The sequence below is a fragment of the Mus musculus genome, chromosome 6 (assembly GCF_000001635.26).
Source record: "Mus musculus strain C57BL/6J chromosome 6, GRCm38.p6 C57BL/6J".
NCBI lineage: Eukaryota > Metazoa > Chordata > Mammalia > Rodentia > Muridae > Mus > Mus musculus.
Window position 1 is genome coordinate 126,067,507 of NC_000072.6, and position 144,179 is coordinate 126,211,685.

Here is a 144,179-nt window from a genome sequence, read left to right on the forward strand (position 1 = left end):
AAGAGAGGTTTGTTCCACTAAGAGTTCTAGTGACTCAAGGCCAGCACCAGCTAGGCTCTTAAGATGTCATGGTGGGAGGATCAAAGAGTGAGGAAGAGATGGCATGATCTAGGTGGAGAAGGTGCTACTTCCTCCAGAGACCAGCATGCTCTCTCAAGAATAGTGCTCTTGGGACCGACCTCTCATGTGCCCATTTCTTTTCTTTTTTCTTCTTTGAGTGTGTAAGTGCTTTGCCTGCGTGTTGACATACGAGTTAGATTTCATTAAAATTTGGGGGGGGGGGAGGTAGGGACAAAGTAAATTTATCCCAAGATGTTCATCAACAAATAAATCTACAATGCCTACATTCTAGGTATTCAGTCTCCTAAAAATTGAGTTCCTGATGGTTGGGAGACACAAGGTGAGGGCTGGGAACTGTAGATCCAGGATCTACAATAAGAACAGCAAATGTTGAGCCATTTCTTAAGCCTCTAGCTTCTCACTACCTTCCACACAATCACTCTGGGATGAAGCCACCAACACACAGACTTTTATGCAAGACACATTTCAGCCACGAACAAAACATACTCAGCAGCAATAAAAGCAAGATGATAAGCAAAGAGACCAATTCAATATTATCAACTGCTAAAACTTCTAATTATTTATTTAAATATTAAAATTTAGTTAAAATATTAATTAAATATAAATAAATATTGTCATATGTCATATACTGTTTATTATATCATATATAAATTATAAATAAAATATGCTAGGAAATTAAAATAATATTAACAAAAGAAATAGGGAATGTATTTATGTTTAGAGTGAAAAGACATTTAGTAATTAGTATTTCAAAAGCACTAACTTAAAGCAGGGTGGCAGAATAATCCATCTAAATATCAAAATTTTTGTTCAATCAAAGACCCCAGTATCGACATTAACAAGTCGTGAAGTGGTTAAGGAAACATGTTTACAGCAATAAAGTATTGCTAAAGATTAACATCTAGAATGTTCAGCTAACATATGCAAATCAGCCACAATACATGAGAACCTAATGATGGGGAAAACCAGACTTCATGGTAGAGAAAAGCCAAATGGCTCTCAATCCTGGGAAGAGCCAGTGTAAACCTGGTAGGACAGCAACAGCAGTAGTGACCGCAGCCATGGGCACTGCCACTGCTAGTGATGACTACACACTGAACTATGTGCTTCACACACTTTTTACTGACTCAATCCTACAACAAGCCAGGTAATTAACCAGGTAATTAACACCCCCACTTGATAGAAGCCAAAGCTGAGCCAGAGGATGTAGCTTACCTGCTTCTGTGGGTACTGGTTACTTTTTCTGTTGCTAGGGAAACACCAGGCAAAAGCAACTTAAGGAAGAAAGAGTTCCTTTCAGCTCACATTTCCCTGGCACAGTCTGTCATGTTGGTGGAGAAGTCATGATGGGAGGGGCTGGAGGCAGCTGGTCATATCACATCCACATTCAGGAAACAGAATGCCGGCAGGTGATCTTTCCTCTCTTTCATCCTTTCTGGGGTGCAGGACCTGAGGATGGTGCTGCCCACATATAGGGTGGGGCCTTAGAATCGTGCTGCTCACATATAGGGTAGGATCAATCTTTCCACCTGATTTAACCTAATCTAGAAAATCCCTCATAGATATGCCCAGAAATTTGTTGGTATGGTATGATGGTTAGGTATTGTTTTGAGACAGGGTCTTACAATGTAACTCTGGATGGTCTATGCAGCCCAGGCTGGTCTAGAACTCACAGGCATGCTGGGATTGAAGGTGTACCACCACATCTAGCATGATGAATAGCTTTAATTGTCAATGTGACACAATGTAGGATCACAGAGAGTCTTAGTGAGAGACCTTCTAGATAAGGTTGATCTGTGGGCATATCTGGGGGATGGGGGTCTTGATTATATTAATGGATGTGCGAAGACCCAGACAAAAGGTGGGCTGTATCATTCCCTGGGGCTGGGTCCTGAGCCATATAATGGTCCAAAGAGCAAGCTGTGCAGTAGGCTCACTCTGCCCTTGATTGAATGTGACTTGCTGATTCAAGTTCCTGCCTTGCCTTCCCTGCAGTGATGAGCCTGGACTTTTGCCAGAATATTCTATCACAGTGACTTGACCCATGGTCACTAGGAAAGGTGAAGACAGGATAGAATGCAGACTAGGTGTGTATCCCAAGAGTGAGTGATCATACAGGACCAGGTAGCAGCAGTTCAAACCAAGTCTTATGGTTCACTATGGGTAGGTTTCAAAAACACCAGGCTACCATCAAAAAAGGAGAAATAGAAAGTCCACAGCACAATGTCAGTTATTAAGTGCATGCACATTTACCATATAGACCCTCCTAATGCGTTATAAAGTATAACCCTGTTTATACCTTTAAGCCAACCATGTGAGGGACAGGGTCAAAAGACTGGGACTCAAGGGCAAGCTAGATAGAAAAATGAATAAAATCAAGCCACTGGGGGCTTTAGCATGGGCGCACTGGGCCACAGTGTGAGGGCTATGAGCTATGGCTTCTACGTCTAATAGCATTGCTTTCTATCTCCAAGTCTCCAGAGAATGGCTGCTACTAAAGAGCCGGTCCTGTGGCACCTGCAAGGCTGCTGGACCAGAACACAGCTGTGTCCTGTGCAGTGCAGTTTGCAGCCCCTAAGTGACGACATCTCCACTGTGGCCAAGGCTTGGTGCCTGAGGCTAGGTCTCTGCTTCCATAATGGCTGGTGTTAGTACAGCACACCCAGTCTTCAGAGTTGGCAGTCCACAGCCCAGGTTCCCCTAGCAGGTCCTTCCTTTCTTTACCTGGCCTATCAAGTGCCAAGATCATTAAGACCTTTTCACAAGTATGACTGTCCCTATTGCTCTTGGACTCTCCCAGGGACACAGGGACCATAGTGTTACTGACCTTTATGTCCCATTTTCTCTTGACAACTGGAGATTCCTTTCTTTTTCCTCAGCAGAAGGGGAGTTAACTGCTCCCAGACTCGTACTTCCAAGCCCTATGGATGTGAAGTCAAGAGAGCCTTATTATGGTGAAGGCCTTATTATGCATTTCATGTGCAGCCTGGGCTGTGTCACTTGGCACTTTTCAATATGTTGTTTTCTAGTAAGTTCATTCCCTTATATATTTAATGTCCCCAGCTAGACTGATAGGTCTCAAGGGAGCAAGGGAATAGGCTACACAATTCCCAATGCCTTGGGGATGTGTGTGTGTGTGTGTGTGTGTGTGTGTGTGTGTGTGTGTGTGTGCGTGTGCATGTGTGTCTGTGTATCTTTGTGTCTGTCTGTGTGGGCATGCAAGCGAGGCCCAAAGATAATGTTTGCCCTGCTACTTTGTCTTTGTATGGTGGCTGGTTCAGAGGCAAATGTGCACCTTCTCTCTGGAGCTTCGGTGATTAGACCTGGCTAGGAAACGCCACACACTGGATGGAGTGTGGGATCCTGGAGCCCTCTCATAGCTCATTCTCACTAGCTGTCATAGCCACCCAGGGCTGAGCACCTTACAGAAGGATGCATAGCTGATGGTTGCACAGGCAGGTCAGATACCCCATCTTCTGGATCTACCTGGGGGTCCCTTCCTGAAGCCAACCACTAGGACTATCTCCGTCACAAATTAAAACTAAACTTCCTTTAATTGACTTCTTTTTCCCTATGTTTGTTTTTTTCTCTTCTTCCTCCTCCTCTTCCTGTTCCCTCTTCCCTCTTCCCTCTTCCCTCTTCCCTCTTCCCTCTTCCCTCTTCCCTCTTCCCTCTTCCCTCTTCCCTCTTCCCTCTTCCCTCTTCCCTCTTCCCTCTTCCCTCTTCCCTCTTCCCTCTTCCCTCTTCCCTCTTCCCTCTTCCCTTAGATCAGGTCCCTGGCTACTCTATTTGGCCTTGAGTAGGACACACCCATCCCTATGTGTGTACCCAAGAGAGCTCACCAAAGTGAGTAACTAAAATTGTGTTTAGGTTGTAGTAAGGGTCTGGCTGACAGCAGAAAATGGCCCTGTTGCTTACAGGGACAATCTTCCATTCATTTCCTAGGCTTTTCCAGTATCAACCTATACCACCTCCCCTGAGCAAGGCCACTAGAGATAGCTATAAAAGAAAGCAGGGTCCCTGCCTGCCTGACCCCCCACCATTCCCTCTCTTACTAGGCTGGGGTAAAATAGATTCTGGCTAGGATTATATCTGGTTCTTGCACCCTCCTTTATGAGTTCCTGTGGCTGCTATCATGGATTATGGCTAGTTTAAAACAATATATTGCTAGTTTAAAACAACATGAATCAATTCTCTCATAGTTCCTGAGGCCAGAAATCTGCCCTCAGTTCCATGGTGCCAGAGTCAAGGTTCTGGCAGAGATGCCACCATACAGTAGCTCTGGAGGAGGGGATCTGCTCCTTGGTGCTTTTTCAGGATTCGGCCATTCATGGTTTATCAACCCCAATCAAGGACGAGGACTGGACTTGTTGCCTCTCTCTATGCATCCTCACACAGTCTTCTCTATGTGTCTTCAAATCTCTCCCTCCTGTCCCCATCCCCCTACCCAAGACAAAGTCTTATGTGGTCTGGGCTGATCCCAAGCACACTAAATAGGAGGCTGACTTGAACTCCTGACCCACCTGCTCCATTTCCCAAGCACCTGGATTACAGGTATCTGTACATATAGTGTGTGTGTGTGTGTGTGTGTGTGTGTGTGTGTGTGTGTGTGTGTACACCAACTGCTTCCTTATAAGAACAAGTGAGATTGCACTGTGGCCCTGTCTCCAGTTCACAAGCCCTTCCATTTGGTCACATCTGTGAAGACCATGCCCTATAAGCAGGCCACGCTAGAACTCGTGGACACACTCCATAACTTCGGACTGCTCTTGCTGTGTCTCTGGTTTCCAGCTTCCCCATGACTGACATGAGAAGGCTGGGTTGGATGCATCTGAGACGCTTCCGGTACCACGACTCTGCTGACTTTGGTTTCCAGTGCCCTGTCGGCTCTCAGCCTGGGAGGCCGAGTCTGGGTGTGAACAGATTCTCCATCCCACCTACTGCTGTTTCCTGGGGAGCCACAATTGCCTGAGGTGTCAGGCAGCAGTCACTGAAAGGTGCGCTCGAGCAGCCATGAGTTCTCATGTGCCTGTCAGACCCTTTGGCCACATCTGCACCAACATCTCCCCAGCTCAGGAGTTTCATTCAGGAGAGGCAGCCAACCCAGGGCCATGAAGGAGAAATAATGATGGTAGAGAGAGTGCAGGGAGGCAGGGACCCTACATTCACATTCCTCTTGAGGGGCTTTGATTAAGTCCCCATGGAAGACATTAGTGAGGATCAAGACCCTGCACAGCTTCCTATGGTAAATACATGACTTCATGTCTGGCTGCCTGGCACGCTGGCGCCTGTCCAAGGAGCCTAGGCAGGTGGATCACAGCCACTCAGCATGGAAGAACCTTGGCCCCAGGGTAAGGTCAGGCTCAACATATTGTGGTTTAGACTCATCTGTGCAAGTTGGCCAGACCCTATCACTCTGCTTCCCTCCTTTCTGTGGGACAGCCCCTCTCATTTGTGATATTGTTTATGATCCCTTGGGGGAGAAGGTGACCTTCCCAGTTTGCCCTCTTCTCTCCTGTCACCTTAGCTTCCAGGAATCTCAGCAGTGTCAGCAACTATCCCCCAGTAGCTCTTTCTGGAATCATCTTCATGGCAATCACTATGATAGAAGCTTCATACTTGCTTGTGCACAGTCTGTTTACCTCTTCAAAACAGTGGCAAAAGGAATTGGCATCATTCTTTTAACTTTTACAGGTAAAGACAAGGACTTATATAATTCATGGATAGGCCCACAGTTATCCAGCTAGTCAAATGACAGTCTGGGGTCTGACCTGAGGTGGCTCAACTCCAGCACAGATGTCTTACTTGCCTCCATCCAGTCTACACACCTTTCCTGCCTCAACCTGACATATCTGTCTACATCCATCCATCCATTCATCCATCCATCCATCTATCCATCCATCTCTTTGCCAGACATGTCCCTCTCTACCTTTTCTCTCATCAGCAAGTGGGATGATCACTGTTTTCCAGAAACTTCCTAGTCCTTGTTTTGTGCCAGATCACACTTGTCTGTGCTGTGGAATTTTCCTGCAGGAAATGCAGCTGATATTGACTTATGCTGGGTAGAGCCTGAGGAAGGCTTCAGGTCTTAGTTTTCTTACCAGTAGACACTGGATGGACAGACAGATCTTCCCACCATTTTTCTGACCTCTGAAACCCCTTCTAGGTGGATCAACCAAGCCTAGGTTGCTTGGAACATCCTGCTAGGAAGAGAGGAGCAAGGCAGCATCAGGCCTGCCCCTTACCCCAATGTTTTAGTCTTCCATGTATGCAGTCCCACCCAAGGTCTGGATACAAAAAAAGTGTGGGAGTTCCTGAGTATCCATGGGGTCCTCTCTTCTCACCATCAACTGCAATCTTGGTGTGCACAGAGGGATTGTCTTCTGGCCATCTCCCTCTCTTGGTTTCTGATTGCCTCCTAGTAAAGAGTACAGGATTTATGTCATATAGATTTGATTGAAAAAAAAAAACAGTTTTGTCACTCTACCACACTCTTGGATGTCTCCAGTCTCAGTTTCCCCTCCATATATAATGGGTACCATAAAACTTGGAGGTGTTACTATAAAGAATAAGAGAACATGGGCTGGCAATTGTTATAACAGGACTATGAAGGGCAGCTAGCTCCTCAGAGAGGCTTTCATCTCACTTTACTCCACTCTTCATATGGGGTACTCTAGTCCTTATACTCAGGGTGGACCTTGATGCCCAGTTATAGCCTGGGGCAATAATATGGAGCATCAGCTGCTTCTGAAGTTCTTGTCCTTACACTGTCTCCAAGATAGCACCCAACTAATGTATGCCTTATGCTTATGATAGCCAGCATCTCTGCTGGGCCATCTTCTGCAGTATCAATCCATCCTGGTGTATCCCATTGGGTTTTGCCAACTGCCAAAGACTACATCCGACTCTGCAGGCTGCTGTCACTTACCCTCATCTTCTGTTTGTCATCCCTTTCCATTTGCCAAGGCACACAGTCTCTTTGACCAATAGACTCAGATGAAGACGAGGCCTCAGGGAGATAGTTGTTGGTCTATGGAACACCCAGTTTGACGCTAAACCTGGAAATGGACACAAATACTTTACATAAATATATTTTCAAGTGGAATTCTTGGGTGACCCAGAAAATGAACATAGTATTTTGAGTGTCAGTACCGTCTGCAACCTAGGTAGGCTAGTTTTGACTTGGGTTAAGTGAGAAATGTCGAGATCTGAAGCATCTGAAGTGTCAAGAAAAGCATCCTAACCATACAAGGCACAAAGAGCAAAACTACCCAAGACTCAGAGAAGAGGCTAAAAAGATAAATTTAAAAATTAATTCCCAGGGTTGAAAAGATGGTTTATTGATTAAGGAGCAGGTACTGCTCTTGCAAAGGACCTGAGTTCAGTTTCAGCAACCTTCTATGGACACTCAAAGATGCCTGTAAGTCTAGTTCCAGGGCATCTGATATCCTTTTCTTTATGTACACACACACACAAACACACACACACACACACACACACACACACACACACACACACACACACACACAAATAGATCACTATCCACATAGCATATATCCTGAGTATATGCCCTGAAAGAAAATATATACATATTCATTTGAATATGTATCTTCATCTGGACATCGTGGTGCAAACCTTCGATCCCAGCACTTGGGAAACAGAGGCAGATGAATCTCTGAGTTCAAAGCCATCCTGTTCTATAGAGCTAGTTCCAGGACATCCAGAGCTATACAGAGAAACCTCATCTCAAAACAAACAAACAAACAAACAAACAAACAAACAGGAAGGAGAGAAGGAAGGGGAAAATATATCCTTTGTGGAAACCAATCATAAACCATTGTATCCTAAGGAAACAAAGTGTTGTAATATTTTTTTTTTCAGTTCAACTTCTTGAGACGCCCCCGGCCCCCATCTGCAAAAGAGACACAATGACGTGTAATCAGTTAGTGAAATCGCTCCTTACTCTAAGGTATCCCTAGAGGCCAACTTGGCTTTGGGTCCACACACGGCTGCTCCTCCGTAACATCAGAAGATGGAAGATGCAGAATCCTGCATGGCATTCCTGGCCCCTGAATCCCTGGAGTAGCACTTCTTAGATATTCTCAGGCCATGCTCTTGAATGCTTTATCTAGACCAGACTTTCTTCTTCACCCGCCTCACCCCCCCCCCCCATTTACTAATGTATTTATCCACTTTACATCCCAATCACAGTCCCCCTCGTCCCAATCTCCCTCTTATGCAGCCCCCTCTTTTCTCCTCTGAGTAGGGGAAGCCACCCCTTGAGTATCACTCCATGCTGGCACATCAAGTCACTGCAGGACAAGGAGGTCCAGTTAAGAAAACAAGATCCACAGGCAGGCAACAAGTTCAGGGAGATTTCCCACTCTAGTTGTTGGGAGGCCCCCATGAAGACCAAGCTGCACATCTGCTACGTGTGTGTGTGTGTGTGTGTGTGTGTGTGTGTGTGTGTGTGTGTGTGTGTGTAGGGGGGTGGATTAGGTCCAGCCCATGCTTGCTCTTTGGTTGGTGGTTCAGTCTCAGGGATCCCCCGTGAGTCCAGGTTAGATGACTCTTGGAATTTTTGGAGAGTCCCTATCCCCTTCCCCCAACTCTCACAAGACTCCCAAGCTCCATCTAATGTTAGGTTTTCTTGTCCAGTCCTCTTCCAGATGACTTCTGGAGACCACGGAGAGAAGTGACTGCCTGAGTCAAGCTTAGTGAGCACGGGGGCACCCAGAGAGAACACCCTATCCTTCCTCATTGCCGTGACTGCATCTTTGTCACCCTGGAGAGTGTCAGCTCTTTCTTGTGTCCAGGTGTGCCTGTGGGCCCCAGAGCTATGGCTCTGAGGTCACAGAGCAGCTCTAAGTCCTGTCTTTCATCTGCAAACTGTGGGTGGCCATGCAATTTCTAGTTTCCTCTGACTCTACCCAGGGGGTCTGGGGCCAGGCTCTGCCAGTAGGTTCCAAGTATGGGATCTTTCCAACTCATTTTGCCTCCAGGAGGACGGGCCCTGGAAAATAATTCCATGTGCCATTCCATCTGCATTCTTTTGAGTTTCTGAACTCTGCCATTGAATGTGTTCCTCTTGGGGTAGGTCGCTCAGACTTACGAAATCGTGAATGGCCTGCTATGGCTCCTTTCATCTTCCAAAGGCTGAAAGTACCCTGTTGAGTACCATGGGCCATATTTTAAGTCCTGAGAAGCGAGAGACAAAGGGAAGTATCTCTGCAACGGGAGCGGAGCTAGTATTAGACTCTTAATTCTCTACTTCTGTGTGGTTAACATTCTGTCAAACAAGGACGGTCCACATGGCATCCTAACGTAAGGAAAATATTTTCTGCATCTGATTTCCTAGTAAAGAAGACAATATGTCCCATAGCTTTCATGTGGCTTTATGTTTTGAGGATGAGACAAGCAACAGTCCTCCCAACCCAGCACAAAATTAGCATGTTTCATAGTTTACAAAACATTTTCACATGCATTATCGCCCTTAGTCCTTGAAACCCTGTAAGATGGGCATTGCTGTGTCGTTATCAGACTCTCTGCAGAGTGGAAGACCAGAGACTTAAATTCCTGCCAAGACTAGAGTTTCTTTTTGGGGTCAGCCCTGGCCAGGTGATTCCATGTGGTCTTAGTCCCACCCCCCCACCCCCAATCAGAAGTCCTTTGCTTTCCTGCTGCCTCTGTTGGGGTTAGTTCCTCCCTGTTCAGCTGTTTGGGAGATGTCAAGCCAATTCACTCGATGCACATGTTTGTACCACACAGCAACTCATTCTGACATCAACCCAACGATGACTTTGTAAGGTGACTGTAGGCATATACTTTTGTGTAATTTCACCCTGGAGATCAAAGTGCCCCTATAGAGGTCACCCTTGATCACCTATGTCTATCCTTAGCCTCTCCACTTGTTCTGGGGAGCAGGCAGAGCCGAAGGAAAAGATGTCAGGAAGCAATGGGGAGAGGTTCCTATAAACCTCCATTCATGTCTGCATGTCTGTTGGCTGCTTTGCACCACCTCTAAGTCTGAACAATCCCATAAGCACCTCTGTCCAGCCTGTCAGCGGAGGTGGGCACTGGAGCCACTCTACCTAGAGATGCTAGAGAACATGGCAAGGAGAAAAGTCAGTGCCCTGCAGCGTTTGTCTTTGTGTGATTGCTTTCTTTTCTAGGAAACTTGGTGAAAAGGTGCTTCCAATCTGGAAAGTTGGCATAACAAAACCCACAGAAATATTTTAAGTGGAAAGAGTCCATTTCACTCTAAACTGAAAGTGTCATGATTTTATTTTTCTCATTTCAGTGGAAGCAAATTAATTAAGAGAGCTTTTGAAATTTACTCTTTTCTTAGTTTCTTTTGAGTGAAAATTTTGATTATAATAAATGGGAGAAAATAACTTGAAAACATTTGATAAAAATTAAACTTCAGTAAGAGATATAAGGAAACTCTCCTTTTATAGAACAAATGTTCTGTTTATTCATTGAATTATATTTTTGATTGAAATAGGATTACCTAACCCGCCTCTTCTATTTCCTCTCTCCAGCCCCTTCCCACCAGCCACTCCCAGCCCCTCCTGCTCTGGTCCTTATTATTATTATTGCTACATACACACATATGTTTGCTTGTTGCTTGTGTGTATATAGTTTTATGGCTGACTACTTTACATTGGACAACCAATAAGGGGGCTTGCATTAGCTAGGGTTTTATTGCTGTGAAGAGATACCAGACCACAACAATTCTTATAAAAGAAAACATTTAATTGGGGCTGGCTTACAGATTCAGAGATGTACACAGACATGGTGCTAAAGAAGGAGCTGAGCATTCTACATCTTGATACACAGGTGGCAGAAGGAGTCTGTGTTCCACCCTGGATGTAGCTTGAGCTTAGGAGACCTCAAAGCCTGCCCCCACAGTAATACATTTCCTTCAACAAGATCATACCTACTGCAATAAAGCCACACATCCCAACAGTACCACTCCCCATGGGCCAAGCATTTACATGTATGAGTCTATGGGAGCCATATCTATTCAAACCAGCACACGGCTCCCTGGGAGATGCTAATTTTCCTTCTCCCAGCCTTCATTAGCTGACTGTAGTTCTTTGTCTGGCTGTTAGAATCTATGAAATTCCCTCCTTTCTACATTGTTATGTTTATTGACATTATCATTGTTTTAGAGAAGGAAGGATGAGAGACAAATAATATCCAGATTGTTTAGTAAAGCGTCAAGGAATCATATTATTTTATATTTACCTAAAAATTGAATATAGGTATATAATTATATGGGATTTTACATAATTAATATAGTATATTATATTGTTTATAATATATGTTATATAATTATGAATAAATGTGTTATATATCATACACACACACACATACACACACACACACACACACACACACACACACACACACACACATATATATGAACTTCCTAGCACCAGGCACAAGAAATCTTTTGAATGCTTGCAAGTGACTTCTTTAATACAGTTCCTCATGTTTGTTAACTCCCAGCCATAAAATTATTTTTGTTGCTACTTCATAACTGTAATTTTGCTACTCTTATGAATCATAATGTAAACATCTGTGTTTTCTGATGGTCTTAGGTAACCCCTGTAAAAGGGTTGTTTGACCCTCAAATGAGTCATAACGCACAGGTTGAGAACTGTTGATACAAACTGTCAGGTAGCCCTTGGATGCTTCTTGGGGCTTGAGGATGGGTGCCTATTGCTGAAGATACCACACACTTAGGAGCTTTGCATGGGTCAAGCTGGATCTGACCTGAAAGCCTTTCTTATGGTACCAGAAAATTACTATGCAAGCTTCTAAGGGAGGGACACAATTAAACAATCCTACCCAGGTACAACACATGTGAAACATGTCAATGACCAGCCTGGCCATTGTGGAGATATCCACAAGTGGTACTTTCTTGTCGCTGGTAATCAATAGCTGTCTAATTGGACTTAAGGTCCACTCAGCAGGAGGCAAATCATGCCTCCTACTAGAAATCTATTCAATAGCACCCTGCGTCCCACCAAGTCCTAATACAGAAAGGTGAAGTAACCTGCCCAAGGACACACAGGTAGCAGGTGAGGATGCCAACGCGCACACCCTCTTCTGTGGAGTGTCAAGGTCTAGCTTCTGTTGTGGCCTCCCAGTGAGAAGTCTATTCTGTAGAAAATGAATCTGTGTGGGGGTCACCAGCCACTTAGAGACCCATGCTTTCTGCAGAAGTGGAGCTGAGCTTCCTACAATATCCTACAAGCTGACCCTTGGTGGGGCATACTACTAGTCATTTTCCTGCAAGCAGACAAGCAGAATGAAGGCCTCTGAGAAGTTCCCAGGCTGTCATAGGGCATTGATGCTAGATTTCTTCCTTCCTTCCTTCCTTCCTTCCTTCCTTCCTTCCTTCCTTCCTTCCTTCCTTCCTTCCTTCCTTCCTCCCTCCCTCCCTCCCTCCCTCCCTCCCTTCCTTCCTTCTTTCCTCCCTTTCTTCCTTTTTCCTTCCTTTCTCCTTCTTTCCCTTAATTTCTCTCCCTCCCTTCCTCCCTGTGTTCCTCCCTCCCTTTATCCCTTCATCTTTTCCTCTTCCCTTCCCTCTTCCCCTTCCCCTTCCCCTTCCCCTTCCCCTTCCCCTTCCCCTTCCTTCCCCTTCCCCTTCCCCTTCCCCTTCCCCTTCCCCCTCCCCTTCCCCTTCCCCTTCCCCTTCCCCTTCCCCTTCCCCTTCCCCTTCCCCTTCCCCTTCCCCTTCCCTTCCCTTCCCTTCCCTTCCCTTCCCTTTCCTTTCCTTTCCTTTCCTTTCCTTTCCTTTCCTTTCCTTTCCTTTCCTTTCCTTTCCTTTCCTTTCCTTTCCCTTCCCAAACCATCCTCTAATTACAAAGGAGTCCCGTCATCTTGGAGGATACCAGTATCTACACCCTGGTCTGTGCCAACTGCACAGATCCCCATTTGATGACCTCAAGCACGTGAGCCCAGGAAGACACTAACAACTTTTCCTTTGCATCTAACAAGAAAGTGCTAGGCAGTACAGTCTTGGGGCTCCCACAGGCTGGAAATGGTCCTCGGAAGTCAGAGACCCAAATGTGCAGAGCAAGTTCAGAGTCAGAAACAAGTTCCGCCATGCCCTGCTGGAGCATGGAGGCTGATCTGAGGCAGAGTCAAGAGGGAGGCTTCTTTCCTCTGCCCCAGCACCTGTGACAGTAAGGAAGGCTCAGTGGTTAGTGCCTGTCTCACAGGCATGGGGACAAAAGTTGGGATCCACAGAACAAACATATAAATGCTGCTGGGGTGTGGCTTCCAGCCTGAATTCCAGCCACAGAATGCAGAGAGAGCTGGCTAGGAAGAATAGCTCTATCTGGAAGTGCTAGGTTTGACTTGTCTCAAAGAATAATGTGGAAAAGTAACAGGGCACACTCCGGGACATCAACCGCGGGCCTACACATGGACGAGTAATGAAGGGTGCGGTCTACCATTTCCATACCTACATTTATGTAAATCATGTATGCATGCATGCACATTCCAAACATGGGAAAATAATGCTAAAGCTGTCAGCAAAGTGATTTTATTTGCTGTTGTTTTGTTTTAAGACAGAATCTCACGATGAAGCCTCGCTGGGTCAGCCTCAAACTCTTGATCCCCCTGTCTAAGCCTCTTAAGTTTGAGCGTGGGGCTTAAGGGAGTGTGCCACATGACCAGCAAGCAGCACAGTGTCTCTCTGCAGCCATGATTCCTAGGACGACTTTGCCAACCAGAAGCCATGAAACACATTACCCGTGACTCAGTTTCCTTGATGACAAAAAAGGAAGGAACTGTAAGACCCACCTCTCAAGAACAAAGAAGGGGTGGTATTTTAGTCACTTCTCTCAGTGCTGTGATAAAAATCCTGAATCAGGCAACTAAGGAAGGAAGGGTTTACTTTGGTTTACCATTTGAGGGCACAGCTCACCCCAGCAAGGAAGGCGTGGTGTCAGAGCTGTGAAGCAGGTGGTCCTACTGCATCTGAAGTCAGGAAGCAGAGCCTGATGAAAGTCTTTGCTTAGCTCAGTTTCTCCTCTTTATTCAGTCTGGAACCTGAGCCCATGGAATGGTACTGCCTACATTTGGGGTGGATCACCCCACATCAAAGAACCCAAGGTAGACATTCCCTCGAAGACAGAGCCAGAGGTTCGTCTTCAACATGATTCCAAAATTGTCTGGTTGGAAATCAATATTAATCCTCACAGAAGGAGGCAACTACTCGGAGGAAACTGTCCACTTCAAATTATATGGCTGCCCACAGGGATGTAGTAGAGTTTAATTGGTACTTTCTGAATTCTCTTACATTTTTGGTTCTGAACCTAGCCTTTAATGGATGAGCCATCTCTCCAGCCTGCTTCCTGAATTCTCAAAGTGATGCTATAGAATCTATCTCATGGTTATTTTTTACAAAATAAGATAACTAAAAATAAGGGAAGAATTAATGTGAACACTGAGATGTCCAACAAACATTAATTATGCCCGTGTTCCCAGCAAGGCACTGTTGTATCTGGGATATAGTAGCAAATATGATAGCCCAAACTTCTGCTCTCACCTCATCAAGAGCAATAAATAAGTAAATAAACAAACAAATACTTGTAAGAGATTTTGTCCAGGAATAATACAGCCATTGCCATCAAGATGCCAAGACTGCTTTGATAACCCTCAAACTACTCTTGGCCTGTATCCTTGGGAAAGAGCTGAGTAGCCTATCTAGTGATAGCTACACCTATAGTATTTATACTGTTAACATCCTGTGGTGGTTTGAATGAATATAGCCCTAACAGGCTCATAGGGAGTGGTGCTATTAGGAGGTGTGTCCTTGTTGGAGCAGATGTGTCCTTATTGGAGGAAGTGTGCCACTAGGGGTGGGCTTTGAGGTTTCAAATGCTGAAGCCAATCCCAGTGTCCATCTCTCTTCCTGCTGTCTGTGGATTCAGTTGTAGAACTTTCAAATACCTCTCTAGCACCCTGTCTGCCTGCATGCCACCATGTGTCCTACCAGGATGACAATGAACTAAAACTCTGAACTGTAAGCCAGCCCCAGTTAAATGTTTTCCTTCATAAGAGTTACTGTGGACATGGTGTTTCTTCATAGCTTTAGAAACACTAACTAAGACACGTGCCCTGGAAAAAAAGGGGCAGAGAGTCACTAGACCCTCACTTGGGATTCTAGCCAGTACCTATTGCCAACACCTTAGCTCTACATGGTCACAACTATTTCACAGAAGGAAGGTCCACTGGAGTGAGATGCCATCAATGAAGCTTTCATGGAATTTCTACCCATGCAGCGGTGGAACTTTTTCAGTGATAGAGCATTTGAACCACCCATGCCCCCATAGTAAGTAACGCCAAGAAATTCAACAAACTGAACTTTGATAGAATTGTTTCTTTGGTTTGTCAGTGCTCAGTCTGGGGTGAATAGACATTTGTTCATGTCTCCCCGGGAAAGACATGCAGCAATCCTATACTCTAGGGTAGTGTCCAGCACTAGGAAGGAATGTAACAGAGTGAAGTAATAGAGAATGGAGGATATTTCAGTGGTAGTGGGGATGGTGGCTGTTTCAGTTCCAGGGGACGAGGAAGTTCTTCAGGCAAAGGTAGATTCTGAGCGGAGATGGTAAAGAGCTGAACGGTGCTCCTCCAGGAGTGCCGAGCAGAGCAGTGCTCCACCAGGGGAGCCGAGGAGTGCTCCGCCAGGAGAGCTGAGCAGTGAACCACCAGGAAAACAAAGCAGCAACCCACTGGGAGATCTGGGTGTGGTAACAGAGACAGAGCCAGGCTGCCATGACATCTTCTTATTTTTTCAGGTTATATCTTTGCCTATGGGGCTGAACTTGAAGTAAAGACATTGTATCTTTAAGAAATAAGCTAAGCATTGCAGAGCAATCCCAGAGGTCTCCCATGGTAGAAATGTCTGATGGACCTTTAGGAAACTGTATTGTTAGTGTGACTGCAAAGCAATCCAGGGAAAAGTCAAAGACTGATGCCCTTGGGGCTGGAGAGATGGGCCAGCAGTTAAGAGCGCTTGATGCTCTGGCAGAGTGCCTGAATTTGGTTCCCAGCACTCACATGGTGGCTCATAACCATTTGTAGTTTTAGTACCAGGTGACAAGACTTCCACAGACATCAGGCACATGCATGGTACATATACACAGATACAGACAACCGCTCACATCTCTTAACAACAACAACAACAAAATTCAAATTGAATTTCAAACTGAATCTGAATCCAAAGGTTTACTGGCTTATATCCCTAGTGATTTTCTGCCTCCTTGGAATTATGAGATAGGAAGTTCTATGAGGGAGGGTTAATAATGATGATGATGATAATGTTATTATTAATTAATAAATAATTATGAATATTTAATCTATGTCATGATTGTGTTTAGCCACTATCTCCTAACTCACAACAGGTTTTAAAAAAATAATAACTTACTGGAAGGAAATGAGATGCTTGTACAAGAAATCAGGACCAGCCCTCAGGAGGGCAAAAATGAATGTTGGCTATGCCTTAGAGTTCCTACCTCTGCTGCTACGCAGGTCCAGTGAAATCTTCTAAGTGCAAGCATCCTTGAGTGTGGCTCATGCTACAGGGACAAGAGGCGGGGCATGAGTTCATCTAAGTGATGTGTACCATGTATCTTATTATTTGAGCCATAAATTCACATACCATGGCTGGCCCCAGGGTCTGGTATTTTGTGTCACCTAGTTTTTATGATATCCTGAAAGAACAAAGTCATGTCATGTGGATGGTTGCTTGCATGCCTTTATACACAGGGAGAGGATTGGACATAGCCATATGTCAACCATATTACCTCTGAACTCAAAAGGAAGAAAGTTACATGGTTTCTAAAGGTTAACCTAGGAAGTGCAGGGGCAGGAAGGGTGGACCATCATATGCTGTAAGGGCAAGGATACTGACGAGAGGAAAAATTAGGGGGAGCTGGAAGATGGTAACCACTATTAGCTGTGTAACCATCCATCCTATCTCCAAACATCCATTTACCATCACTTGTAAGTATATAAGTCTGTGGGTGAGCTGCATAGTTCTGATTGGAGCCAGGCATTCTGGGTCCAGCCTGGTTTTGGTTGTTCTAGTCTGGCCTTGGCTGGGTGGCTCGTCTGTACTAGGCTGGGTCTTGCTTTCATATCTGATGTTCATTTGGCCTGGATGATCTTCGATGGGCATAGCTGGGCTACTGAGACTGCTTCCATGTCTCTCATACTTTGGGGCAGAGAGATATAAGGACAAGAGAAGAAATGTGTAAAGCCATCACACTGTGCAGAAAGCTTACAGATTGGTACTTGTAGTATTTTCTTTGGAATAAAGCAGATACAAAGACGATCCCAATGGAAGGAGTGGGGTTGGAGCCCCACCCTGTGATGAGAGTGATATAAACACACAAGGCAAAGGTCTTGCATCGTGAGAGAGAGGTAGAATCAGGGCCACGCTTGCAGTTTGTCTTCTCCAGGCAACTTGTCGCTGGCTGGACCCAACGTGGATCTGGCTATCAGGTAAACCACCTCTATTCCTGACAGAGAGCTGAAGCCCAGATAGGGGAAGCAACACAATTCCAGATGGCTCCAGGAGAATCCAGAGATGTCTGAGAGATAAGAAGAAATGTCTTCCCGCCTTTGACAACATAAAATGAAAGCGCCTTTCTAAAGAAGACAAGAAGACCAACTAACATACTCAATTATGGGAGAGCACTCTGAGACAGCAAAGAGGATTCTAGGACTAGATAGAATAAAGATATATTTCACAAAGGAATCCAAAACTGAGATGAAGGATGTTGGGAGGCCACCCAGTGTCCCCATGCTGCCACGTGGAAACCCTAATAGGATTTGGGGTTGATGGTTCTTAATTAGCTAGCCAACCTGAAGGAAACAATTGACACCATTTTTCTTCGCTGGCAAGGCTGTCTTTACTCACCCTCCTCTCTGCTTTGCCCTGTTCCATTTTCTCCATCTCTTCCTGGACAAATTGCATAGTCCAGGCCAATCAACAGCATTCACTGACTTGCATAAGATGTACTCACTAAATACTTTGTTCTATCTTAGGTGCTTAGAGCTACAGACCTTTCCCCCAGGGTACTCTCATCTCATGACCATAGGCAATCAATGAATGGTCACAACACGTGTCCCAAAGGAGGGGGTGCAGTCAGGACAGGTGATAGAGCACCTGGCTAGTGACTACGCAGGTGGCCAGAGAAGGCACCCTGAGGAAGTAACTTATTTATATATTCATTCACTTTTATTTTGTTTTATGTGTACACATATTTGGTGTCTGCGGAGTCCAAAAGAGGGGTTCAGATGCTCTGGAACTGGTTTTGTGCTACCACATGGAGCTGGGAACTAAGTCCATGTACTTGGCAAAACAGCAAGGCCACTGAGCCATCTCTCCAGGCTCTTAGCCACTGAGCCATCTCTCCAGGCTCTGTGAGAGATGCAACCTGAAGACAGATCATTCCAGAAGTGCTGGGGGCTAAGCCTCCTACAGAACTCCAAGGAAGGGCCTAATGGTGGCAGGCTGTAACCTGTCACCTCTAACACATCACAGGTTTAGCTCCAAACAAATAGTTTTCAAACATTTTTTTAATCCTCCTGTGAGAGACAAACCTTGTCAGAGTTGGCTCAGAAACTGTTTGCGTGTCTGTCTCAGGGAATAAACTCCAAGACCCCTGAGTCTCAATGGCCCTGAGTGGAGCCAGCGCCCTGGTGTGTGGAGCAAGAAAGACTTGAACCCTGGAACCGCATCCAATCCCCCCCCAACCCCAGTAACAAGATCTCATGGCCTTGGCAAGCAGGCCCTCTCCCCACTTCCCTCTGGCTTCCCCTCCTTCCCACTGGCCCTGGCCCTGGCCCTGGAACTCTTGGATGGGCAGAACAGCTGCAAGGAGGGATCAGCTTTCAATGAAACAATAAAATACTCCTGCATATCCCTAGGAGTATGGCATTTATGACTAGGGTGGGCTGGCTTGCTTGTCCAGACACCCCCTCCCCAATTCCCAGGCTTGCCAACTCAGACATCCACGTATCCATAGCCAATCCTTAGAAAGTCCTCACAATCTGGTGGGAGTGGGGGGTGGGGCAGGCGCACACAGGGCCCTGGAGGACCTTGGTCAATGAGGTGTCAGTGCTTATTGGTGTCAGAGGCTATGCAGCCTCTAGAACAGTCTGCTCTCCTGTAATCCCTATGGTCCTGCCCTGTGCAGACAGCTGCCTAGGGCAAGCATTCAGTTCTGTGGTTCAAAGATTGGGAATCCCTCCTTAGCTGGGGAGGAAACCAAGTGGTTCCCATTCCCCAAAAGCACTGCATTCACCCCACCCCTTTGTCTTCAGACCCTTCTCTAAACGTGAAGTCCTTGACTTCCTAAGTATCCCAGGCATACACAGACCCCATGATTGGACTCTGAGTACTGATGCCCTTCCCACCCAGCCACTCCCTACCCCTGTTCACAGATGTCCAGAAGGACTTCTTCCCAAGAGCTCAGGGTCTGATACTGCAAAGCCCAGGGATCCAAACTTGGCAAAGCTTCCACAGTCCACCCTTGGTACCTCAATGGTAACCCAGAGCCTGCTACGGAGTCTATGGAAGTGTTTTGTGTGTTTCCTCTCATTTTGTCTTTATTGTTTTATACATACTAATGGGAAGCTGAGGTTAGAAAGCACAGATCTCATAAATGTAATACAAATAGGAACAAGGTAGGTGTTACTGGGCAGACTCACAGACGACCAAAGGAGTCGCAGTCTGAGGCTCATTAGCAATGACCAGATTGACTTTGCAACACAAACCAGACATGTTTGGGGCAGTCAACCCAGAATGCTCTTCACTGGGATCTCCACACAACTCACTTGTCACTGGTCACATCTTGGTCTATCTATTCCTGACCCTCCTCTCCTTTTGAAACACAACCCTGCACCTAACCTCCACCCACATCCCGGGTCCTCTGTACTGTCTCTGATTTTGTTTTCTCTCTTTCTCCCAACCTCCTTGCCCTTAGCACTTACCACATCTAGCAATATGCCTGAACATATCATTTTCCACCCTTCTGCATTACTAGACTGGATGGTATGTGCAAGGGGTATGCCAGACATCTAGAAGGTGCTCAATAAAATCTGCTGAGTGAATGAATATGGAATACAGCAAAATCGAGGACGTAAATATGCTTAAAATGCGCTGCAGATATCATAAAAGGTGTGCCTAGAAGCAGGAGTAATTATGATTTTACGTGTTCTTTTAGATTCCTGAGAAAACATCTCATCTCTGTGCCACATAGAGCTTTTGTGGCAATAACTTTTGAGAAGCTGACTCGGTACACAGTTCCAGGATCATGCTAGACATAACAGAAGAGGACAGCTTCAAACAAATTGATCCTTGAGTTAGGAGAAACACAGAGGATGGGATTTTCTAAGGCAGGGGACTGAAATCAGGGGGGGGTTTCTTGCGGGTGGCAGAGTGACCTGCTTTGCTCTATTGCTGGTTGACGTTTGGCTAATGAGGGCCTATTTTTGCAGCAGACCGCTGTGGATCAGGGATGGTCTGAGAACATCGTGGCTGAATGGAAATTTTCACTAGGTATTTCCTGGTTGCCCTTTGAGGTGGGTAAAGCTGCCTTTGGTTCTCAGTCAGTAAAGTTTTGCAGCTCAGAGTCTCCCTGGAAAGCTCACATGACTGGAAGCAGGAGATTGGACATGCTGCAAAGGGAGAGCTCCTAACATGGCCCCAAAGGAAGGAGGTGGCAGCAGACTCTGACACAGGGACAAGGTCCCTCCCATCCACCACTATTTGTCTGTGATTCGCTGCGTGATATGCTTTATAAATTCATTAGGGATCCTACACTGGGGTCGTTATGATGTGCTAGGCTCTCTGCTCATCACAGTGCCTGAGACCCCTTGCTTAGTGCACCTGTCCCATGTTATTGCCAATGGGTGCTTTCTCTCTACTAGAAATGAGGGAGAAGAGGAGGAGGAATAGAGGAGTTAACATGGGCCAGTTTACACGGCTCCTGCCAGATGGAATTGGTGTCCGAGTTCCCTCCAAGGCCCACATCCACATCTACAGTCACATCTTGTTGAGCAACTGTTGTCTTGGCTCTAGAGTCATAATGGCCACAGGTCATGTAGGGACACCCAAGGCAACTCCCTCTCTGCCTGCACCAAACAACTCTCACTGCATCGAATGTGCAGTGTCTGAGTGAGTGCCGTACATGGGGGTTCCATGCGAAATAGAAGCCAAAATAAACCCTCGAAGACGAAGCTGCTGAAGGGCGAATGAGCAAAGCTGACATCCAAAGTCAGAGGCCATTTTCACTTGGTAGACCTGGTGAACACAGAAGACACAGTTTCCAAGCCAGTGGACAGCCAGAAGACCATCTCAGGAAGCAATTGCCACTTCCTACCTTCTCTGAGGCAGGGTCTGTTGTTGCTCATCATTGAGTTCACCAGGCTCCATGACCTGTGAGGTTCTGGAGATTCCCTGTCTCTGCTTTCCATCCTGCCTTAGGCTGCCCGTGTGTGAGGGTCTCCGGCATGCTAGGTACTACTGATGCTGGCCTGCAGGTCAGGTGAGCTGAGTGTCAGGGCAGGCACAGGGATGGGAGAGGCAAGGCGCCGGGCAATCACACAAGCACTGTGTGTAGAAAGACCTGGGCATGGGTTTTAAGGGTTTTGTCCTCAGCATTTTGAAGCTTTTATTTATTTATTTATTTATTTATTTATTTATTTATTTATTTATTTATTTATTTATAACAATGTCTACCTTGTGCACAGTTTGCTCTTAGTCTTTCCGATTCCATAGATGGTTTGTATGAGGAGGATTGTCCCAGCAGCTAGTAAGGTTCACCTTCTCCCTTCAGGAAAAAAAACAAAAAAAACAAAAACAGAAAACAGAAAATGTAAAGGATGGCGCTGAGAAGATGGCTTGTAGCACATTGTGAGGACTGGATCTCTAGAATTCACATATGTGCTAGGAGATGCAGTGGCTCATCTATCCTTACATCACCTGGGAGACTGAGATGAGGGGTCCCTGGAACAAGCTAGCTGGACTTGACTAGAGGAATCTATGGTGAGCTTTAGATTCCTCGTGTGAGGAACCCTGTTATAATGCATAGGCTGGAGAGTGAGCAGGGAGGACACCTGACATAAACCTCTGACTCCCACATGCATGTCACATACACGTGCATTCACACATGCACACACGCATACCACACAAACATACAGGAGAAGTATTGGAACAGAAATGAATAAAAAAGAGGACCAGAGCTCCACAAACGAGGGTTTTTTGTGTGAAGGTCCTTGACAGGAGCCTGGGACCCCTGACTCTGTGGGAGCCAGAATTTCCCCTCACCAGTCCACAGGGGATGCCTCCGTGTGATCCCTGAGGCTTGAGCTCTGAAGGTGTTAGCTTTCTTGTTGACTAACTGTGATTACGGGGAGTCATAGCTTCCTCTGAGGCTTAACCTCCCATAGATTAGAGAAAGAAGTTCCAAGTTCAAGAGTCAGGACTCCAAGGTCACCAGAGAAGCTTCCTCCAGCAGCTGATGGGAGCAACTAGAAACCTTGTGTTTCTAATGCCCCAGATGTGAGCACTCTGTCTTCCTGCATCCTTAGGAAATGTAAGCTCCCTGCTCTGCTCTTGATCCAAGTAAGCAAGGATGAGTCACTGCCCTGGACCAGTGTCTGTAGGTCCCAGAGCTGAAAGAGGCTGCTGGTCAGACCCATCTGAGGATTCTGACTTTGCTAACGGTCATGCTGACATGAAGCAGGGTTCATGTTGAAAACTCAAGAGAAAACAGGACAGGAGAAGAGAAGAGGAAACAATATGAACAGCAGTTATCCTGGGTCTGGGACCCAGCATCTGGATTTCCAGCTGCAGGAGACCAAATGAGCAGGGGCCAGAGCTGGTTTTCTTCTCAGGATGAGGGCATTAGGGAATAGTCAGGGTGGTACTGAGCCGTGGATAGTACCTGGTAGGATTTGATACTTGCTGAATGCTTGTTCAGGTCTTGCTCTTCAAAGTGACTTTGAACCTGTCATTTTTCTAGACTGAGGGCATCCTGGGATCTACACTTGAGTTACCTTCTAGCTGTGTTCTTGTCTCCATATAGACTTAGACTGTTTTATATCAATCCAGAGACAGACCTTCTTGATAGGTGAGACCTTTGGTCTGTGATGTCCCACCTACTAAAGTCCACTCTTCTGCTTCATTTCCATGGGACACAGGATTGGCTCTCCCTCTTCTATGGGGCTATGCCCATGCTCTCTAGAAAGGTACAGCGGGCCTTTGTATGCACAGAGCTCTGTGCTGGCTGCTTGCATACTTTGCGACATCTGAACCCTCTCTTCTATTTTCCTGCTTAGGAAGAGAAACCTCCCTTTCCCTAACCCACTCTGGCAAAATGAAGAGCTCCTTATTCCCTAATATCAAGTCACAATGCTACTGCAATGCTTATCCCTTTGTATGTGTACCACAGAGGAAAGCAGAAGGTTCATCTACAGAGTAGGTGACGTGAGGGGGACAGGGATGTGCAGAGAGATGGTTGATTCATCCAAAGCCTGATATTCTCCTACATGGTGTGTCTTTTCTGTCTCAGTTATCTTGTGGTGGCACATGGGATCTGAAGCTGGTCAGAGACTGGAGGGTCAAAAGACAACCGCCAGCAGAGCAGTAGTTTAGTAAGATCTGCTGGGCCCTCGCTAATGCTCTCCTGCCAGCCCTATGGCAGTGTGATAGTGTTAGCCACAGGATCTAGAAGCACCTTGGAGATGGCCTTCTGGGTATGTCTGTGGAATTATCTTGATTACCCATGTGAAGAGCTATGTTGACCGTGGCAGGACCATTCTCTCAGCAGGAGATCCTAGACAATATAAAACCGAGAAGACAAATGAGGTGAGCATGCATGAATTTACCGTCGTCCTCTGTTCCTGATTATGGATGTGATGAGACCAGAGGTTTCAATCTCTTGCTTCCTTGGCTTCTCCGCCATAATGGACTATACCTTGACTAGTAAGCTAAACTAAACCCTTTCTCTCTTAACTTGCTTTGGTTAGAGTATTCTATCATAGGCAATAAGGAGCAACAGTGTTTTAGACCCTTCCATGGAAGGTCTGATTCTCACTCCAACTCGGCGCTATATATTATGGGCTGTATGAATTTTTTGCCCATGTTGCCTAACTTCTCTGAAGGCTAGGTGGTTTCGTGGTTTTGGATTGGCTATCATTTGGCTTTTCTGGTGTGTCCCAGAGCCCACCAAGCTCTAATTACCCTTGGTGCGATTTCAGATCTCAAAGCTCTTGGAGCTGTCTGGATTAGCTCCCAGGACACTTTGTAACTGAATCTGGAATGTTTTAGACTTTTTTTTTTTTTTTTTTAAAGAAAAGAAATCTGAGGGTTGTTGAATACAAACGAGTCAATGACAACACCAGGAAAATCCCCAAGAGGAGCCTTCTTGAAGTTTGCTTTAGAGGAAACCTTGGGGTGACAGAAACCTGCATCTGGGTGAGGCCAAGGTCCCCACCTACTCTGGCTGAAAACCTACCGGCAGGAGCCTTAGGCACAGGAATTCGGAGGGTGTGATCCTACTTACTGCCTGCTCCCGGGGCCTTTTAGAATTGGAGGGAGACCAGGGGGACCTGCCTTGTAGCAGGAAAGATTGCTCTTCTGCAGAGAAACAGGTTTGACTGGGTAGAAACCCCTGTAGGGAACAGAAGTGGTATTGGGCAGAATGCTCTCTGTTCACAAAAATCAGTGTCTTAAGTCTTGGATAAAATAACAAACGTCTCTCACGTGGTCCTCATGTGTACATGGTTGAAGGGGGTGGGAGGGTGAGTCAGAAGTCTGCCCTCATTTGCACTTTGATTGTCAAGGTTTGACTTTTGATTGGTGAAAGATCCCATTTCTTAATTGGGACTATTAATTTCTTTTTGGCGTGCCTACTTCCCAATAGGCATCCTGACTCTACTGTGCACCTTGAAGGTCAGCACTGCCACCCTCCTGCCAGCCAACTGCTCACTCTTTCTCTCCTTTTCCTGTATTCTAGCTCTCCTAACTGAAGCCTTGTCCCTGTCATGGACTCTGGGGTCTAGAGAACAAGCTTCATGAAGGCGGGAATCTGATGTGCCTGTGTTTGTTATCTTTCTACTTGGCATTCAAAAAGATGGGCTGTACACAGCAGCTGCCATATGAGTTTGTGGAGCGGATGCCTGGAGGGTGGATTACTGCCCACCAGCTCAGCACTAGATGTTCTTTTTCTTAGGTATGTGGACCTGGGCTATTGTTTTTCTTAGCTATGTTTGAAATTTGTTTTCTTCCTATTTGAGCCTCATTTCCAACATTTCACTCAGATGGAAATAAAGGAGCCTCAGATCTTTGGGCAGAGAAGGTGAGGAGACAGGAATGAGTAACAGAGAAAAAAACATAAGCAAAATACAATAATATAGACATGTAAAAGTTTCATAAAGAAATCTACTGTTTTGTATAAGGTTTTAAAAGATTAGCAATAAAAATGTAAAAATATCTTCATCTAAAAAGGGACATCATTATTTTGTGCTGTTCAGTTTATTGTGTCTCCTAGCTTATCATTGATGTCTAAGTAATGGAAGGCTAGCAAAAGCCTCCTCAGGATGTCCGTTTTCTGTAAGCTTGGATTCTTTTTCCTATCTTAACTGAAGCTTATGAAGGGGACACATTCATTGTTCTGTGTAAGTATGGATTTAGTACTTACTGGTGGACCAGACACAGCATTTGGGATAATGTTCTGACTCTCACAGGATGATACCCAGTGGCACAGAGCCAAATAGGACAACATGGTAAAGAAGCAATTACACAAATAGCCTTACATCTATAATTTCATTTGAGCTGTGTGAGTGGAAATACAATTCTGGTTCCTATGAGAATATAAAATGGGAGGGGGAAAGGCTTGGCCATAAATAACTTCAGGATATATCAGGAGAGGTCCTCTAAGGAAAAGAAGGTCTATCTATCTATCTATCTATCTATCTATCTATCTATCTATCTATCTATCTATCTATCGATCTCTCTTTATATTTATTTATAAACTGAGCCCTGTGGACTGGGGAGCTAGTTTAGTCCAGAAAGTGTTAACCATGTACACATGAAAACCAGAGTTTGTGTCTTGGCACCCACATAAACCATTTGGTGTAGCATCCTGATAATCCACTGCTGGGGAGGTGAAAACAGGTGGATCTCTGGGGCTCCCTATTCCTCCAGCTTAACCTATAGGTAAACCCCAGGACCTAGTGAAAATTGCTGTCTTAGAGAGCACAATGAATGTGGTAGTTTTAAATGAATATGGCCCCCATAGGCTCATAGGGAGTGGTATTATTTGAAAGGCTTAGGATGAGAGCCCTTGTTAGATGTGCCCTTGTTGGAGGAGATGTGTTATTGGGGGTTGGGCGCTGGGATTTCAAACACTCAAGCCCAGTGGATTACTCTCTCTTTCTGCTGTAGAACTCTCAGTTACCTCTCTACAGCACCATGTCTGCCTGCATGGCACCATTCTTTCTGCACAGATGATAATGGACTAAACATCGGACTGAAAGCCAACCCCAGTTAAATGTTTTCCTTTATAAGAGTTGCTGTGGTCATAGCGTTTCTTCATAGCAATAGAAACCCTAAGACAATGGATGGTTCCTGAAGAATGACACCCAAGGTTCAGCTCTGGTTTCCATGTACACACACACACACACACACACACACACACACACACACACACACACAAACCCAAGGCTTGAAAGCAGAGCATGCTTGAATCAGATGAAGGGTGCCTAGGACAGGGCCAAGCATCTGAGCTTGAGAAGTCAGGCCTGAAAGCTCTGGACCAGAAAGGCATTTGCTTCCTGCCAAGAAGTTCCTCCTTGACCAGGAAGCTTTCCTTCAGTCAACAGCTATAGAGAAAGTGCTCACCAGGAGATAATCAGACTTCTTAGGTGTCAGCTTTTGCTTGTGCAGCTTTCTGCTCTTCTAACAAATTTCCTGAGACTAGATAGAGGATAAGGATCCCATGAACATGGTGCCAGCAGCCAGGGAGGGACTTTGTCAGCATCAGAACATGCCAAAGGGCATCAGATGATGGGGCACTGCAACATTCTAGCTCTGATCTCATTTCCTTTACTTCTGAACCCCTCCTGACCTCACTGGTCTCATTTTAGTTACCTTCTAAATGCCTCCACCTTCCAATACAATTAACAAATGCATTGGGGCTTAGGGTTGTTGCTCCTTGGAGGTTGGCCTCTAATCACAGCACTCAGCACTCAATAGTCTGAGAGAGAAGAATCATGAATTTGAGGTCACCCTTGACTCTCTAGAGAGCGTGAGATCCTAAGTAGTAGAATGTCTACCTGGCAACCGAGATCAGTAATATACAAACCTGATGCCTAAGGCCTATCCCCATGTCATGACACTTACCTGAGAGTGCAGTTATACCAGGTTACAACATTTTCATTTCGTCTCCTCAGTCATCTCCTAGCAGTCTTTGCAGCTCCCAAAGCTATACACTGGTTGCGCAGCATCTTGCCATTCTGAAATGGAGGCCTGAGCCTGGATCTACTGAGTGGGTTGTGAGTCCCACTCTCGGGTTTCTGATGCTTTGGTGACCTTGGTTTTCATTGAACTTAGACTCCACTCATTGGTAACCGGGGGTGTGCAGAGGCACTGGACTCTTTCCAAGCAGGCAAGCGCTGGCTGGTTGTTTATTGTTTCAAGCATGTGCACAATTCGTTTTCCACTGGATATGCTTACCAGGATGTTCTGTGGGCACCCTGAACTCACTGCTCACAGTTCCTTCACACTGCTGTATTCTCAAATTAGATTCAGAGCCAGGCCTGGAAATGACACGATCTCTCCAAAGCCTTTGCGTTTCATCTTCTACATCCAGCTAGTTAAACATCATGTTGACTGTATTTGGAAACTGTCTCTCTAATCTGCTCTGCCCCCTCCTTCCTACTGTCCCCTCCTCACTGTAGGCCTTCCTGTGTTATTTTCTGCAAATCACCCAGCTCTCATGCCAGGATGCTGTCTTCTGTTTATCTATTAACTATGCTGCCACCAAAGTTGGCTTCTGAAAGGCAGAGGGAGACCCCCTCATGGACTCCTCATTGACTAATGAACCAGTGATCTTCCTCTGCACAGTGGCATCCCTTGAGAACATTCTAGAAATGCAAATTCACCAACCCCACCCCAGACCTAATGAATCAGAAACTCAGGGATGGAGCCCAAGCCATCAGGATCCGTTGTAACAAGTCCTTCAGGTGATTCTGACACAGGCTCTAGCACCCAAGCAGGCAAATCCAAGCTTTAGACCCCTCCTTCCTGGCCTTGAATTAGGTTATCTTCACTACTGTCTCCCACTCCCCAGAGCCCCAAAGTTGTTATATCAAACCTTTCGGTTCTCCCTCTTTATGTTAGATTCCTGCCCATCTACATCTTTGTGGGTTGTTTCTGTCTGGCATATTGTTCTCCTCCCCCTTCCCCTGTAGAACTCCAGCCATCCCTTAAGAACCATCTCCGAGGTCACATGCCTCAGTGACACTTCCCTTGACTGTCCTGAGCAGTGTGTAGTTGCCCACATTCTGGACGTCGGCAGCCCGTTTGTTGACAACCTAGTTACAACTATTTCTGTCTCTCAATTTGGCTTCAGCCGAGGGAGAGAGTTTCTATCAGATAATCGGGGCTGTTTTAAAATAGAGCAGGCTGCTGGCTGAGGCGCACTCATTGTGAGGCGTGGGAATTGTCAAGGCGACTCCACGCTGCCTTCCCTGAGGCCCTGTTGCTTCTCCTCACCGCTCTTCCAGGGGCGAAGCTACCTCTTGTGAGCGCAGCACACACAGCTGGGCAGAGTGCCCACCACCTAGTAGGCATGCCGCTTTTTTTTTTTTTTTAACTATCAAATGAGTAAAAATAGATTTCTGCCTTATAAGGGAACATGGATTACTGGATCTCAAAGTTCGAGTCTAAATAGAAATTCCTGCCTTCTATCTCTGCAAAATATCTACAAAATACTGTACAATTGCCACTCTTTATACTTCAGATTGAAGTAACAGCAGCCACCTTGTCCCTAATCCCAGGACACTTAAGTTCTGGGTGGAGGGAGTGCCTCAGAAGTCCTTGTGCCCAGAGGCTGCTACTGAGGCTGCCATTCTCCACTGGTGGAATGGTCATTGGGATATGGCTGTAAGGACCCTATCATCTCCCTGGCTGTACCAAGGCCACATTCCCTTCACATTATCCCACTAAAATTCAGAGGCCAGGGGCTCTCAGGCACTTAGCATGGGCTTTTAGGAGCTTGTGCCTCTAAGCTACGGTGACTCCTTGGGTTCCTATCTGGCCTTTTTATCTGATTAGCTGTGTGACCTCAGGAAAATTGCATGTACAACAAAGGACTGAATGGCCAGGGCTTGGGGTGGGTAGTGGGTATTGAGAATCGATGAAGATTAGTGCTCATAACCTAGCATGAAGAAAGTAGCCCGGGACATGGTAGCCTTTCTGTCCCCACCCCCTTGACCTTTGTTCTCTCTTAGTTTCCATCTGCAGTGCCCGGTTCCAGCTTCTATCTCTTTCTTAATTGGAAGATCCACCGTTCCAGATCCTGCCTTGCTCCCAACAGGATCCTTAGACGCTGCCTGCTATTTTTCCTGTTCGCAAACTTTCCACCCTAAGTACCCTTTCTTGGTCTGTTTCTTAGGCTCTCCAGTTGGCTGGCAGTTCAGTCTCTTCAAGGTTATATTTGTGTTTGAGAGCACTCTGTTTCAAGCATTAATTTCTTTTAAAAAAATGCAGTTTATTATTGCTTAGGATATCAAAATAGTTTTACACACACACACACACACACATACACACACAAGCGCGCACATGCACACGGTGGGGGTGGAGGTGGACAGAGAAAGGTGTGTACACACCCAGGAGGCATGCATACCTAGTTATTCATCCATCTCCACGTTCATAGCTGTCTAATTCATTAGGCTGTGTTTCACAACTTCCCAATAAAGTTTAATACGCTGTCGCTGCAGAGCATTCTGTAATTTAATCTGAAATGTCAGTGACCTGCACACCAGTTCAACCCAGCCAGACTCAGCTGTGGTAACCAGTTCCTTCAAGAAAGGGCACTTGGGGGCTGGAGAGATGACTCAGCAGATAAAAGCACTTGGCTACTCTTCCAGAGGTCCTGGATTCCTAGCACACACACGGTAACTCCTAATTTTCTATAACCCCAGTTCTCAAGGATCTAATGCCTTCTTTTGACCTGGCCTCGGGCATGTTTGTGGTGCATAAACATATACACAAGCAAAACATCCATACACAACTTTTAAAAAGAAAGAAAAAAGAAAGGAAGAGAGAGAAGGAGAGAGAGAGAGAGAGAGAGAGAGAGAGAGAGAGAGAGAGAGAGAAGAAGAAGAAGAAGAAGAAGAAGAAGAAGGAGGAGGAGGAGGAGGAGGAGGAGGAGGAGGAGGAAGGAGGGAGGGAGGGAGGGAGAGACACAGAGACACAGAGACTCAGAGAGACAGAGAGAGACAGAGACAGAGACAGAGAGGGCATTTGGAACACCTCTTTTCTGCTTCCTTGCTCCTCCCTATTTGGGTCTGAGCACAGGGGATCAGCCTCCTCTACAAACAAATCTGTAGTCCTTCAGAATGCTCTCACCCATACCAGAGTTCTGCTCTTCAAGGTTGGGCCACCCTCCCTCCAGAACCAAGTCAAAAGCCAGGGGCTAGAGTCCAGACCGAAAGAAGTTTTTGCATTTCAATTTCCTGTGGAGCCTGTGTGTGTACATCAAGTAGGCCACTAGCCCACTGTGACTTGAAAAAGTTATGAGAATGTCACTCGAGAGGACAGGAGGATGGGGATCTTGAGGAAGAAGCTTCCGGCTATGGGAGCTTTCAGATGCACGAGATTTCGTGGGAGTTGAGGCCTTGGCCTGGGAGCCAGGGTCCCAGAGTGAGGAGATGCTATTGAGGACCAGCTTTGCTGAGCTTCACGGTACTCTGGTTGAGGCAGAACCCATGGTGAACCTGGACAGAGCTGGGCCTTGTGAAGGGAAGCAGGAGCAAAGCAAAGATCCCCAGCACCGGCTTTACATACCAAAGGCCATCAGAGTTTGAGGGCTGGAAACGAGTCTTCCTGGTGAGGTCAGATGAGTCACTTGAGATCTGTGAACTGAGAAATAGGCTTCACATTCTTACACACATGGTCAGAGGTGGTAAAAATGGATGCAAGTGCTCTCCCCAGCCTCAGTGGAGGCATTCACACTGAACTATGGAAGTGCATGTAGACACAGAAAAAGGGAGCAGTCAGCAGGGAAATTCAACATGTTCCAAACCCGGAAATAACAACAGCGTTCTAAAAAGAGCATTAGAACTGGAGCGGGTAATACATACCTTCAGAAAAGCAGTAGGCACAATTGCCTGCAAGACATTGTTTCACTGCATGGAGGCCAAGAAATGCCTCCTCCAGTGTGTCCATAGAGAAGAAGCCTTGGTGACAGAGCTGAGGAAGGGAGATTAGCCGATGCTATCCTAATGTCCTTTGCCCATCCTGTATGTGATGGATACAATTTAGTATTTCTCTACCACAGACCTTCCATCAGAATCCTAGAATGAGAGTTTCTGTGCCCACCCTCTCAACATCTCTGCCACCATCACTAACATAGAGACCTCAGCTCTTTTGGTGTCGGCAATGTGGTGGCCTCCAGCCTCTGGGGTGCCACATATTCCTTGGAAATGTTCACTGGGTCCCTGGAGGGAGGAGACCCTGAGAACTGAGTTCCCGCTAGCCATCAGATCCCTGCTAACCTATCTGCTGGTCTCCCTGCCCTGAACCGTCCAGGCTACAGTGGGTCTCCAGGGGAGAATCATGCCTTGGGTCCCCTAGCACTGCGGCACTCATAGAAAATGCAATGCTTTCCAGCTAGAAAGGAGACAGGAGGGAAGAGAGAAAATGGACCTCTCATGTCATCATTGATATCTGAATCTAACTCTTCCCTTTGTTAATGTCCTGAAAAATCCAAATCCAACCTTCCTCAGTTTTCTCATCCAGAGATGACAATGGCTTCCTCAGGGATTCCTTCCTTCCTTCCTTCCTTCCTTCCTTCCTTCCTTCCTTCCTTCCTTCCTTCCTCCCTCCCTCCCCCCTCTCTCTTTCTTTCTTTCTTTCTTCCTTTCTTTCTTTCTTTCTTTCTTTCTTTCTTTCTTTCTTTCTTTCTTTCTTTCTTTCTTTCTTTCTTTCTTTCTTTCTTCCTTCCTTCCTTCCTTCCTTCCTTCCTTCCTTCCTCCCTTTCTTTCTTTCTTTCTTTCTTTCTTTCTTTCTTTCTTTCTTTCTTTCTCTCCTCTCTCTTTCTCTTGCTCTCTTTCTCTTTCCTTCCTTCTTTTACTGTTTCATTCTTTCTAAACAAATAACAGCAGCCATCTTCAAAAGTGTCCAGTGCATTGTGAAGAGGTAGTAGATAACTTAACAGTTCAGGACCCAGACTTGACTATAAAATGATGCGTTTAATGACAGTTGCTGCTATTTGTTGTATTTGTTTCAAAACCTCAGGTCATACAAAGGACATATATTCTCTATGTGTGTTTTAGAGGCCTTGGGAAGAGGAATACACATAGGTCTTAAACCAAGGCAGAGCAATGCAGGTCAGAGCAGGCACACAGCATGGTTTCTGGCAGTCATAGATGCTTCCATGTTGGAGTGGTAAACCTCTGAGCCTCCAGCAAGAGAAGAGAGCAGAGTACTGCAGCTCCAACAGGATGAGTGTGTCCCAGTGATAATAGGACATTGAGAAGTTCTTTGGGGGAGGGGGCATGACTAGTGTCCTTACTCTCACAAGGACAAGAGTCTGTCACCACACTGATCCCTTGCCAGGACTCAACAGGCACCAAGAAGGCCCTTTTCATTTGGACCTTGCACACCATGGTTGCATCAGTTAGCACTGATACATGGTTGACCACAATACCCTGGAAAGAGGTGAGCAATGGAATGGCTATAGCACTCGCAGGCCTACCTCTGGCTACAAAGTTGGTGATGGGTACTCCACTGTTGTGCCAGATGTCCTGGGAATCTCCATGTGACTGCATCCCCAGGAAACCCAGGCTCTGGTAGTCTTCAAACTCTTCATGAGGTCACAGGGGAGGGGCTGGAGTTTGGTCCAGGTCTTTCTCCCAAGAGTACCACTTTACAACTGCTCATCAGCTGGAGGCTGGCCACCAGATCAGTGGGGAAGGCCCTGGGCCAAGAGAATCTGTAATGAGTACATTTATCTGCTGTATGTGGATTACTCATGAACCATTTCAGTTTGCTCCTGGGTAGACATATAATTTCTTTTCCATTATAATTTGAACCCCAGCATCACACACACACACACACACACACACACACACACACACACACACACACACACACAATCTGTTAGAATAGTTATAAAAATTTTCCCTATCTGTGTAAAAGGATGAAAACTACTTACCAAAAGCAAAAACAAAACCAAAGCCAAAAGGAAAAAAGAAAACTCCAAGCCTTACACAACCCCCAAACAACAAATGTGCTGAGAAATAAAATTGTCAGGTCTGTTATTATTGGCGCAAACCACAATTCTAATTGGCAAGCCTATGGCTGGGAAGAGCAAGGGAGGACCTGGGTGTGAGCTTGCTGCCCAGAGGTGAATGCCGAGCTTCACACTACAAGGTGCAGTTTTTAATGGGGGTGAGGGTGGGGGCATAGTGATTCCTTTAATTCATTCATCCAATGTGGAATATACGGGGGTGGGGGTGGGGGAGAACTCTGTTTATACACAACTCTGACATCATCCGATTTTAAGAAAGTTTACTGAAACCACAGTCATGGCCTTGACAATACTGAATGCCAAATACTGGTGTACACAGGTTTTACAGAAGGGTTCCCGAGAGCCCAATCACAAAACAAGGTTAACAGATGGGAAAGGCCTGAGGGAAGGCAAGCACACGAATTTTATTGAGAAAAAAGCTTATATACTGTAAGGGTTGCTGAAGTTTAATAAATAAAGGTCAACTTATAATATATAAAAACAATATAAACATTTATATGCTACATGCATATCATATAATTTAAAGTAATAATTTATATGTGGGGACAGATGCCAATTCATGTTCTTCCAATTTTTCTCGACAAGGCACACACACAGGAAGTGTCTATTCGTATCCAGCGCCAGCCTACGAGTTTGTTGTTTTCTGAAGTCAGTGCTCGGACATAGGTTTGCGAAGTTTTGCACTGAGAGTTCCAGTGTTTGTCATCAATCCCCCTGCAACCGTTTTTGACCGGCCTGGCTTCTTTACATCTCGTTTCATAAAAATATTGTTTCACAGGAGAGTTACCGGTTTTGATCTCCCCCAGCACTGTGACCTGGTGTCCCCGAATGTCAATGGCTGAGGACTTGTCGGTCACCCACAGGCTCTCACTGTCACACACTGAGTACTCTCCTCGGTGACTCTTATGTTCTGCATAGCGTTTCCTCCGTGGTGAGGTTCTATTGGCTACCACCGGGTTGCCCACATAATCCTCCATTAGGTATAAGGGAGGGGGCTCCAAAGGGGTGCTGTCACTCAGCAGGACCCGGGGCGAATTGTAGCGTCTCTGTTGCCGTAGTAGCTCTGTGTCCGTTGCAATCATTGGCTGGAACTCTGACCTGGTGGCCTCTCCCTGCTCTGGTTCCCTGGGTGCCTCTGCTTTGGGCAGGGTGCTCTGGTAATTTTCCTTAACATCCACCATCTGTTTGGAAAGCTTGTTTTTCAAGATATCCGCCTGGATCAGCTTGATGATGAGGGAATTGAGAGAGTCTTCCGGCAAACTCCTTTGATCCATGCTGTTGCCTTGGATGCCACGGAGATAAGCAAGAAATATCACATAAAACAAGATGGACATCACCTTGTTCACCTGTAAGATCTGAAAAAAGGAAACACAGGTGTTAACAGCTGGCCGGAAGAGCCCCTGTCATTCTGGCATCAGCCACCGAGGCTGACAATCTGAGAGTGAGGAGAGGGTACCACCAGTCTAACAAAGCACCGAAACTCCTCCCTGTTATTTAGAAGGGGCGGGGTTTCCTCGCCCAGCCCCTGAGAAACCCTGGGGAATGCAGCACTGGTCTTCTGATTGCTTGCTTCCTAGACTGACAACACTAATTGTATTTTTACAAAAGATGTCTGCATTGTTTCCTCAGCCTCCTGCTGTGCAGGGATGATGTCTTTAAACATCCCTGGAGCTCGGGAAGCTACTTGGTCCACTCTACTGAGACAACTGTGAGGACTGCATCAATGTATCTCTGGATCGGCTCAGAGCCTCTTAACTTCCTCCAGACATGTAATGGTATCAGTCTCATCCAGAGGGACATACAAGGGCTGCGAACCGGGTCTGTTGCTGATTTTAAAGTACAGCATCAAAGAGAAGCTCCTTCCTGGCCCTGCTACCCTTGTAAGCAAACACAAGACCACTAGGCACCTGCTGAGAGGGCCTAAGTCTCAAGGTTCTCTGCCCGACTCCCAGAAAGACACCTGTCACCAGGACACCCCTCAGAGGAGCCACCAACTCCTTGCAATCCTTGCAGAAGACAGAGATGCAGCAAGACTCAGCCCAGACGATGGCCCCACCTGCTCTGGGTAGCGAGGGTTGGGATGTTCTCTTTTTCCTCTTAGGGATTTTCAGTTTCCATTATACCTATTGCTTTTCACAGTCCTCCGTCTGACTCCACCATCTCCCGTTTGACGTGGCACTTTAACCCACCGCACCATTCTTCTGTTACCATAACAGAACCTGAGCACAGGGCTCCTGGCGAGTCCTGGAGGAATTGCAGTGGGATCTGGAAATCTTCCCCACTCAGCTCGCCTGCACTAGGGCCAAGGTGTTTGTGTTTCCGGAAGGTTAGCCCAGGAGGGAGACTCTCCGGTGGAAAGATAGCTGTGCTGGTGACCCTGACCTGGCAATCCCCTCCCCCCAACCCCAGAGCATTCAGTCTTTCATCACCGCTGCTGCCACCTCAATGGCCCCATGGGCATTTTCTCTTCAGAGTCCTGTTTTAACATGGAAAATAAAACCCTTTCCCTTGGTTCGGTGTTGGTATTTTCAGAAAGATGTTATAGAATCCAGGGGGAATACAAAGGGAACAAACAAAGGTTATGCAGGCTGTAGAAAAGAAGTCCTGATTCAGAACCTTCATTGAGGAGCCCGTCCCTGGAGATTGCCACACTGCCTCTCTCCCCATCTCCTCTGAAATATGGCTTGCTCTCTCATCCCCAAAGGCTAACAGTGTCCCAGGCATTAACATCTTCCCGCTGGCTCCTGACCTGCCTCTGTGATAAGAGGACCATCTTCCTTTCCTGAGAACTACTCTCAGGGTAACAGACTCCTTCAAGGTCAAAGCTAAGGGAAGGGTTCTACCATGGCTGCCTACCCTAGAGACTGCTCCAGGAATTGCGTTATCCCAGGAAAATGGTTCCCACAGGGTAATCTCCCTCCCATTCTGCAGGAAAGTGACATTTCCGACAATCTTCTAAGACTAACAAAACAAAACTTAAGGAACACAAAATAAAGGACATACAAGGAGCTTGAGCCCCTACCCCTACCCCAGGCCAGCTGCAATAAAATCATTTGAAACTAGAAGTCTTTCCAAAAAATAAAAATAAAAACAATTTTTCAGATTGTCCCAAAGCCTGGACCCTATAAGTATGAACACACAAGGATACTGTTTACAGGGCGACAAATCAGGGATGATGGATGTGTGGGCGGGGTTCCAGATGAAGTAAGAGGCCATATAGAGGTTGGCAAGGTGATTAGGAGGATGGTTGGACAAGATGGATATTGGATGGTACAGTGGACTTGGGATAAAAAAAAATCTTTGTGGTGGGAGCCTGAATTTTGAAACAAAGGTTAGTGCTAAAAAGCTTCCATCAAAGGCTGGAAAGCTGACTCTGCAGCTGAGTGTCCTTGCTGTTATGTTAGAGGACCCTTGTTGGGTAGTTTACAACTATAGGTAGCTCTAATTCTAGGGGATCTAACAGCCTCTGCTGATCTCCATGGGCACCGGCACACATGTAGCATGTGCATATACCCTCATGCAAATAAAAAGAAAAGCAAATCTTATAAAAAATAAAAATAAAAAGCACATCTAGCCTCATGCCTTCCCTTGCGCTGGTCAGCTTTCAGTTACTGTAACGAATACCGAAGAGCGTTGGTTTATTAAGAAAAGGTGAAGGTGTTCTTGGGCTCATAGCTTTTGAGGTTTCCGTTCATCATGAATTGGTCTTGTTGCTTTGGTTCTGGTGATATGGCAGAAAAACTGTGCTTAAGTGAAAAAAAATCAATCATGGTCTGGAGAAAAAAAAATGTGGGGTCTGGTAGGGGGAGGCAGTGGAAAGGAGGAGAGAGCAATACCCCAGGTGACAGAAAGATCTCTCACAAGCTTTCAGCCCCCGCTGAGCCAGGACTGAACCTTTCCTGCATGGACCTTTGAGCGAAACTCCAGGTATAGCCTATAGCTATTTTACACAGAGAACCTAACAGGGAGAGGTGATGGGTGTCTTCATCCTCTCACCCTGACTTCCGATCACAGTTGTATTGGGCTCCCACATCCCATACTCCAATCTGATTCACTATTGTCCTGCTGCCGGAGCAAGCTCTGTGACTCACGGGTAAGTCCTTTCCGTTTTCATGGTCACTTCTGCTGACATTGTTCTCATTCCTCGCTGCTGCCTTCACAAGCCGGCCTCACTCTGATGCGCTCCAATTACCCTCAGTACCAGCAAGCATGCTTCCTTTGTGTTCTCTCAGCCTGTCCTCCAAATGGCTGCTCTAGTAGGTCCTGCATCCTTCATAGAGCAGTGGAGGTGAGCATGGATCTCACCCATCCCCTCATCTTGACTCTTGCTTACCATCAATCTAGTGTGGAGTGACTCATGAGAGTATGTCACGTGCTGACTGCTAAGTGTTTCTCAACTGTTTGCAAGGCTCTCTCAGATCCTAGCAAGCATCCTCTAGACACCGTTTGGTATATTTATTCTCCCTCCCTCCCTTCCTTTTTGGAGAAAGCAAGCCCAATAATAATGGGACAAGAATTTCCCCAAACACACGAAATTGAGGCTGCAAAGGACTCTAGATACGTCATTTTTACAGATCAGGAAACTAGGGCCTAAGTGGACTGCAGGGGAGAACAGAGGACATTTGGTTCTTGAGCTCAACAAGGCTTCTTCATGAGCAGGTAACTAAAAGGACACAGTCAGACAGGCAGCGAGTGTACTAGAAATGGTAGTTGGATATGAACTTGAGTTGTCTATGGCAACCTGTGGGCTGCGCTTGCTCCTGCTGTATGCACGCACAGAGAACCAAGCATCTGGAAAATTCCTCTTGCTACATCTGGCTCCCAGCAGTCTGGACCAGCATGGCTGTTCCGGTTGCCGTTGCTCACCCATGCTTGGAGCTCAGAGCAGCCGTGCTGCTTGTAGGAGAGAAGGAGCAGCAGGCCTCGGATGTGCAGGAATGGGAGATTAGGGAAGCAATTGTGGGAAGTCAGAGAGTGAGGTTGTGCTTATGCCGGCCATGAGAAAAGGCAGAGTGGGATCTCTGGTTCCTTTTAGGTCAGCGGTCCCTTCACTTCCTACTGTGTCTCTTGGGTTAGGGTTTTCCCCTGGGGGACTGTTTCCCTGGGGTGGGGCCTGGAAACAGGAAGGCAGTGTCAGCTCATTCTAGGCCAAGCACAACAGGCACAACTTTTGCTCATGGGGACTTTGCTAATGCATCAGCTACTTTAGTCAGCAGCTTCAGCAACTGCCCCACTGTTCTTATGAGTGGTAGGTAGCCTCTTCCACAGTGGAGAACCCTGTCTTTCTAACCCACACACCCTACGAGCCCAGCCTATGGCTCCACACACTGCAGAGTTGCAATGTCTGCTGACTGAATGGGCACTGACACCAATCAAGACCTACCCAAGGCACGGCTTACTGGCCTGAAATCCCGCATGGGCTTCTGCCAAGCCTGAATTGGAAGCCAATCAACTCTGCCTTCTTTTCCCAAAGAAAATAGAGGCCTTGGCTCTAAAGCAGCCATAGTCCCCAGGCTCTTCTGGGCTATAATTAGAAAAAGACCTGTTAAAGACCTCAGTAAAAACCCCTTCCTACCCTCTCCCCAGTGCCCAGTCCCCTGCTTATGCTCTTCCAAGATCCCAACCAGCAGGCACATGCTCTTTTCCTCACTTAGCAATGCTTTCCCACATATGGTGTTTTCTCAGTCCCTGGAGCAACATTCCTAACAAGGTTTCACCATCCCTCAAAATACTCAAAAGAGAGCAATTTCTGATTCCTCCTTTTTGGCTCAGTTTACAACACACACACACACAGAGGGTTGCTGGCTATTCAGCAAGTGTCTGAAACGGAAAAGGGAGTGGGGACACAAGGTGGTAGTGCACTGGAGACCATAGCAGCCTGCATCTGTGCTGGCACTTGCCGAGGTCAAGTTTCCCTACCCAGGAGGTGACTTCTGATTCATGTCTGCCAATCACTCTTGTTGAACATTCATTGAAAGTTCTTTTTCTGTTTGTTTTTGTTTTGTTTTGTTTTGAACTCGCATCCATCAGTCATTGCACAAGTTGATGGGTTTCATTATGACATTCTCATCCACCAACACAACGTATTCTGAGCATCCCCACCTCTCACTACCCTTTCTTGTCCATTTCCAAGTAGTCAGCCCTTCTGCTTGGAGATCTCTTCGATATGAGAGAAGCCATGTGATATTTGTCTTTCCAGGTCTGGCTTCTTTTGCTTAACATGATGATTTGGCAAAGTGACAGATTTAAAGCTAAGTGACAAAGAGAAAAGGAATGTGGTGGAAATACTAAATTAGGGACCCTATAAAAGGCCAGCTCAGCTTGTTCCCCAGCTCTTGACTGCAGATTGATCCACCCTGGCTTTGTTCTGGTCACAGGTCCTGAGGCTTCAGAACGAATCTACAGAGTCACACAAAGATGTTCTGACCTCTGACAAGGCTGGGAGGTTGGCCAGAGTGGGAGGCTGATGAAGCCTCCAGAGGAAGTTATCTGTTAATCTTCCAAAGGAACTGGAAGCAGGGATGAGGAAAGAGGGTCAGAGTAACTCAAATGCACAGCTGACACCCAAAGGGAAGGCCCCGAAGATGCTGGTGATCAATTTAGACCCCAGTATCTATGGGGGTTGGCAACCTGGGAACAGGACATCTGAATTCAAACAAAACACACAAGCCAGCTCTCTGGAAGGAAGACGAATCCAGAGCCGACAAGGGAGGGCATTGCTTGCAGAAGGTGATGGAAGGGAACTTGAAACTGGTGTAAGAGCAGATGAGTGATAAACTCACATCCATGGGGCTGGGGGAGTTTCCACAGTACCTTCAGCTTTCCCATGTTGCTCTTCACTGGTGCTGTCCTGACTCCCTCTCAGCACAGCTCTTCAAGGGAGCTGGTCACTTTCACACTCCCTGCCTTACAGTCTACAAAAAGGAAATGTATCTCTGCCAGCTTAACACAGTTGAATGTCCTACCCCTTGCCCCACCACTCAGATAATTTAAAGGCCTGTTAGTAGTGAGGTTGTATAATTATTACTGATTTAAAGAAGTATAAGATTACCCAATGGGGAGAAAGTAGGAAATTATTTGGGATGGTCACCTTACATTCTTATATGTCTTTCAAAAACAATTTATCTCCTAGAGAAGGTATAATGAAATGCCACTCCTCACTGTCTATAATGAAATGGTGCCCCTCACTGTTAGTGTAGCACACTCTGATATCTGATGTTGTTTAGTTGTCACAGCATGGCAGTGGGATGCAAAAATAAAAACTTAACAAGAGAAATGAAGAAGGTAAGGAAGAGAGCTGTGATGAAAAAGAGCCAAGAGACTAGCCCAAGAAGAAGCGAAGGGATGCTTTAGATGTTCATGGAAAACCCAGAGGTGTGTCTGCAATCAAAATGAGAATTACTGTACACTCTCTGCCTGCATTTGGTGGGAACACTTCTGGGGACCCCTGAGAGCTAAGCAGGTCAGCATCAGCAAGTGAGCGCAGGCTGGCCGGGGCCGGGGAGGTGGATTCTTAGCCTGTTCTTTAAGATCAGGTTCTGCATGGGTGCTTCCTGGAAAACCTTACAGTCGCTGGGTATGGTGGCTCACTCCTACAATCCCAGTACTCTGAAGACCAAGGTAGGGGGAGGAAGGGTTTGAGGCCAGCCTGAGGGATGTAACTAGACTTTGATTTAAACAAACAAATGAACAAACAAAACAAAAGCAACGCAAGAAGCCTCAACATCTCAAATTCAGGATTTGGAAACTGGTTGGCAGGGTTGATTATTTCTGGGAACAAGGTACAAGGTCTGAAATGGGACAAGCAAGAACCTCTAGGTTCATGATTCGCTCAATTCCCAGTGACAACAGAGATCACAGCCAAGTGGAGCTAGATGTCACATGCTGGACTGAAAGAAAACAAATCAGAGACACCCCCCCCCCCAGAAAGCTAACCCATCTCCCAAAGTACCAAATTGATCTGTCCCAGGAACAGGCCATGAGAAACAGAACCCCTTTGTGGACTCTGCACTATTCGTTGGTCTCTGACCCCCCCAGGAAAGCTAACCACGTGGAGGAGAAGGAGGGAAACCAGGAGTTCTCTGTGCACAGATGCTTGGGAATTCCTCATTGTCAAATGTGCACCTTCCTCAGGCCCCCAGGCAGTGTGTGATGGAAGGTATGGCACATGTCAAAACAATGTGCACTGTAGCACTGAACAGGAAGGTAGCGTGCTTACACCGGGCCAGGAACACTCTGGCTTAGCCTCATCTTGGCAGAAGATCTAAAGGATGCCTGGTAGGCTCATAGGAGGCCCAGGAAGCTCCAGTTTACTTTATTCTCTACATCGCTCATTCCACAGTCAGAGGGTGGACTAAAGAGAAATTATAGAGAAAATGAGTCCACTCAGCTCATGGTCACAATGGGCTTGCCTAGGAAGTCTGGTTCTGGTTTAGACAGTCACTCCTACTGACACTTTGAACAGACTTGTTGCAGTCACAGGACTGTGCACACACATGTATATGGTACCCGCCCCCTTGATAAGGATGGATGACTTATAATTAAGCTACTCTCTTTCTCTCTCTGCCTCCCTCTCCCTCCCTCCCTCCCTCCCTCCCTCCCTCCCTCCCTCCCTCCCTCCCTCCCTCCCTCCCTTCCTTCCTTCCTTCTCCCCTCCCTCCCTCCCTCCCTCCCTCCCTCCCTCCCTCCCTCCCTCCCTCCCTCCCTTCCTTCCTTCCTTCATTCCTTCCCTCCTTCCTTCCTTCCTTCCTTCCTTCCTCCCTTCCACACTGTCTCTCTCTCTCCCTCTCTGAGAGAGTAACGTTAAACCCATCACAGTACCAAGGATAAGCTCTCTGCCTCCAGCTCTCAAGTGTCAGGATTACAGGTGTGTGGTACCACACTTGGGTTATGTACGTCCTGTTGTGGTGGCCTTCATTCTCAAGGCTTCACGCAAGCTAGGCAAGTACTCCGCAAACTAAGATACGTTCCCATCACTGCTCAAGCTTTTTCAAATCATTTAATTTACTGTTCCATGTTCATTTGGAAGAAGATGATTTTCTGTGTCTGGGGGTAATTCCATTTTCCAAGGGCAAACACATATGAGGAAAGATGCTACACACCAACAAGCTGAGAGAAAGTGGGCACTGGAGACTAACTTTTGCCTCAGAAAATAACTTTCTCACACTGACATTTTTATTTGAAGTCTATGCCTAGTGTCTGCATTGGGCTAATGTTAATCCCCTAGTTATGGGCAAGTGCTAGGTAATGAGAAGGAATGCCTTCACGAGTGGGGTGGCTGCTGAGAAGTTGCTCTGTGATAATTACAAGGAATTATAATTACAATGAATAACAATGAGATGAATAATAATGAAGACGATGCTAAAGTATCCATCTTGTCTACCCCTCAAATGACGAATCACAGGTCCCAAGAAGAAAGAAGCTGCTTAAGGGAATTCACAAGGCTTCTCTTCAATACATAGGCCTCTCTTCTCTTCCAAACCAAGACCACAGCTAGCTTGGCAATGGCCATTTTGATTTCTGCCTTAATCGTGGTGGCAGAAGAAAGGCTAGGATCAAGAAACCATCCTGGTTTGGCCTGGAGAAGACTTGGCTGAAGAGAATGTGGTAAGATGGCAGGCTTCCTCCTGTATGCTTGGTGAGCTGGCTTGTACCAAGCATAGTCAGTCCCTCACAGAACCCCTTACCACAAAGCCAGCCTCCTTCCTTGGGGATGAGACATGGCGCATTGAGATGTTGTGGTTGTCTTAGATCTCATACCCTCTGCCACCCGAAGACCATGGAAGCCATAACTACGATTTACGTGGCTTGGCATCTCTTTTCATTTGGCGAGTGTCTCCCCTTGCGCTCACTGTGGTCACCATCACTCATTCGAACACTTTTACAATCTAGGAGGCAGAAGCAGAGGAGATGTCTGTTTGATGATTTTATGAGTCTGTTCTCACCCACTCACACAGCAATGCTGCGATATGTGCACAGGGAGAAAACCAATCGTTCATCCAAGTGAGTGCGAGACAGGCACTTACTAAACATTAGGACTCCAATCCCAAACAGTCTAGTGTCTTTCTGGGCACCGGGGTGAGACTCAAAGAACCAGCCCAGAGCTTCTCCTCTGAAAGCAATTTTGGCACAAACACACTGAACTCAAAGCTGTGTTTAATCACAGACACAAGTCACAATAATCACTTGTACTAACTGCTAACCTTTGGTGAGCCTTCCCATATGCTAGACTTTGTGAGACACTTTGCACGGATAATCTCAATTAATCCTTCTAGATACGATTGTTATCCCCACTTTGCAGCCAAGGAAACTGAGGCTCAGAAGGATTAAATAATTTCGCCCAACATCACACACCCATTGAGATGCAGAGCCAGGATTTAAACACCCATCCAAGTGACCTCACAACCCTAACATTCAGCTAAGATTGCATAATTCCTCCCACTTAACTCTGAAGCCAAGGCACCTGTCACTTTTTCGAAGCAGACTGGCAGCAACACTACATTGCTTTCAGTGCTCCTTTCCATGTTTAGAGAGAGAGAGAGAAAGAGAGAGAGAGAGAAAAAGAGGAGGCATTCTAGCCAGGTTCCCTGAACTGTCAGGAGGACATTCCACAGGCTGAGGCTGGCAACCCTGAATCAGAGTGGCTAGAAAAGATTATTCATTCAGCTAGTAGCTCATAGTCTTGAGTATTTGCATTTTCATTTTTCAAAGTTGAAATATTAATGGGAACAAAGACCAAGTGCCTAGGAATTCCTAAAAAAAAAAAAAAAAATCCCGAACTAGAGATGTAACTTAACTGTCGAGTGCTTGCCTATCACATGCAAAGTCAGAGGCGCAATCCTCTGCTCACTTCTAAATGGGCTAGAATTTCTAAGATGGCATGCTCTGGACTCGTGGTTTTCATAGATTGCAATATACTTGTGAGAAATGAAATTTGAAAGCATGTGAGCTCTAGCATGTTTCTTGCTTTGATTGATTGATGAGTAATTGGTTGATTGATTGATTGATAAAACCATCTATGCCACTAACCAGGTTTGGGGCTAGCTTGAGAGAACCACCGATGAGCTGGGCGGTCTCAGTTCCTAGCAGTTTCTGCTACTTGTATTTTAGGCAGGTCAGTTGTATCTTACACACATGAGATTTGAGTCCACACCTGCTAAATACCTACCATGTCACCCAACACCAGTGCCAGCTCCCACCAATACACACTTTTCTGAGCATCCTTGGTTAAAAATGGAGGTGGACATGATTCCAACTGTGATTATAGTTAAAGAGCTGGGGCCTCAAAATTTTTTTCTTTATGTACACATGCACATAAAGGAAAAAGTTTGCAAAACAATTTCAGCATGGTCTATAGACTCCCTTAAGCCCAACTTCGTGGCTCACAGATCCTAGGTTTTGAGCTACTATTTTTGCAAATATATGTAGATGGTGTGCATGCACATGTATATCCATGTTCATAAGTGCACGAGTACATACGTATTTGCATGCTTATATGTATAGAAGCCAGAGGATAATATGAAATGTCTTCCGTGATCGGGCTCCACCTTGCATATTGAAGTAGAGCCTTTCCTTGAGTCGGGAGCTATCACTCTGACTAGTCTGGCTAGCCAGCTTGCTCAGGAATCTCATGCCTGCCTTCCAAATGCCACCACATCCACCATCCACTTATCTGGCTTCTGTGCATTTGAACACCTGTCTTCATGTTTGCATGACAAATACTTTACCTACAGAGACATGGGTCGAATCCTACAATTCATGAACTAAGGAGTTTCTAAGTCTCTCAAACCCGAAACATCTGTGTCTCTATTGTTCTATGCTAATTGCCAGTCACTTGCTCACCAGATCAAGCAATCCCAGTTGTTAGTCTCTTTGTCTGGCCTTAGTTTTCCATCTCCTTGAAAGCAGGGATGGAGGAACTGGAATCCTAATCTGTTAGGATTTTTGTTTAGTGGGGTGTGTATGGAGGAAAGTACCTGGCCAACACAAAACAAAACAACCCGTGGAAAGCCCATGGAACAGGCCCTGTGCTGATTACGCAGAGCCATAAACCTGATAAGTGGAAAGAAACTGCTCATGCTGGCCAGTAGAGATTTCCTGAGGCGGGGGCACAGGGCCACAAGTGAATGTAAACAGCCTATAATGCTTGACACTACTGTGAGAAGGTGGACTGACTTAGCCAAGAGGAAGCCATGGAGACAGGTTCTGTAGCTATCCTGTGACGTTTCTGCCCTTCACACATTGGAAGCCTATATATTGTTCTTTGCTTTCATTACTTTGGGTGACTTCCTCTTCAATGTCATGGCTTTTTCTTCTCTTCATTTTCTGCTCCTCTGTGTCCTCCAGGCAGGCATCCTTCCTGATGCTTGAAGATGCCCGTGCTGCTGAAGGGCCTTTTTTTTCATACCAACCACTGCCACTGACATGGAGAATAGCATGCATAGCGTCTCAAGAGCAAACAAATGGTGCAGGGTGGCCACAGACTGCTGGCTTCATGAAACCTGAGAGAGAGGAGGCTTTGCATGGGCATAGCCTCACTTGCTATAGTCGATAGCATAAGGGGCAAAGCCTTTCCAAGGAGTCTGGCAGTTAAGAGCACTTGCATTCTTACAGAGGGTCCAGCAGGCATCAGAGAAAACACATGATGATACAGAAAATAGAGTAAAAAAGAGATAGATTCTACACACAAAAAAATCCATTCTGTCAAGTTATTTGTACATGTATGTACAGATTAAATTTTAAAAACAGATATCTGACACTTGTTCCTTGTCATGATAGTAAATATGTCCTCTCCTTCAGTATTTGAGTGAAGTTATGACTTGATCAACTAGACACAAACTAGGGATACACAAATCAATGTGTGTGTGTGTGTGTGTGTGTGTGTGTGTGTGTGTGATGGGGGTGGTGAAGTTAGTAGAAGAGAAAGGGTGTGGCTTTTCATTCAATTGTTCAGTTGTCCCCAAGGTTCCTGGACAAGTGTTTTGCTACTTGACTTGGGAGAGAGAGAGGGATGAGATGTGGTACTGACAACATCTCAACCATTATAGTTCAAGAGGGACATTCAGATTTGCAACTCTACCACCATTGAGCAAAACTACCACCCAACTGCCTACACTATCTGACATTTAATTCCTACCTCCAGAGACACAGCAAACTGGCCTTACAGACAGAGCAGGGATGGGGAGGGATCCCAGAGCAGAAACTACAGAAAAGCATAAAGGCTTGGACGTATGGGCAAAATGAGCTTCCTGGCAGTGTCACAGAGCCCAATGGGAAAGGCTATGACTGCACAGGTCATCTGTGTCTCATTTCAAGAGGACATGAGAGGACACTAATCAAAGGCTGGGAAGAATAGGGCCTCAGATGATAATGTGCACGGGGGCTCAGATGGGCAATGTGGTTCCGTGTGAGTGGTGTGTGTGTGTGTGTGTGTGTGTGTGTTTGTGTCCTGTAGGCCTGTGAGTATGTCTGTATGTGTTTGTGTGTTATATGCTTGAAAATGAACATTGAGAGAGCAGAAGGGATTCTCCACCTGGACTCCCTCACATCTCACTGAGCCCTTGGGAAAGGCTTCCCCACATCCCAGGGGACATCAATTTGTTCTTGTATGAAAGGCAGGCATCTCTAAGGCAAATCCAGTTAAACAGTCTGCTGTCCTCAAGGTTTGAAGGTTAAACTACCTTTCCCTTGAGCACAAAGGAGATTGTTTCAGGGCCTTTCTTGCTCCCCAGGCTAGGAGTGCTGTCCACTCTGAGCAAGACATTGGCTTCCAGGGGCCTTTCTGGGTCCTAGGAACTAGAAATGTGAGAACAGGCAGAGGAAAAGCCAGAAAGATAGAGAAAAACTCCGGGGCAAGTTTGCATTTCTCATTATTTCTCCAAGCCTTCTCAAATTCCTTTTGTTTAGAAAGCTCCTTGAGTTTCCAGAGGCTCCCTTCCCCCACCCACCCCCTGAAAACCCCTAGGAACTCCTTCAGACTGTAACCCTTCCGGATAACATGTTCCATATGTCGGTCACTCTCTGCATGAGACGCTTACACTCGCTTTTCTGGTCACCTCCTCTGAGGTCTGCCAGGCAATGCCTTTCCCCAGAACAGCTCCTTGGCCTCCTCTGAGGCCTTCAGTCCAAGAAGCAGGGTCCTCCATCTCTTTGCCTTTCTTCTTCATCCATCTCTCCCAGCCAGGAATCTTACAGGTTTGCCTCACCACTGCCCGGGAGCTGTGGATAGCTGCCCGCCTCTGCTCTTGCCCGCCACCAACAGCTGCAGGGAGACCCTTCTTTAAGCACTGGGGCTAATTGAGCAGCTTGCCACATCATTTGGGAGAGTATGCTTTTATAGCAGGCAACACAGAATTCTATTGTCTCCCTTTCCCACCCCGCCCCCTCTCTTCCCTGTGGCTACCCACCATGGTAAACAGAGGCTAAGAAGATTTTTTTCCAACACAGCTTCCATCGCTCCCTTTATAAATATGAACAGATATCCTTCCACACTTGCCTCAGCCTCCAACCCACACACCAGCACTCCAGCTCCCCGCATCCCCTCTCCTTGCTGATAAAGTTTTTGCTGATTGGCCCTGATGGCTTGAGATCAATGCTGAGCACAGCCTGGTACTTGTCCTTGTGGCTTCTCCCAATGGGAAATGGGCTGCAGTGGTAGCAGAGGAGCTGAGTTGCCAGGGATGAAGGTGGCATTCCGTTCCTCACAGAAGCCTGAATTCCTCTTCCTTGGAAGCACTGTGGCTCTTAAAGATATCAGCTTCCTGGGGGATGTTCCAAGGATCAAGCAACGGTCACCTCAAACAAGCAGGAAGCTTCTATTCAGATTAAGAAGTGGGACAGAGCATCAGGGCAAACCTGTCAGGGACCAGACAGGAAGACACCCAGGGTTTCCCAAAAGACTCATAGTCTGCATCTAGACACAGTTCTTAGAAGTTCATGGAAGATGAGGCTGAACCTTTGCTATGGGCTGAGTGCTGTATTTTAATACTTACTTCCCACTATCTCTAGAAGACATTGCTATTTTAAAGTGAAGAAAATCAGGGCATAGAGGAGGTAAGTGGTAAGCTACCAGGTACCACGGCTAAGGTAAACTACAGTTCAGAAGCTCTGCTTCCCGACTCCTTAGACTGTACCTCCCCAAAAGAGCCCTTGCTATGCCTGAAGCCCTCCCATCCAGAAGAACAAAACCCACGCCTGGGAAAGAAACAGTAATCGCTCTTTCATCCAGCTGTGAACACAAGGGAGGGCATGGGGCCTGCAAAACACACACTGCTCTTTTCTCTGTTCTCACGCTATCATTTGATGTACCAGTTTACACAAAGTGGATTCCTTCCAAAGCTGGACTACTGCTGGCTGCAAGAATACGTCTCCTGATCAGAGAGGCAGACTAGATCTGTCTGCTCAGGTTCCGCATCCGTTCATCTCAAATTCTAAGGAGAGGGATACCTCCCAGCCTCTCTGCTGTCTTCCCTCTCCTTCCTCCAATCTCAGTTCTATGTAATCGGCAGATTTATTGTATTAAGGAGATCAAACGATAGTTATGCCAAAATGGGTATTAAAAGCAATCCAACTCAACAATACCTGTATTGAGAAAATGGCAACAACATGAAACAGAAGCCATTTGATGGTAGGGTTAGGGTAGTCCAGGGGTACTAATGAGACAACTGAACTCACATGACTCCGGGATCTGACTTCACATGCTCCGGTTGTGCCGACGGGCTTGGCAGGAAGCCCTACAATTTGGTGCTAATGAATGGATTAACTAGGAGGATAAGGAATGTATAGGAATGTGCCTTGAGACTGGGATGATCATTCACCATATGGTGCCAAAAAGGCCTTGATACCTGAAATTCAAGGAGGCTGGAGGCTCCCTGGGAGGCAGTCATTTCTGGCCAATAGGCTAGCTCTTGGGCCACTGGACCAACAAGTAAGATGATGGAGCCATCTATTCCAGGGGGACCTAGTTTGGCTTCCTTTCAAGAGTACTGCAGTGGGTTTCTAGGCATGCAGTCTACACAACAGAATTAACTAGAAGAAATGGCAAAGAAGTTCCCTATAGGCCTTTCCTAGAGTCTGCGGTTCTGTGTTCACACTGCGATGGCAAAACCCTTCACCACAGGAGGCAGATGGGGCCATGGCCTTGGGAGAGCATCGAGTGACCTTCACCCTACCAAGAAGTGAGTCATAGGGGCTGGTGGGAAGAGATCCCTGCTGCCTGTGGTCAGACCGGAGAGTCTGGAAATTCTTTGTGTTGCTGGCACAGATTCAGAGTGTGGACCTTTTGATCCTCTAACATGATACATTTAAATTCCCCTCGGTGGTGTTAATAATGGAGTTGGCCGGTGCCCACATGAGCAGAATTTATGGCTCGTGGACTCTTCCAAGAAAAAGAAACAGCAGTCACGGGGGCTTTGCAGGTGGACCTCCACTTTGGCCTCATCTGGGCTTCCAAAAAGCTCAGAAGCCCATCAGTTTTTGCTAAATCAAGTATACTGTCACGATATTAGAGACTTGGTAATAATGAGTTTCTACCGAAAGCACACATCCACTCTTTTATTTAAAAATACATAGGGAGCCAAGGAGATGGCTTGGTGGGTTAAGTATTCACTGCACAAGTGTGAGATCCACAGTTCAGGTCCCCAGAACCCATGTAAAAGCCAGTTGAAAGTGGCTGTCCACCTGGCTTCAAGGCATGTGGGAGGGAGAGATGGGATACACAGTAAGAGGAAATGGCAGCCTACTTCCAGCATTCGCAAAGGACTTTCCTAAGCATCACAGGCAAGAGTGACTGAGGATCACACCAGATATCAGTCTCAGCCTCCATACGTACATGCATGTATTCACACAAGTACACATATTACACACACTAACATACAAACATCGGTCCACATACAAATTACATCCTAAGCTAGTTTTCGTTCAAAACAAAATAATCCTGAGAATGTAGAGCAAACATTGCTATTACCTTACAATTTTGTTGGGAATCAAAAGGCCTTGAGATTAAATTCTTCCTCAAGGAAATGAAACAAACATTTCTCTTGATTAGCTCTTCAACTGCTTAGGTACCCTGGTGTCCCAGTTGGCTTGTTTTGGTTTGGGTTGGTTCTTTAGTCAACTTGACACAAGCTAGAGTTATCTGGGGAGAAGAATCTCCATTGAGAAAACAGCTACATCCAGATTGCCAGCAAGGCAATTCTGTAGGACCTTTTCTTTATTAATGATTGATGTGGGAGGTGCCTGGGCAAACAGTCCTGAGTTGCATAAGAAAGTAGCTTGAACAAGTCTCAGCAGGCAAGACAGTAAGCAGTGTCCCTCTACGGCTCCAGTTCCTGCCTTCACATTCTTACCATCAGCATTCCTATCCTGACTTCCTTCAGTGAGGGACTGTATGACCTCACAGATAAAATAAAGCTTTTGGCCATGATGTTTTATTGTGGGGCTGGAAAGCTGTGTGATTTGGGGAGCAGGGCTGGAGCAAGAGTGAGGTCGAAATGTGTCCAAACCCCAACAATCTCGTCCTGAGACCAGCAGGAGTGAGGACTGTATCCGCCTTGCTCTGGGGCTGCAAGTTCCTGTACTCATAGCCTGTACACCCCTACCTCAGCCCTCCTTGAGCTAGTCATGTACAAGTTTAACTTCCTCTTTCCTTATAAGGACATGCCCAGCAAGCACCTGAAATTCCTCTTCATGCAAATGAAGCATTCTGATCACCTAGACACTAGCCAATAATGTGCATTCATCTCCCCAAACCCCTCCCTACTCTCCAAGGTTTATATAGTCCTCTTTGCCCCTAATAAAGGAGAGCTATTTCACTAAAACTGTCTCGGAGAAGACTATTTCTCCCCTGCAGTCAAACCTGCTCAAGATCCTGCAAACCCACCCACCTGGAGAAGCTTCCATCTTTCCACTCTGGCCTAGTATGCAGAGGTGTCTGCATACCACAGACACAAGGGCAGAGGAGGAACCAAGCCAGCCTTTTATCACAGTGATAGAAACCTAACGAAGGCAACCGGTAATATGTTTTACTTCAGTGGCTAATTTCAAAGAAATTAAAGAGGCACGTTTATCCACTCTTGTCTCCTGAGCTACCCCTTACTGCCCATGGCATAGAGCACCTCTGTCTTCTCCCATATCCCAACAGCAAGACAGAGGCAAGCAGAAGGTGCCCAGTCTGTACTTGATGATGCCAATGCTGGTGTTGGCCAGCATCCTGGACGACTGTGTGTCAGTCAGGATCTGCACAAGAAATTCTATAGACAGAGTTTGATTTAGCCCAACACCCCTAGGATGCAGTTTTATGGTTCAAGTCCTGTAAGCTGACTCTGGGCAGTATCTCTTAATGAAACATTAGTATTGCTACTGTGAAATTATAAATAGTCATGTAAGTAAAACAGGGACTATGCCAAGTATGATTAGATTTTGTGGTTCATGTTATATTATATTCACCTTGAGATATGATCAGTTCTTGGGGCCTTCTGGGTTTTAAAACTGTAATGAAGAACCCCAAGATGTGCCTTTGTCTGCATCATAAATGAGGAAACCGAGCTCTGAGGTTACCCTGTGCCCCTGCTGTAGCTGTGACCAGAAGCAGAATTGGGCTTCAAATCCAGGCTCACCTGACACGTAAGCCCAGCCCCTCACTGCCATCCTGATATTCTCTATTTTGGAAACAATGACAGAAGAAAGAGTTCTTTCAAGACGTCAAGTTAAACTATAATTGCGTAAGCCCCCTTTTATAGTAAAGTTTTTTCCCTTAAATTATCTCATATTTTATTTTGCCATATTATAGAAGTAATACAAGCATATTTTAAAACCTCAAGAACTCAGGGGGAAAAAAATCATGACTTTACAAGCTTCTACAATAAAAGAGATTCAAACTGGAGAAAAATGACAAAAGATAATGGCTGGGGTTAAGAATGGTAGAATGCTTGCTGCACGGGCACAGGGACCGGAGTTCAGAGCCCTTGCTTCCATGTGAAGAGCCAGACATGGGGGTACACGCCTGGAGTCTGGCCAGTCGGTCTCCTCCCCTCCCTCCTCCAACATACACACATTTTTTGGTAAGATATCTTTTTTCTGTAAATACTATGTGCAACTTTATTTTTGCCATCCATCACCCTTTGATTAACAACACAGGTCAACTTAAGGTCTTTGTCAAAATACACAGGTGTTTGCTAAGGTTAAGGTAGTCGTGACTAATGGATGTAATGTCCTTTTCTGGGTAATCCCAATACTTTTGGCAACTATGTGGAAATACCACCAGTCACCTCTACACACCTGAAAGTTGGGAATCGTCTTTCATTTCATTTTTTAAGAGCTACGAAGGATTTTGACATTATTCCGTTAATTCATTAATGATGAAATAGGGCTTGTTTTGCCAAAATTGATCCTAAACTTGCCATCCTCCTGATTCAGTCTCCTGGAAAGTTGGGGTTAAATATGTGTCTGTCAGCATGAGCAATAGACTTTAGATTTAACATATTTAGAAAGAGAAAATTCCCACAAATAAAATCCAGTATGCAAATAACAAGACGGAGGTTTAGCTGCTCTGAATTAAGGAAGTGAGATAAAGGCAGGACTTAGCTGTCAGCATACTTACTGCCGATCAGCCCTGGTCTCTGTTGGAAAATTCCCATAAACGTGCACCCCAAAGTCAAGGAACTTGGTACTCCTCTCTACAACACATGACCTCTTCTGCAACCCTCCTCAGTAATGGCTTTCCCTCAGTCACTCCAAACTGGTGGGTAAGCTAGATGTCCATAGGCTTCCCTGTCCTTCCCTGTAAGTCTGCCCTTTCTCCTACACACTTGCTGTCTTTGAATCATGAGACTGCTATCCCTTAGCGCATCATATGCTAACTCCGGTTCTTTTGTCTTTTCCTTCTTGACTGTTATGGCTCCTGACTCACTAATCTTTTCTCCCATATTATATCTGAGCTAGGACTTATGATTTCTGTATCTGTCTTTTGTTTTCTGTTTTTGTTTGTTTGTTTTGTTTTCATTGAGACAAGTTTTTGCTGTAAAACCCAGGCTGTCCTTGAGCCCATGGTTCTCCTGTCTCTGCCTTCTGAGTGCTAAGATTACAACACAACTTCAGTATCTTAAGGAGAAGATACTGGTGCTCTGCCTTCTCGGCCCCTTGGCTGCCTGCCTCCATTATTTTTCACTCACCTGGCAGTCAGCCTTGCTCACTAAACCTGTAGGCTTCAGCCTTAGTGAGAGTACCAAAGCCAACATATAAGGTGAACAGAGATTGAAGGAGGCATCCAACATCAATCTTTGGCCTTCATATGCATATACTCACACACAGGTACACAGAGACACATCACACATGCACATACATGCACAAGCATACACACACACACACACACACATACACACACACACACACACACACACACACACACACACCAATTTTTAAAATGTCAGTGTAATACATACGCCATGAAGCAGAAGGGAGAGCTAGTTAGGGAGAGGAAAGAGACAGCAAGAGAGAATGAGGGATGGGAAAGCAGCAGGAAAGGAAGATGGATAAGAACCAAGTGTAATGACTTACATGTATGGAAATGCCATAGCAGAATCTATTGCTTTGTATGCTAACTTAAAAAATTAGTTTTACAAAAGGATATCATAATTTACTGACTGACATTCCCTTGTTGGTCATTTGTTATTTTTAATTCTCTGCTCATGTAAAATGAAGCAATAAATTTCTTCCTGAACACAGCTCACTGAGGGCCCAAGTTACTCTCATAGCCCATCACTCTGGCCATTGCCTTACGCTTTGGTCACATCTGCGTGAGCACTTGCCTCTACAGATCAGCTCCAACATCTCCATGTTGACACTCGCCTTGCTAAAATGGAGAAGCATAGCACATGAAATGGTTGGCCCCAGGAAAACTTCACTTTCAGGGTCAGTAGGCCATGTCTATGTGGGTCAACAGGTCAACAGTGTGTTACTATTCTTCCCTATTCTTCCCAACTGGGTCTTTCTTTTCAACCTTCTTACAATAGGATATGGAAAGAAGATCTTGCTTCCCAGAGCACCAAAAGCCAAACCAAACCAAACCAACCAAACAAACAAACCAAATCAAGAACAGAGAGTTGAGAAGATACATTAAAGACAACCCTATTGGGCGAGAAGAACAAAGGACCCAGAACATCCAGTTCAGAAGCATTTCCGAGTTCCAGACTGACCAATCACCCAGGGCCGACTAATTCTTATTACAATTAAGCATTTTTCTACTTCTTGTTCCAGGCTGCCTTTTTCCCTATTTACTGCCCAACCATTTTCCTTGAAGGTAACTCTTCAATGAAGCTCTTACTTTTGGACAAAACAAACCAACAACAGCAACCAGGGCCATGGAACTGGGCCCCTACAGCAAAGCAAGCTTTTCCACATATCAAAAGGGTTTGCAATTAATAACTTTGATCTGGATCACTAAGGATGTATGTCATCCTTCAGATAACCTCAGACTCATCTCATGGGTTCTTTTCTCCCTCCAAGCTCTACAAAGACATTTATGGGCTCAAACGCCTCCCATTCCCTCATATGTGGCACTGCTGTCCTCATCAACACCGGCATCAGGACCACCATGCCAGCTGCAGCAGACCCCTTCTCTCTGCAGGGTCTCCTTTATTAGCATATAATGTTCCAGTGTTGTCGATATTAGAAAACAAAAATGAAGTAATTGTTCCGGTGAGGTGAACCCAATGCTAGCACATCAGGAGAGCATTGTGCCTGCCATCTTGCAAACAGGCAACATCCCTGTCCTCCTTCATAGGTATCAGCAGCAGAGTCCCTAGGACACTGCCAAGATCCCCGTGCCTGAGAAAGAAATCCACTGCAACTTGCCAGTGTCAGCAGTTACCTGTGCCTTAGCTCCATGCTGACTCCCAACACTCTCCTTGTGTCTATGAACCTGCAGTCTTTCTTTCCCTGCTTATATGTTGACAACTTTCACCTCCACATCTCAGCAGAGGTCTCCATCCTACGCTGTAGGGATGGAGAGGCACCTGCCTGCAGAACACCCCCAGGTAGCTTTGGAAGCAGCTCTAGGGCACTGCTTTCAAATCTGAAGTCACCAACATCTCTCAAACTCTCTTTCCTCACAATTCCTCCGTGTTCTCTCCAGAAAGGCCAGCGGTAGAGATGATGTCTGGGTCCTCTCTCTCTCCATGCCCCCCAGATAACTTTTTTGTTTTGTTTTGGTTTGGTTTTGGTTTTTCGAGACAGGGTTTCTCTGTGTAGCCCTGGCTGTCCTGGAACTCAGAAATCCGCCTGCCTCTGCCTCCCGAGTGCTGGGATTAAAGGCATGTGCCACCATGCCTGGCTTTAATTCTAGTTGATTCTGCATCTTCCTACAAAAGCTAGCCCCCTTCCCTCCACACCCTGCACTTTCTCTTGCCTGCACTCCATCAATCTTTCCAGTGGCTTCTGGGACCTTACTTTGCCTTCTCCCAGTTTCCCCATTATGTTTTCCTGCACACTGGAATGGAACTATCATTGTAAAGACAAACTGAATCACATCACTTTTCTGCTAGGGAAATTTTGTTTCTTCTTTGTAACCTTTAAGAAGAAGCCAACATTTCTCAGTATGGCACAAGGCCCTTCGTTCACTAAGCCTCTCTCCAGCTTTGTCTGTCTCTGGCCAGTTCTCATCCTGCACACAGCAACTATACTGGGGGGGATACTGAGTTCCCCCAAACACAGCCTGTGCCTGCTCATCTTGGTAAAGTTTTGTGTATTCCTGACTTCTGGAACATCCTTTCTGACTCACTGTCCTGTCTCTGGATAACTTCTCTTGTCCCTCTGACCCTGCACAAACATGGCCTCCCCAAGAACTTCCCAGCACCCGCTGTGGCTTATAATCATGCATTTCCCTGCACATATCCCCCACTTTGAGCGTTTATAGTCTCATCCCACATCCATTCTGTTTACACTGCTATGCTTGCGGTTGCAAGTGCTCAGCTCCCTGCCCCTGCTACCGTGTCTGCTGCCTGCTGCCATGCGTTCCACCACGGTGGCATCTTATCCCTCTGGAGCCATAAGCAAAACATTGCCTTGGTCATGGTATTGTGTCACAGCGACAGGAGAGTCACTCTGACACGATCATTTCTGGCTGTATATTTTCAAACCAATCACTACAATAGCCCAAGAAATTTGAAGAAAAAGATTTTCTTCACTTTTACAAAAGCTGTATCTCAGGAAAGTTAAGTAAACTAAATTTGCCATCCTCTGACCCCCATGGTTTCGAACACTCACTGCAGGTCTGTTCACACACACCGCCCTTCCCAATACACAAACTTCTTTACCCAACAGAGGCCTGGGACTCTTAGCTATTCCAGGACAGTACATCTACACGTAGGAACTTCACATTGTTGCCACTAATACACTATATAGGACTACTCCCTTTCCATATCCACATGGTAACCTTTCCACTAGCCAAGCACACTTCTCTTGGCCAGAATCTCAGGAGTCACTCTTATCAAAATGAAACCAGGGAAACACAGACAATATGGAGATCCTAGGGCCTTCAGGCTTATTCTCTGTCTGGTACACAGCACCCCTGAGTCACACTTGTAGAAGCTACATACTGTGTCCACAACCTGATTCTCCTCTCTTCCAACCCAACCCAGAGGGCAGACCTCCAGATGCCTGAAGCCTACTTTCTGCTCTCTACCAGGGGGAAAAAAAATCTAGCTTTGAATTGACATCTGTGAACCAAGTCAGGCCTCTGTCCGTTCCTATCCATGGAAACACACTGTTCTTCACCGCCTCAAGTCACAGCTCCTGCCTGTCACCAAAGAAGAGCTCCTGATAACATGTAAAGAGATAGGATAGCATACAGTGGACTTAGAGGCTGACCCTTCCGAGAGGCCTTGCTGAAGGATAGTCCCTGTCCACCGCATCAGTGTTTTTTCTCATCCTTTACACAGAGGGTTCGTGATGAAAACCTTCCACATTTTAGCAGTTTGTTATACATTTGATTGTCGTATGCCATTAGAATTCCCCAAACTCACACAGATTTGCTATGTGTTAGGTGCGCAAACTGAGGTCCAACAAAGAGAGTGACACATCTGAGGCTCACTACTTGGTGACATGAAGGGAAATCTGAACCCGTGGCTCCCCATCCCCTGTGCTGTTTCCAAAGGGTGTCTGTTCCCCATTAATAGACCATGAAACAGTCTATAAAAGCTAGAGGAATGTCTGGTGCTAGAGGACCCTCAGAGACAGTGAGTTCAAGTGTGTTAGCATGAATTATACTGCAGACAATTAAACTATTTACATGTTTATACAAAGATATGATAATAAGGGAGAGGAAAGAAGATTGGCGCGTTGAGGAACTTGACTGAAAACTTGTGCTGCCAAAGGGAAAGGTGGAGAAGGGAAGATGTCAGAGCAGGCACTGACAACTTGCCCTGCTGCCGTGAATATCAGCGGTTGAAAGACATGCATTTTGTATTCCAAGATAATAGATGTTATCAGAAGTCATCTGGATTGCAGACTCATCCCACCACCAATTCATTGTCATGGAACCGCATGGCTGGGTGGCATGTGTTCATGATGTACTTGGCCTCCACAGGTGAGCAAGGTGCTCTGTCTTGCAGGCTCACAACTCTGACAAGTATAGCCCACAAGGGCTGGAGATGAAGGAAGGACAATACTGAATGCCATGAAAGGCTGGACGTGTCCCTCAGATCTGGGATAAGGCAGGGGAACCTTTGCTCAGGGAATAGAAATGAAGAAAGGGCATGGCTGTACCCAGCTACCACAGAAGACGAGCTGGCTCTGGGTACATAGCAGCAGAGTGTTTGGAACCCACATGGCAGTTAGCCCAGTTTTTTGCTTTCAATGGGGATGGAGAGAGCAAGCTCCTATCGTCATATCTCAGGGGAAGAATCCAGAGCCTACCATGGTCCCCTGTGAAGACTTTACACCAGTGGTCTCTTAAAACAACAAATTACAGTGAGCAGGAAGTGAGGACCACTTGATGTTGTTTTGTTTTAATACGATGAAGTCTCACTAACTCAAAGGCAGGGGTCCCCAGAAACACAAGGCTGCTGTGAGCCCAAGCTCATCTCAAAATAAGATGCTTAAATGTTAAAAGGTACATGGTATTTCTAAACCCAGGGTCTAGGTTAAACTCTGTGGGTCACAAAACAGATCAAAAAAGATATAAATTCGGGGAGGGGCAGAAGGGGGAAGGAGGAAGGTGATACGGTAAGGGTAATTAGAAGCATTTTATAATGCTTAAGTAATAACAACACATGACCCAAAGGTTATTTTTTTATTGTCTTAAAAATTGAATGAGAGACACACTCAGCCAGATTTGTGACCTTAAAAATACCTCTTAGGTCTGGAGAGATGGCTAAGTGGTTAAGAGCACTGGCTGCCCTTGCAGAGATCCTGAGTTCAGTTCCCAGCAACCACACGATGGCTCACAACCATCTGCGATGAGATCTGATGCTTTCTTCTTTTCCACATACATAAAATAAATAAATAAATCTTTGAAAAGAAAGAATAAAAAGTACCATCTAAATTTTGTTTTATTGGTAGGGATTAGTTCTAGATTAATTACAAGAGCCTGTGTATATAGTAAAGGGAAGGTGTCAAGTTTCTCCATTATGTTATACACCCTATGGCCTTCCCTGTGTCCTCCAGAACTGTAGACCCTGTCATGGTGATTGGGGTCCCTAAAGAAACCTCCAATGCTGTTCCGTGTCATTGCAATTTCTGCTCTTCACATAGAATTCGGCCATGCTCTGCTGCCACGGGTCCAACCTTCTTTTCCAGCCTGCTGGTTGGAAGAGTGTCTCTCATGCCATGATACTGTGATCTTCAAGACGCTGGCTTTCAATAGGCAAAGTCAAAATTTTAGCCTTGACTTTTATTTCTCTTAAGTGCCTTGCTCCAGTAGTTAAAAACCATGGTTTGATGGAATTGTCTGTTAGAGACTTACAAAATGGGTGGCCACACACTTCTCTGTTGAGGTGGTATCCATTTTCATCTTGGGGATGAGTGTTTACATTGGGGGACTTCTCTGTCACTGAGTCCCTGCATCCCAGCAAGGCCAGCAGACTCAGGAGATGGTCACTCACCCAGAGACACTACCAAGTTAATCACCTTTGAGTTTTAGAACCCTGATGCTGCTAATGGCATTTAGTCACAAAACTTTCCCTGGCCACATCACCTCTCCCCCTCATCCCCATCCACAAACTACAAAGGACTTACTAGAGGACAGAGGTGAACACACTATGATCATTGGCAAAGGATGCCTGAGATAGATACTCAAATTCTCTTCCATCATAGGTTCATTCCCTGGGTGGGATCTGTGAGGGGCATAGAAGTTTATCCCTAGAATATCACCAGTTTTGGTTTGAAGTTAAGCAAGTATACTTAAAATAAATAAATAAATAAATAAATAAATAAATAAATAGATAGATAGATAGATAGATAGATAGATAGATAGATAGATAGATAAGTAAGTAAGTAAGTAAGTAAGTAAATAAATAAATAAATAAATAAATAGTTCCCCTGAGTGTCCCCAAAACAAAGCCAGTTTAGGTGAGATGCATTAAAATATTGACTTAGAGAGATAAAACTTGCAACTATAAACATGACCAAAAGTATCTCTCTTTGGTCATATTGCACACACACACACACACACACACACACACACACACACACACACACACATGCATACCACATGAGTCACATGACCAAATCAAAGTAGAGTTGGTGTTATGGAAAAGATTGTGATCATATTAATTGAAGTCAGATTTAAGGAAACAGGTAAGTTCATCTGAGAGTGGAGAAAATGACCAGGTTACTCCCTGAGAGCGGTATTTCAGCAGAAGAAACATCTGAGGTCCCACACACTGGGAACATGACAGGGTTGTCCTATTACTTTTGACAGTGTCTGGGAGTGAAAGTGACACATTCAAGAGTGTTTGGGGTACAGAGCAGGATGAAGGTGGGGAACAGTGATGGGGCAAAAGGATATTTATGGAGGAGGGGAGGGAGGAGGGAGGAGGGAGGAGGGAGGAGGGAGGAGGGAGGAGGGAGGAGGGAGGGGGGAGGAGGGAGGAGGGAGGAGGGAGGAGGGAGGAGGGAGGAGGAAGAAGCTGCAGGGAAGGCTGCAGAGAGGAAGCAGTCCTTTTACCGCTGCATTGCTCACTCTGGGAAGCCTGACAGAGCTGTGGAGTCACCTCATCCTTAACAGAGGGGTTCGAGGATGGATGCTCATCACATGGAAGTTTGAAAGAAGGAAGATTAATGGACAAGTCTAGCGGGGGAGCATCAAAAGAATCTCTTCAGAGGAGATCACGTGAGGATGAAGATAGCAAAAAACCTGGCGTTCGGCCAAGTCCTGGGAAAAGAAAACAGCAAGTTGGGAATTCCACCCCTCTACGCCCCTCATAGGCACTCTCTGCTATTGTGGTGCCCAGAGCCCTACCAAAGCCAGACCTCCAGGGTAGCACAAGCTTACACTCATCTGAAGGATCTTCTAAATACATGCTCTGAAATATGGTGGCCATTAGCACGCGGGGACATTTGGGTGTCACGGAGTCCCCTCAGTCTTCATTTTAAAACTGGAGAAATCGAGGCCTGACGACTAATGTGACATGGCTGAGGTCACACAGACAGGGAGCTGTAGGGTCAGAAGGGGTTTGTGTCCCCAGTTAAATAAAAACACCCACCTGTCCCTTCTCTTTTAAAGTTTGTGTTCTTTTTAGAATAACTATGTCATAATCAACAGGTCAATGGAGATGCACCAGGGAGCTTCTCCTAGGAACAGAGAAATGGAAAACAGGAGAATAAACTGCCCTCTAAAGGCATTTTCCTATCAGCTGCTGAGATGTCTAAGTTCGGGGGAACCACTGTTTGTTTGTTTTAACATAGTTCCGTGTTTTCCATTTTGAGTTTTGAGGAAGGGGAGGACAGGCCAAGATCTCATAGAGGTGACAGAAACTCCAATCCTAGGATGTCCCTTTTCCCAGAGAGCCAAGGAGTGTGGGATGTTCCTAGGGCAGAGCGTTTCTAGGCGTGGCAGATTGCTGGTGCTCTCCGTGCTCCCTAATCTCCCCCACAAACAAAGCCTATGAGCATTCAGAATTCAGGCACTACAGTCCCAGCCAGTCCATTTCCCCGGGGAAACCTAACCTGTGACATTTGGGTCAGTGGGCAGTATGTACTAGAGACATTTCCTTCTGAACATTTGAGTAGACTTGAGTTCCATTTCCCACTTCTCTCCCGCCACGGCATGTGTGTGTGTGTGTGTGTGTGTGTGTGTGTGTGTGTGTGTGTGCACGAGTGCGTGCCCTGCTGGAATGAGTGGATAGTCTGAGAAGTTTGGATCAAGAAAAGAATTTGTCAGAAGACTTATGAGAGGACAGTAACTTGTCCTAAAGACACTCCTGGGACTTGGAGGACATTCTTTTATTTTGGCTTTAAAAGTCAACACTGCTGAAACAGGACAAGCCCTTGTTCTATCCGGCTGTGCACTGGTTGGGGCAGCTTACACATCTGTTTTTCTACCAGGGTGCTTCATGATACCCAGAGGCCCTTATGGGCCACAGGATACCCAGGGACCCTTATGGATCCTACATTTGGCCATCTTGGCTTGACCCTTCCCAGGTGTAAGGATAGCTGAGGGGTCAGGACCTGTCTATAAGCTTGGGCTAAGGTTTACGGGTCTCTGAGATGTAGTGTGGAGCTAAAAGGAGAAGTTTCTGTTGGGAATGTTTCTTAAACAGATGCCCCCTGCAGCACGGGTCCTGTTGGATGGACACAGATGCTGGTTTGTAATCCTTGCCTTGACAAAACAGCTTAGGTGAGATCACCGGCCTGAAACCCAGTCCCAGCAAGCACATTGGAGGGGTAGGAGGGCGTCGGGACTCACCAGCTTGCTGTACCATCATAGCCAGTAGTAGTCAAGCCACAAGTGGATCACAATATCTGTAATCCTCCAAGTTGGCGACCACAAAGTCAGCAGCACTTATAAGGAAAAAGGGATGGATTTCACAGCAGATGCTCAGCGTGCCTGCCGCACGCCGTAGTGTGCTTACGAGAAGCAGGAGTCCTTTTCATTTAGCAGGCATCCTGCCTCAGGCCTCGATTTCCCATTGCCGGACTTCTGAGGAATAAGTTTGCCTTCTCTTTGCATCGTGAAACATGTGAAATAAGAAACACATGCTCCCAGGTGGAGCTACCCCACAACACAGATATGGAAACTGTCCTCAGCGGCAGAGCTACAGCCAGAGTACCTTGCTGAACCTTGTACTTCCAAAAGTGGTCCTACAGGACTCTAGCCTACATCGGACTTTTCTAGACTCTGGTCCCACCACTCTGGAGTGAGGGGATTTCTTTTCACTTGCTGTGGAGTGCAGAGCAGTCCTGAACTATGAGAAGGAAATGTCTACTGGGACATCAGGTCGCGACTCTCTCCGTCTAAGTTCCCATTTCAGGAATTCTTCTTCATCTCCACTATAAACCGTGAATTTTAAGTAAATGCTGAACTGATGCTTTCAATTCCTATGTGAATATTTTCCTTCCCAGCAAGGCAGTGGGTGGTCCCGGTGCTCAGAAGTGAGTATCCTCACACGGTCTGGCTTGCATTTTCTACATCTATTTCATACCAAGGATGTATACACCAGCATCCGACCCACAGGGTACTTAGTAAATTCATGGAACAAGGATTGCTTCATAGTATTATATGAAAGTATGTAAATTCATTAGGATGCAAGCAAGCTAGAATATGAGAATTAGCTTTAGATCAAGCACTTGTAAACTTGGCCTTGAACTGCAGCCTTTTGGAGCAGTTAATAGAACAGACTCTCGAGGTCCCCTTGAACACTCACTGGTTAACAAGGATGGGGATCAAGAACCTGTTTGCTAAAGCCACCTTGTCCTGTGGTGGTTTCAGTAAGCATCAAGTCTGAGCCATGGGTCCCTTCCCAAGCCTTGAGTTTCTCCCTCCACTTTGCCAAGGCAGCACAGTACAGCAGCCAGCAGAAGTTCCCCCAGGCTCAGACTCTAAGATGCTGCAGTACAGAATCTTCTCCACCTTCCACATGGGAAGCAGCACTTGCACATCCCACTGCAGAGATGTACATTGTGGTAAATAAAGTCTGGGTGCTGAGCCAGTAAAGAAAACAGATCAAGCCCGGCTCTGGCTGAGCCCACTATCAGCCCCTTGACTTCTATTTTTGTTGTGGCAGATACAAATTTTTCACTTTCCATTTTCAGAGAAATATTTAAATAAATACATTTAAAAAAAACAATACTTCTGTCAGCTTTCCACTATTATCACAAAATCAGAGACCTAGAACGGGCTCACTCAACTTCTTAGTCTTCATATATAGGAAACTGGAGGCCCAGAGACAGGTAGCCATGTGAGTAAGGTCTCAAAGCAAGGTGACATTACCTTGACTGTGGTATTGTGGAACCATGTATACCTTTGCTCAAAATGTCCTACAAACTGGCCAAGACACCATAGTAGATTTTTCTTAGTTCCTGTTGGTACCATAGTCCCGTCCTCTAAAACTTAGCCTCTACACGAAGCTCTACCCAAGCCTCATCCCTCACAGTTTCATCCTCCCAGCCTTCACCATTCTGAGAAGTTTTAGATTCTACCTGTCCCAGGGTTTTGTTCTTTTCTTTTTTCTTTTCTTAAAAAGATGAAGTCTTATATAGTCCAGGCTGGCCTAAAACTACATAGCCTAGGATGACCTTGAACTTTGGATCCTTCTATCTCTATCTCCCAAGTGGTGGGATTATAGACGTGTAACACCTAGCTGGTTTTTATGCCGTGCCATTGATTGAACCCAGGACTTCCCGAATGCTAGACAAATGCTCTACCAACTGAGCTACATCCCCAAGCCCTGCCCACTTTGGTGAGCTTTTGTTAATTCGTCTATTTTTGGCTTGTCCTCGGTGTATTTGTTTATTCCTTCCCGAGTACTCCTATGCTACCTACCAGCAGGGACCCTGCTTATACCTATCAATATCCCAACACCAGGTAGCATGCATTTAGGCAATGAGGATGTATCCACTTGGTTAAGTGGAATTTTATACTCATGCGGTTTGTCTGAGTCTCACCTCTCTCATGCCAGAAGGAAGGAGACAAAGTCCTTGAATGACCTTCGGAAAGTGTGACTACACCGGAGAGAAAAGACGTAAAGAGGAAAAACTGAGAGATCCCATGTGGAAGAGATCCTCTTAGTTCCCCCCACCCTTTCACTGGGAGTCCGTAAGATGGGATGAAGGTGAAGATGGCTGACTGTGGTGCTTTAAGTAGGAATGGCTCCCATGGACTCCGGTGTTTGAATGCTTGGCCCATAGGGAGTGGTTCTACTAGGAGGTGTGCCTTGTTGGAGTAAGTGTGGCCTTGTTGGAGGAAGTGCCTCACTGTTGGGGTGGGCTTTGAGGTCCTATATGCTTAAGTTATGCCCAGTGTGGCACACAGTCTCCTTCTGCTGCCTGAGGATTCTCAGCTCCTTCTCCATCACCGTGTCTGCCTGCAGGCTGCCATGCTTCTTATCATGGCCAGAATGGACTAAACCTCTGACTGAACTGTACGCCAGCTGCAATAAAATGTTTTCCTTTATAGAAATACTTTCTGTGGTCATAGTGCCTCTTCATAGCAATAGAAACTCGAAGACACTGACAGACAGAGTGAAATGCAGAAAGCCATCTACTGGGACAGGTGCTGGGAAGGCACTTAGCCTCAGAGTGTGAGGGTTAGGATTGTTTAATGTATGCCCTCTGAGTTTGTTGCTATGGAAATGACTGCTTGCTTGGGGAGGCAGGTCCGGTCCCAGTCCCATCACCTTAGAGAAACATGTTTGGGATCCAACAGACCACATCTCGCATATCTGACTCAGGCCTATGGTGAATGCAGTGACACCTCTTCTGGAGAAGCCTGTCCTCCTGCCCCAATGCCCCATCAGATCATGGTGTTCTCTACCAATGCCAGCATCACAAAAGTGAGTCACGCTAGTGGTTGCTCTTCTTGGTCACAATAGAGGTGGCTCTGGACAGTCAGAATGATTAGGCAAGCCTGGGGTCAGCACACAGCTGTAAGAACCTGTACAGGGTGTCTTTCAGAACACTGCTCTCTCACATCACTGCAGGATGCATTCATTCTGCTCTCCCAGGGCAACAAGGTACCCTTAAAAGATTTCGTGAGCTCTAAGAGTGTGAGGTTGATGTGAGAGAGAAGGGAGGGGCCAACTGCTCTCCATCTGCCTCCAGTGAGGATGTTAAGAATAGCAAGAATGCGACTGAGAGATGCACATCTTATGGTGGTAGCACAATGTATCTGTGCTTCCTCAAATTCATGTGTGGCTATCATTTGCTTTCTTATACAAGTATTTACTTAATCATTACCTTGGGTCTCTGTGATAAGCATTGTTTTTTTTGTGGGGTTTTTGTTGTTTTTTGGTGTGTGTGTGAATTGTTGTTGTTGTTTTAATTATAGAAATGAGAGTCCTTTTTTTTTAAACTGGTGACTCAAATTCAGGTGGGTTGATGCTGAACTGAGTGATCTCTCCATTGAAGTAGGTGGGGCAAATGAGTTTTGATCCAAGGTTCAATAAAATTTATTAGCATATAGCTACCCAGATAGTGGTGAGGATTAAAAGACCTCTTGGAGTTCAGTAGGAAATAATACTGTGATTGATTCGTGATGTCTGCTGTTGGCAAAGATGCAGGAGAGGAAATAATGTTATGATTGATTAGTGATGTCTGCTACGGCAGCACATATGTTATATTCATTCGTCAATGCTGTGAAAGAATAGGCTCTCTAAATTGCAAAGTTTTACTGCAAATCCGATTTTCTAGCATGCCATCTTAAATTCTCCCCATACATATACTCTGCAAATAGTTACAGCATGCTCATGAAACGCCAAGCATTTTCATTGTCTTTCAAGTTCTTCACAGTTCTCTTTAAATAACTAGCCTAAAAAAAATATCCCAGATCAGGATGGCTCATTGCCGTAGATTTCCTTCCTAAGGACTTCTTCCTGCGGGCTGCCCCAGTTTGACCTTCCTCATTATCGAGAAAGGCCCTTTGGGGATGGAAAATATTCTCAGGACACAGAAGGGGCATGCCTCATGTGACCCTTGGAAACTCTTCTCTGGAACGATCATTATTAACTGAAGGCTGCAGCTGATGGGGCATGAAGAACTGATCAAGGAGAGCACAGCGTGTGCACACATGGAAGGGGCGTGGTGGAGATGGGATGCAGTTTAGGGGTCACAAGGTAGAAAGGAGGAAGCTAAGAAGGAACTTGGAGAGTTGGGATCAGACAGCGCTGCCTGTTTTGAGCCGAGTTAAGGAGAGCAAAGAGGGTGTTTAACAACCAATAGCCCATTCAGTCTTTAAGTGATTTATTGCCATACGAGCCAACCATTAGAGAAAACCTAGGAACAGAGAGAGGAAACATGTCTCTCCTTCATTTTAACTCCATTGTCTTAATCATCGGAGTCATTTGTACACGCTACACGCAGAACTGACTGCAGCTGAGCACGTGGAGAAACCAGATCCTACCCCAGGCCCCCTTTAAATGATTTCACGTGTGTCAGACCAGGCTGGACAACCCTCGCCCCTCCCCCAACAGCAAAGACGTCATGCTTGGTGCTCGGAGCAGCAACTGTGAGAAATGCTCGCTGGGCAAATCAAGATCCTAAAAAATAATTACAGTTCGCACACCCTGAAGCAATAATGACTTCAAAACCCCCTCCATGTGTGATTTATATATGAGTATATTTCCCCCCTGACCCCTCTTCCCCTGTTCCCATTCTGCTTGCTCCACCCAAATCCAAATTGCTAGGAAGTCAATATTCCAAGGTCTTGCTAGAAAGTCCAGATGGAAAATAAAATCTCTGATCTGTATGAAGAAGTGAAGAACGAACACCACCTGCCACTAAACTTCTTGTCCACACAGTTGTGCAAGGACATAAGTATGTATATATTCCAAGAAGTTCAAAGAAGAAAGGAGAAAAATTAATTAGGGCCACCCTGCAATGCCAAGGAATCAAATGCTCTCTGGGGCCTGGTAACAAAGCAAAGAAACGCATCCCAGCAGAACTGCTGGTTCCGATCCAGTTGCGGTGGAAAGAAGGGAACATGAGGTTGAATGTAGGATGGGAGGCTGTCTTAGTCAGGGTTTCTATTCCTGCACAAACATCATGACCAAGAAGCAAGTTGGGGAGGAAAGGGTTTATTCGGCTTACATTTCCATACTGCTGTTGATCACCAAAGGATGCAGGACTGGAACTCAAGCAGGTCAGAAAGCAGGAGCTGATGCAGAGGCCATGGAGGGATGTTCTTTTCTGGCTTGCCTCCCCTGGCTTGCTCAGCCTGCTCTCTTATAGAACCCAAGACTACCAGCCCAGAGATGGTCCCACCCACAAGGGGCCTTTCCCCCTTGATCACTAATTGAGAAAATGCCTTAAAGTTGGATCTCATGGAGGCATTTCCTCAACTGAAGCTCCTTTCTCTGTGATAACCCCAGCTGTGTCAAGTTGACACAAAACTAGCCAGTACAATTGACCCCTTGTCAACTTGACACACAAACACATCACTAGTAAGCCTCAACCCTTACATTCTTATTCATCCCCAAGATCTAAATAACTTTAAAAGTCCCACAGTCTTTACATATTCTTAAAATTTCAATCTCTTTAAAATATCCATCTCTTTTAAAAATCCAAAGTCTTTTTAAATTAAAAGTCTCTTAACTGTGGGCATCACTAAAACAGTTTCTTCCTTCAAGAGGGAAAATATCAGGGCACAGTCACAATCAAAAGCAAAAATCAATCTCCAACCGTCCAATGTCTGGGATCCAACTCACGATCTTCTGGGCTCCTCCAAGGGCTTGGGTCACTTCTCCAGCCATGCCCTTTGTAGCACTCGCGTCATCCTCTAGGCTCCAGATGCCTCTACTCCACTGCTGCTGCTGCTCTTGGTGGTCATCTCATGGTACTGGCATCTCCAAAACACTGCATGACCCCTTCAGTCCTGGGCCATCAATTGCAACTGAGGCTGCACTTTCACCAATGGCCTTCCATGGCCTCTCACAGTGCCAAGCCTCAGCTGCTCTGCTCAACTCCTTCATGCCTTCAAAACCAGTACCACCTGGGTGACCCTTACACGTTACCAAGTCCAGCCAGAGCACAAGGTACAACTTTGGCTATATCTGGAACACAGCCACTGTGCTCTCAGAAAACACTTCCCAGAAGATGTCACCTCAATGATGCTGGTCTCTTCTTAATCACCGCTAATTTCTTAGCTCCAGCTAACCAGCATCAAAAGTCCCAGTAATGCAAAGTTTTTGCTTTAGTAGTTCTGGTATCTTGTTAATCACAGCTGATTCTTCAGCCCCAGCTAACCAGAACTACAGAATCTTCACAATCAAAACAGCAATGGCCCTGAAAAGAGTCTTTAATTTTCCCTCTGAAATTTCACAAACCAGACCTCCATCTTCTGCAGTGTTCTCAACATTATCTTCCAAGCTCCTACACAACATCTGACAGAGCTCTTAACAATGGATGGATCTTCAAGCCCAAAGTTCCAAAGTCCTTCCACAGTCCTCCCCAGAACATGGTCAGGTTGTCACAGGAATACCCCACTCTGCTGGTACCAATTTGTCTTAGTCAGGGTTTCTATTCCTGCACAAACATCATGACCAAGAAGCAAGTTGGGGAGGAAAGGGTTTATTCGGCTTACATTTCCATACTGCTGTTGATCACCAAAGGATGCAGGACTGGAACTCAAGCAGGTCAGAAAGCAGGAGCTGATGCAGAGGCCATGGAGGGATGTTCTTTTCTGGCTTGCCTCCCCTGGCTTGCTCAGCCTGCTCTCTTATAGAACCCAAGACTACCAGCCCAGAGATGGTCCCACCCACAAGGGGCCTTTCCCCCTTGATCACTAATTGAGAAAATGCCTTAAAGTTGGATCTCATGGAGGCATTTCCTCAACTGAAGCTCCTTTCTCTGTGATAACCCCAGCTGTGTCAAGTTGACACAAAACTAGCCAGTACAGAGGCTCTGCCAGAAAGTGTGCCTTTTCTCCTGTTGTTGTCCTTGGGGAAGTGTCCCAGGTCATACAAGGAAAGGGTCACTAAATGTGCATCTGACATATGTAAAGTGGTGGCACATAGAGGTAGGAAAGAGGAGAGGTCTCTTGTATGACCAGCCTTGTGTGCATAAAAGCATGAGACAGATGAATTCTGCCCCTGCGAGTTATGAAGTGATTAGGTGGGGGTCAGGACAAAGGAATTGGAAAGCCGGATAAGCTGGTGTTTGGTGACACATTGCAAATTCCAGGCATCTTCTGGAAGGTCCATCAAATGTATGTTCCATATCAGACCAAGTGCACAGACTTCTTGCATGAGAAAGAGAAGATTGAAGGTAGAGGAGAGCTAACAGAGAAGGCAGCTAAAGAGATGCAGTCCCTTCAATTCCCTGCTGATGCAACCTGCCCAGGACTACATCCCTGTTGGGAAATGGCAGCCTTAGCACCTTGATAACCCAATGTCCGTGAGCTCTGGTCTCTAGTCTCTCTTATTGCAACCACAGGTGTAAGAAATGGAAGTGAAATTTCATGACCAGGCAGCCGTCCAACAGGCACACTCTTCCCTGAAGACAACTGAAACACAGAAACAGCTCAGGCGATGATGGAATGGCTTCAAGGACCTCCAGGAAACGGCCGCCTGCTGTGAGGTGTGAGGGTGTGCATTTGTGTGTGAGGGGGAGCTTAGGTCAGAGCAGCATGTCACCTTAGCAAGGGAGTGACAGCAGCATCCTTGAGTGAGGGACAGACTTGTGCTGCCTGGGGGATTGAAGATTCCCCAAAGCCTTTTCCCAGGTGCTCCTTTTACTCGAAGAACTGACTGCCTTGGGGTGCAAGGTAGCAAAGATGCTTTCTATGGGTCAAGGAGAAGGGCGTGGTCACCTTTTATATTTGCAACACCATCCCGCCTGAAAAGTCAGACAAAACAAGAGGAGTCCTAAGCACAGAAAGAGCGTGTTCTGAAGAGCCAAATCTGGGCTGACAGGAAGGAGAGGGCCAGAGAGGTGCTCCCCACGTGGGGTGTCAAGAGAGAGGTGCTCCCCACGTGGGGTGTCAAGAGAAGAGTCCTGGACAAACTTCACTGTAGGAACCAGACTTGCCCCTTCCCTGAGAGCTACAGCCAATGAGGATCTTCCTGGCATGCCAGACAGCCCAGGCTGCGCTATGGCTTCCCATCATGTGAAATAGAAGAGAGGCTAGGACATATCCATTGATAAGCACAGATGTCCATCCCCACATGTATGATTGTACATAAGCCTGTGTGTGTGTGTATGTGTGTGTACACCACTGGCCATAGAGAAACAAAAGCCAATTTATTTACCTGTCAAAATGATTCCAGAGCTTTTAAGGATTTTCAAAGGAAGTCTAAGCTCTTTGTGAGAAGGGATTAATCTTCATTCAGGTGTTTTTTTTTTTTTTTTTTTTTTTTTTTTTTTTTTTTTTTTTTGGCCTGGCTCTGGAGTATGGAATAAATGTTTTCCAAAGTGAATGGAGGTTAGTCACTTGTTCTGGGAATTCACAATGTTACCCCGAGGAAGTGTTTCCTTAATCTAGCCCTGGACTTTCATCGTCTTCCAGGTATTCACTAAAAAAGTGCCTTTCATTCCCTCATCCATCCTTCAACAATTAGAGGTTGACTCTTTGGGATTCACCAGGCATTAGACATGGCTGGCAGTAGGTTCATAGTGGTACTGGCTGCTATGAACACCAGAAACATTTCCTACCTTCAGGAAGCATCCAGTGACAGGGGTGTTGAGCCTGGAGCTACAATACGAAATGTTGGCAGTTAGGAAACAATGAGAGTGTTATGGGAACATGCAGCAAGGATTTGGGTCTAAGACAGAGGAGTGGAAAGGCCTCTGGGAGCGTGATCAAACTGCTATCTCAAGGACACTGAAAGCTGGGAACAAATACTTAGGTGCTAAGACTCAGCAGTAAAGAGATGGAGAGGGAGGAAAAGGGAAGAGGAGGAGGAAGAGGAAGAGGAAAAGGAGGAGGAGGAGGAGGAGATGGTGATACTGACGAAACCCTATATATTTTCATGTAGGAAAGTCAGTTGGCCTTGCCAAATGTGAAGAATGGTGATACATACATACATAATACATACATACCACACACACACACACACACACACACACACACACACACACACACACACAGTTTATTGGGGTTATGACATTTAGGAAGAGATAAGAGAAATTAAGAAATAATCTTGGAGATTAGAGTTATGAGGGGTTTGCGTTATCTGATGACAGAGAGGAAGGATCACCTGTAGATGGCTCCTATGACTTGACCTTGAGTAGGAGCAGGTGACTCCATTGTTAAAATGCAAAACAGTAGAGAAGATTCACTGGAAGTGGAAAGACTTAGAGATCCCTAACTTAGTTTAAGGAGCACAAAGTTTAAGGGATCTGTCAGTCACTTGGGTAAGCACCTAAGGATCAGTTGGATATGTGGGTGTGTAGCTTTATGGAAAGTCCTTGAGTATTTTGAGAGTCCTCCTCATGCAGGTTAAGATCAGTGGAATCTTGGACAACTGGGAGGAGGGGCTGTCCTCTGTAGAAAGAGGTGTGAGCCCAGGGAAGGCAAGAGAAAGGACTTCAGGAACAGGTGTGAGAAATGGCACAGAAGAAGGAGGAAAGCCAGGGTGGGGGAAAGATTTTGAGGAAGATGACATCCTCAAAGGCTCCACAGGGCACCATTCCCACTGGTGGGAGCCTGGAGGCTGTGGGTCTCAGCATCTAACAAGAATGTGGAAATAGAGAAAAAGAAAATTCTCCATGAAGACCAGCGTATTATGGTAGGACTGTCTTGGGTAGAGCCCAGGCAGTAAAGGGGCCACCAGTATCCACCTGATCACAGGTTCCCAGACTTCCTGGCAATAGGAGCACTTGGCTATTGTCTAATTCTGCCTCTGTCCATCTCATCTGCTGATACACCAGGAACTATACTGTCCACTCTAAAATCCTGAAGACACCAAAGATTTCTTCTGTGTCTTTACTCTATATGCTGTAGTGAAGACAGATGATGGTGTCCTTGTGTCCCTTGCAAGTATGTACACCCAGGCCCTGGGCTGTCTCAGCTCTGTAGCCATCAGGGTGTGGGGTGTGGCAACAAGAGATCACTCTTTCCACCATTCTTTTCCTGCAGCCACTTTTCTTGGGTGAATTAGCAACATATTCACAAGAGTCATGGAGCAGTTATTTAGAAACAACAGGTCAACTTGGGCTCAAGTCACTTGTCCTAATGAAGCTTGCTCTGTTCCCCTGTCTATTCCAGGAAGCCTGGGAAAAGTCTTGGCAAATATCAGAGCACAGATACTGAATCTGGTCCTTGTCATCCCATGAGAGCTGAGCTACAGGAAGGGAATCTTATATAAACCTCCTCTCCAGCAGCCAGACACTTGACAGATTCATGTCAGAGCTCTGACCCCAGGAACAGAGCCAGTGAGGCGGGGGGAGGTGGAGGTGGCCCCAGAGCTCACAGCCAGAGATAAAAACAGAAGGCATGGAACAGCGATTTTGTGCACCTGACTGTCCCAAGGAGTTGGCTTCTGCTCTGCCTTGGGAATTCATGCCATTGGTCCTAAGCAGGAGATGAATCAAAGAACACTTGAAGTTCTACCTGGGGTATAAGATTCAACAGTTCTTGGCATTTCATAAATTTTGAGGTTGAAAAAATTGCAAAAATTATGCAAGTGGTCTATCATTCATTGCCCGTCCACTCAGTAACTCATGTTGACCTATGAGATCCTTGAAAGAGTTGGTACTGGCCCGTTAAAGGCATATAGGTGTTTCTGGTTGTCATGGTGACTGAGGATGCTGATGCTACTTGACATTGGCCTTGTAATGTACCTTGTACCACTAAGAACCAGCTTATCCCAAGAAGCTATATATAACTCAGCTCCACTTGACTACGGATGGCATATCATCAGCTGTACAATTTCCAGCACACAGGCAGGAAGTCACCAATCTAGAACAGCATGCCTACGTGGTGGTTCGTGCGTTCGAATGAGGTATGTGTCTGTGTGTGTATGTGATTTTTACATTCATGCCTATATGTATGGGTATAAATACCATGATGGGGCAGGCTGCTAAACATGGTCCAAGGATCCTTTTTTCTATGGTGACTTTCCTCCTCCTCTTCCTCTTCCTCCTCCTCCTCCTCCTCCTCCTCCTCTTCCTACTCTAGTCTGAGGGGAAGCCAGGCTCTGGCACTGCAGCCCCAAGTCACAAGCGTCTTCCTCTCACCTCGTGCTTGCCTCACAGTATATAACCCAGGCAGTCTTGGGCTGCACTCACGAAGCTTGGCATGGTTTCCCAGAGCTGACAGCGATCGAAGACAGATGTGTACAGTCGGAGAGTAATGGGAATCATGAGAAGGAGTAGCAGGCTCCCATGTGGAGAGAGCCAGGAGCTGGGAGGGGAGCGGTGGGAGCAGTTTAAAGACACTCAGGCAGGCGCCAGATGCGTGCTGCATGACCCCGTGGGCAGGGCGGCCTCGCTCCCTGTTCCCACTTGAAGATGTTTCCACAGGAAGACAGGCTGGGCTCCCTGCAGGGGTCCGGCCCAGAGCTCCCATTTGCTCCTCCTGCTCTCCAGCTGAGAATTCTGTTTTGGCCAGGAAGGGATTCCCAAAGACACCATCTGCCTCAGTCTTCCTCACAGAAGCTGTAGTCCTAGGCAGTTCAAGGCCAAGTTCAGGAAGCCCAGAGGCAGGGTGGGGATGAGAATTCACAGTCACCTTAAACCTCTGTAGCCTCCCCCAACTTTTGTTCAACTTGCTCTCTGCCTCCTCCCCACACCCATCCCCTCTGGCTTTGCACCACCCTCTCTGCCCAACTGTGCCCTACTTGCTTTCGCTCACAAGTCTCCAACTCCCCGGTTGCCCACAGTAAAAGGCAAACGTGGTGCTGGAAGTGGAAAGAGCTGAATTGAGTCCAGGAAGGAAGGCACCTTCCTCTTTGCTCTTGGATTGATAAAAGATCCCCGGTGTGCCGGGGTGGGGTGGGGTGGAGGGGGGGGGATGTTCCTGTTAAGGTTCATTCTAAAAATAATTGGCTGTCTGACTCCGCCACACACTTCACAGGGGTGACAGGTCCTCAGCCTCTTTCCTTCTGTCATGGGCTGAATTGGATTCCTCAAAGCAGATATATATGAGTCCTCCTCCCAACTCAGAATCTCAGCATGCTGCCTCATGTACAAGCAAAAGCTTTGCAGAAACAATCCGGTTAGTGTCAAGTCAGGAACAACCATCCAAACCCAGGAAGACTGGTGTATTTATAAACACGAGGGCAAGTACATGTGTTGGCATCACTGACAGGGTTTCAGCACTGGATAGATAAGCTAGGAAATGCCCATGGCTACCAGATACAAGAAAGAGGCAGGGATAGCTGCTTCCTTACTGCCCTAAGATGGAGCACGGGTGCCGCTCACACCCCGACTTTATGTATCTGGCCTCTAGAACTGTTAAAAATAAGTTCCCATTAATAGAGATGCATGATGTGTGGTGCTTTGCCATGGCAACCCCAGTCAACATATGCGTGCCCCAACTTTCAGTTGTCTGCTCAAGCTTATTGCTTCTGTGTTGGTCTATAACAGGCCAGGTAAGCTTACATTTCTGCTAACACACCATAGATATAGTACAAGCTATATCATGTCTACCCTGGATCAAAAGCACTCCTGGAATGTGTCTAGGAAACTCCATCTGCACCCCGCAGGGATCTCTAACATCTTCCCCCCTCCTCCCTTGAAGTCAACACTGTTGAATGTCCTGGTTGCCAGGCTACTTATGGTGCTGCTGGGCCTGGGAAACCTTAACACCAGATGGTTCTCCTCTGTGGTCAGCTAGAGAAACAATCCTGAATGAACGTGCACTTGAAGGGGCACAGGGTCTGGGCAACTGGGAGAAGAAAAATCCTCTAACTCCTCAGAAACATCTGCTAGGAGAGAAGATACATCTAGATGTGGATCAAAGAGATTTCTAAGCAACAGAGAACGGTTTTACAATATGGCCCAGAGGTAAAGCCAACTGCAAGAGCTGCCGGCCAGGCTCCAGTTCTTCTAACTGGAACAAATAAGCTGGTAAGGAGAGCAGGTCCAAGAGGGATGGGAAAGAGAAGCGTGCACATGTGGGCAGGTCTGAAAGCCAGAAAAACCCACACTTCGACAAGCAGCAAGCTCCGCAGTGGAGGGGAGGGAGGAGAATCGAAAACTGCGATATGGGAGGATCAGAGCGAGTATCAGGGGTGTCTCATCCACTAGTTCTCCCCCCACCTATGCACACCACAGTGCTAAATGTACTTGCAACAGATGTTAATGCCAAGCAATATGAAAATAGATGACAATGCTTATCTGCAGTTACTGTTTTCTACCCGTGTCTCTGTGAGCGCTGCTCTAAGCCCCTGTGTAATCCCGACCCAAGCTAGAGGTGCTTCTATTTGTACCCTCCCCTTACAAACAGGGAAAATGAGGACAACACAGGCATCAAGCATCTTACTGCTGCATGTAAGTGATGGAGCTGGATTCAAGGCCAAGGTAGTCTGACCCCTGACCTCCCATTCCTCTCCAAGAGCATAACGGAAGCATGTACTTAGCTGACATTCTGAGGGTGCCTGGGGGCCGAGGGACTGGAGGAGAAACATTTAAAGATTAGATGGAGAAAGCACATAAATCTAGATGACCACGCTACTGGAGCAAAGGGGAAGGGGCTGTCCTTTCCTCATAAAGCCGTGCAGGGCGTGGCCCTTGTGTGAGCTAACCAAGGCTTCTCTGTTCTCCTGGGATGATCATCATCTCAGGTTCCTCAGCAGTGCCACAGCATTTGAGAATTATCGTCTTTCTTTAGAAAGTTGACATCCCTAAGCCCAGAAGGATAAAACTTCTGGAAGCTGGCTTTCTCTAAGCGAATGGGCAGATATGCCTATAAAAATAACGTGTAAAGATGCCAACTGTAGTACAGAGATTGGAACAAGAATAAATGTGTGCAGCAGACATGGGATGGATAGATAAAGTACACAGGAGAACGGTGTTTAGTGATGATCAAGGCACGTAGTCTATTACTCCAAGACAGGAACACATGCAAGGCCACAGTAAGTAGAAGAGGCCAGGCAAAAATCTTGAAAAAGGTATGATGGACCCCTCGTTTAAAAATAAAATGAGGATTTGATGGTGTGGCTCAGCTCCTAGATCTAGCATGTACAAGACCCTTGGTTTGATAGCAATGTTACATTAAAAAAAATAGGACATGGAGACACACACCTATAATTCCAGCACTCAGGGGGTGGAGACAAAGGAAAAGGAATTTATGGTCATCCTTGGATCCATAGAGAGTTCAAGGCTAGCCTGAGTTACTTGCGACTCTGTCTCCAAGTCACTTATACACATATACCCACAGAGAGAAGATGAGGATCCCTGACCACACAGCTGTGCTGCTGGGGCTTCTTGTTTGGATTTTTGTTCTCCCCACCCCCCTAACATTTTCCTAACTCTCTATACTAAAAACATGTTAGAAAAGACATTTGGTGCATAATCAAAAATCAGTATTGTTAGTTACAATTTCTTTTAGACCCTGCCAACCCTAGTTCATCTTTCTTGTACGGTGAAGAAATCCTAATCGAACTTCTGAGAGGAAAGGGATTTTTAGGCTTATAGGTCACACAGTTCATCAGTGAGGGAAGCCAAGGCAAGAACCTGGCAGGAACTGAAGCAGAGATGATGGAGTAATGAGGCTAACTGGTTTCTTTGAAGATTTATATTCAGCTGCCGTTCTTTTTTTTTTTTTTAATTTTTTAAATTAGGTATTTTCCTCAATTACATTTCCAATGCTATCCCAGAAGTCCCCCACACCCTCCCCCCCACCACTCCCCTACCCACCCATTCCCACTTTTTGGCCCTGGCGTTCCCCTGTACTGGGGCATATAAAGTTTGCAAGTCCAATGGGCCTCTCTTACCAGTGATGGCCGACTAGGCCATCTTTTGATACATATGCTGCTAGAGTCAAGAGCTCCGGGGTACTGGTTAGTTCATAATGTTGTTCCACCTATAGGGTTGCAGATCCCTTTAGCTTCTTGGGTATTTTCTCTAGTTCCTCCATTGGGGGCCCTGTGATCCATCCAATAGCTGACTGTGAGCATCCACTTATGTGTTTGCTAGGCCCCGGCATAGTCTCACTAGAGACATCAGCTGCCGTTCTTATACAACATAGGACTACTTGCCCAGGAGTGGTACCACCCCTAGTAGGTTAGATTTTTCCATCTGTCAATCCATCATCAAGAAAATGCCCTCCCCCATATATCAACAGGGCAGTCTGATGAAGGCAAATTCTCATTTGAGGTTCCCTCTTCCCAAGTGTCCTAGTTTGTGTCAAGTTGACAAAGACTGACTGACACATACCCCAGTGCTAGAGCTGTGCCTTTTCCACTTGTACCCCAAGTGCAAGAAAGAGGGAAACCCTGGAAATGACAAGCTATGCTATTGGGATTACATCATCTGATATTAACCCAGGAAAAGCCAAAACGGATGAATTAAGGAAGCCAATATTTCTGATCAGATAAAAGAAAAATGAAATATGTTAACTGCATCTTAAGGACCCTGCTGAAGGGGCAGAGTAGATGAGGTCATCCACAGAGAAGAAGGTAGCTTACTGTGTCTAACAAATGACAGGGGAGAAGACAACGGGTGTGTGTGTGAGAGAGAGAGAGAGAGAGAGAGAGAGAGAGAGAGAGAGAGAGAGAGAGAGTAGTGTGGGAGGAAATGCTCCCAGGTAAGCAAGCAAGGCATATGAAAATCTGGTGAAGACTCTTTGGACTCCTGGGTCAGAAGAGTAACTCCAAGCTTCACGCCACGCCTTCCTAACCACTGAACTCCAGGACAGTTACTCTGTCATTCTGCAAATTGTTGAGCATTCTGGATGCTGGAGACAGCTGTGGACCACGGATGGGCATGCTCTGCCTTCTTGGAATGTACATTCTATTAGAGAGAACAGAACAGTACATGCACCAGAAAAATGAATACCGTGTTGTTTGTCAGAGCCCCTAGGTGTGACTTTGAAAAATCAATAGAGGCCTCGGCTATCTCATCTGCAAAATGGAATGGGATAATAAGATAGGTATCTCATGGACTTTTATGCAGAGTCAGCATGCATAGGCTCTCACTCAATAACCATGATGAATAACCATCGACATTCTTGAGACATTAATAAAGCCTATTTTATATCTCTTGCCTCCGTGGCAATACAAGGAAAACCTAAGAAATGGGAGCAGCTATTCAGAAATGACAGAGGCAAAGTGATGGGAGAGATTAAGCTGAGGACACTGCAGCAGGATCTGGGCGATTCTAATGGCTGAAGCTACAAGCAGTGTTTCCTTTGCTTTGTGATGTACCCAACTTCACAAGAAGTCACAGGAATCTGATCTCCACCATCACGTGATAAAAACAGTCTGCTCCCTCAATGTCTGTCACTCCAGAGAATGGGGTCCAGGTGTCATCTATAAAGACCCCACTATACCAAGATCTCCTCTGCCAGGTCCTGAACAGTGGCTCGGTTCTCAACTGAGCTTTCCATATAGCCCAGAGGAAGGAAGTCCGTTGGTCCTCTGAGACTGAACATTTCAGGGCACACGTGGGAATTGGGAGATTGACAGTTCATCCAAAGCCTACGGCAAACAGCAGACCACCCTGCAGATGCCCAAAGGTGGCCTTTGCTCCACTAGCGCAACAAGAGGAAGTGGTTCTTGGGAAGAGAAGGAGTTGACTGGACAGAGGACAAGTTTTTTAGATGTCATACATAATATGCATCACATCCCAGCCTCTCAGGGGAGATGGCTGGGAGAGGACAATGAGCGATTAGATCCATTTTGTGTTAGCATGTGCCCATGCTAGCAAATCCATAGTCTAGAAGATTTCATCAGAGTAAAATACAGGGTGTAAATCCAACAGTAGCTGATGAGTGGTGGACCACAGGGACCAAATGATTTGTTTGCTCTTGACACCAAGGAACAAGTCTTGGGGGAAGGGGGTGTCTTTCTTGTAGTGCCTCATTTAGCTAAGCTTGGGAAAATTGGGCGGGCCTCAGAAACGTTTGGGTTTTTTCTGACACCCTGCCTGTAATCCAGGTAAGGTTTTGCTTTCCTGAGGCTGAAATGGCAGAAAAACAGAAAACACACATGGAATACTCAAGTCAGAACCCCCCGCCCCAATAAATGCTGAACCTCAAGCATTGCAATGTCCACAACAGAACCCCACAAGATGGAACAACATTAAACAAAGAAGACATTCCAAGAGAGGTTTCCCCAAAGTTCAAAGAGGGTAGTTGGCCTCTCTCTTACTGCTCTGTCTCTTAGGGAGGAAGTGACAGAAACCCAAACCAAATGGATAACAGAAGGAGGTGATGGGTTCTTGACCCTCAAACGTAACTCGTGGGAGTAGAGGAAGCAACACCAAGCACAGTTTCAGTCGCTGCTCTGTTTGAGGTTTCTTTTGGGCACATTGTGGAACTCTATTCATCCCACACCCCTCTGCATCTCCTGGCTCCTGCCTGTGTTAACTGCAGTCCAGCAATGTTCTCACCTAATCCAGGGCCTATCCATCACCTACCAGAAGTTTCTGAAACTTCTACTGTCACCCTTGGGTTCCATTCCCAGGGCCCAGCCACTTCTCTTGAGTATTCCTCAGTTGGAGATCCTGGTTTCCCTACATGTACTGTCAGTCCCAGGAGGTAAGGAAACATGAATTAAAAAAAAATGTTCTCCCTGCACAGAACATAATACCTAATTCCTTACCATATCAGACCCTCGGAGGGCAGTCACGGAATGAGCTGCATTTTTACAGCAGAAGAGTTTATGTACATTAGGTCCGTGGGCAGAGGTGTTTCAGAATTGATAAATGAAGCATCCTGAACATTCTATTTTTTGTTTGCTGGGCTTGTGGTAGCAGTGCACAGTTATCAGAGATGCTAAGTAAGGCCTTTGAGGGCCTACGGGGAGAACAATGTCCCATCTCTTCTCTAAAGGTTTGGTTGATGCTTCTTCTGATGTTTTTGTTTTTGTTTTTGTTTTTCTCACACATTCTACCAGTAAATCCTTCCAATTCTATTTCCAAACAGAGCATTAGTCTTCTGGCTTCTTGAATCCTCCATCCTGACCACTGAGGATGACCACTGTTCTACCTTAATTACTATATTGGCCCATCTTTTTCAAAGTAAGCCACGTGACCTTTAAAACATGTTGATCAAATGACATTATTATAAATTTTATTCCCCCAAAACTGCTTCATATCACACTTGAGAGGAGATTTAAATGCTAGCTTCCTGGTCTGTTGAAGGGAGGCAATTAGGTGGAGGGTACCAGCCTCCTACCATGTGTCTCAGCTTATCACCTCGTGGATACAACCAGGCAAAGAAGACTTTTTGCATTAAGTCTTTAAGGCAAGGAGACTTTTTGAACTAACTCTTTAAGGCCTTACCAAGAATCCCACCCCTCTCCCTCTCTGCCTCAGTCATATCAGCCTTCTGTTGCGTCCTCACTACAATTCATCTATTACTGCATGTACACACACACACACACACACACACACACACACACACACACACACAAGAAAATATACTAAACATAGATTCCTAACTGCCTATACCAGAAGCAAACAAGAAGTGGGATTTCCATTGCCTGGGGGTTCCTTACAAGAAGTTAATGTTCAAGAAGCCCCTTACAATTCAATAAGCTGACCCCAAGTGCAGAAATTACACTCAGTTATATCACAGAATATATAACACAAGAGATAAGCTGAAATCAGAATAAGCAGCTGTCTATCTAAGAAAGCCAGCCTCGTGAATACATAGGAAAGCCTAGCCCCCAGATTGAGACCCCAACAAAGACATTAGTAAAGCCATCAAGGAATCTGAATGCTTAGTCTTCTCAAAGACACTGGAGTATTGCATCTAGGAAATGAGAAGATGGCTTCCCAAGGAGATAAGAATATAAAGAGGTGGGACATCAGCAAGGGGAGGGGAGGGATGGAAGAGCATCTCTTAGATTTACCATTCGATGCACTTTGGTGCTGGAAGGAAATTCTGTCCTACATTTACTAAGTGACTTCTGGGAATACAAATGTGGCTGGAGGCAAAGCTCTGGACCTGCTTTGCAGGAGTGGTGGTTGGTCCATGTTGAAGTATATCTAGCTTTGCTGAGTGGGTACTTCCCACCCAGCATAGGCCCCTCTGAGTATCTTGCTAATGTATGGTCCCTCACAGAGGGAAGAGTCCCAAGTCTTCGCTCCCAGTGACACTGTGAGCAAGCAAAGAGGAGCACGGAGTGTGGAGCAAGCCGAGAAGCAGCATCCCACATAGCCTCAGCTTCAGATCCTGCCTCCAGGCTCCTGCCTTGAGTTCCTGCTTTAGCATCCCTAACAGTGGACTATAAAGTATAAGATAAAATAAACCCTGCCCTACCCAAATTATTTTTGGTCACACTTCTTATCACAGAAGTAGGAAGTAAACTAGGACACACAAAACAAACACACGAAAAGCATATCAGGTTAAGCCCTGCCATGCACTTGCAATCTGAATCTTGCAATGATCTTTCCTATGTACGAGCTCATCTGAAACCTCACTGAATGTTGAACACATAGCATCTATTTTACTATAGTTTGTTTCACAAGAGAAAATAGAGGATCTGAGAAGTGGTACCTATCAGTGAGCAACACAAGAAGGAAGCGTCTGAGCTCCTTTGTTTGACTCCCATATTTCCGTACTCCTTTTCATGCCTTCACCAATAGCTTTAGGCACAGACAGACCAAGAATCATTTGTACATAAATGTCTGGGAATCCTCCTGTAGGCGAATTATCAGAGAATCAGTCCTATCAACCATTGCGATCATTCCACTTACAATTCCTCAATACCATAGTCAACTTTATTAGTTCATGGTCCTTGTCAACATGTCTTAGATCAGACTCCAGAAAACCAAGTCACCACCTACAGTTGAGAATGGCTGCTTCTACGCATCTCTCTTACTGCTTCAGGAAGCCTCAGAATCCTCTAATCAAAAGACTCAGAGGAAAGAAGGAAGGAAGAAAGGAAGGAAGGAAGGAAGGAAGGAAGGAAGGAAGAAAGAAAGAAAGAAAGAAAGAAAGAAAGAAAGAAAGAAAGAAAGGAAGAAAGACAGACCAATGGTCGATCCTGAAGGTTATTGTTACACATTTGGAACCAGGAGAAAGTAGCTCTCATAGCCAAGAATATCTTTTGTTTAGTCTGCACGAGCTATAGAGATAGTCCTGGCTTCTGATTCAGAGGCTCTTTGTAGAAAGGCTCTGTGGTGTGCAGCTTACACAGCAGTCCTTCTTGCGGAGCATGCCCAGACCCTCCCTCTGCCTGTCCAGCAGTCTATGGTGCTCTTCACACCGCTGCCATCTTGAACTACCATCCATTTCACGGCCTGACAATTCCTATGCTCCATTTAGGTCTCTCAACAGCCCTGAGAATTCCACGTCTAAGGCTCTTCAGGAGCACACATTCAGCAGTGGATGTTACACATCCAGCTCCAGCATGCCTGAAGGCATCCACAACAGTATCTTCCACAGAGGTGTAAGAGAGAAACCCAGGGATTGCAAATAGCTCCATATGGTTCACTTAACAAATTGGGAATATATGGTTGGAAACAAATTCGTTCAGGCTTTGTTTTTTGGTCTCTTTCCCCAAACCTCTATTCCCCATGCCTCCTGCAAGCCCCAGGAAATACAAAGTAACAAGTACTTCTTCATAGGAAAGACTTTGGTTAAGTCATGGGCTCAGGTGTGTCTCTTGGAAGGAACGTCTCAAGGCTGATGCTTGGGTTGAGCCACCGGTGTCAGTAATAGGCTAACTTCAGCTATGGCTAAGGGCATCGGACTGCTTTTCCTAGGAAATCTATTAGGAAAGGTGATCCTAAACTATTTGCAATAAAAGTGCATGATGCAAACTGTTTGCCCTGAGGGATGCTGGAAGAACTGAGATAAAAAATGCCTAGATAAGCAATAATGCCTTAAAAATGGCGCTCTGCTTTCTTTTTCTTCCCTCGTTACCCCATTTCACCTTCAGTATCGCTCTCAGTAGTTGGAAAGGGTTGTACTTTAGAATCTGCCGAGAACCTGGCCACCTTCTAATTTCTAAGACAAACACTGGATAAGTAAAAAGGCTCAAACCAAATAAGCCTGACATCCTTAAACTAATGAGTTCTCAGGCACACCAGGGGCGGAAAAGGTCAGATGCCCGACAGAGCTACAGGAAGGCCAGGTGAGGGCCCAATTGCTTTTTTCTATAAGCTGGTGGTGCCTAACCTAGGCTGCACAGCAGCAGCAGCTGATGATCTTCACAGACTCTAAGCATCCAGGTTTAACTGGATGGAATAACAATGCTGAGCGAGCACCACCAGCTAGAGTTCACAGGCCCTGGAGGGTGAGGTGAGAACGGGCTAGGCAGCGACATGGAGACTCTCTGCTGGGCAAAATCCTTGAAGATGTCACTAGATGTCCAAGATTCGGCTCTCACTGCCTTCACCGAGGAGGGTTGTTGTCCTCCCTCCTCTGAAGCTGCTGGGTGACATGCCGGGTGTCCGCTGTCATCATGACTGTCATACACTCTCATCTTATACACACTAAATGATCCGTGCTTGCAAACAAATGTCCGAGTGAGCTACTATTTGAAAAAGTATTGGAATATAGACACTTCTCTATTTTTCTCCTCTCATTCTACCCTCCACACAAGTTTCAATCCAGATGATGAACCTGGAAGTTTTTCAAGTGTCCCCATAGCTCCAGCATTTGGCCATAATTCTGCTGTGAGCTTAGCAAAGACGCATAGTACAAGTGGTCTTCTATGGAGCAAGTCACTTTTAAATTTTCTGGTTAGAAGCCCCAAAGACATTTTCTCCCTCTAATCATGAATGAAATCAAACTAGGATGGGGAAATATATAAGGTAAATGACTGGGAGCCCCCAACCCCTGCTGTGAACTCCCTACACTTGGCGTTAGAGTTACTCTCAATACTGTTTCCATGCAGCCAGCAACACCCTAACCAACTGTATCATGCTCCATTCTCTCAGACTGGCATAATCTCCCCAGAAGAAGAACTGGCAAAGTACTCTCAAGGATGATACAAGATCAATCCATCTTGCTAGTCTCCCTCCATACTCGACTCATTTGCCCACTCATTCATTTACCCCCCTGTCCATCCAACCAGTAGCCTCCCTTCACTTCCTTGACTAGCATTCAATAAAATTGTCTTCCACACTATAGCCAGAGGGAGCTCTTCCATTCCACAGTGCTCTGGTGCCCTCTCCCCATGCTGTCTGCAAACCTTTCTCAGCTCACACTGCCCTCTTTCCTCTTCCCCATACCATTACCCAATGCTGCTCTGAGCTTGGGTACCACTCACCCAAACTTCTTGCTGTTTTCTTCCTCTCTCTGGAGTTACATCCTCAAGCCCTGGCTTTCACCAAGCATTACAAGTTATATCACAAGCCAGCTGAAAATTATCACCATTTCCTGGTATCCTTGGCACCAAGCAATTTGCTGGGGACTGGTTATCTCTTTCTATATTAGTTGGTCTGAGAGAATTTTCCTTTTATCTCTATCCCAGATAAATATCTGGAATCTAACCATCCCATATCCTGACTCTTCTTGGTCAAAACCTTAATCTTAGGGGTTGGAGAGATGGCTCATCTGCTCTTTCAGAGGACCTGGGTTCAAGTCCCAGATCCCACATTGCAATTTACAACTGTCTGTAACTCCAATTCCAAAAGAATCCAACACCTTCTTCTGGCCTCTATGGGCCCTCCAGCACCAGGCACTCAGATATACATTCAGGCAAAACACCCATACATGTAAAAATAAAGAAAAAATTAAAACGTCCTTTTCTAATAGGCCTTGGCTTAACTTTATCTCTGTCAAGGGGTCCCCTCAAAATCCAGGAAGACTGTTATATGGAGAAGTCACACTACAGCAGATCTGAAAGGGGATGGCAACATTAAAGGGGCACTGGGGCAACCAAAGAGAAAGCAAGAAACTGTGTGAGGACTGTAGTGAGGTGCTGAGATCCTTTAAGTAGTAACCTGATCCTCAAACTTGAGTGGCTTTCCTATACCCAATAGAATCCACCCCCTCTTCCTGTCCTGCCCCTCCCCGCCCTCTGTCATAGGCACACTTCCTTATCTAAGGGCAAGAACAGGAAAGAAACACTCTGAAAATTCCCTTGGAGGCAATTTGAACACTAAGAACAAAAACACCTGAAGAATAAGACAAAGAGTTATTCCAAAGTAATCTCACCGGAATTAAAATACAAGCCAAGCCAGGTATGGTGGTACATGCCTATCATCCCAGCTTGGCAGGCTGAAGCAGGAGAATTGCTACTAACTCAGGTACATGGCTCATCCTCGGCTACAAAGTGAATCCTTTGTCACCCTGGGCTTGAGAGAAGACTGGTGTTAAAGAAAAATCAATCAATCAATCAATCAAACAAACAAACAAACAAACAGCCTAAAGGAAACCCCAACAGACTCTTGGTTGCTTACTGGGGGAAATGGATTCAGACAGGACGGTGTCTTAGACTTGAGTCAGGACACTGATGCTCTGTCTCCCGCACTGGGCAGGCGTGCTCTTGAAAGAAAGTCTAGGAGAGGTATGAGAAGGGGTACTCAGGAGTAGCAGGGAGAATTTCACGCTCCCTCCATTGCTACAGTGCCTGCACTCCTGCTCCAGGAGCATCAAACAGCAACTGGCTCGGGGACAATCGTAAGACATCTCAAGCTTTCAGGACCAGGGCCGTCTTTCCTACCAGTAGAGTTACTGAGTGGAGATGCAGGACAAGCTGTCCACACTTACCTTTTCCCTGCAAGGACTTTCCTGTAAACCCCACAGCCACTGCAGTCCTTGCTGTCATCTTCATTTTTTCAGATACACTGTGTTTCATCCTACTGGGTAGCTTTCCGATCTCCTAAGGATACCCCAAGGTCATGGTGGTGAGATCCTGCCTTTCGCATGGTATTCCTGCTAACGAACCCTAGGAAGCCTAGAGAGATGCCAGGCAGCCCCTTTTAAACAACACCAAGTGGAGAGGAAAACCACCTATCATGGTGTGCTAAGTTGTGCAGAAACTATCATATAAGCACCTACTGTCTATTTCCCTGTGGTATCTGTAACGATGAAAGATGAGGAGAAGGAAGGACAAGGAGCTGGCTGAAAAGGAAGGACTCAGAGGATAAAAGTGGACAGTAGATGGCAGTCTGTCCCTATGTGCGAAGTGGCCGCAGAGATGATGCATATAAGTCAGTGGAGGGGGCAGGGAAACAATTCTTAGAGGAGGATCTGCTGCCTTCCCACTTCCTTCTCATTACGCTGATTCAGCGGCAAAAGGGGACACTTCTGAATGCAACCTTGGGAGCTCATACATTGCCCAGAGTGCCACCTCTTGAACTGTCCAGAATGTTCCCCAGACTATTGCCATGAAGAACCAAAGGCTCCGAGAATCCTCTCCTCTACCCCAGGCAGGCCCTTGGGAATTCAGAAGTGATGCAACCCCTGTCACACAGAAGTGAATGGAGAGGACGCTTTATCTCATTCACACTACATAGCCGTACTCAGGGAGCCTTCCTTCCCCCTTCAATACTCACTGTTCTTTCCCTTGGAGTCTTGTTATAACATGACTTGTTCCTATCTACTTTCAGCCCTGCAGGTCAAGGCCTCATCCTTTTCTGCATCTTCTCTAACATCTAGCACAGGGCCACCAGCAAGGACACACACTGAATTATCTTTACACACGTATCCAGACCCACTTTCTAAATATCTCAAAGGGATTACTCCAATTCATGTACAGTGGCACCCACTTCCCCAAGACCAAGACCCCAAATATACAGAAGTAGGTAGGTTAGGGCATGAGGGAAAGGGTCCAAAGGAAAGCCAAAATAGCCTTTCCTGGCAAGTAAGCAGTCAGCATTTATGACCTAACTTTTGGGACAGAGCAGAAGAGAATAACAGAGGACACGGGTTTTGAACCCGTGGCAAGGTGCATCACATCTCTGAGCCCAGTCCCTGTTGCCATCTACCACTAAGCTCACCAACAATTCCCTCATATGTCTATGCATTCAGTCAATGCGTTTCCGCGGCAGACCATCCAGGTGTTGGTGAACACGAAGATGACAAGCACAGACCCCTCTTCAAGAATTTCATCCTTTAGTAAGAAGAGAGGAATGCAAATGCAGCCCAGGCTGTTAAGTGCTATAACATAGAGGGTGCTGGGAAAGGAGCCCCCTGGCTCTCTGGGGGGAATGCAGGGAGGCCTCTCTTAGGAAGGTAATGGAGAAACAAACGTGTCTAAGATGATTTTAATATTACTGGTGAAACTGGAGAGATGAGCATTCAAACCACAACATAAACACACACACACACACACACACACACACACACACACACACACACACATGCACACATGCCTCCAGTTCGGGAACAGTCGCATGCTTTGGCCACTCCTATCTGTTTTGCATCAGGCTATTTCCCATCACCTGTAAACTTTCTAAGGGTGTCCTTTTCTTGATCCATTCATCCTCCCATCCATCCATCTAGGTTTATCTTCTAGCCTTAAATTCCTACAATCTATTGAGAAGACAGGAAAGACTCCAGCAGTCATGGAAGCTCTTAAGTTGGACATTTAATAGGCAAGGAAAACAAGCCCCAGGATGGGCCAAGAATATCCAAGTTGCAATCAGTCTCTGGCAGCATCAGAGGCAGGACTGGTCTCAGGGAGCACAGTTGAGTATCTTTTGGATACAGCTTACTGAATTTAGCTACCCACAGACAATTTCATCCCACATAAACCTCTCCCCCATGCTCCCAGCTAGCAATCCAAGATCCGCCACAAATCTGGCAAGCTTGCTTCTCCAGCACCCCATAAACATTCACTCATCCATATGTTCAATAACTTATCTGGCATCACATAACTTAATTTCCTCCACCACCCCCTCCACATTTCTGTACATAAGTACTCCAGGCCAGAAGGAGTACCTGAAAATCCCATGCGTGAACCACAGGGAGGCAGAGAGAAGAGTAGAGACATAGAACATCAGAACACAGAACAGTAACAACCGCAGGTCCTTTTGATCAGCCAGTGAGTCCAGCTCCCTTCTTTTCCAGATCAGGAAGCAGAGGCCCATGGAAGGAAAGGGTGCTATATAAAGTTCACCATTAGTCTGAGTCCTATGCAGGGAGGAAGGCTCTAAGCTCTCCTAGACAACCAGCTGGGTGTCGGCAGAGCCAAGCTTCTTCTCAGCGCTGGAACACACCTGTTGTGAAATCAGGTGAGTTTTACAGCTGCATCTCACTCTTGAACCCAATGGAAGTCCCTTATAAACCAGCAGAAACAGGTCTGCTAGACACAGGATGGAACTAATCCCAGACTGAGAACTTGAAATACATTTCTCAAGGGACAATAGGGAGGCAGAGGGGGAGGGAAGATATTTTTAAATGATGGAGGCTTAGGTCTAGAAACAGAAGGGAACAGTAAATTGTAGTTAGCTCCAACTTCTTGGCACTCTCTAGGAGAGAGAGAGAGAGAGAGAGAGAGAGAGAGAGAGAGAGAGAGAGAGAGAGGAGAGGAGAGTATCTCTTGTGTAGAGAAGAAATGCATCACCCTACATGTGAAAAGTTTAAAACAGAGTAAATACATATATTTGGAGCACAAATATTGTAAAACAATCAAATGGGCGTTTGGTCAGTGATTTTTTGCTGTACAGTGAAAATACCTTCAAGCAACATGACTAAGTCACCCCTTTTTGGTCTTGAAAGTGTGCACATGAATGTGCTCCTGTGGTGTGTGTGTGTGTGTGTGTGTGTGTGTGTGTGTGTGTTAGTTGTAGTTAGGAGATAAGGAGAGGAAATGGAATCAAGAGCATTCATTCAGCCATACTCTTTGAAGAGAATAAGAGTTACCACCAAGAAGTCTTTTTATTTCCCTATTCTTGGAAGTACTTTTGCCCAGAGAGTGAAATTCAGAGACAGATACCAGGGCTGAAGGACTTGATGCCTGCCTTATTCTGTCTTAAACATAGCTTCGGGACTCAGTCCTTTGAAGCAACCCAGGCCCCTCAGCCCTCAAGCAAGAAATCTGCTTAGCCAAAGCCTGACTCTAAATGGTTGGGTCCCTGGCCTATCCAGCCATCTTTCAAACTCCGAAGAGATCTCCTGTTCTCCATGTAAGTTTAGACTTTGTGCAGTCCTCATCCCAGGACTCATGAATGCTGAGACCTACCACCTCTTATGGGCTTGTGGATCAAAACCAGATGCCAGCTCCACTGTTATAGACTTTACAAGGAGGCAATTGTGACTTAGATCAATACCCGCATGCTGGAAGGGCAAATTCCCTTGTCAACAGTACGGGAAGTAAATGTGGGTGTGAGGGGGAATGGGAGTTATGACAGATCTGACACATGCTTGCCAGCAGGTGGCTAGAAACCCTAAACATTTGTCTTGCACAAGAAAAGGAAGCTTCCGGTGGAGCAGGCTATCCTGTGGGGTGACAAACTTCACCCCTGGGGACTATGGGACCAGCTTCCATCTGGATGATATCATAGAACACAGAAAACACAATCCGGTGGACATTGGAGCGCTGTTGGCTTCAGGAAGGCAAGTATATCAGCATTCTGCTGTGCAACTGAGGACCTGTCCTTTAGCTTCACATCAGCTCCGTACCCCTAGTTATCTATGGGGTTATCTGGGGAGACTGAGATACTGTCATGCAATATTTGTCACAATGCCCGGCAACCACTAACTGCTCATATACTATCATTGTCTTAGGTGGGCGCTCATCTTTTATTAGAAATGTCGGCAGTGAAAGGTATTTGAGAGGACGATGTTGAATGAGTGGCACCAGGTCTACCAGAAAGCCAAATGCAACTACAATCTGCTCTGTAGACTGCATACTGCATAGACCAAGCCAACATCTTGAGCATTCTTGGACAAAACAAAATGTTCTGGTAAATTCTTTGCATGCCTTTCTGGCTTTCTCCAAAGATAAAAACAGGAGCTCCTTAGAATGTGCCAAGGCACGCTCCAAGTAAGGCATATTAGCAAAGATTAAATAGGCCAGGATTAATGTCGAATCTTAGGGTGGTGGAGCTGGGATGGTGGCTTTGAGGCCTGAGGTCTTCTACTAATTCAAGCCCTTCCCTTACAGTCAGGGAAATCACAGCCTGGAGAGAATATTCAGGGTTGCATAGCAACAGCTAATTAGTGACAGAGCTCAGTTAAAAGCTTGATCCCCATATCCATGTCAGCAGGCCACCTGCTGCCTCATGTTGTTTAAGACCACCTTGTAATGAATAGGGTCCTTTGAGGCCAGTAAGCTACTTAGTTCTTTGCTTCATTTGAAAACCACTTGTTCAGATGTCTTCTTTGGTGATGTTGCCAGATAATGAGCAATCATAACAGAGCAAACCACAAGTCTATCATGGGAGGAGGCCCAGAGTTCTAGAGACCTCAGTAGTTCCTAATCAATATGGTCAGAGGAGCACTCTGGCAGATAAGGAAATGAACAAATAGCAAGTGCAGCCTGGTCAAATAAAAATAACTATATATATCTCCTTAGTATGTGTAGGTAACATTAGAGCTCGCTTCGCAGAAAACTGTCAAAATCTCTTGGACTACCTACATGTGTGTTCACAGTTTGAAAGTGAGAATTCTTAAAGAATATGTACATATTTCTTAATATTTTGATTTTATATATATATTTTTTTTCTTTGTTTTTTTTGTTCTTTCTTTCTTTGTTGTTGTTGTTGTTGTTTCTGTCCTGGCTTCTTGATCTTTAGAAATTTCCAGGGCAAGGATGAGGTAGTATTTACATTGGCCCCACACTTCAAAGCTAATAATCCCCATATGCAAATGATCTGAAAGAAAACTGCTTCTTTTTTCCATAGTAAATAAATTTGATGACAGTGAAATCAGAGCCAGTGCCCACATATGTGTCCACCAGTAGCATAAGCTCTACAAACATTTTCTGCCCTTCCAGGATAGCTCCTGCATTAGTGTGTCTTCCAACGCGCGTGCGCGCGCGCGCGCACACACACACACACACACACACACACACACACATGCACGCACACACTGTGATCTCATAAGCAGGTGCTGGCCCATGAACAAAATGTATCCACTGGCCTTATCAGCAACCCCACATGGGCTTTTCTCCAGTAAAAGATTTGGTCCTTTTCCAACAAAGTCAGTCTTACATAAAACTCTGTCCAATAGCCATTAGTTCAGTATTCCCAATGTCAAAAACTGCCTGCAGCACTAATGAGTAGAACAGCAGCTGCTGAGGTCTTGAAACAGTGGTGGGTTTAAAGGATCTTCTATGTCACCCCCAAACCCCTTCTCTCACTTCCAGCCAGCACCTGGATTTGCAGCTCCTCTGCTTAGGGTGGGAGCCTTGGAATGGCTCAGGAAAAGGTCTGCAGCCTGCAGCAGAATGGCTTGCTCAATTAGGCATCCTGAGTGGAGGGGAAGAGGAAAGGCCTGAACATCTGATCCGATCCGTCTGGGAATGCAAAGGCAGGGATGGGAAATGTTATGTAATTAAACTCTCCTAGCCTGTCCTGCTTGGGGAATGAGAGACCCATCAGCAGTGACCTCTTCCAATCAACTTAATTGGCCCAATCTCGCCAAAAAAAGCAAAAGAATTGGTTTAGTGCCTCATGGAAATAACTTAGCTCCTGACTATTTATGGCCACTGAACTCCAGGATGGGAGCCTTGACTGGGAGCCAGGAGTTGACAGTGTGTGCTAACTTCAGGGAGGACTGGGATGTTTCAGTGCCTCTGAGCCTTTATCCCTGTCTTGGTGGAAAGTGGCTGTGCCCACTTGCTGCAGTGGGCATGCAGCATTTCACGGTTCCAAGCCCCAGGGTTCTCTTCAGGCAGACCGGGGCCTGCCAAGGACTTATCATCTAGGAAAACACAGACCTTGACAGTAACACAGGGTGGCTGGACTTTGCTTCCCTCTTACACAAACGATGGTGTTGCCAAGAACAATTACCATGCTCTGTGTTTTCAAAGTCACATTTGTTTTGGCATTGTAGTTTGCAAAACGGATGCTAAAACAAAATGTGTCTGAAAATTAATAACGGATTCTTGTATTGCCTTTCTTCCTGAGTAATCCAGAGACATATCAGACTTCCCGGAACTAAAATCTAACTTTACCAGCCTCCAGTTTATGGACAGGTAGTAAACTCAGGCAAGCCGTGGGAAAACGATATAATTTGTTTGTTTGTTTATGTGATGGGTAAGCATCGGAGATGTGATGTTATCCAGAAGAGACAAAGATCCCATTTTCCCAGTGACAGACAGATACCCGCACCTGAGTCCAAGTGGATCGAATCTCTTTAGACCACAGCTTTTATAAGTGGTCCCTTTGAGCTCTGCCAGGTAAAGAGGAATACATTTTCCTTCTTACACAGCCCTCATCAACATGCACTCCGTAGAGAGGGGCAGGGAGAGTCCCAGACATCAGAAAACCATTGTTCCGAAGTAGAGGACTAAATGCAGGCGCTTCCAGCTGTGAGTCTACCTCACTGTTGTGCTCTCAAAAAATAGGGGCTGGAGCTGTGTCTAACATCAGCTGTTTCTCAGAGAAATGAACTTCCTCGAAACACTGAAGGAGAACTTCAAAATCATACAGTTTCAATCTCATGCATTAAAACTGTCACTAGCCTAATAGTGTCCCACCCAGATGCCCTCGCATGGTCAGGAAGGGGTTCCTTGTCAGCTGGCCCAGGTGAACGATGCGATGCGTTTACCCCTAAAGTAATCTTCCTCCTGCTTTGGCCTAGTTACTTCACACCCAAGTGAACCCAGTGAGCTCCTTCTGCCGCTCACTCCGGAAACCCACAGATCTTCTTTTATGCATACCTTTTGTTCTCTTAAGGCACAGGTCTAAGCATCCAAGACCAAACTTCTCCCTTCCCCAAACCCTCAGAATCCCTACAAAACCACACAGCATACTCCTTCACAGGGTTCATCATGTTATGTGCATCTCTCCATCCAGTTGGTGAGTTTTCTCATGCTTGCTGTTAGCCTCCAGCAAGCCCATAGAGAAAAGCATTAGCACATACTCAGCTTAGCTTTAGATCCACAGAGCAGAGAGCCTCAAAGCCAAGCAAGCACTGCCAGCCTAGCCTTTCATGAACATCACTGTACCTTTCCCCAGGTCCATGTTTCAAGATTCACATGGGCTAGAAAAAGGACATCACTCACTCCATCCTGAAATGGATCCAGTTCCTCCCCATCCCCCACCTCACACCCACATATACTATTCCCAGCCTAGCATATACTCCATGCTAGCAGCAGCAGCACCCTCCAGCTCCCTTCCCATCCACAGAGGTATCCATCACCCTTAACCTCTCATCACCCCCTTTTACAAAACTACAGATATATTTCAAGTCAGCTTCCCTTTGGCTCCCATGATCCAGAAGAAAACTCCACAGATGCTGCCCTCTCTATTCCTGGCAACGCTGTAACAGTCAGCTGAGCATGGAGAAGGAATTTTTCCAAGGCAGCGTGCCATGCCTCAGCACCCAACAACGAGCTGAGCATCCAGGAGATGTCCCATTAATTTTTAAAAAATAATAATCAACAATAACTGGTGGTAACGTGTCCATCTACTAAATGAGAGAGCCCGTTATACAGTATTGTGCAATGTGCATCCTTACCACTTGGCGTGCAAAAGGATTTCTTTACTCAAGAGTCTTGTGCAGGCTGCACTTCCTGTCACTGGACCCTGTTCCAACACACAGAGGAACTTTCCCCATGAATGTGTAACCCTCATTCTAAGCCTTCCAGGTCCCTTCACTGGAAGGTGGAGAGGCAAAGCCATCCTTGCTTCCGTGCACTATTCTCTACATGAATGCCGGAGCCCATACTTCTTTATCTTCCATGTGCCCCAGTGCTCTTCCAGTCAAACCCTAGGGCTGTCCAAGCCTAAGGAGGGAGTTAACAGTCTGCTCTCCTCAGATAATCTCCCCCTTACATCCCTTTGGTCATCTTCAGGCACCCAGCCCCCACACATGTCCACCTTCACACACACACACACACACACACACACACACACACACACACACACACGCAGCCCAGCCGCCCTCCCACACCACACCCAGCCCATGTGTCTGTGCAGGCACGCACAAGCCATCTGTCTTCAGCACACTGCACTTCTCCAGCTCTGACACCCTTCCCAGACACAGATTTCTCATTAGCTACACCTATGTTCCCACAAGCTCTCATCTCCTGCTATGCACACAGATGCCCAACACGCAAGCTCCTCACCCCTCCCGGGCCAGCCAGGCTGGAGGAAGCTGGAGAAAGCTCCACCCCCAGGTCTACCCTCCTGCCCCAACGCCCCTCTCACTGAGACGCGAGAAAGCCCTCCCAATAGGTCTCTGGCCACCCAAGGACCAGGTTCCCTTCTTGGGAAATCAGACCGGATTCCTACAGATCCAGTCTTCTTAAGGCCCTCTTCGACATAGCCCACACCGAAGGACAATCCTATTTGCTCTCCCAGAGGGGAACGCCGGGAAAACTTTCTTCTATCCTTATATACAGCTGCCTGCAGCTCTCTTTTTCTCTCTCCACTATCCCCTAACGCTACACTCGGGTCTGCTTGATTCTGAGTCACAGTTAGTTGGGTTTATATCTTCTAGATTCCATCTCTCAAATTTCTTTGAGCGACACGCCAGGATCAGGGGAGACGGGCTAAACTGGCAGAGTTCGGGCTATTTAGAAAACAGAACCGACTGTAAAGCTCCCCGGTACAACTAACGTTTAGGGAAGTGTCCTTACATATTTCCTCGGCCGCTGGTTTGTAGTGGAAAGACATCACTTTACTGAAAAGCAGGTTTGTCAACACACTCCTTAAACCCACAGAACTTCCAGCCTCAGACTCTGCGAGTAACACCCACCCTTACAGTCTCCCTTCCCCTCCCCCAGCAGGTCCCCGCCCCCAACCTCTTCACACTCATAAACAAGTCCCGGCTCAGGGGCTCCAGCTCACTAGCTAGCAAGCCGCCTGCTCTGGCTGGGACCGCGTCCTAGAGCAGCCGCCACTCAGACTCTCAACCTGCTACCCGCCGGCCGCCAGAGGTCGGGGTCAATCCGGTGGGTGCTTCCCAGACCTGGAATACGGGAGCCTCGATTCCAGTTCCCGCCTGCGACCTCTCTAATCAACTGTGTCCACACCATTCGGTGCTGGAGTCCCAGGAAGGTGCATCTGAACGCCGCGGAAGAACGCCAAAATTGCGCAAAGCAGTAGCGCCTCTTGGATGCACACCCACTCACTCCCGAAAGCGACAAGGAAAAAAGTCCTCCCCAGCCCTCCCATTCCACACCTTCAAGAGTGCCAAATTTCATTAGAAGTATCCACCACTGTGCAGAGCGCCTTGGTGGCAGCAGGAAACAGTCCAGTTTGCTATGTGTTCTTTTAACTCCGACCTAACTCTGAGGGTCTCTGATGTTCTGGACCCTTCCCATACTACCTCTTGGGGCGGGGGTGGGAACCCTAAAAAGGACTCCGAGAAACTGGCACCAAATCCCTACCGATGGCCCCACCCCGGTACCCACCGTTCCATGGCCGGGTCCCAGACCCACAGGCTGAGCGCTAGCTCCAACATCTGCGCGAAGACCCAGGGTGGGAAGCCATTGGGTTGGCGCTGGCCAGAGTAGCCCAGAGCTAGGGACCCTCTCAGAGAAAAAGCTTTATGTGGGACAACAACGCAGATACGCACTGTTGGGCTTAAGTCCCAACTCCCCCCAACCTGAGAAGTGACGGTGCGGGTCCTGAGCTTTGCAGCCCCTCCCCCAGCCCACGCCCTGCCGGGCTGTGTGTTGGAGCTGATGAACGTTGCCCGGTGGCCAGCGGGGTGCAGGGCACAAGCCGGGATCCTGGTCTCTTCCAAGCCCCATTTTTGTCTGCTACCCGCTTTTATTATAGGATGCGCGGGAGTCTTCTGGGGGAACCAGATAGGAGGGTCGGAGGTGTGTATGCATGAGGTGGAGTAGGATGGTGATGTCCAGAATCCCTTTCTTGCCTTTTCGTGGTCCCCATTTTCCCTCGCCTCCACCTCCTTCCCTTCCCAATGCAGGTTTGTTAAACCTGATCACTTTCCCAGACTGAGGGCGGTTTCTTGAGCAGCCAGGGGACTAGAGAAAAGAGGAGGAGGAGGAGGAGGAGGAGGAGGAGGAGAGCCATATCCACGCGCGCACAAGTGTGCATGCATGTGGAAGGAGGGTGGTGGTAATTGCGCCTAGGCCTGGGCAGATTCGAGCTCAAACTTTGGGGAAGGCACAAGAACCGAAAAGTTAGCGTGTTGCGCGATGGGGGTGGGGCTGGGTGCAGAATTGGGGCCCCCCACGCGGATCCCCAAGAAAATCTCCCCCACGCGATTCCCCCACCCCCTCCGGGACCTGCCCACCCAACGTGCCCGCCACGTCCCCTTACCGTGGCAGAAGTAACCATGGCATCCGTGTGACTATTTCCAGGGACGTCGACATGAAGAGAAAGGTGGACTCGAGTTCGGTCATTCAGTCTCGCCCACCCCTGCCGCAGCCACTACCCAGCGGTGGGAAAAAACGAGGGGAAGAAAGAAAGAGGGAAGAAAGTTGCGCCGGGCTATCTCGCGGGGCGGTGCGCGGAGCTGCTGGGTAAGGAGAGGAGCCTTCAACTCTGAGTCCCGTGAACATAATCTGAGCGGTTATAACCAGCCAACCCGGCCAGATGGCTCCGCGCTCAGCGCCTTAACCCCTTCCGCGCCAAGCCCCCTAGCCCCGCCCGCAGTGACTTGCAGGCCCGCTCCCTGGCATTTTGGAGTTTGCTCTCGAGACCAATGGGAAGACCTAGTCATTTCTCCTAGTCCACTTCAAAGGAAAACAAACGAACGAACAAACAACAAATAAGCCCTCTCAAAATAGCCTACTCTTCATTATCCCCTCTTTTGACCTTCCCTTTTAGAGATGGGGAGAAGGAGCCAACAAAAAACGTTTGATTTATCATTATATTTTACACGTAAATATCTTCGATCTGTCTTATTCTTGAACTTTTTCTTTTAAGGCTTCCTTCCTTTCTTTCTTTCTTTCTTTCTTTCTTTCTTTCTTTCTTTCTAACTAGGCAGATGAAGGCCTTTCTTGCCCCTTGGCTCAGGAAAGCTTGAACCTCAACCTTAAACTCTGTCTCCAAACCTCAGACCCTTCTGTCTTTGGATCTCTCTCCACCCCCTATTAAGCCCCCCCCCAGCCCCCCCAGGCCCTCACAACAACAGGAATCTGCGCATGAACAGTTGCTTGCCTGCCCTCGAACTCCTCAGTCCTGGGGGCAGCTCACAAGGCACAGTTAGTTCAAGCTGTCTAGGGAGGTTAAGTTGCTGAGGTACGGTGAGGGTGGGAGTGCTAAGCAACCGAGGAAGGGGTGGTTTGCGTGTGCGCAGAGTGTGCGTGAAAGAAAAGGAGAGGTATGAGCCAAAGCCCCACGTTCTACACACTCCCTAACTTCTCCACCCCTTTCTTTCAAGGTAGGAGCCGACCCTGGAGCTGAGCATTTGCCCAGCACTCGCCGCTTTGTACAAAAACAATTTGCCCAGAAGAAAGGGCAAGCAAGGCACCCCTTCCTGACTCCCCGAAAGTAGCGACGCTCTCTTGCACAACCGCTAGATTCATTCGAGGAAAAGATCTCAGGGTGGAGGCAAGGGTCTTATTTGTAGATTATTTTAGCTATTCATTAGATTCCCCCCCCACACACACACACACTTGATCCGAGCTGATTCTCTCAGATTTTACAGTGGTCAGAGCATCTAGATTTTGCTCAACTGCGGTCCAAGAGAAATGAAGGGGGAGGGGGGAATCCTAGTGGTAAGGGGAACCGGAGAACCAGAAAGTAGTACACCATTGCTCCTTCATTCCCTCCCCCATTCTTGCAAGGTGGAACTCAAGTCCAAGTGCCCCCTCCCCCCGCCCCCACCTCTGCCACTCTCCAAGTTGCCTCCTGTCAGGACATTTGACTCACACACAGCAGGAGAGGCGATTTGATAGTCCACCTCTTCCTTGCCTCCTAATAAAGTCTGATAAGCAACTCGCAATGTACTTTAGCAAGGTTCCAGGTTCAAAACCTGGAAATTCCTTGGAGATGCATAGGTTTGGTCCACACCCAGGAGTGCCAGAATTGCACCCACCGGTTAAGGCTGAGAGAAGCTGCGGGGCGAAAGGAGGCCAGAGAGGATGGAGAGTCGGGGGCTGCATACTAGATAGATTGTACCTGCCTCATCATTATCCTGGCTGACGGGGGCTGCCACATCGAAAATGGCCTGCAGCACCCACAGAGGCCCACCAAGGACGTCACCTCCAACGATCCCTTTGAAGGACTTCCCTCCTGCCAAAATATCTTCTTCTTCCTCCGGATCCGATCAGGCTGCAGAGTTTTCCCCTTCACCCTGCCACACAGCACTTTGGAGGTTTGGCTTGGGCGTGCTCTGTGAGGTTCTGGTTTTCTCGCGGTCTTCTGGCCCGCCCCTGCCCTCCCCCACTTCCCGCACTTGCCTCCCCCCACCCCTGCTTTCCCCCTCCCTTCCCGCCAGTCTCTCTGCCAGTGGAGTTCTAGGGGCTCATTTCTCAAGCTCCTGGTCCCGGGGCTCTACAGACTGCAACCAAAGAGGTGCTTGATTCTCTGGGAAGGAAGGAACGGGTTAAATACACGTGTGGGCTGCACCGCCGCCGGCTGCTCCCCGGTCACTGGCGGTCTGGAGGGAGGAGGGGTCTACGAGGGGCAAGCTTAAATATGAACAGTCAGAAGAAAAGGCAGCAGAGTTCGAGACTTCGATTTGTTCTGCAGATGCGGTGCACTAGCTGGCCGCCTCCCTTTGCCAGACCTGGGCGACGTCAGGAAGAGTGCATTGTTTCCAACTCAAGGGTGCAGGAGGGTCTGTCTCTGCCTGCAATCAACAGGCCTTGTAATATGAGAGGTGACACCTTAATCTTGCCAAATATGTGCGGTGTCTTGGGGGGAGGGCGGAGAATGGGGAAAGGAGAGGGGAACAGGGAGAGACTTAGGCAACAGCTGAGAGCAAAGGCTGCACTTTTGTAGAAGAACTGTGATCCACCTGCCCCCACCCCGACCCCCACCTCAACCCGTGGAGACCGCTTATCCTTTTCTTTATGTAAGACCTGACTAAGGATTTTCTTCTTCTCCTTCCTCATTCTTTCCAGCGAAGGGCTAAAGGTCCTCTTTGCCTTCAGGATACTCTAAAGGCATTTTGAATTTCTAGGAGTTCAGAAGTCAAAGAAAGATGCAGGGCAGAAAAAAAGAGGCAAAAAGGCACACTTGTTTATAGGCAGATAAAAGACTGTCAGAATTATAGCAACTTCTAGACAAACCCAAGTTTCTAACTGGAGAGTTATAGTTTTTGTAGAAAGACTCACGCTAAGAGTCATATATGTAGCTAGAGTTACTAGCATATAGGGCAGGAAGCAATAGAATGTGTACACTCCATGGAAAACAATGTCTTCTGTTAACTGAGTCGTGGACTCTCTAAACAGATGCTCTGGCTTTGGCCACCAATCTGTTGGCAGTCCCTTTGGGTCAATGGACTTGATTTTTCTCCTTATTGTATCTGAAGACCCTGGTTCCTGAAAGCAGGGTTTTGAAAACCCTCTCTCCTAAGGCAAATTCCTAGAGCTTGCCTTGGGCCTACCCTTATCTTTTGTAATAGCGCCACAGTGTGGTTGAAACTCTAAACAGAAAAAAAGGAGAAGGTGGAAAAGCTTGGAAAACTGCATTTACTTCTATTGCAGTTCAGTGGACTGCCATCCGCTTACCTGGAGTGGAAAGGGTTTCTCATGCAGCAATAGTGTGTGTATGGTGAATATTGACCCAGGAAATGAGAAAAGTGGTCCCGTTTGACCTGTAGGTGACAAAGGTACCCTTCATTATGCAGTTAGCCTTGGCTCACAGAGCTAGCTAGACCTCGTGTTGTTTCTTTTACTTGCCTTTGTATAAGTAGCGTGCCTTGGCGGATCCTAAAGTATCTCTGAGTTGCCTCTGTTGCTGGAGGGTCCTAAGGCTGAATAGCCACAACACTTGTGCTTACTTTTGCTCTCATTCACCATCCCCGAGTCACTGAGACAGCTGTTCCAGATGAGGAAGGCAGAAAGTCTACATTTCCAAAACAAAGTGAAGGCAAAAGGTGTCTGTATTAGAAATAGGAACTTAGGGTCGGGGCGTTCCATGCACTGTATCATTTTGGCTCCCCATGCCAAATGTGTTAAGCACACGGGCTAGCCTGCCAGTTAGCAGTGGTCCCCAAATGCCCTGGAGCATATATGAGACATTATTTGGGAGGATTATCCCCCCCCCCCCCCATGAGATTATTTGTCCCTGGTAGCTGGGTGATGTGTCTATGTTTATTCAGTAAGCTTAGCTTTCTCTAAAATGTCTGCCATCTTAGGAAAGCACATGTTGGCTCCAAGGACCAGCTTAGATCTAGTAGAGATATTAGAAGCGGTATTCTGCTGGAGAGATGGCTCATTGGTTAAGAGCACCGGCTGCTGTTTCAGAGGATGTGGGTTTAATTCCCAGCACCCGCATGGCAGCTCACAACTGTCTGTAACTCTAGTTCTAGATGATCTGATGCCTTCATACAGACATACATGCAGGCAAAACACCAATGCACATAAAAATAAATAAGTTAGTCACAGTCTAACATCTTTTTTGGAAGGGTTGGTTTTGTAGAGTGACAAATGTTTCACATTGCTCTCAACCTTCTCAACATTGTTTTCGGACAGGTTTCCTAGCTGATCAAAATCCATCGAGAGTTGGTAAAGTAGTAGGAGTCTCCCAGGTACATTAGGAGGACTAAGTAAATCCAGTAATTTGAAACTTACAGCATAACACCTGTCACAGTGCAAGCCCCAGGCCTTACAAGGACATCTTGGTCAGTCTACTGGTGAGGGATTCTGATCTTTAGAAAGAAAAGCATTAGCCGGGCGTGGTGGCGCACGCCTTTAATCCCAGCACTCAGGAGGCAGAGGCAGGTGGATTTCTGAGTTAGAGGCCAGCCTGGTCTACAAAGTGAGTTCCAGGACAGCCAGGGCTACACAAAGAAACTCTGTCTCGAAAAACTAAAAAAAAAAAAAAGAAAAAAGAAAAAGAAAAGAAAAGAAAGAAAGAAAGAAAGAAAGAAAGAAAGAAAGAAAGAAAGAGAGAAAAGCATTTATTAGTTGGGTTCCATGTATATTTTACTAATATAACTGTGTGCCTGTGTGCATGCACGTGTCTTCACATATGTATTTGTCTTCCCAGACAGTAAGAAGTGAGCAGAATGAGGCAGTGGACATACATACAGTTTATTTAACTTCCTAATGTGGACTTCATGAGAGAGAGAGACAAAGAGTTTAAAAATCTCATTCTATTCATTCCCCACCTCTGAGGCAGAATCACTTCCCATTCAAGAGGAAATTCCAGCACTTCCTCCACGGTTAACAGATTGCCTAGTGGATTACTGCCCTATTGTTATCCTTAATTATGTTCTTGGGCTTATGCTGAGAAATATAATGTATTGCATGGAACAACAATGAATCAACTCATTTTGTGAAATAGAACGCATATTTATAATTAGGCTTCAAAAAAATTATCCCTAATGATAGAGTGAAGGTGTGTATGCCTGCCACACAGGTGGATCTCGGAGTCACAATAAACTCTCCTGCTTTGCCAGTCACGACACGAATTCCTAACCACCCTATAAATTAGCTTTATGCTGTACCAAACTCCACTCATAAAAAAAAAAATGACATTAAGGTTTCCTAGGTAACTAATGCATTTCCAAAGGGAATAGGTCTCAGGAGACAAAGAGGGCAGGGAAAAGGATGGGGGAGGGGAAGAAAAACGTAAAAAAAAAAAAGCATTAGATTAGGCCCATGTGACATAAACAGAATATTTCACGGGGAGAAACCATAAAGTTTTACTGTGTGCGTTTGACGTAGATATGGCATTGCCATCAATTCTATCTTTGGGCAATAAAATACCCCATAGATGATCCTCCTATTATATATGCCAGTGTTTCTCCTTGCAGATTCAGTTATAGACTGAGAAACCTTGACCCTTCAATTCAACTGCTGGGCTGTACCCTTGATGAGCCAGCTAACCCGAGCCTGTCTTTCCACTCGTGTATTGAGATGTCACCAAATGACAAGATGAAAGGGAGAAGTGAGGTCATCACCATGGGCCCAGAAACCAAGAACTTCGGTGCGACCCATCACAGAAACGCTTCCCTCATACCAGAAGCGATGGCCTTTTTGATCATAGTCATTTGTGAGAGATAAGGATCCCCAGGCCTTTGGTGATTATGTCTACAGTGGGGACTCATTAGGGTGTTTGATACATCCTATCCAAGCTTTTATGGGGTCTGTGACAGTGACTCTTCATTGTTCACTTGAGAGTTTAGGATCACTTCGGAAACAGCCCCAGGGGTGTGTCTATGAGGGTGGTTCCAGGAGGTTTAACTGGGGGTGGGGGTGGGGGTGCGGGTGGGGCAAAGATATGCCTTGGCTGTAGGAAGCACCATTCTGTGGGCTGAGGTCCCAGACTAAAAACAATAGGGGCCTGCCAATAGTGAGTGGACACCAGCATGCATTAACCTGGGCTTCTTGATTGCACACACACACACACACACACACACACACACACACACACACAATGTAAACAGTACCTTACACCCATGCAAACAGGAACGCCCTGCCAGGAGGGACTGGTCCTTCATATCAGAAGCCAAAACAAACCCTTCCTTTCTTAAGCTGCTTTCGTTAGGTGTTTTGGCACAGCAACAAGAAAAGTAATTACTAGACTGTCCCACGTAGAGTTGCTTTTAAAAACTTCTTTTTAGATTTGCTTTTATTTGTGGGTATATGCGTGTTTCTCTGTGTGTGCCACCTGTGAGCAAGTACCCTTGTAGGCCAGAAATGCATTACAGAACCCACAGAAGCAGCTTGCCAGGGATCAAGGTTGCCTGGGGGTTTGGGAGAAGATAGGCAATAGAGGCTGTGAGCAGGATTTCATCCGGTCTAACTATGAGCCACATAGGTGAGCATGTCTTACTACAGGACAGTGACTTGTCATATAGGAGAGTGATTCCTCTATTGATCCATCCTCCAAGGAGATTTCTCTGTGAAGGCAACTGTTCATGACAGCTTAGGTAAGAGAGCTATCACAGACCTGCTAGACAAAGCCTTTGGTGCCAGGGTTCTAAGAAATTTATCTAAGGGGTTAGACCATTGGCTTTGCTCCAATGGTTGAAAAGACGTTTAAATCAAAACTCCTTGCATTTGCAGAATCAAGACATGGAGGGAGAAAGTGGTCGAGCCCCGAGATTGTAATAACTCATAGGTGAATGCCTACCCAGAAATTATGGGATCTGAACCTGAACCTGTAGATAGTGGATGGTTAGCTACCTACGTGTGTTTTATTTGAATTCCACCCAGTAGCAACTGGTCACTCATACAAATGTCTGTCCATTTAGCACAGAAACAGACTTGGATGTCACCTTTGAAGCCTGCCTGTGGGCAAGCTTCAAAATCTGGAGCTGCTTTCAGATAATAACCACAAAGCACACGATTTGCATGCTGTCTCTTTATCGAATCCTCTTCTCTGCCTCCAATAACGGATGAGAGGCTCCTCTTGGTTCTCCCCACGCCTTAAGAGGTCTCCCATAGGTAGCTTGCAAAAACAAGTCCCAAAACCTAGAAATCACAGCCTTTGACATGGAGAGAATTACTTTTCAAATTACAATAGTCGTCTCTTCACCCATGTTCAACCACCCATCTGAACCCAGAGACACCTTTAAAAGAAAGCAAACCAGAGAGGCGAGCAGCAGATTGGAAATGTACAGCCTTCTACACATAGCTGTTAATAAATCAAAAGCAGTGAGTTTTGCCCAGAGTTAGCAGGGAGTCTGTGGTTAATGACAATGGAATCAGACCTGGCAAGGGATCACAAGATGACACACTGGTCCACACCCCTTATCTCAAGTTGGAAAACAGAGACTGGCTGCCATGTGGAACCAGCACATGAATGGCTTGCATTCTTTTGGAGCTGGAAGGTGTCTGAGAGTTTCCTAGTCAAGTCCTTCACTTCACAGAAGGAGTCATTGTGATACAGGGAAGTGAAGGGACTTGCCTGAGAACACACAGAAAATCAGACTCATCAGTGAGTGTGTGGTACCCACACTCCTGATTCCCAGCATGCTCGTTTTTCTGCCTGTTCAACCCCAAGAGACATGTGATTATTTCCTCCAGGGTACCTTCTGTCCACCACTCTCGATTTCCTATCATTTCTTTTTGCCTCTCTTTACTTATTTCAATCTATTTTAATATTTCATTTCCTTTACATTTTTCCCTTTTGATGACTGGCCAAACTTGAAAGAAAGCATGTAGAAGGCAAAGTTAAAGTGAGAACTGGAAGGGTTTTAATCGAAAGGAGGTTAAAGCAATAGTTTTGTCTTAGTGATGGTGACATGAGGTTGGCTCTTTCTGAAGATAGCACTTTACAGTGATCTTTCCTCATTCTTAGAGATTTTAATGGATGCCTGAAGCCTCAAAGTGTGTGTGTTGTTTTCTATGCATATGACTAAGACAAGATTTAACATGTAAATACAATACAGTAAGACTAACAACCAATAACAAAACAGAACAATTACAGCAGCGTACTGTTGTGAAAGCCATTTTAAATTCACGAGCTTTATATTTCTGGAATTTTCCATCTAAGATGTTCAGATTCTTGTTGGCCATGGGTAATGACAACTGGAAAAGTGGGACTCTCTCCCCTTAGATAATCTCTGTCTAATTGTTGATGGTTGTTATAGATGACCTTACAAGGCTCCCATCTAAAAACTGTTCACCATTTCCTCTTTTGCTTCCTCCTCTTCTTCTCTGTACATTAAAAAGTGACCAAATGGTTCAATTTAATAAAGCAATATTTGGTAAGAAATTTAATTTCAATTGCTAACAAAAGCTGGCAGATCTACAAGATCTCCAGGAGAGGGCTAGTGTGGATAGCTGGGAGCTTTAGGGAGCTGACATCAAGTGAAGTCCAAGGTGATGTCTCAGAAACACAGAATTCCCCTAAACAGAACCACTCACTGCCTCCATAGCTATTGAGTTGTTCTCTGTGACTCTGAGGTGATCTTGGGCATAAAACTGCCTTGAAGTAAGACTGTGTAAGGGGTTCAAGGTTGGTTGGGTAGCTGATCAGTCAAGATCCCTTCTTAGTGTGAGAATCACATGCTAGAGATCTGGTGCCTTGAATACATGTGGGTACCTTCTCCAAGTCTGTCACTGATATAATGTAAAATTATTTTGGGCTGTGCCTGGATAAACACTTTTAAATTTAATAGTGATATTTACATTGTATTAATCCATCAAATCTATTTCTAGAGATATAAAACTTCCCTAAAGTACTTTTATTGGGAAACTTGACTTCTGGCTACGTAGGCTAATTTGTAATATGTAGAGCTTTCCTTCAAGAATATCTTTAAAAGCTGGGAAAATACTTTAAAAGTCATTTGAAGGCTCCATTTATGGCTTGGCTGAGGAAACTCTGGAAGACCAAATTTCCAACATTTAAAAACTATGTCCCAGGACTTGAGGGTGACGGTAACTGGACTGTACAAAAGAAGCTGGGTACAGGGTGAAATTATCTTTCATCTTTGTTTTGTGGTTAAGGGTTTTAGGTTTCTAGTTTAAGAGCAAGCCATAGTTGGGTCATGAAGTGGGAACAAGTTACAGATGATGAAGAAAAGGAAAATTCTCAGTCATACCTGAGATATCAACAGTCCTCTTTAGGAAATGAGAACATTTTAAAAATGTCAGTAAAGAGAAAGATGGTCCTCTATGCAACTCTGACCCCATTGCCATCTGTGGAACACCACACTGATTTGTTCAAGATATGCATTCTGTTCAAGGATGTGTGGTCTGTTTATCACAACAAGCTGTGTGCTGGGCACAGATCATGTCCCAATCAAGTCAAAGAAAGAATATAAAATTAAGCTATAAATCCATAAGAGGAGGAAATGCCAGCAAGCTGTTGAGGTAGAGAAACCATTCTCAGCAATAATGAGGGAAAACTATAAATACACAGAATAGCAAGAGTGGATTTCAAAGATGTTATGCTCAGTCAAAGATGCTTTGGAGAAAATATTTTATCTGATTCGACACTTTTTAAAAACTAGGTTTTAAAAAATGATGTGCATGTATGTACGCCTGTGTGTGGGTGTATGTGTGTGAAAGTGCGGGTATCCATGGAGACCAGAAGAGGGTGTGAGATCTTCTAACTCTAGAGTTTACAGGGGGATGTGAGGTGCCTGGTGTGAGTACTGGGAATTGAACTTGAGTCTTGTGAAAACAGGATATGCTCGTAACCTCTGAACCATCTCTCCAGCCCTCTGATTCAGCTCTTAGAAAGTTCTAGAGCAGCCAGCAGGAAGAATCTGCTATACACTTACCTCTGCAGTGGGAGGAGTGAGAATTGACTGGAAAGAGATACTAAGGAATTTCCTGGAATAATAATAGCTTAGATTACAGGGTACACATTTGTCAAAACATTCAATGTTCATCTAAGGTATATGCCATTTATTTTATGTACACGTATCTAATGATAAATATCCATTAAACAATATCGAATTCAACTTAATTAAATGCAAGCAGAAGTATTTTAAGAAAGAAGTCCTGATGTCCTTTATTTATTCTGAAATTCATCAAAGAATGAAGATGGATTGGTGAACAGAGGGATAAGTAGATAGAGAGACACGAAAGAAGCCAAGTATTGTAAATTCAGATGGTGGGATCTAGTCTGCGGATATAACCATTCAGTATAATATTACCTCTCCCTTACATCTGAAATTCCCATAATGAAGAACAGAATGAAAATGAGCGCATTTTGAAATAACTGGACAGCAGCCAGAGCATTGTGGGTGTGAGGGACAGGATCTCTGGAAGGGGACAGTGCAGGAAGAAAGAGGCTCAGCCTTGATGCACTTCCCCCTGAGGCACAGGCAGGTTTGTAAGTGGTGGCTGGGAAGACATGACTGATATGAGCTTCAACAGTCTTTGCAGGCTCCAGAGATGGACATTGGAGTTAAGATTCACCAAGGAACAGTGCCTCTTAGTAGTGACTATTGCAAGCCCGCTTAGTGCCAGGAAGGAAACAAAGCAGAAACACCTTTAAAAGGAGAGAAATTCAGGTATTAAACATCTCAATCCAAAGATGAATTTTCTTCAGTCTGATTGCATCATAAAGACAAAGGAAATTTTTTTATTGTTTTAAAAAAAGAACAGTGTGCTTTAAATGATTTGTACAATTCTATCTATGCACTCTATATCCTTCAGTTGTGAATTATTAAGAAATGGGTCTAAATCATCAAGGACCTAAAGAAAAAAGTCATAACACACATATAAGTGGCGTCCTACAGGTAAGGAGATATGAATCAGAAGAGATCACATCACAGTGTTAGAAAGCGAATGGAAGACACCGATTGACATACCCAAGAAATTAAGCAAAACTGAGTGTGTATAAATAAAAAGAAAAGCACCTTTCCCCCTGGCAAATTGTAGCAAATCCATTGAAAACAAAAATAGAAAGAAAAAGTCATCAAAGAAAAGTCATAAAAGCATACCTTTTATTCTGTTGCAGTCAGAAGATGGGGTGGCGAGGCAACAAAGGCACATAAATAAGAGTAGAAAATAGATGGCAATCTCAAATCTTTTATCTAGGAACAAAAATATTCTTCAAAATGGCTGAAATAAAGTTTCCCTTGGACTATTGAAATCTGAGGAGTACCTTGTTGAAGAATGTGCAGTCATGGAATGTTAATGGCAGTTGCTCTGGCATGGTGGAAATGATTTCATGGAAAAGATGGAGACGGGAGCGAAGTGACACAGCAATGTAAGACTTAAGTATGAGGGGAATGTGGCTGTGTATTAGCAATGGAGCTGTGCCTTGTAGACTTAAATCGCTGTAAGCAGACAAAAGACAAGCGAGCTGTGAGTGGGCGAAGGACTGAGACATTCATGCATTCTGTGGGAAGGGATAAAATGCTTGGACACGTTGGACTCTAAACATTGGAGTTTAGGGCACTGAAGAGAAGCTTAGTGGTTAGGGATACTTGCTGCTCTTGCAGAGCTCCCAGGACTGGTTCACAGCACCCACCATGTGGAAGCCCACCGGAACTGAAGCTTCAGAGGATGTCTGAGAACTCTTGTGGCCTCTGTACACATAAACACTGAAGACAAAACCCTTATACAAACAAAATAAGATAAAATAAACATTTTCTAAAATTAATATTTTAATAAATATATAATTTTCAAGCAACATAAGCATAAGATATGATTATCCAATCCAAGACATCTACAAACTAAACCTATAAAACCTTTAACCATCAAGGATTCATTTTTCTAAGTGATATAAATCTGGCATTATATTTATTTGCTTTTAAATAAGAGAAAATAATCATATTCAAATAATAAATAGGTTTCTAATAAACCTATTTTGGGGCTTTGTGGGTAATTTATAAAAAATGTTTCTTCAAAGTTATTTATTCGCCAACTGTTGGATATGGAAACCAGGGCCTTGGTAGGTAAGAGTTCTACCACTGAGCTACACCCTAGCTTCCAAAATTACTTCGTATAAAGAGAATAAGATCAATTAATTATTATTTTTTCTTTTTTTCGAGACAGGGTTTCTCTGTATAGCCCTGGCTGTTCTGGAACTCACTTTGTAGACCAGGCTGGCCTCGAACTCAGAAATCTGCCTGCCTCTGCCTCCCAAGTGCTGGGATTAAAGGTGTGACCCACCACGCCCAGTTCCAATTATTTATTTATTTATTTATTTATTTATTAGGTATTTTCTTCATTTACATTTCCAATGCTATCCCAAAAGCCCCCCCTCCCCTCCCCTACCCACCCATTCCCACTTCTTGGCCCTGGCGTTCACCTGTATTGAGGCATATAAAGTTTGCAAGACCAAGGTGCCTCTCTTTCCAATGATGGCTGACTAGGCCATCATCTGCTACATATGCAGCTAGAGATACGAGCTCCAGGGGGTAGTGGTTAGTTCATATTGTTGTTCTACCTATAGGGTTGCAGACCTCTTTAGCTCCTTGGGTACCTTCTCTAGCTCCTCCATTAGGGGCCCTAAAAAATTGAGTTTAAATGCTATCTCTATGACAACCACAGGTTCACGAATAGGAGGAATGTTTAATACGCTAACCCAGGGGATTAAGTTCAAAGAAATCCATAAAAGAGAGGAAGGGGAGCCTACGACAGATGAGGCAATCCAAACACATTCATTAGTTATTGATGCATTTGTTAATATGTATATGAATACAATGAAATAAATGAACCTAGATAACTGACCAAAAGTGTGCTATACAGCAACTGCATAAAAAACTGTAGAGTATCAAGACATCAATCCAAAGAAAGATGATGGCCCTATAGCCCTATACAGACACCAGACACAATAGGCAAGCAAGACTAGAAATAAGGAAGGAGAATGTAGAACAATGTTTAATTGACGTAAAATCCAAACACTCATATACCCCGTACTGTATGTTTATTGACAGGGAATATAACACAGAGAACAAAACACAGACAGGAAGAAGAAAGAGGAACCAACAAAACCAAATAACTTCAAACCAGCAAAACAACAACCAAAACCCATCATAGTATATAAAACTTTAATATGCATTTCCCCCAAATTCATAGATCAAATGAACAAAAAAAAATCACAATAAAGTTATGAAAGATTTGCACAATGTGGCAAATCAAATCGGCTTACTGGCAACACATTTTACTTACTGCAACTGCTGTGTGTGGAACGGAAGTGAGCCAGCTCTAGCTCAGCTTCCTATGAGGGAGTCCCAAACATCAGTGTAGCATCTGGAGTCATTTGAAGGGTTAGATGATGTTCCCAGGAAGAAGCACTTTCTCTCTCAATGCCACATGACTGTACAAGGGGAAGGCATCCACTTGCAACCAGGAGATGAACCCTTGCTAGGATCTAACCATGGAATTCTAAACTCTGGAAATGTGGAAAAATATACTCCTGCTATAAGTAACCTAGTTTATGGTGTGTTATTATGGCCACTAATCATGCCTGACTGTCCTCTGAGCTACATGACTGCCATCTTGGGGCAGTCAACTGTGTGCCCCTTGATAAAGAGTATTCCAGATGAGCTTGTTCATAGCGTGCTCCTCCTCTCAGAGGATCAGAGAGGGTCAGGGAATCTTCACTTGAGCATCCAGTTGCTTTCAACTCTGCTTTAATTGCACACAGCCTGGGGGAGGAGCTAGAGTAGACAGGACTGGAAGACCCAAATCAGGACTCCATCTATGCAGCTATGGTGAATCCTTCATCCCTGCTGGGTAAAGCATCCACATCCTGTAAGCGACTCTTCATCTAGTCTCTGTAAGGAAGCCCTCCAAACTCATCCGTTCCCTGGTGTGAGCTTTAGTGGAATAGTGCTTTGGTTGCTCCTTGGGATCTAAGAAGCAGGGGTAGTTTTGCTTGGGGTGGGTTGGGGGATTTTAGCCATGCCACTGGAGCTGACTAACACAGCATCCAAGAGTTACTTTTGAGTATACTGTAGCAAGCAATTAAAACCAATAACAAGTTGGAGCACGAAACAAGAGTCAGAAGTATCAATGGTTTAAAATAATATGTTACACTTTCTTGGGAGACAACTTTATAGTAAATGCTGAAGAAACATTGAATATTAATTCATTTACTTTTGTGTGACTCACAAGATAAGTTAAATATTTAAACTAATTGTTAAAATGTAAGCAGATATATGTATCAAAAGATGGCCTAGTCGGCCATCACTGGAAAGAGAGGCCCATTGGACACGCAAACTGTATATGCCCCAGTACAGGGGAACGCCAGGGCCAAAAAAATGGGAATGGGTGGGTAGGGAAGTGGGGGGGGGGTATGGGGGGCTTTTGGGATAGCATTGGAAATGTAATTGAGGAAAATATGTAATAAAAATATTTTTAAAATGTAAGCAGTTGTATGGGACTCAAAGCAATAAATAAAGGCAAATATGATTAAGAAATAATTAGAGCTAAAATTAATTTAATTTAATTTAATCTAATACTATCTTGAGAAGTCAGAAGACAAAGGACCAACTAAATAAAAGCAGTAAGTAATAAAATTATGGCATAAAACTGAAATTAATATAAGAGAAAACAAAGTTATTACAGAGAAGTTAAAATTTTTAAATGATTTTGTTAAACATCTTCAAAAATGACTAATATAATATAATTAATACTAGATATACTTCATCTTGGCAAAGCTCATTAGCAAAGCTCTGTAAGACACAGATTAATATTATCTAGAATAAAAGGGAAATAATCAATTCTAAACAATTTGAGTATTTTTTTTCCAATTTTTTATTAGGTATTTTCTTCATTTACATTTCAAAGGCTATCCCAAAAGTCCCCCATACCCTCCCCCACCCCGCCGCTCCCCTACCCACCCACTCCCACTTCTTGACTCTGGTGTTCCCCTGTACTGGGGCATATAAAGTTTGCAATACCAAGGGGCCTCTCTTCCCAATGATGGCCGACTAGGCCATCTTCTGCTACATATGCAACTAGAGACACGAGCTGTGGGGGTACTGGTTAGTTTATATTGTTGGTCCACCTATAGGGTTGCAGACCCTTTTAGCTCCTTGGGTACTTTCTCTAGCTCCTCCATTGGGGGCCCTGTGTTCCACCCAATAGCTGACTGTGAGCATCCACTTAAAGAACAGAATGGTATCAATGTATTTGAAAATGTCCAAAGGAAGCCAGGAGCAGACTTTTTCCAGGCAGCTAGAGGAGGGTCTCCAAGGCCACCCCCTCAGTGACACAATTCCTCCAACAAGGCCACACCTCTTAATAGTGCCACTCCCTAGGCCAAGAATATTCAAACCACCACAAGACCCCTTCCTTACTTTAGAGTGCCCTTAGGCAGACTTAAAATGTTATTACTGCTCAGCCAAAATCAGTTGCCTCATTGATAATGGTTTCTAATACACTACTGAGGTTTTTAAATTTCTATACTATTTTATGGGTCTTTGTGTCCATGAGTGATGTGTGTATCTGTGGGTACAAACATGCCTCTGCTACAGAACACATGCCATGGTTAAGCACATGGAGATCAGAAGATATCTTTTGGGAGCTGATTCTTTCCTTTCACTGGGATCTGGGAATAAAATACAGATGTAGGCAGCAAAGTCTGCTCTTACTGAGTCATAGCCAACAGGCCAACTACTAAAGGTTTAGAAAACTGCTCTTTTATAGGGAAGAGCACCAGGCTAAGGTCAGGAAAAAGAAGCCTGAATGTGTCGCCATCATGGGTGTACAGTGTAAAGCACATTAGGCCATGTTCTCTCTGTGAGAGATCCAAGATGAGGGCTGCACCAAACAATCCCCGAATGCCTCCCACTTCTAAAATAGTACAGTCTTTTAAGATTTGCTAATTGGATTCAGGGTCTAAGCTAATGAAGGTGTGAAGGACACGGCTTGACAAGAGGATGCTGCCGGATGACCTCACTGGGTGGTCTCCAGAGGAGTACCATTTTGTGTTCTCCTCCAGAAACAGAGGGAGGGAAAATTTCCATGTGTGTTGTGTGCGAGACAGTGTCCAATTAATAGACTCCAAATGTGTCTACTTGAGCGCGCCATGGAAGAAGAGTCAGTCACAAGAACCATCAGCCACAATTTAAATTCAGATCTGATAAAGAATACATCAACATATTGAGTGAATCAGGGGTTAGAATCTTGCAAGCTTTGAAGTATCAGGAAAAACTGAGTGAATCTTGGACATGGGCAAACGAGGGGAAAGATAATCACAGACTAAATTAAATAGCTAAATATTATATTACGGGTTGGCAAATAGCCTAGAATGTTATTAAATGTTCTGAATCTGTTCCTGATGAGAGAAAGAAGTGGGCTTTGTACATCTTTTCTGGACCAGGTGATTAAATCAATGATTCTCAATTCTTAGGTGAGGGTCTTCAGGATCTAGAGAGTGTCTCCTGGAAAATGTGCTACAAAAGACAGACTGGTTTGAGGTCAGACTGTCTTAAAGGCTGGGGACAGCCTGTGTCAGGTGCCACGCAACCTCTATGAGAGCCTGTGGGCATGTCTGTGATTCTTATTTTTCATCAGGGTCTTGGAAGAAGAACAGAGTTCTTAAGCTTGTAGATTGCTTGGTTCTTAAAAATATGGATATAATGAAATCTAGGTATATCAAAAAGAATTTTGAAGTTTGTAACATTGGGCCTAAAAACTAGCAGCATCAAAGTAAAAGTGAGATAATAAGATAAAATTTCCAAAGGCTTCTCTGCCAGGCAGGGGGTGTAGCAGGCTGGCTGGCTGGTGAACTGTCCCCCTGGGAATGAGCCAATTGTAGAAGACCCAGACTGAAACAAGTGCAGCCTTCAGATGCTGTGAACGAACTGAAAGTCTACTGAATGGGAGCAGATCTCTGGGAACCCTGAGCTGGTCAGACATGTTGGAACTATGGGTTCATCTCATGGCAGAGGTCTCTGGCTCCACAAATCCATCACAATTAGTCAGCAAAGGGTCCTTAAGAATCCGGAGGCAGGCTCTGACAGGAAGTTGTCATCGAAAGTCTGAGGAAGCATAATATCTGTTTCTTAGATTGCCAAGAGACTTAAAGAGAAGAGATGAGGTTGGCAGGCATTGGGTCAAATTCCAGCTCAAGAACTTATCGGCAGTGTGGCCTGGTGCGAGTGACTGGGAAGGAATGGTAGTCGTCCATACTTTCTCAGGGTGCTGTCTCACTGAGGCAACAGGTTAACGAGCTTAGAAATAGCTGTAAAGTCTCGAGTCAGTCGTGTACCTATCCTGAGTTGGCTAGAGAACTGAGGTGGGGTCATCTTAAGATAGCACACATTCAGTGGCATAAGTGGCCATTGCATCTGGCATGTGGTGGAAGCTTGATAAATACTAGCGGACGGAAAACACATCATTTCCCCAGGCCTTTGAAAAATAACCAGTTCCCAAATGAAAACACTATTCTAGTGTCTAAATTCATAAAAAGCATTGTTTTCTTATAAGGTAAGCGACTGAGCTGTTGGTAGCCATGGACGGAGGAAGCTTGTGATGTTTACAAGCCGTTGGAAGTTCCTTCACAGAGATGTGTTTACTTTGGCAATCTGAATGTGTACAACTGCTACAAAGTAATAACACGTGCACAGGAGTGCAAACTAGACAAGTCTATAGCAGTCCACAGCCCCAGTGCTGTGGTTTGCGTGTGAAATGTGCCCCCACTGGGCTCATGTGTTTGAACACCTGGTCCCCAGCTACATATGTTGTTTTGTAGGATGTATAGCTTTAGGAGGTAGGTGGAGCCTCACTGTAGAAGTAGGCTAGTCTGGAAGACTTTGTTTGAGATTGGGTTGCTGGGGTCCATCTTGTCTGTTTTCTTCTCTTTGACTGGAGACAAACTGTGACCATCTGCTGCAGGCTCCTGTCTCTATGCCTTCTGTTCCACCATGGCCTATATTCTTTCTTAAACGATAAGCCCAAATAGATGAATTCACCCTTATGTTGCTTCTTGTCAGCTTTGATCGCAGCAATAAAAAATGTAAGACTACAAATATACGACTCCAGTAAGACTACAAACTCCTCCTCCTTCTTCACCCCTCCTATTCCTCTTTCTTCTCTTCCTCCTCTTCTCCTTCTCCTTCCTTTTTCTGCCAGTTTGTCTCTGTCTCTGTCTGTCTGTCTTTCTCTCTATTTCTTTTTGACAAAGGGTTTCTCTGTGTAGCCTTGGCTCTCAAGGAACTTGCTCTGTAGACCAGGCTGTCCTTGAACTCAGAGATCCCCCTGTCTCTGCCTTTTGAGTGTTGGTATTAAAGGCTATCCCACCCAGTTTGGCACACTTCTATGTGCTTAGCTGCAGGGGACATGGGATCAGCAATTCTCAGTGGAGAGCTAGGCTGTTGCTTCCCTGGAGGGTAAGGCATTTCCTACTCCTCTCCCTTTTATAATCAAACATAACCCAGAGGCTTCCCATGAAATGCCAGAGGTGATGGACTACATGTGGGTTTGAAATTGCAAGGCCTTACCATTTGATGACTGTGTGAACCTGTGCAGTTCCTGTAGTGTCGATTCCTCAGTTTCTCAGTTCCTGGGTGGTATGGAAAGCAATGCCTCTCATTTAGAAGTAAGCAGTGCAAGTCAAATGCTCAATGTAGTGTCTAAGGGCTAATGGCAGCCAACTCCCTGACTTCTCTCTTTTCTCTTTTTATTTTGGCTGTCTTCTGTACCATCAATATTGCTAAATTCAAGTTCATTTTACACAATACTCAGTATGTTTGAGTGGTAAATTGCCTGTCAATTCTGTCTTCATACCTTTATTAGTTAGGGTTCTTTAAAGAAACAGAACTGATAGAATGGATAGAATGTAATATATGCAGGGGACTTGTTAGACTGACTTACAGGCTATGGTCCAGGTAGTTTAACAACGGCTGTTGCACAACAGAAAGGCTAAGACTCTAGTGCAGTCTTCTGGATGTCTCTGCAGTCCTGACCTGGGGCTGGAGTCTAGGAGGACTCCTGAAGAGCTGCTGTTTCTTCAGGCTATGTTAGAATTCTGAGGAAAGTGCATTTATTTCCTGCTGCAGCAAGAGGCTAGACACACTTGCTCGCACTCTTTCCTACAAGACACAACTTATTCCCCAGCTTGCTCATGGGTGCCTTTCTGTGTTCCATTTGTTGACTCTTCACACAAAGTTGAGGCTTTTCTTTCTCTTTTCATGGGAGTTGGCTGAAGATACCTGTTTTTCTGAATATAGAGACATTCCTTGCTGTCACCGTGCTGAATTGTGCCCTTCTCAAGCCATCCATTGGAGTCCTAATGTTGGGGGTCAGAATGTGAAGTGTTTGGAGGAAGATGATTTTAAAGGGATGGCTGAGTTAAGACCAAAGCCTTCGAATAGGCCTTATCCAATCTGCCTCGGGTCTTCACAAGAAGATGAAATATGGGCCAGGTAAACAGAACAACCCTGTAATTAGCCTCCTAAGTGAGTAGCTGTGAGATCAGAGATTGCCAGTGCTACACAGCCCATTCAAAGCCAGCCTGGGAAATGTAACAAGGCACTGTCTCAAGCTACAAAAATAGTAAAAAATTAAAACAGGGTAAAGATGTAGCTCAGAGGCTCAGTGGTACAATGTTTTCCTGCTTGCCTACCACACAAGGCCCTGGGCTTCCACTAAACCACACAGCGACAGTCAGACAGACACCCACATGCACACCAGCACATAAGAGGATGAGGAGATTTGTATATAGAGAAGGACATGGGTGGATACACACATTAGAAAGGTCACGTGGGTGTGTTCTAAGAAGGAAGTCCTCTGCGGACCAAGGAAGGGATTCTCAAAGAAACCAATCCTGGTGACATTTTCACCTTGAAATTCCAGCCTCCAGAACTGTTGTCTGAGTTGCCCACTCTGTGATGTCTTCTACAGAAGCCCCAGAACACTGATTCATTTAAGCAACTGGAAAACTTCTCTTAATTCATCTTTGAATACTTCAAGTTTCACAGAACACTGGACACAACCACAGCACCTATCGCAAATGCTGCAGAGACTCTGTGATACTGCAGACAGAGACCACGTTCTTGGGAGAAGGAAATATCAGAGGAGCCCTAGAAGATGTCTAGGGGCTCAGGGAATTATTGAAATGATAGGGGAACTCCAGGCACTGCTGTCCCCTGCTGACCTCCAAGCCCATGCTTGGGGCCCTCTCAGGCACTCCCTCCTTCCCGAAGGTCCTCGAGTCACTTTTCAATGACAGTGGGCTTCAAGATTCTCCTCTTCACGTCTCTTTATCATAAGGAAACAAGAGAAGGGCTCTTTTCTTTCCACGTCAAAATTTATTAGTATAACCTCCACCCCACATACTGCCTTCCACCCCTTAAAATAGGACATTCCTCTCCAGTGAAATAACATGCCAGCAACACAGACAAATGGGGAGCTGCGAGAAAAAGAACCGGGGAGGCTGTGAATTATTTTCTTTCTTTCCCACATAAATATAGTAAAAGAATGTTTGAAGGCATAATGGTGCTTTGGGGAAAGATCCCAGCCCATTTATAGGGGAAGAGCAAGGACTCTGTTTTTCAGTTGGCCAACTTCTACTAGAAGGAAAATTGATGTTGAAGCCAAATTATGCCCAGAGTGACCTTTTCCTCTCTTCCTCCTCAAACTACAACATTTCCAGAATGTGTTCTGGGACTGCCGTTCCCATTTCACCCTGCCTAGTGTACTGTTCTCTTATATATGTCCTTACCTCAAGTTCACTTGTGCAGTCTTAGAAGTTCCTTTAGTTATATACAAGTCAGTATGCTAAAAACAGACTCACAGATATTTTGTTTTAAAGTGACACAGGTGAACAGTATAGATAAAAGAATGAAATTAGCTTTTCTTTTTATGGCCACATTATATATCTGTATCCGTACAACACACACATACAGTCACATGTGCACACACACACACACACACACACACACACACACACACACACACACATGTGCACACACACAACCTAGTACTGTATACAGACCCTAGTTCTGTGTTTTGCCTATAGTTAAAACCATTCTGACTTGGCTCAATGTGTATCCTCAGGACACCATGGTAAATGCTGAACAGAGATGCTCCAGGGACTGTCATTGTTCTAGTTTGCTTTTCAGTGCTTTGATAAAACATTCTGATGTAAAGCAACCTGGGAAGGGAAGGGTTTGCTTGGTTTAGACTATCCTACCATATACAGCCAGAGCTCAAGGCAGGACCCTGGACATAGGAACTGAAGGAAAGACCATGGATCATTCAACTTGCTTCTTTATGCCACATAGGACCACCTGTAGGGATGGTAGGGATGAAACTACCTACAGAGGCCTGGGCCCTCCCACATCAACCATTAATCAAGGAACTGCTCACAGACTTGAATACAGCCCAGTCTAATAGAGGCATTTTTTTCAGCTGAGGTCCCAGCTTCTCAGATGGCCCTAGCTTGTGTGAAGCTGATAAAAAACAAAGCACAACAGCCCCCAAACCCTGCTGAGGAATGTGAGGTCTTCAGTACCATTGAAAGAGCCAGGCAGAAGCCTCGTAACTTTCAGTTTGTCCTGGGCTTTGGCTGCCAATCATTAATACCTACCTGAGTTTTGGAGCTTGTTTGCTAGCTTGCAGAGTTTCTGAGGTCTACATAATATGATTTTAAGTGATTCCTCATACATTTGGGGGGACTCCTCTAGGCAAGTGAGACTGTGACACTTTCAAAAATGAAAAGTAAAGAATGCCTAACTGTTTATGTGCATAATTCTGTGTGGAAAGAGAGGGGAGAGAGAGACAGAGAGAGAGAGAGAGAGAGAGAGACAGAGAGAGAGAGAGAGACAGAGACAGAGACAGAGACAGAGAGACAGAGAGAAACAGACATACACAGTCGGACAGACAGATATACAGGCAGAGAGAACATGTGAAGAAGAGAACATTTGGGTATTAGAGAAGTTTCCCATCAAGCTGCCCATCAGAGCTGGCAGAGTCTCTGCATCATGTCCCTTCCAACAGGCTTCTAGTTCTGACTGCAGGTCCCTTTTCATCCGATTCCAGCTTGCCTTTCACTAACTCTTGCCCCATCAATTGCCTGGGTTCCAGGACAACAACATTCGGCCCAGATAAATGACCAAAGTAAAACAAACTGCTGTTGGGGCAAGTGGAAAGGATCCTGTCTTAAGGGGAAGGGATATTAGACTATACCAGGGATATTGTCTATATGTGAGGCTGGTTGGGTTTAATATATTGGGCTGTGGATAGTTTGTCACACAATTTCTTCTCCCTTAGTAAGAGTTTGAAGGGATATTAGACTATACCAGGGATATTGCCTATATGTGAGGCTGGTTGGGTTTAATATATTGGGCTGTGGATAGCTTGTCACACAATTTCTTCTCCCTTAGTAAGAGTTTGAAGAGAAGACTAGTTAGACTCATGCCTTCAACACAGTGAAGGGAACACCCCATCTCAAGTCATTGCAAAACATACCTTCTTCTAGGTTTGCGTAGTTCCAAAATTGCATAAGGGTGGTCCTTAACCCATATTAAAGTAATACCTCATTTTGGTGCCGCTTCCCATTTTGTAGGGCACATTTCTTTAGGAGAGCGAGATCGTCTCCGCATTCCTCCAGGCCCAGAGACTAATTATCTCAATCCAAGCGCTCTGGAGTTGATGACAGCTGACCCTCTAAAGTAAATTAGGCAACGGAGCTGATGAATGAGGTGATGTTAATTAATCAGCCTAGGATGAATGGCTTATGGTAATTCATTCATTCACCGTCTATTTACCGCACAGAGCACCTTTGTTTGGATTTTCTCAAGGAGACTCTGACACAGCCTTGAAATACAGAGAAGTCAAAATCTGCTGGGCTCAGAGATATGAGGCTGGAGAAACAAGATGGAGAAACTGGTCTCTTAATTTTAGCGCTTCCAGGTGAGGGCATGCGACATTCTAGAAAGAATATTATTACTTTCTTCCTTCTCTTCGCTACAGTTTTTCTCATGGTCTCTCAGACTGCTGAGATATTCTTTTACATCGCTGAAACTGTTTGTCTGTGATTTCTCCAAATTTGTGTGCTACACAGTCATTGTATGATGAATTGATTTTGCAGAAAAACCCAGGCTTACAAATCAGAACAGAATGAGTTTCAATTGTTTTATACAAATTTCAGAAATTTTCTGTAAACTCTGCTCTCCTTATCTATAAAATTGGTATAACTGTGCCTAACATGAAGAGTTATAAACAAGTGCGTGTGGAAATGTGATACTGTGGTTTAGACAGTAAACATTCCCTTAAAAAAAAAAGGCACTTGTGTATGACTTGGTCTTTGGTAACTCTGTTTTGGGGTGCTGGAACCTTCAGAAGGTGGCCTCTAAATGAAGCCAGTAGATCACTGGGGTGGGTTCTTTCTTTTTTTAATCTCTGTTTCCTGTTTGTTGAGAATAAAGCCCTTCCACATTGCAAAATATCACAACCATGATGTTCTGCACAACTACATGGAACCAAGTCAACATGGACCAAATGAGCCCTCTGAACTGAGAGCCAAAATAAACGCCCCCTTCTGTAAGACATTTCTGTTAGTGATTGTATCAGTTCCGACAAAATGTCTCTGGTCTCTGAGGGCAACCACAGTCATGTGTGCATCCCCACACTCAGACACAAACACATTTACATAATTAGGATCCCAGAAGGGATAGGGACTCCACAAAAAGACCAACAGAGTCAACTAACCTGGACCATTGCAGGCTCCCAGAAACTGAACCACCAACGAAAGAGCATACAAGGGCTACCCTCTTGCACACATGTAGCAGATGTGCAGCTTGGTCTTCATGTGAGTTCAACAACTGGAGAAGGGGCTTATATTGACATAGTTGTCTGCCTGCTTGTGGATACTGCTCCCCTAACTTGGCTGTCTTGTCTGGCTTTGGTGGGAGAAGCGGTGCCTAGTCCTGCAGGGACTTGGGGTGCCAGGGTGGGTTGGTTTCCCAGGAGGATGTCCCCCTTCTCAGAGGTGAAGGGGAGGTTGTGAAGGCTATGTGAAGGGGAGACTAGGATGAGAGGGTGGCTGCAACTGGGATGTAAAGTGAATAAACAAATAACTTAATGGGAAAAACCATAAAAATAAATCTGAACAAAAAGAAAAAAACCCAAGAAGTTCTTATCTCCGTAGGTAGACTGTAAATAGGTTTCTGATATCTATGAACTGCTGTGTCCTCCCAGTTCCAATCCTGAGTTTGAACGAACCAAATCTACACTTCCTCTTTGTACTGTGACTAGTATGGCTCTAACTGGCTCCTATGTAGACACGAAGGTCAGTTAAAGCCAAAAACTGAGCATCTTCCTGTGATCCACTTGATATATCCCTTCATCTCAAAGCACTTCAGAAAAGGGGATCCCCATGCAAGTTCTCCTGTCAACAACAATGCATCACACACACACACACACACACACACACACACACCATACAGACATATGCCATATGAACACATACATGCACACACACCACACAAACACACACAATGCACACATGGACACACATACATACACACACCACATGAACTCATACACACCTCATACACCCCACACAAACACACACACACACACCACACACAAACATACAGACACACACACACACACACCACACAAACACACACAATGCACACATGCACACACATATAGACACACACCACACGAACTCACACACACACACACACACACACCACATGAGCATACACATACACACCACATGAGCTCACACAAACCTCATACACCCCACACAAACATACACACATACACCCCACACACCCCACACAAACATACAGACACACACAGAGACGCAGACACACACACACACACCATTCAGACATATGCCATATGAACACGTGCATGCACACACACCACACAAACACACACAATGCACACACACAGACACACAGACACACAGACACACACACACACCACATGAACACACACATACACACACACCACATGAACTGGCACACACCTCATACACCCCACACAAACACACACCCCACACAAACACACACACATGCACACACACACACACACACCACATGAACACACACACACACACACACACACACACACACACCACATGAACATACACTCATGCACTCTCATGCCATTGCCATATGATCTCAGGTCGTCCCCAGCATAATAGAAATAACCTGCAACTGACAGATGAAACTCAAGGCTTTTTTCCCCCCAGGTTTGCTTCTATAGTTTTATACAAATTTTAAAAAATGACTACAGAGTGGGGGAAAAAACTGAATCAAAGAATGAAGCCACTTCCCTTTCTTTCCATGATAAAGGACTCATTAGCTGAGTAGTGTTTCGCCCAAGGAAAAGTTCAGGCTTGCTCTCTGCATCGCTGAACTCCATCACACTTTATCAGAACAGCAAGGAAACTCTGGAGGGCTGCGCATGTGAGCCAAGGGCTACGGCATGCTAACCTCAGGCATCTCTCCAGGAGAGCCAGCAACTTCCCAGACTCCCCCATGAGGATCTGCTTGGCTTGCACTAATTTAATCAGGCATGCATAGGAAACCCAAGTGTTGCACTTGGCTTTGGGGAGCTTCCATTTTGCTGTTATTAGAAGGGAGCAGTACCTTCTGGGATAGCATCGGGGGCAGCCTCATGTAACATCAGACCCCGAAGTGTCCTTGGAGACCACTGAGTTCAACCCAAACTTTAAAGAACAGGAAACCAAGGCTCAAAGAAGGAAGTGCCTTGGCCAAAGCTACATAGATCTCACCACTAGTGACAGATCATGGGCAACAACCCAGAGGTCTAGTTCAGACTCCACCGTGCGCATGTTACTGCCTTATCGCGTGGGTTCTTACATGGAAATTCTCTGGTCTTTGCAATTCAATGGGCTGAGGTTTGTGGACATTATTCATTTTTAAACCTTGCTGATTTCTCTTATTTCAGCCACCATTGCTTCAGGGTCATGTTGAAAAACAGATGAATGAGCCACTGAATCAAGGGCTTGGTGTGCTGTCTGGCTATCTTCGTGAATAGAATTAACCACATAGTGACAGACCTTTAGGTTTTAGGGGTTTCTGGTTTCTTTTGGTATCAGATTGACAGTGGCCCTTCTTCCTCGTCCTTAGGAAATTGATAGGTCCCTTTTCACCCGCCCAGTGCTTCCTATTTAGTAGGGACCCATGAGATCCTGCTAAAGAAAGAGGAAACAGGCATGAGCCAATGACTTCCCATCTTTTCTCTACAGTGCTCCTGGAATCAGAGAATTGTAGAAGTAGAGAGGAACCATCCAAATTACCAGATTCAACCATGTGTCTTTCCACCACGGAGTTTGGAGACAGTATAAGTGGGGTGAATATCAGAATGCCCCAGTGATGGGGCTAGAGCTGGATTCCAGAGGATAAGTGTTTTTCAATTATCCTCCTGTTCCGGTGTGTTCCCCGGGGCACATCTCTCACCTTGGCTCACAACTTGGAAACTATGTTCCAGGAGCCCCTTTGCAAGCTCCCACTGTGACCTGCTCCAGGGTGGCATCCTCATTAGAAAGAGCTTAAGCAGCTGGAAGCATGGCAAGCGGGCACAGCTCAGATAATCATTTGTATTGAAAGAAATGCCCGTGTTCCCCTCTAACTGTTGGGCCCTCGAGTGAGAGCAGGATCCCTTGAGGTTTTGAAGGGTTGGACTGGGAGTGGCATGGAAAGATGTCATTGACACCCCTCAGTGTATGTATGGCATTTTCCCGCTCGCTGCTCCCTCACAGTCTATGCTCATGGAAGAATAGAAAGAATGGTACAACTCAGTTTGAAGATCTGTCAACTGAGGCTCAGTAATGAGAATAACCTGGCCAAGGTCTCATGGTTCTATGGCAGAGTGAGGCTCTGCCTTGTTGATGGCCTTAGGGTAGATATGAAAATAAATGGACATCTTTAATGTCCAGGGTTGGTATCAAAAGAATGACCAGTACCTTCCATATCACAGTCCTGACAGCAAAGTGTGAGAGAGAGTTAGACTAAGAGGATGGAGAATTTCCATTAGGATGTTCTTAGTTCTCAGCCATTTTCAAAATAAGAAGGCCAACAAACTCAGGCTCTTTGCCATCATGAGATAATCTGGGTATAAATCTCTACAGTGAGCTAGAGAGTCTTCTTTACTCTCAGAAGCTTAGTGGGGGAGCAGCCGACACAATGTGGGGAGGGTGGCTTTGACTTCCAGGGTGTATAAGAACCCAGACTCCTTTTCTATTGTGACTCTGCTCGTTCCCACGGTGTGGCTGTCCTCTGCATGTCAGGAACTAGGAACTGGTCCTGAATGTGACTCTTTTCTAGGAAATAAGTGAAGTCAGGAAATGCCTTTAGCCGAGTGGTATAGAAATCACAAGGTCACTTTCTTGCATTTCATTGGCATAAACTCAAGTCATTGGCTATTTGTATGTATGGAATGGCTATGTAATCAGACAATTTGTGTGTGTGTGTGTGTGTGTGTGTGTGTGTCTGTGTGTGTGTGTGTGTGTGTGTGTATGTGTAAAATCTGTGCTGTTGGTTTTATTATTAACAAACAAAAATCTACGTGGCTGCACCATTGGCATATGTTAGCACAGTGGTTGAAGATCTGAGTATTATTTTGAGTGTTACTTGTAAGAAAAGCAAAAGCAGCTACCTTTCCTGACTGTGTGTTGAAAGCCAAAGGGTTGGCTGAGCATTTTATGGGAATTATAATACTTCATGCTTATAATTACTTTACAACTTAAGCACTCGGTTGTTTTACTTTAGGAAAACTGAGGCTTGGATTAATAAATGACAAATCCAAATCTAGGACTGGCCCTCAAATCTAGCTGACTCAGAGGTCTATGACGTATAAATTTCTTTAAAGTTTGAAATGAAGACTGACTATTCCTATTGAGTAAGGTGGCTGAGGCCACCCCCTTGCTGCTCCTCAGTTTCTCCTTATATTTCATATTAAGAAGGAGTCAGGGCTGCAGTTTCACTTCATGAAACCTATGGAGTCAAAATGGCACTCACGGGAAACTCATTCATTCATTCATAAAATAGCACTGAACATCTTTTAAGTGGCAGGTCCTAGGCTATTGGTAGTTTACTCAATGCTGACCTAAAGAGATGTGGTTTTGGTCCTTAAGGACCTTCTAAAGTAAAAGGAGTGATGCACAGTGACAATGGAACAATCAACAACAAGAATAATGGCACATGTGCAAACCAGGCTAAGTACTGTTGAGACAGTGCCATGAGCTATCTGGGAAGATTCTACAGGGGAAGACTCAGCCTATTCATGAAGACAGAAACAGAGGAGAGTTAGCCGGCAGAGGGAGTGGCTTATGTAAGGCTCTTGCAGCAGGGGAGTTTGGCATGATAAAGTTATAGGAAGGTGACCATCCTGGAGTTTAGTGAGTGCCAGGGATCTGTAAGACATTGGGGGTGATCTGGAAGGCAGAGGTCTGGCTGTGGAGTGGCCTGGAGCTGCTACATTTGCTTTTTTATCCACAGCAGAGCATGTCCTCAGGAAGGAGACTGATGGTTTATATTTTAGGAGGTCTCTCTCATTGGTTCCTGAAGAATGGATGGGGTAATGGGGCTGCAGAGGTGGCTCAGAGGTTCTGATGCCCTATTTCATGGTTCTTGCAGAAGACTGGAGTTCAGCAACTAACACCCACAAGGTGACTCACAACTACTCTTGACTCCAGTTCCCAGGGATATTGTGACCTCTTTTGACCACCATGGGAACCAGGCAGACTTATGGGTGCACAGGCAAACACACACACACACACACACACACACACACACACACACACACACACACACACTGGATGGGAAAAACAAACATGTTTCAGGAGGAAAAATTAGGAATTGGTTGTACTCATAATGACAGGAAGTGATGTGGCATGGACTTAAGAGAGGGACCAGTTAAAGGGGACAAGTGAAAGTGATGCTTAAAGTGGGCTTAGTGAAGGCTTACTACAGTTGGAGACGACTAAGAAAAGGAATCAGGCTCTTGGTGAGCATCCTACAGATCTACCATTGCTCATTTGCAAATGGAAAGACTCTTGGTTTGACTCACTTCACTGGATCAACTCAGGGCTGAATTCAGCAAGTCTGGTGTCCCTAAGAAACATATGCTTTATTCCTGTTGTACAGAAAGGAAACAGCTAGCAATTGCTTTTTAAAAATTGTTATCCTAATTATAGATATGAGATTTTTACTATTTAAATTATATTTTTTATGTGTATGAGTATTTGGTTGCATGTATATAAATCAATTTGGTACTCAAAGAGGCTGAGATAGGGCATCAGATCCTCTGGAACAGTTATAGACAGTTGTGGGTTGCCATATCGTTCCAGGAACCAAAGTTGGGTCTTCTAGAGGAATAGCCAGTATTCTCAACTGCTGAGCCACCTCCCCAGCCCCACATTTTTATTTTTATCTATTTTATAATGATTATATGTATATATGACACATTGCAAAACACATAGCTACAATATAGGAATATTGGCATCATTAACAGTAAAGTGTCTCAAATTATTTATAAGAAAAAAAGCTGAGCATTTAAAAAGAGTCTTATTGATACTCTGGTCTCTTATCTACTCCTGGAAGAAAACCAGGCATACTTAGAGCTGTGTGCTCCCTTTACAAGAAATGCCAATGAATAAAAATTCAAGCTTAAGTAAATATATCTGGCTTCTCATCATCTCCTGTCTTGGGTGGGGCAATTTTAATAGTACTGTTCCAGCTTCCAGGCCACAGTGGTACACTGGCTGCTCTCTGCCACATCAGTAGGTGCATCCTCTGCCCAATGCGCTGAGCAGGCATTGTCTACTCCTGCAAGAGATGGTATGTCTTTCAACTGCTAAGCTCTCACTGTGGGTGAAGGCCAAATCCAGCCAAGTTCTTAAGAGCAGAGCTATGATAATTAAACTGTAGTCCTGGAAGAGACCCAGGGCATACATGTACAGATGGATGCATGCCGGATTCTCGGCTGAGGAGGAAGTTGCCTCCTTAGCCCTGAGCTCCATTTCATAGAAGTGGGAGTGGGAAGTCTGGCTGGGAGGTGACCTTCATTAGTTCTGAACCAGTACTTCCTCCTCTTTCTTTCCTTCTGAGAGATTTATTTGTTCAGTTGCCTCCGTGAAGCTAATGGGGACTTGGGGTGGGAATGGCGGGTGGCCAGTAGGCTGCTGTGGATAGAAGGTGTTATATATTGCTTCCTGAAGGGTAACATGTGCAGAGGGAGGGAGAAGGAAGATGGGCTGCTGAGTTTTGCTCTAATTGAATACCCAGTGAGCAAGATGGATGGTTCCCCCAGAAAGCAGTTAGAACAAGAAATAGCAGGAAAGAAAAAAAAACCCAGAAGGGAAAAGGCTGGGTGGAGAAAGTGAAAAGGGGTCTGGGTATAAGACCCAGGGATGCCCAAATCTCAAAATCATCTTACAATCCCAGCAAGAGAGGAAGTACAGGGAGGAGGAGCAGCTGTCCCAAAGTCCTAACAGGAGCATCTGGAGGCCAGGAGCAGCTGAGTATGGTTAAGGAAGACCTTATCTCTCTTTGTACCACCATCCACCTCCACCATCCATCTCCACCATCCACCTCCACCATCCATCTCCTCCATCCATATCCTCCATCCACTTCTACCATCCATATCCTCCATCCATCTCCTTCATCCACCTCCACCATCCACCTCCACCATCATTCTCCACCATCATTCTCCATCATCTCTACCATCTCCATGTTTGATGATGCAGCAACTTTCTTACTTATGTTTAGGGATTTGAGTCTCTTCATCAAGGGGTATTTTTTACATCTTTGTTCTAATTTAGCAGCTTAGTGTAGAAAAAAAAACTATAGGAGGAGCAGAGTCATTAGAAGTAAGTTAGTGGCAAGGAACAGAAAAGGAGAGGAATCAACAGTGGGATGAAGACCCAGAGGCAGACAATTCTCTTCCCACCTTGCCAATCCTAGTGACCCATGTCAGGATTTGAGTAATTCATTCTAACACCGAAACATTGAAGAAGTGATACAGGGGATCTTGAGGGAGAGGGCATGATTAAGATGATGCAGCTATTGTAATGGCAGGACCAGACCAGTAAGTATGTGAGGCGACTAGAAAAGAGACATTTGATACCATATCTCAGGCATAAGTAAGCAACCATAGTTTTCCAATAGTGAAAGATAATGTTGACAAACCATTATTTCTTGCCTATCACTAATGTTTATAGGTAACCTTTCTCTGTTTGCTTTATTGGTTTGGTTTTTATGCTTTTTAAAAAAATACTATTTATTTATTTATTTGTCTCCTGATTTCTTTTTTATTTGTGACATTTGTCTAGAGTAGTGGAAGGTGAGGAGGGGTGATGATAGAACAGGCAGGGTAGTGCTGTGGTTTGAATGTGAAATATGCCCCCCAGCCCCGGGTGTTTGAGCACTAGGTCCACACTTGATTGCCTGTTTGGGGAGGTTGTGGATCCCTTTGGACACGGGATCTGGAAAACAGGCACAATATCACAGGTTTAAGGCCAGAGCATTAGAGGTGGGACAAGTTCCGGCCTGAGACCTCTGCTTTGTTTCCAATGGCTGTGACTCTCTTGCTTTCCACACCAGGCTGGACTGTGTTCCCTTAAACCATGAGTCAAAATGAGCACCTCTCCTTTTAGTTGCTCCCGTTGGGTATTCCGTTGCACAATGAGAACAGTAATTAATACAACTAACAATCAAACAGTCAACATGTAGATATTTAGTCTAGAATTGATAGTTGAACACACAGTCTGTTCATTCAGTGTGTTTGACACTCTTATGAACACACAAAATGATAAAGAGGGATTTGAGTCACAAGGTGAAATGCACAGGTCTAGAGAATTTTCTCTAGGAGTCCAATGTTATTGCTTCTTTTGAGAGCTCTAGGCTGAGTCCGAGGGCTTAGGCTTGGTGCTCTTTTCTCTGGTTCCCAGAGAGCCAGTGAGGTGTGGAAACAGACTAAAGGATGGACTGTAGCTTGCTATCTTATGCAACTTACCATCTGTAATGCAGCCTCATGGGATATGAAAGGGAAGGCAGAAGGTCTGGTCTGAGGATGCTGTACTCTCTCTCTCTCTCTCTCTCTCTCTCTCTCTCTCTCTCTCTCTCTCTCTCTCTCTCCTTTTTGGGCCTCCCTGGCTCTGCTGTTGAAGAAGGGCCAGAACTATCCACTGCCGCTGATTTATCAAACTTCTTTATAATACCATTTGCATTTGAGCAGGACTTGCATGGTATAATTAGATCCTCTTGATGCCTTGCTCACAGGGGGTGCTATCAACATCTAACAGACAAGGAACTTGAGACTTAGTGCAGAGCTCAGCTGTCAACTTCACAGTGACTAGGTTTCATGGCTATAACTCAACCTGAGCCTTCTCACTCTAAATTCGTTAGTTGATTTTGGTGGGTGGCATTATCATAGCTCTTTGAGTCTCCCCCAACCTTGGAGTGACTCAGCTGTTGAGGATGGAATGCAACCAGGGCTCGATAGACAGGAATAAAATGACAATTGAGGATGATTGCTGTGGGTTTGAAAGGTCAGGAAGTGATCTGGAGGGAGCAGAGGATGCTGGTGCCCCTGACACCTTATTCTTGCCTACACCACTGAAACTCTAGCAGCAGCATTCAAGAAAGAATGACACCTTAGTGTGCTTCATATCTCTAAACATAGTGTGCTTTGTAGCTATGAACACAATTGCTCAAGGATTTCCATTTACAGAGAACAGAAACTAAATTCCTAAATTTCCGGAGGTTGGCAATGCCAATACTGGGGATCCCATGTTTGATTATAGTCTTCCTGTTATAGCATCTATGCCAGAGGACAAGAGAACAAGAGGGGGCTAGATCTACTTTTATTACAGATTTATTATTATTAATATTTAATGCTATTATTGGTGTGTGCATGATATGTGTGTTGGGGGTCTCATACACTAAGGTAATTTTGTGGAGGTCAGTGGACAACTTTTGGGGTCTGTTTTCTCTTTCTATTTTGCCCTGGGTTGCTGGGATCACCCTCAGGCCACCAGGCCTGAGCAACGAGCACCTTTATCTGCTCAGTCCTCTTATCAGCCCTGAACCCACTTTATAATTGACTAGCTCCAGTGACAGCAGCAGTAATCCATTCATCATTTGCCACTCCTCTATTCAAGGTCACACTTCTTTTTTTGTTAATTAAATTTGTTCTTTGGCAATTTCATATATGTAATGCATATTGATTACTCTGTCCTTCAACCTTCTTTTATTTCCTTCCCCTGCTTCACAACACTTTCCTCATATTCATGACCTTTTGTTTGGTGCTTTGACCAACTGAGTTTAACTGGAGCCTTGGGTCTGACCATGGGTTTAAAACTATTCACTGGAGCCAGATGCAGTCAATACACAGCTGCAACAACGACTGTTCCTCCCTCAAAATGTATCAGTAGTAGTTCATCTGGAAGGGGTGGGGCCCAGTGAGCCCTCCCTAATCCTTGACTGACTTTAGATAGGCCTAGTCTTAGGTAGGCTCAGTATAGTCAGCCAAGTTTGTTGTGAAATCCTTATAGCAATGGCTGTCTCAGTCCCAGAAGATGGACTCTCTTAGTCCTTCTTATCATCTGGCTCTTAGATTCTTGTTTTTTCTTCTTCCTAGATGTCTCCTGAGCCTTAGAGTGGGTGACATACATGTACTGCCCAGGGCAAAGCACTCAGCTGTTACTTATTCTCAACACTCTAGACAGAAATGTTCCACCTTTTAAAACAGTCAAACAAGGGACTGAGTTGCCAACATGTGACCTTTGAAAACACACTCATGCTGCAGCAAGTGTCTCCCTAGAAGATGTCTGCATTCAGCACCTAAGGTGAGGGAAATTTTGTAAAATTCTCTCAGATTATCCAGGAGAGCAAGGGAGGTAAGTGTGTGGAAGCAGCACTCTTGTTTCCACTAATTTCTAAGCCAAATTCAACATTTCCTTCAATTATCAAACAGGTAACAATTTATTAGCAGTATCTGACGCTGACATCAATCAGATATTTTTGTACATAGAATACATTTTGAAGATAAATATTCTATATTCCCTTCACTGCTTCAGAAATAAAGCCATTCAATCATGTGGCAACTCATGCTATTTCACGTGTTATAAAAAGCTTAGCTTAGTGAATCACTAATTTGTTTGATTATTTTGTTGGCAACTGGATATCAATAAAACTAGAATCCATTTTTAACCCCTCATGTTTTATTTCATGCCTTTGAGAAGCTAGCTCTGTCTCTAGACTTTCCTAGGCTGCTAAAGTGGACTGCTATGGCACTACAGTCTTGAGAGTGTGTGCCTAGTCTTATTGCAACCTGTTATGCAGTGTTTGATTGATATCCCTGGGAATCCTGATTTTTTTTTTTTAGGGAAACAGAGGAGGAGTGGATCTGAGGGGGTGGGGACTGGGAAGAGTGGAGAGGTGTAATGCTTGAGAGAAGGAAAAAGAGAGAGAGACTCAAATTTTGGGGGCACATCAAAGCTCTTATAGCAGGTATCTGGAGGATGCCCTGGGAAGACTTTAATTATGCCAAGATAAACTCATAATACAACATTCATTCTTTTCTTTTTAAAAAGTAAATGTCACACTGAGGATGAATCTAGAAGAAACAAGTCTGTCCCCTTCTCTCTGCAGCGTGTGCAAATGTAGCAATGGTGCCTTTTCAGTTCACCTTGCAGTGAGTCAAGCTAGCATACATCACATACATCTGATTGACAAAAGACAAAGGAATAATGGTTTTTCTTTGAGGTTTCTTTCTGCTACTCTACAGGCACGGAGAAGTTCCTGTTATGCTGAGTGCACAACTCAGACTTGGAGCAAGCGTAAGAAAGATGCTCAGAAAGCGTTCCCAGTGTAGTCCAAAGGCTGCCCACCATTCTCACGTCTCCGAGGCTGATCAGTAATTCCTTACCCTTACGGAGTTATTACCCAGGGGAGTCAGTCACTGGCCACTTGCACAACGGCTTGAGTGACATTCAATGGAAGAGGAGACCCTTTCCATGAGCTTGGTCTTCCAGCCCCGAGTCTCAGCCCTGGGCTAGCAGAGTAAGCTTGGGAAGACACATGGCAGCATTTCCTTAGGGACACTGGGGACAGGGAAGAAAGGAGAGAAGAAGGGAGAGGGTGTTGACCACGGCCAGATGGCTTGTTGAGTGCCTCATGAGGCCTGGGACAGCCCTGTGTCCATGAGTCACTATAGCTAAGTTTAGTCCTGGCTTTGGTCACAGAACAGATGGCAGCCAGAGCAAAGAGAGGCTGCTGGAATCCAGCCCAATGTAGCCCTGTGCAATTGGTACCTTAGAGCTGGCCCAGGGCAACCAGGTGTGAGTTAACACAGACAAAATGCTCATAGGACAGCAGAGGGAAGACTGTGAGCTGTAGCAGTCCATCATTCCTTTCCTACTCATTCATCAGAAACTCTATGAAGGGAGATGGAGAGGTGGCTCAGCAGGTAATAGTGCTAGCTGCCAAGTCTGGCCATTCGAGTTCCATCAGCTGCTCCCAAATGGCAGAGGAAAGAACCTATTCCTAAAAATTGTCCTCTGACTTGCACATAATCACCATGGTACATCCTCCTACACAAAATAAATATATTCTAGAATCTCTATAGAACCCCAATTGCACAAAAGCAAATCCAAGACCTCCCATCCAAAAGCATACAAGGTAAATGGAAGACAGTCCCTAAATGCTTACTTTTATCATCAGGATACAAACAGAAGATACAATATACCAATGGCCGAAATACTGACAGTTCTTTGCAGTTATTCAAGACTCTCTTAAATCTACCTTGTCAAAATAAAATCAATCTAATTGAACACAAGCAAAATTTTATGTATTTGGGACTAATTAGGATTGCAATCTGGGAAACACAGATTCATGCAGTCCTGAAAATATGCTCCCAGGTTTGACAAAATGGCAGGTGTATTTATAGTCTTAAACAGCCAGGGAAGTTGGAAGTTGTATCACCTGTTAGTTAGGAACAATGATGGCTGCTGGCAAAATGGTGTTTTGTAAGGAGGGTGGGTGTGGCCGCCGTCCCTGGTAGTTTGGTGCAAAGAGTTGGCTGAACTGCTCATCAGAGGACAGCAGACATTGTTTCCAAAAGCTATGTATGGTTTAGTATGAAGAGCTGCCTGCATGGAGGATGGACATATCTCTGGTCCAGTTCTACAGCTGGGCTGTGAGAGAGTCTGTGGTCAGTCAAAGAAACCCATCAGCTCCATTTCAGATGCCTTAAGTTAGTGCTGAATTCATTTCTTGATAATCACCATTGGATTTGTTTCAACACTAACCCTAAGAAGTGGCACAGCTCCCTCCAGAACCACCATGCTGAGCAGTTGCTCTGTCTTGCAGAGAAATAAGGAGGTCAGAGGAAAGAGCATTACGAGTTCCCAGTTCAGAACCAGTTTCGTACGTAACCACTACGTCAGTGGATTTAGGATGGTTCATGAAGGATATGTTTCTATTTGGCCCAGCTGAAAGAAAATGAAGGTTAATTGAGTCTTACTTCCAAACAGTATTAGTTGCTAATGGGTGTCAGTATCTTTTAGCTGGATCATTCTTTGAGCCATTGATACTCATAGACTTTCCTAATTTAAGACTGCATATTGGGCTGGTGAGATGGCTCAGCGGTTAAGAGCACTGACTGCTCTTCTGAAGGTCCTGAGTTCAAATCCCAGCAATCACATGGTGGCTCACAACCACCTGTAATGAGATCTGACGCCCACTTCTGGTGTGACAGCTACAGTGTACTTACACATAATAAATAAACAAATCTTTAAAAAAAAAAGACTGCATATTTTCTACCTGCTTGTGAATGAACCTTAATCTCCTTATGACTTTTTCTACTTCACTGGGAATTGTAGCTTTCTCATCATGTGTGACCTAGAAACACATACCAGGACCTGTGAGCCAGGTGGCCTAGGGAGAACTAAGCAGACCAGAACACTGCTTGGCTTGAACCATGACCCTGTCTAAAGCCACACCCTTTAACAACCTGTGACCTCTACGGGCAATGGGCCGTGCACACCACTGTCCAAACAAAATAGTCCCTCTTACCTCCCTCTCCCAGGCAACCCTTGGTAACTCCCACTCTGTGACCAAACACCCTCTGAAGCACATTTCAGGAATAGGGGGTTATGCCAGTCCAGCTTAGACTAGGTTTGGATGCATGAACAGTCAGACAAACTGTGCCCTCAAAATGAGCATTTAAAGGGAAAGCTGGGATTTACTATCTTATGCCTATGTATAACAGGACATGCATATGATCAAAGTCAGGAGCATCATTGGAAAGGACAGACACAGCACAACCAAGGCCTTCATAATCCAAGCCTGTCAGTCAAACAAAAGGCCACTATATAACACCCCTCGCAAATAATCTTCCTCCCTCAGAACCTATAACAGGAAGTCCTGGGTAGTAACAGGTGTTCTTGAACTACAATTTTGCTCAGCACTGACTGGGTCTTTCTGGAACACCTCACCTGTACCTGCATTTTCTGTTTTTGAACAAAACCCTGGGTTGATTTACTATCTGTGTGTGCTTCTTCAGTTCCCTGAATGAGATCCCAAGAACCTGAAAACACTTCCTCCAGAGAGTGACCACCAATAGCTCCTGTCCCCTGGACTAGGTGAATAACGAACCATTGTAGGCAAAATCATAAAAGATGCTAGGAAAACACTGTGGTACATTCCTTGAAGGCTTTGATGAACCTTTTAGTTTCTTGAAGCATCTCTCCAGGGTTAAGGATGGATAGAATTCAACACGATGACATTCATTTTACCCTCGAACACTGAGAACTCAAGCCAAGGTGCCATTTCTTCAGGAAAACCCCCTCTTGCCGCAGGCAGGGAAAGCCCAGGAAGAGCTCCCTGGGATGGAAGCCAAAGGGCAGGCCTTTGTCAAGTCTGTCTTATGCCATTGCAGGCAAGGACTGAGGGCTTGTTCTGGGATCTGGCATAGCCCTCTAATGGACGCTTCATGGGTTTTTCTAACTCAAACTTGCGTTGCTTTGGCATGGTACACGCTCGTCGTCATCAAGCTTTCAACACGACGCAGTAAAGTGTCTGAAAGCTGCAGACAGACACTGGCCGCTTCCAGTCCTCAGCAGTGAATCTTTGTTGGAGGTTGCTTCCTAATGAGATAGTGAGCATGTCTTCAGGATGTGGGGAGGGAGCTGGCTGCAGGGAAGGGAAATTGAGAGATTGCAGTGATGGCTTGGTGGGGAGGCCAGGGTGGTTTATTGATAGTCTGCAGGATGACATTCTTGCTTCATCACGTGGTGAGTGTTTCCAAGGCACTGAGCCAAGACTAGCTATAAACCTGTCTGGGGAAACATCGCTGTGAAATACTCCTGAGCTCACAGAGCAGATGCGTGCAGGCAGAGGCGGCCCTGCTCACCTGATTCACAACATTTAGCATGTGATCTAGGGAGGGCGGAGACCGATGGGCTTTTCACATCTAGTCTGTGACAGAGTCAAGTCTGTGACCTAGTTATACTGATTTCTAAGTTCCTGTTATTTTCCCAGTCCCCTGAGATAGATGCTTACATGACAGGCCTTGCAGTTCTAGCCATTGATTGGCACCATGGCCTTAGCTATGCTACTTAGCAGTTCTGGGCTTAGTATCCACCTCTGTAAGACACAGCTTTGGCAAAGTTGCCCTCTAACTCGCTAAGGGTAGGAGATGTATCTGTAGAGCAGATGGGGTTGCCTCACACCCGGGAGACACATGCATAAGTGCAGGATGCACGGATCAATGCTCTCTGTGTTACCTGTGTGTTTGCTCTCAGATTAGCTTCAGGCACTTTCTCTGCCATCCATATCTTTGCAACCAATGCCCCCGGTACTGGGCCTATTTTTACAAGGTGAGCCTTTAGACAGAAACGGAAATATCTTTAATTGTCCTGTTAGGATGGTGTTGGTTACAGCACGTCTGTGTCAAAAGATGTTTCCTTTGATTTATTCATAGTGACAGTGACCATGCTAGTAGCACAGGATGGACCCTTGAAGTTTAGAATCATCTCTGTTTGAGTGTTGTCTCTTGCTTCATTCTTTCTCATAAGGTCATTGGTTTGTAGTACATTTTGTGAATGAGAAAGCTTGTAATTATGAGTGTGTGTGTTTGTGTGTCTATGTGTGCATATTTCTGTGTGTCTATGTGTGTAAGAGATTGTATCTATGTGTGCGTGTCTATGTGTGTGCATATTAGTGAGTGTGTGTGTGAATGTGAATGTGTGAGTGTGGGCACATGTGTGCCTGTGTGTGAGTGCATTTATGTTCATGTGTGTATGCTTGTATAAGTGTGTGTGTGTGTGTGTGTGTGTGTGTGTGTGTGTGTGTGTGTGTGTGTGTGTGTATGTGTATGTTCTGGTCTTCAATGCCATGAACCTATTTACTTTTGCTTTGCTGACATCCATCCCCTTTCCATATTCCCACACATATCCTTTAGGCAGCAGCCTTCTTCTACTTCCCTTCATATCCCGTGAGTAGAGACGAATCTACTTGCTTCAGAACTCATCTGACCCTCACTAAATAGAGATGTTAGGGCTCCTAGGCACAGGACTTTTTAAAGTGATGGGCTCACAAGCCAGTTAGATCTAAAAAGACTCAGTTGCAGACCATATAACAACTTGGAACACTTTATTTTGGACTTAAGAGTTCTAATTCTTGTGGACAGACTATCTTCAGGAGAAAACCTGTCTGAGAATAAAGGCTACACAAAAAGCAGAGCAGAGGAAAAGAGATATACTGAGCACCTGATTCCAACTGGATCTAGGCAGAACCTACACTGGGGTTTTCTTTCTAAGCCAGTAGGGTTGGGATAACAGCATCTCACAGAAGACAAGGAGACAAAACTCCATTAACCTGAGAAGGTCTTGATCATGATCATCACTGCCTCCCTCTGTCTCTGCACCGCCACTCATTGTCAGTCAAGTCTGATGGTCTCTTAGTTGGTTGCCTTGTTGGAGTTCAAAGGGAGCCTTGCACAAAGCCTCAGCTGAGGATAAAAATTTCTTGGAGGGTTTGGAGTTGATGAGGAGAATGTGGGCTTCATCTCTAAAGGTCATTACCACATTGCCTAACCTTTCCCTGGTAGAGGCTGTGGTTTTATACATTTAAAACATTGCCTTAGTGATAATGGAGATTTCAAGTCTGTCAGATACTTGATTCTCATTTCAAAGACAATTTCCCTCACTAGTTATGCAGTCACTTTCTGCTGTCTTTCTTAAAGATTTACTTCAGGGCCATTCATTACGTCAATCAGCAATGTTTCCAACAGTCTTCCCTTTGCTCCATGTCATTTTCATTGCAGTTGATTGTCAGGCATTGTATTTTTCTTCCTGTAATTGCTGGGATACTCCTGGGACTTCACCCTATGTCATATTGTGTTGAAAGACGTTGGATGGTTTATGTCAGAATAAATACATGACATAACTTAAGGGAGGGAAGATCGATTTGGTCTCATGGCTTCAAAGATCCTTATAGTCATCCATTCAGGGTCTGTAATAAAATACAACATCGTGGTGGAAGGAGCCTGTGGCAAAAAAAAAAAAAAAAAAAAAAAAAAATGCCATCCTCATCACAGGCAACAAGCAGAAGGAAGGTTATAAAAGTCCCAAGCAAACAAAAAGCAAAATGAAAACCCTAAGAATCAGCTATACTTTTGCCACTCTTAGTAGAAGCATGGCCTCCGTAAATTTTCACGTTGCTTCTAACCTGGGACCAACAATTGGGGAGCAGGCACCGTGCGCCATTCTTGCGGGGGGGGGGGGGGGGGCATCCCACTCAGATCTTAGCATCAGTGCTGTTGCTTTGATTTCCAGCTAGAAGTGCTCCTTCTCCCGTTTTCTGCTTCCCTTTCCTCTTTTTCCTTTCTTGGTCTTTAAATAGTACTGTTTCTACTCAAAACTTTCCTTTAGAAAAGAAAATACCTTGTTTTGTAGAGTTACCCACAGGTTTTGAAACTATTTTTAAAAATTAAATCTTGGCTTGGAAAGATGGCTCAGTAGTTAAGAGCACTTGTTTTGCTTGAAGATGGCCTGGATTTGGTTCCCAGCACCCATGTGGTGACTCACAACTACCTATTACTCTGATCCTATGGGATTTGACACTGATTTTAGGCTTCTTCAGGCAATACACAGATGTGGTGTATAGACATTCACGCAGGCAAAACACCCCCCCCCCACACACACACACAAATGAACTTTAAAAAGTAGGATCAACCTCTTTCTACATAATAATCAAAACACTAAATATACAGAACAAAGAAAGAGTATTAAAAACCGCAGGAGAAAAGGACCAAATAACCCATAAAGGCAGACCTATTAGAATTATTCCTGGGTTCTCAATAGGGACTCGAAAAGCCAATGCTCTGTGTTACCTGTGTGTCTGCTCTCAGATTAGCTCTGGGCACTTTCTCAGCCATCCATATGCATGTGTCTCACGGGTGTGAGGCAGCCCCATCTACTCTACAGATACATCTCCTGCCCTTAGAGAGATAGAGGGCAACTTTGCCAAAGTTGTGTCTTACAGAGGTGGATACTAAGCTCTAAGAGACCACAGAGGCTAGCACAGACTACTATACCCAGCAAAACACTCAATCACCTTATATGTAGCAAACAAGATATTCTATGACAAAACCAAATTTAAATAATGTCTACCCACAAATAACAGCCCTATAGAAGATACCAGAAGTAAACTTGAACCCAAAAAATTTAACTATACACAAAAAATGCAGGAAAAAATAATTTCACACCAGCTAATCTAAAATAAGGGAAGGACACACACACATACACAAATACCACCACCACCACCACGAACAGCAACAGAATTAAAGTGATCGGAATTAACAATCATTGGTCTTTAACATCTCTCAACATCAATGGACTCAGTTCCTCAATCAAAAGATGCAGACTATCAGAATAGATGTGGAAACAGGATTAATCATTCTGCTACATATAAAAAACATAGCTCAACACCAAATGTAGAAATTACCTCAGAGTAAAGGGCTGGAAAAAAGATTTTTCCAAACAAATGGACCAAAGAAGCAAGCTAGAATAACAATTCTAAATATAATAAAATACTTTCAACCAAAAATTAATCAAAAGAGATGGAGAATACAAATCAAAAGAAAAACCCCTCCAAAATCATACTTCAATTCTGAATGTTTATGCTCCAAATGCAAGGGCACCCACATTTATAAAGGCAACATTATTAATGTTTAAGTCACACATTAACTTCAACACTCCACTTGCACAAATGGACAAGCCATTTAAACAGAAACTAAACAGAGAAATATTTGAACTAACATATGTTAAGACTCAAATAGACCTAACAGATATCTACAGAACGTTTCACTGAAACACTAAAGAATAAACCTTTTTTCTCGGCACCTTACAGTACCTTCTCCAAAATTGACCATATACTTGGTTACAAAGCAACTCTCAACAGATTACAAGGGAATTGAAACAACCCCTGTATCTTATCAGACCACCATGAGTTAAAGCTGGACTTGCACAACAACAGAAACAACAGAGAGCCTACAAACTCATGGAAACTGAACAACTCTCTACTCAATGACAGCTGGGTCAGGGAAGAAATTAAAAAAGAATTTAAGACTTTCTAGAATTCTATGAAAATGAAGGCATGCCATACCCAAATGTTTGGGACACAGTGAAAGCAGTGTTAGGAGGAACATTCATTGCACTAAGTGTTTTCATGAAAAAAAATATTGGGAAGAACTTGTGCTCACAACTTAAAAGCACACCAGAAAGTCAAGCACAAAAAGCAATCGCACTAAAGAGGAGTAGATCACAGGAAATAGACAACTCATTACTGAAATCAGTAACATAGAAACACAGAGAATGAGAAAAAGAATGAATGAAAAAGAGATTTGGTTCTTTGAGAAAAGTCAGCAAGAGAGACAAACCTTCAAGCAAACTAACTAAAAGGCAGAGAGAGACTATCCAAATTACCAAAATCAGACATGAACAGGGGGACATAAAATAGATACCAAGAAATTACAAGGACTCATTAGGTCTTATTCCAAAAAATTGTACTCCAAAAAATTGACAAATCTAAATGAAGCAAGAGAAAGACCTGTTTGACAAAACTTCAAAATCTTTGAAAACAGAGATTGAAAAAAATCTCAGAAGATGGAAAGATCTCCCATGCTCATGGATTGGTGGGATTAATATGGTAAAATGGTCATCCTACCAGAAGCACTCTACAGATTCAATGTAATTCCCAGTAAAATTTCAAAACAATTCTCTACAGACCTTGAAAGAACAATATTCAAATTCATATGGAAAAATCAAACAACCCAGGATACCTAAAACAATCCTGTACTATAAAAGAACTTCCGGAGGGATTGCTATCCCTGATTCCAAGATGTAGTACAGAGCAATAGTAATAAAAGCTGCATAGTACTGGCACAAAAATAGACAGGTTGATCAAAGAAATAGAGTCAAAGAACCAGAAGTAAATTCACACACCTCTGGACTGTTGATTTTTAACAGAGAAGCCAAAACTATATAATGGAAAAAAAAGCATCTTCAACAAATGATGCTGGTGTAACTGTATGTCTGCATGTAGAAGAATGCAAATAGGTTCATATTTATCACCTAGCACAAAATTCAAGTCCAAGTGGATCAAAAATCTCAACGTAAAACCAGATACATTAATCTGGTAGAAGAGAAAGTGGGGAATAACCTTGAATGCATTGGACAGGAGATAACTTCCTGAGCAGGACATCAACAGCTCAGGCACTGAGGTCAACAATGAATAAATAGGACCTTGTGACACTGAAAAGCTTCTGTATAGCAAAGGACACAGTCAAATGGACAGAACAACAGCCTATAGAATGGCAAAAGTTCTTCACCAACTCCATATCTGACAGAGGATTGACATCCAAAATATATAGAGAACTCTAGAAACTAGACAGCAAGAAACCAAATTAACACAATTAAAAAATGTGGTACAGATCTAAATAGAATTCTCAACAGAGAAACCTCTATCAGATGATGCTCACTTAAAGGAAACCTTTAGCATCCTTAGTAATCAGGGAAATGTAAATCAAAACATTTCTGGGATTCTATATCATGTCTAAGTTAAACAATTCTCAATCAACAGTTCATGCTGGTGAGGATGTGAAGCGAGGGGAGCACTCCATTGCTGGTAAAAGTCTATCCTGTACAATTCATTACTTTGGAAGTCAATTTGGTGGTTTCTTAGAAAGTTGAGAATAAATTTATCTTAGGATGTAGCTATACCATACCCCTCCCCGCAAAGCTCCACCTTACATCAAAGAAACTGGTTAACAATCTTCAGTGCAGCTTTATTTATAATAACCAGAAATTGGAAGCAATCTAAATGTTCCTCAATCAAATAATGGATAAAGAAAAGGTGGTAAATTTACACAGCAGAATATTAGTCAGCCATTAAAGGTGATGACATCATGAAATTTGCAGGCAAATGGATGAAACTGGAAAAGATCATTCTGAACGAGGTAACCTAGACTCAGAAAGACAAACCTGGTATGTACTCACTTATAAGTGGATATTAGTCATAAAGTACAGGGTAAACATGCTACAAACTACAGATCCAAAGAAGCTAAGTAACAAGCAAGACCCAAGGGGGTATGCTTGAATCTCATTGAGAAGGGGAAATGGATTAGACATCATGAGTGGATGAAAGAAAAAGACTGCGTAGAGGAGGGGGTAGGAATGGAAACAGGAGATATGAGTGGAGGGGTCGACTGAGAGAAACAACTGGAATAGGGAGGGGCCATCTCTTGGATGAACTGGGAACCTAGGGCAATGAAAACTCCCAGGAATCTATGAGGGTGACCCTAGCTAAGTCTCCTAGCAATGGAGGATATGAAACCTGAACTGGCCATCTCCTGTAACCAGGCAAGACTTTCAATGGAGGGTTTGGGACACAGCCACAAAACCTTAGACCCACAATTTATCCTGAGATTCCTAAAGTGGGAGCAGAGTCTTTCTCTGACTACATTGCCTGCCTTTGGATCCCTTTCCCCTGTCTATGTTACCTTGTCTAGCCTCAGTGGAACAGACTGTGCCAATCTTTCTTTGGCTTGATATGCCTGGGTTGCTGTTGTCCATAGAAGTCCTTCGGTTTTCTAGGGAGGAGGAGAGGGGACAGAAAGGGACTGGGAGGAGAGGAGGGATGGGAAGCTGCAATTGGGATATAAAGTGAATAAATAACTTAGTTAATAAAAATTAGGATCAAAGGCTACTTAAATATGTTCTGTAGCACAAAGCACACAGATGGAACATTATTTCCTAGATACTGTTTCTGGGTTAAGATATTCTTCTAAATGACGTGCCCTCTGTGTTGTTGTTGTAGTTTTATTTACATGACTGACTTTGTTTTGCCTTGCTGAGGCTTGATGTGAGTGGCCCTGTGTTGATCTTCCACTTATTTTGGAAGTAGGCACAACTTCTTTTCATTCTGGACTGGAGACAACAGTCCTCCCTAGTTAGCCATCTGTTTTATGTATAAATGTCATGGAAAATTATCTAGCTCTTTGCTCACTTTGTTTAATGTCTTCATTCATGGCTTAGGCGTATGTCTCAAAGTCTATGTCCATATATATATATCCTTTCCCCCAAATCTGTGAATAGCTGCTCTATCTGTTCCTGCCTTACCAGAGGCACAAAAGTCCACCATCTCATGCTTATCTCCTAAGTTCAAGAGTTGGAATACAACTTTTCTTATCTTGTCAACCCACTAGTTCTGTGTGAGGGCTGAGAGGGTGCCAAATAGTCTGTTTCTTTGCTTGAATTCTAGCTTTTAGCTCAAGGCTGTGTGATTTTTTTTCCTGATTATAATATATTATACATTTTAATCAAGTCTTTATATTTATGCTCATTTTTTTTCTGGGCCCAAATGAGGGACACATTCACAGGGACAGGCTGGTGTCATGGGAAGGACAAATGATCTACAATCTACCAGAGCAGCCATGGGACCCAGATAGCTTCAAAAAGTTAATTCATCCCATGGCTGTGGGTATAGTTGCACCTGCTTGAACTGTTCTATAAATCATAGAGGTAATATCCACAATGTATTTGCTGGGAAGATATAAGTGAATGAGCAGATAGCTTTTCTTAAGTATCTTAGAGAAAAGTAAACTGACATCATAGCAAGAAGAGCATTAACTGCTATGCAACAACAGCCACTAGATGAGACCTACACGATAGCGAAGTCTTCTTATGGAAATAAACAAAACTAGGAGGAACAGGGCAAATCATGAATAGCTTTCTAGCCTCACGTTGCCAGACTCTCAAAATCCAACAAGAATTTGTAACTACAGGCTCATGGATGTTCACATGGAAGTAAAATAAGAGGCTGAGAGTAGATGAAATCAAATGTAGCATTAGCTTGGCTGCAGTGACAAGCCTGTGCTTCAGCTCTAGGTACCTACTGGAAGTCAGTGTGCTGTGTGTGCTCAGCTTATTCACACTGGTTAGAAGAAACACAACTCTGACCAGCAGAGTCGTGTCTATGACATCTCCCACAGTGAATCCTCACACTTGTGAAGTAGCATCCCTGCATCCCTATCTCCAGGCACACTAACTGAATAGGATATCTGATTCAGGGGATCTTGGGCCAAGTATGGGCCAAAGAGTGAACTGGGTTAGACAAGGAGATGGCTATGTGCTGTGAAGGAGCATGCTTGCAAATCTGTGTGTTGCAAGGGGTCAGGGAATGGGTGGAAGCGCTTACACTTCTGACTCCAAATGCAGCGCTTGCTGACAACTTCA

At 45.2% G+C, this 144,179-nt stretch overlaps 1 protein-coding gene across 5 annotated transcripts; it reads right to left on the reverse strand.

Moving 5' to 3' along the window:
- Positions 1-33,905: 33,905 nt before the first annotated feature.
- On the reverse strand, positions 33,906-99,266 carry Ntf3 (neurotrophin 3). 5 transcript variants are annotated; one of them, NM_001164034.1, is made up of 3 exons: positions 99,034-99,238; positions 97,224-97,334; positions 33,906-35,017 (listed from the first exon to the last, which is right to left on the reverse strand). In NM_001164034.1, exons 2-3 carry the CDS (start codon positions 97,239-97,241, stop codon positions 34,220-34,222), a joined length of 816 nt encoding a protein of 271 aa, NP_001157506.1. In that variant the 5' UTR covers positions 97,242-97,334; positions 99,034-99,238; the 3' UTR covers positions 33,906-34,219. The 5 variants fall into 5 exon arrangements, with proteins under 5 accessions (NP_001157506.1, XP_006505778.1, NP_032768.1 ...); XM_006505715.3 differs by lacking the exon at positions 97,224-97,334 and having other exon boundaries at positions 99,030-99,266; NM_008742.3 differs by lacking the exon at positions 97,224-97,334.
- Positions 99,267-144,179: the final 44,913 nt, after the last annotated feature.

What these genes read in the sequence shown, in the direction of transcription:
- Ntf3 (XM_006505715.3), bottom strand. Translation starts at nt 99,068, where the DNA reads ATGTGGCAGCCCCCGTCAGCCAGGATAATGATGAGGCAG. An exon ending in CCAGGATAATGATGAGGCAG is followed by an intron (nt 35,018 to 99,029) that starts GTACAATCTATC and finishes TCCTTTTTTCAG; the next exon opens with ATCTTACAGGTGAACAAGGT.